General features: G+C 40.5%; 7 protein-coding genes across 13 annotated transcripts; 4 read left to right on the top strand and 3 right to left on the bottom strand.

Annotated features, from left to right (window-relative positions):
• Window positions 1-49,917: 49,917 nt before the first annotated feature.
• On the top strand, window positions 49,918-52,767 carry LOC120797584 (transmembrane protein 229A). The gene is given in 2 exon segments (XM_040141377.1): window positions 49,918-50,222; window positions 50,224-52,767. Coding segments are annotated over 2 exon segments (1,086 nt in total). The 3' UTR covers window positions 51,005-52,767.
• A 3,095-nt stretch (window positions 52,768-55,862) lies between these two features.
• LOC120803875 (hyaluronidase PH-20-like) lies at window positions 55,863-59,066 on the bottom strand. Its single transcript, XM_040152863.1, has 7 exons — window positions 58,635-59,066; window positions 58,103-58,269; window positions 57,845-58,013; window positions 57,548-57,766; window positions 57,295-57,453; window positions 56,747-56,836; window positions 55,863-56,300 (listed from the first exon to the last, which is right to left on the bottom strand). Exons 1-7 carry the CDS (start codon window positions 59,064-59,066, stop codon window positions 55,863-55,865), a joined length of 1,674 nt encoding a protein of 557 aa, XP_040008797.1.
• Window positions 59,067-67,115: 8,049 nt separating this feature from the next.
• Window positions 67,116-92,470, top strand: waslb (WASP like actin nucleation promoting factor b). 3 transcript variants are annotated; one of them, XM_040147012.1, is made up of 12 exons: window positions 67,116-67,554; window positions 74,900-75,034; window positions 75,284-75,370; window positions 76,300-76,396; window positions 78,364-78,387; window positions 82,072-82,255; window positions 82,622-82,664; window positions 84,545-84,698; window positions 85,098-85,115; window positions 86,054-86,598; window positions 86,697-86,805; window positions 89,385-92,470. In XM_040147012.1, exons 1-12 carry the CDS (start codon window positions 67,450-67,452, stop codon window positions 89,444-89,446), a joined length of 1,563 nt encoding a protein of 520 aa, XP_040002946.1. In that variant the 5' UTR covers window positions 67,116-67,449; the 3' UTR covers window positions 89,447-92,470. The 3 variants fall into 3 exon arrangements, with proteins under 3 accessions (XP_040002946.1, XP_040002963.1, XP_040002955.1); XM_040147029.1 differs by lacking the exon at window positions 78,364-78,387; XM_040147021.1 differs by lacking the exon at window positions 85,098-85,115.
• Window positions 92,471-93,108: 638 nt separating this feature from the next.
• Window positions 93,109-101,824, bottom strand: lmod2b (leiomodin 2 (cardiac) b). Its single transcript, XM_040150784.1, has 6 exons — window positions 101,114-101,824; window positions 100,346-100,819; window positions 98,849-99,109; window positions 98,538-98,753; window positions 97,928-98,386; window positions 93,109-96,805 (listed from the first exon to the last, which is right to left on the bottom strand). The coding sequence occupies exons 1-6, from the start codon at window positions 101,387-101,389 to the stop codon at window positions 96,779-96,781; spliced, it is 1,713 nt and encodes a 570-aa protein (XP_040006718.1). The 5' UTR covers window positions 101,390-101,824; the 3' UTR covers window positions 93,109-96,778.
• Window positions 101,825-103,596: 1,772 nt separating this feature from the next.
• On the bottom strand, window positions 103,597-108,604 carry asb15b (ankyrin repeat and SOCS box containing 15b). Its single transcript, XM_040150795.1, has 13 exons — window positions 108,409-108,604; window positions 108,130-108,182; window positions 107,772-107,903; window positions 107,473-107,640; window positions 106,881-106,987; window positions 106,612-106,750; window positions 106,338-106,509; window positions 105,764-105,924; window positions 105,087-105,231; window positions 104,840-104,995; window positions 104,553-104,652; window positions 104,290-104,443; window positions 103,597-104,174 (listed from the first exon to the last, which is right to left on the bottom strand). Exons 1-13 carry the CDS (start codon window positions 108,552-108,554, stop codon window positions 104,005-104,007), a joined length of 1,803 nt encoding a protein of 600 aa, XP_040006729.1. The 5' UTR covers window positions 108,555-108,604; the 3' UTR covers window positions 103,597-104,004.
• An 8,568-nt stretch (window positions 108,605-117,172) lies between these two features.
• On the top strand, window positions 117,173-123,703 carry si:dkey-14d8.1 (zinc finger protein 184). The gene is made up of 7 exons (XM_040153553.1): window positions 117,173-117,363; window positions 118,339-118,547; window positions 119,077-119,169; window positions 119,287-119,379; window positions 119,781-119,891; window positions 120,586-120,709; window positions 120,939-123,703. Exons 1-7 carry the CDS (start codon window positions 117,339-117,341, stop codon window positions 122,636-122,638), a joined length of 2,355 nt encoding a protein of 784 aa, XP_040009487.1. The 5' UTR covers window positions 117,173-117,338; the 3' UTR covers window positions 122,639-123,703.
• Window positions 123,704-124,603: 900 nt separating this feature from the next.
• On the top strand, window positions 124,604-135,098 carry LOC120802417 (zinc finger and SCAN domain-containing protein 12-like). 5 transcript variants are annotated; one of them, XM_040150222.1, is made up of 14 exons: window positions 124,604-125,070; window positions 125,598-125,717; window positions 126,228-126,319; window positions 126,524-126,620; window positions 127,371-127,724; window positions 127,813-128,199; window positions 129,062-129,264; window positions 129,583-129,690; window positions 130,955-131,047; window positions 131,298-131,408; window positions 131,627-131,750; window positions 132,604-132,843; window positions 133,049-133,862; window positions 134,546-135,096. In XM_040150222.1, the coding sequence occupies exons 1-14, from the start codon at window positions 124,704-124,706 to the stop codon at window positions 134,598-134,600; spliced, it is 3,165 nt and encodes a 1,054-aa protein (XP_040006156.1). In that variant the 5' UTR covers window positions 124,604-124,703; the 3' UTR covers window positions 134,601-135,096. The 5 variants fall into 5 exon arrangements, with proteins under 5 accessions (XP_040006156.1, XP_040006146.1, XP_040006137.1 ...); XM_040150212.1 differs by having other exon boundaries at window positions 125,604-125,717; window positions 126,228-126,620; window positions 134,546-135,095; XM_040150203.1 differs by having other exon boundaries at window positions 126,228-126,620; window positions 134,546-135,094.
• Window positions 135,099-144,179: the final 9,081 nt, after the last annotated feature.

The raw sequence follows: 144,179 nt of genomic DNA, 5'->3' as shown, positions 1-144,179 counted from the left end.
GATCATGTTTGTGTATATGACAGAAGATGTGACTCAGTGAGTCGAAACCTCATCTCCTGCCCATTTCCAGTCTCTGTGAGGCGACATGTCAGTTGGATGTAAGTTAACACGGGTGAGAGGGAGGGCACGCTGTGTCGCTCTGAGTACTGTGTCTTTTGATTGTCTCCTTTGTTCAGCTAACGACAATCTTCCTCTCCCTTCAATCGAGGTCTGAACTGAAACACACACCTCAAAGAGCAATATTAGACCCCCCCTCTTTACTTTAGCTGTTTTGGTCATTTGCCATTTGTCATTTGTATTTGTCCTTGTGGGGTCATGTGGGGTCAACTCTCCCTCTTGTTTTTTGAGGGAAAGGGAAAGAGTATTCTATCCTTGAAGCTAGTTTTATAAAAGTGTTTTAAAATAATCATGTGTTTTTATGAAATTCTGCATAGCATTTCGTTTACCAGATGATTTGTTAATGAATGGTCTTTCATGTCCGTGGAGCAACTAGAGCTGAAAAACCTAAAGAGAAAATGTATAACAGAAGCCTGTACTACAGTCATTAAAATGAAATAGTACGGATGGGTCATAATCACCACAGTTTTGTATGTACAGCCACCTACTTTCCCGGGGCACCTGATTGCTCTTGTTGCAATGGATACCATTCAACAGTAAAACACCACATCTCATACCAATTGAGGATATATTCAAGTTACCCCAATAAAGCAGGTTGTATCCAAACACACCATCTACTGTACCTGTGTATGTTAGGTATTAAATCATATAAAGTAGTTAAGTAGTTAGGTTTGATTATTTTTACCTCCATGTTTGAGGCATGTACAGAAGAAAAGCTTTGCTTTTAATGAAAATGTTCCTTGAGTTACATGACATTTTTCAAAGATTCAAAGTTTTATTTGTCACACAGAAGTAATATGTGTAGTAAAATTCAATCCGCACTACGCAAATTATAAATACCGAATGTGTAAAAAAGTAAAAATGCAACGTTCAGGGCACCTTCCTCTCCTCTTCGTGTCATCTGCAAACTTGACAATGGAGTCTGAGCCCCCTGTGAACATGAATGTGTCAGGTACGTCGGTGTCCAAGTGTAATAGAACTTGAGATAGAAAGTGTCTGTCTTGCTTACTGCTTTAATATTTTACATTTATTTCAAGTACACAGCACTGTATGTTTGATGGCCTTCATCAATGTATAGCCTATCCAATGGATGTAATTTAGACCAAAACACTGTCAAACATAAATGAAATAATAAATTAACTAAGTACACTGCAAGACAGTGTTCAGGGTTAGAAAGACGTTAAAAAAGTTAATTTGTTGGCTGGAGCATAGAATAAGGAAACAAAAATTCCAACATACTTTGACATTGGCCTTCTTCAGGGAGAACAAATCCTTGAAATTCAAGTGGTCAAGTAGCGGGTACTGCATTGTTATTTTCTATTTGGCTTCAATGTCTTCATTGGGTGCAATGACCTGTGGAGGCTTTTTACATTTTCAGAAACTGTCAGGGTGAATATAATACTTCTCACTATTTTTCTCAAACCAGAGGACCTGCTTCTTACAGATACTGACTCTTTGCTTGATGACAGAATTCATGAACCTCAGAGAGAAGAGTCGGCAATTTTAGCTTTTGTTTGCCTTGTCATTCATTTCTAGGTCACTGGGAGAACTGAATGCTTGGCTGAGCTTGAGACATGCTCAATGAAGGATCTGCACACCACCATTCCAGTGTGTGTGAATGTACGTGTACATGCGTGTGCATGTGTGTGTGTGTGTGTGCAGTGAAGCAAAGGACCTCCACCCCAAACCCAAAAGGCCCACACATACACACACACACACACAAAATCTCTCTGATACACATTCAGCTCTTCAGTTTTCACGTCTCAAGCTCAGCACTCACAGACGTCTCCACACACACCACCTATCAACTTTAAGTGCAATAAGAAGTGGTCCTTCTTTACCTGCTGTACCATTCCATCTCAGAGCTTTGAGCTGCTACTTTGTTAAAGCTCTGCGGCTGAAGGCAATCCGTTTCACTTCAAAAGGTCTTTTCTCTTCTCTACTCCTCCACGGCCAAGTCTGATTCTGTCGGTCAGCACATCAGGGATGGCCTGGTCGAGAAATGACATAGTGGACGATTACTGAAATAGTCACGGTCAAATGAAGTACTGTATAAGATCTACTGGCATTGTATTTTATAGTTTATATACTGCAAACATGTGTGTTCATCTTGACTGGTAATATACACTCTTACATTTATTACCAAGGTTATGCTGATGACACATTTCCCCCTTACGATATCAGTTGGGTTGTATTTCTTTCGATGTTCCAAACTTTGACTCGGTAAACCAACAACAAGGCAGTAAAAGAGCCAAATCAGGTGTTCACTCCTTGTCTATGTGGGGAGAAAAAACTGTGTTGTATCAACATTCATAGGATATAGAGGACTGTGACTTGCTCTAGTCAGCAGTGCACCAGCTTACAATGCCAAAAATATCCACAATAGCTACAGTGTCATTACAGTTTTTATTTCCTTAATTTAAGTTTAATATTTCCACAAAAAGTGACCATAATTCAAATATCAATTTGGCTTTCATTCAGTCATTCCTCTCACTCCTCTCTTTCGGATGAGTTTCTGTTCTGTCATACAAACCTTACAGTCGCTTGTATTGCTTTTACTAATGTGTCTATCTTATTGAATCCTAAAATCTTATTTTCTTAAGGCAATAACAGTACTTTAGAAATATCTGACAGTGGAGTTTCAAACAAGAAACAACGTCATTTTATCCCAGGGCTCGTATGCGTTATTGTAAAATGATCATTTGCCGACTTCAGTTTAAGATTAAAGGTTAAATGTCTCTCGGTCCTCCAGCAAGGCACAATACCACATTTAAATTCTGGCTGCAAATGATGCAAGGCCAGCAAGCAAGTTAAATATGCATCTCTTCAGCAGGCTATAATGGCTTGGCTCACAGTACAAACACTTAAAATGTGTGAATTTCTACCCAGCCAGGATTGATGGATTCTTATGATGGGGTTTCAAAAAGGGGAGCACCTCAGTCCAAAATCAGATATCTACTGAATAACAAAAACACTTCAAACTAATTATGGCAAATTATTTCAAAACATCATTTGAGAAAAAATTGACTCTTACTTTACAAATGTACAAATGTATGTTTAAGGCTTAATGTTTTTGGTTTTACACCCAGATTTGCAAAGAGGCAGGGTGTTTTAAACTCATTTTCACCATAATTTAATGTCTTCCAAAAGATATTGGTACTACCTGCTGCTGCGAGGACACAAAGTTCACAGTAGTTCACATGAAATAAGGTCCTCTTGTGATGAGCACAGCTCAGATAATTCCTCTAGTAATAGAAAGCAAGGAGAGAAATGGGGAGAAGATGCAAATGAGCTGCTGATTATGCACCAGAGTTGCTCAAAGTAAGTAAAAATAGATAAATGGCTGAACTAAAAAGTGATGTGCAAATGGGTTGTTTTTTTTTGTTTGTTTTTTTAAAGGATTTTCAGTTGCATAAATAATGATAAAATAATTAGCCCCACTTACAAAATGGTATAACTACCTACTTGTTACTCTGACCTTTTCATTTTGATTCTATAAAACAATGATTTCAATTTGACCAGACACTTAAACTCTGTCAAGTATAGAGACAATTTTGCGGACTACAATGCGGACTAGACTAAACTACTTCGAAATGTTCATTCCTTCTGCAGATTATCCTTGTTTAGCACAGAGGGCAGGCACTATGAGAGCTTTGTCTGGGTTTAGCTCCAATTAGGCTGTCCTATTTGAGATTAAGAGATCAGAGGAGAAACTCTCCCGATATCCCCAGGTTTTATGTCAAAGGCTTTCTAGGTTGTACGTGAAGTCTCTCAGACAAGAGAGAAAGATTCTGGGAGGCCTTTGAAGTAAGTGAAAGTCAAGTTTTATTCTGGCCGCAGAAACCCTGAATCCACAAGGTTTGGTCGTTTCAGTTTGGCCCAAAAGGTTCACTTACACCTGTGCTTTCCCTGTTATGACAACTTCGAGAGCTGTGGAAAACGCCCCTTTCGGCAGCCTGACGCCACCTGATGAGTCCACAGCGCACCGCCTGCCACTGCTTGATCGTTAAGTTACATATGAGCCAGTAACCACTTCATCTTGAGAATAAAACTGGTTACAGTAATCAGCTAGTAGAGCAATGTGAGTGGAGAAGAAGAAAAGTTGCACTCTCGGCTACGTGCTTACCACAGTACAGCAAAACGAGTGCTAGCTCTAAAAGTGCAGTGTTTACCTCATTATCGCTACATTTAACTAGTCAGACAACTGTTTCTGCTTCACCATTAGAGGAAATTCTCTGGGGAAATCAAAGAATGCATTAACCCCACTCAGAGATAAATAAAAACGTTCTGTATAGGGGATCGTATAGAGCAGGTGGTAGAGATGCTGCATTCTAATGGCAACACTTGTGTACCCCTTCAGTCACTGTCGGTATTGTCTAGTGGAGTTCAACAGATTACACACTGATAATATCCATACTGAAGCAGCACTTGCTCGGATAGAATACAAAAGCGGAGTACTTAGAGATCAAAAGAAAATTCTGTTTCACGCAAACACTCGAATTCTAGGGGTTTCACTATGTAGCAGATGTACAGACAGCTTTTATCAGAGCTGACTGAGTATACTTCTCGCTGTCTGGTAATCAGCACTGGCGTCTGCTCCTACCCAGCTGTTTTTTTCTGACGCGCTGATGTTTGGTTACTTTCTGCAGCATCCACCGTGCCTCCCAAACAACATTGCTGGCAAGGAAGGACCCTCACAGTAGACAGGCATGCATGAGAGCACCCTGACACTACAAAGCACAATGCACACCCACGCAAGCCCAGAGTCCCGGGAATTACAATTACAAACACTGTCAGACAACATATACTCACCTCTGAGAGGTAATTACTTTACTCGCCACAGTCACCTTACCCTTTGAGCCTTGATATAATACTTCACACTTTGACAAACTGCTTTATTTATTGTCTAAGGCACCCCAGCTCAGGCATATGCAGAGCTGTAGCTGGAATATATGGGAGGCTTGAAATTCTGCTCAGCCTGTGCAATCATATTGTATTGCTGAAAACTCGACTCATTGCTCACATATGCAGATACTTTATCATGCCCAAAGACACGTATGAATTGCATTCTGCCATTCTATCACTATTAATTCAATACAGCCTTATTGTCATTTCAGAGGAGACATAATTTCTGTCGTTTCTGACCACAGCTGATGAAGAATCATCCTTCAGCTTTGCCCTTAGACTTGATAAAACAATAATGTTCATAAAGTCTCTCCAATGTTTGTTTATTTTGAAGAGAGATGTACGTACTTTTATCTGTGGTTAACTGGTTATCAGTACACTGAAAATCAAGTCTGTTGTGGTAATGTACTGCATATGCTGCAGGGTTCTTACATCTTTGGTGCATTGCGCCCTCAAATGAATTAAATTTAATGCACCTGAGGAATTTTACGACCGCTGTGAAAGCAACATGTGACCGTTTATGAGTAAGACTTGCAGCGTCTTTAATTGCATTTCTAGTGTTTTCACGGTTGGATATTGGCTTTACACTGTGTTTTAACAGTTCTCTGTTCCAGGTCTATTTTGAGAATTAGATATCTTATAGTCTGACATGATTAAATAAAGACTAAAACAGATCAAATAGACAGTAGAACTGGCTGCAAAGATAACGTGGGAGTTATTTCTCATGTTTTGTCCGATGAGTCAAATAACAAGGCTGGTCTGATCTTGTCTGATAGGTTCAGAGCAAATAACTAATCCACCCACTCAGTGACTTCCAAAATAATCGGCTGTACAGTTGTCAAATAAAAAGGGATAATTTTTCTTTTTTCTGCAAGCTGTGTTTCAAACGAAGTTGGGCAGTGTGCATCTCATACGAGAACACAACAGAATAGACAAAAACTGTGACTTAGAATAGAGAAAAACTGCAGATGTGATTTTATGTTTTATGAGTCCTGCAACATAGCATCCAAACAAAATCAAGTTCAGTATGTTTGACTACTGCCAGCAAATACTTGTATGCTATAACTTGTTTAAAAGCGAGAGTAATAATCTTGCAAGTGTGAGCAGATACAACTCAAAAGTTCCCCACTAAAACACTAAAACTCATACAAAACTGGTATGTTTCCAAGCTGCTGGCATTGTGAACAAACATCAATAGTTTCTCAAGCCCTCAAAACAAGACGTAATACAGCTAACTGATACACAGCCTGCCATCAGTCTGTCACTGTCTATGTGCAAACAGTATACCGGGGGTACACAGTGGCGCACCGCAGCTAAAAGTGGCACTATTTTTGGTTGCGAGAACACACCATCTCTGGTTCCCTGGTGGCCATGCTGGTGCATAAGACAGCATCCAAGAGTTGCCCCTGCCCCTAGCGAAGACTCGTGTCAGCCTATTCTGTCTGGAACTCAAATCACACATCTTTTTTACTGATGACAGTTTTAACAATAAAAGTTTAAAAAAAGTTTTTAGTGTATTTATTAATCGGTACTGTCTCAATGTAGATGTTTCCTCTGTCCCTGCTTGCAGAGACAGAGGAGATTAGGGAAGAGTGTGTCTTTCATAATCTCACACACATACACACACACACACACACACACACACACACCAGTGGATTGCCTTAACGTTATGGGTTTCTAAGAAATAGACAAGCACAACTAACTTTAAAAACACGCATGTGACATATTACAGATAGACTGATAGATATTTGTGTTTAGGCGGGGCACAGACGGACACCTGCTGCTGACTACTCGATGGACCCTCTCTAACGAATAGCAATTATTGCCATGGCAACCCCACTACACACACACACACACGCACACACACACACACACACACACACACACACACACACACACACACACACACACACACACACACACATCACACACACACACACACACATCACACACATCTATGCACTCACACACGCGGTGAAGCCTGCAGACTGATCATTAGAGTATAGTGATCTTTCTCCTCTGTGTCCTCTGCGACCCCCATCGCCCTTCCTTTGAGATCCAAGCAAATTGCACCCCTCCCTTTATCACGTCCTTCTTCTCTACCCCCCCTCCATCCTTCCTTCCCATCATCAGCCCCCTGATTGTCTGTAATGGTCCTTTATATCCTCCCATCCACTTTTCATTTAATCCACATTCTTATTTTTCACACCTCTGTCCCTCATATCCTTTTGAGCTATCTTTCCCTTCATCTTTCCATCGCTACATCTGCCCCTACCAACCATTTATCCACCTCCCCTCATTCTCTGCCTCCCCCCTTAGTCCATCCATCCATCCCTTCCTGTGTCTCTTTTTACTCTTCCAGCACTCAACCCGTCGATTTCCTCCAATAATTACCCAGTTGGAGGTTTTAATTAGAGAAAGAGGAGGAGCTGTCTGGTGCGGCAGGGCACTAATTGAAACCGCAATTAGTCTCCTCTGGTTGTCAGTTTGCCGAGGGAGCCACCACTCTGCCGAAAATCAGATTTTCATCAGGGGGTGAATTTTCTGAAGTGATTACTTTGACTTTAATAAAAATGTATTAGGGTGGTGCAGCCAAGAAACAGTGTGCCTTATTGCTAACGTTTTATAATTATTTAAAGCAATCTGCCTCAACCTGCTCTGTAAATTACCAGCAGGAAGCTGTGGCAACTGGGCGAGACAAAGAAAACAACAAAAAAAAGTCACTAAGTTAACTTGTTGCCTTGGTGATTACCATAGTGATGGCAAAGTCGTAGGAGAAGCAGCCTCTCTAGTTTTGGGGAGGAGGGAAGTGTGGAACAAATGGAATGGAAATGCTTTTTGTGTGTGTGTGTGTGTGTGTGTGTGTGTGTGTGTGTGTGTGTGTGTGTGTGTGCGTGCGTAAGGACCCTAACCTAATGCAATCAGTATGGTTTGTATTTACAATTAGCTAGTTGGCTTAAAGCCTAATAAAACATTACACACAACTTCATTCCCTCTCTCTCCGTCTCTCTCTCGCTTACAATCAAACAATAATTCCTGCATCCCGGTTTTCGTGAAACACCGCCCCCAAACAGCGATTGTCCAATCACAGTTTAGCAACCGTAACTAGGCACAGCGGGCCTGACAAGCTTCAGATTTCTCCACATGTTGAAAGCAGCGCGCACGGAGCTCTTGCAAGAATGACACTCCTTATATAAAGGGTTTGGAGGATGTGTTCCAAAAACCACAACAGTAAGAGTGTGAGACATGGATTAAACAGCATGTTTGTCTGCTCTAACATAAGGTGCAAATGTTAGCATGCCCAGCTCACTAGCTTACAACAGTTGTAAACTAACTCAGCATTACTTCCAAGGGCAAGGAGCATTTCATTGGCTAATAGGTTATGTACAAAAAAGTCCAGTTAACTGCGTGGAAGCTGGTCCTGGATACTACCATATCAGAATTGAGTCTAATATCAGCAGCTCTCCTGTATATGTCTTCTACATAGGTCATCAACCTAACTATGCCCAGGACCTGCTAGCTTTACCTGCAGTTCTTTTAGCACAATATCATCTATGTAGCCATCAAGTGAATGTATGAGACTGCTACATGGTTCGTGTTTCAAAACGAGTCAGCAGGAAAAATTAAAAAGGCCGGCGAGGACAGCGCTATCAACCAACTAACGGAGCTAACATTAGCTTGATTAGCTAGCTAGCTATAGCTGAGCTAAAATCTGCTACGGACAGTAGTGACTTAGACTGGAAAAAAAAAAGACAGTCGCCAGTTATAAATGAGAAGCCTGCTTTGATTTACTTCTTACTTAAATTAAGGATCCGTTGTTTCACAAATTATTGAGTATTTCGAGTGTTAAGTCAGCCATCATTATCTATAAACATGCTGTGCCGTAACAGAAAGCTTGACTGATGTAGCAACAGTAACATTCACCTTGTTCTAATGTATAAACTCCATCTATCTCAGTCTCACGCAAAAATACTATAGATCTCCAAACCCTTAACACACATGTTCCGCCTGACTGACACAAAGACAGACACACACTCTTCCCTCTATCCTTCTCTGTGACATCCAGCAATACACATTCGCATGAATGCTCCCATCCACACACACATACACACACTTGTTAAGCCCTCCCTCTTCCACCCCCTGTTGCGTCCAGCCTAGACAGACCCGGCTCAGTCCTATCTGCCTCTGGATTCGGCTGCAGACAGCCGCAGAGCAGAGCAGAGCACATCCTGATAAGCTCCCATTGATTGGCTTCAGACTGGCTGAAAGGCTGAACACATTGTCGCCTCTTTCTTTCTCTCTCCACATAGACACACACACACACACCCAAACACAATTACACACAAACACACACGTACTCGCCCGGGGTAAGAAGGGAAGAGAGAGACGAGGAGAGAGGGCTGATGGAAAAGAAACAAAATTCATGATGACAAAAGCAAGACAAATCAAGAATGAATTGTCTGGGCAGACACTGCTGCTGGAGAGACGAAAAGAGAAAGGGAAAGAAAGGAAGAGGGATGCAAATCCGCAGGTAGAAGTGTAGTCAAAAGGAGCTAAGAATAGGACCGTAACGATTTCAGTGCAACAGAGGTAGAAAGACAGGAAGAAAAGGGAACAAACAGGCTAATCAGAGCCCACCGGGCGAGCAGGTAGTCGAAGAATAGTAACTGGAAAACATATTAAACAGAGAGACAGAATCAAATTAAAGTAACCTGTCAAGACTCATTAATAATGCAGTCAAACCTTGGGCCAATTAATGATGTGTCTACAATCCAAATTTAAAATCTTAGAAGTTAGTAAAATATTAATGGTATTTAAAATTAACAATTTTGACCATTAATTATGGGCAAAGATGAGCCTAACACGAGAACTGTCATTCCTGTCATCACTGAGCCGTCAATGTCTGTGATATCAAATTGAATAAAAGGTTCTGTGCATCAATTAACATATTCCTGTTAGCCATGTCAGTGTAAGGAGGAAAATCCAGTGAGACCAGGCCAGATTCACTCCTCGGCTTGAAAATGCATTCTGTTCTGTAGCCCACTGCGTCACAAGGAATGGAAAGTCTTATGAATGCAAAGATGGGTTTGTAAAACAGAGGGAGTTGCCCCTTTCTGTTCCCGAGGTGTGACTGCATGATTGTTCCACTCAGCTGCAAGCTGTGGGAGACCGAGTCCTCCTTGGAAGATGGCAGCTGACGGGGAGACTAAATGCATTGTTGCACCAGCAGGAGAGAACAAGGGAGGGATCATGGAAAGGGGGTAGAATCCAATATTAAGTCGCTGAACTGGAATTTTTGTGGCTCCGATATCTTCAGAAATATTACTGCAGTTTATAGGTTTTTGTAGTTAAAATGAACTGAAATCACAAAGGGATGACAAATTTACATGCACACTACTGTCGTATATTGGTTTTAACAAGGCTATAATCAATGTTTTTATATTAAAAATGCATCAAGTGACTGTGTAATGTGATAGAGATCGCTCATAGTGACGAACCCACGGAGCGTTTCAGCCTCTTTCAGCTCATTGGGCCTGCAATTTTACGGATTTGATTCAATCTCACAGCTATTATCAGTGTCACTTTCAACTACGACATGCAGCTATTTTCAGCGAAAAAGGCTCTATAAATTGACTGTACGCTACCTATAATGCACCATATGCACAAAGACGCAAAGTTAGGTAAACGTAGTGAAGCACTTTTCTGAAGCCATGATGTGATGTTTACATGTGTAGACACATAACTGGCAGACTCCAAAAGCACAGTGAAAACCCTGGATAGTGGTGCGCACGTAACCACTAGTGTGCACTCTCCACTCGCTATCCTTACAGTTCACCTCAGTTACAGTATGAAAGCTCGGTCATAGGTCTCTGCTTGGTTCGCTTACGGTCAATAATTCAGGTTACTGTAGCTTCCAGGGAGCCAGTGTTCAAAGCTAGCCTGTGTGTGTGTCAGTGTGTGTGTTCGTGGGGTCCGAAAAAAACGGGAGCCCACTATACTTATTGGGACCGACAGCTTTGTGGGGATCAAAATGGGGGGGGGGGGGGGGGGCACAAGTTTAAATGGCTGTTTGAGGGTTAAGACTTGGTTTTAGGGTTCAGGTTTAGAATTAGGTATAGGTTAGTTTTAGGGGTAAGGGTTAGGCATTCAGTTATGAGGGTTAAGGTTAGGGTAAGGGGCTAGGGGAATGCATTATGTCAATGAGGGGTCCCCACGAATATAGTAAAACATGGACGTTTGCGTGCCTGTTGTGTGAACCTAGAGGAAATGTAGCCGTGCCCTCTAGACAGAGAGAAAACAGCAGGACACCTTGGTATCACCTCTCTTCCGTGCTTTCTCGCTCCTCCCCATAAGACTTCCTCTCTCTTCCTCTTCCAATATCTTCCTACCCTTTATTTCTCTCTCTCTCTTTCACACTCTCTCTCTCTCTGACACACATACACACACACACACACACACACGTTCTTGTTGTTATTCCTGGCACACAGTATCTTTTAAAGAAAGGCTAACCTGCCAAAAGGTATGAAGGAAAAAAAAATACCAAAACACAGTCGATGTTACCGACAGACTCACTGATATGCAATACTCAGCTGCACTATACTGTACTGTTACACATGATTGTCCTTGACTGCCCTGCTTTGGTTCCAGTACAGCCTAAATGGTTTTAACTGTTTGCTATTCATTGTAAAGCTGTTTTTTTTTTGGTTGTTTTTTTTACATTTGTGTCATAACTCCAATCCTCCACTTCAGTCTTTTCACATAATGATGTATTTTGTCAGGTTATAACAGCCCGTTACCTCGAGGCTTCTTTGATTGCAGGCGTCGGAGAAAAAGACCTGCCTTCTGTATTCACACACATCCCAGAATGCCTTTCGGTGCCCCTGCAGCACTGTACTGTATTGTAATGTGCTATATGCAGTGTCATGCATCGTAGGACATGAAGTAATGCTCAGCCTCAATTTGGATAAGTGCTTTTTAATCCACTAACACATAAAGAAAATGCATCATAAAACTCGGTATTTTGAGCTGCTCCTTTGACAGAGGCCACTTTTTGCATCTTTTCTCCTTGTGTAATACGAAGGTGATTGTGATGCTGTGTTCTCTTTTTAAACTCTTGGTGACCCTCTTCTCTCTTGTTGGGGTTTTTTTTTCTTGCATCTGTCTTAGCCTGTGGATGATACATCCAAGGCAACAGCAATGTCCTCTGTCTTGCATCGTCCGAGTTTCCAGGCATGATAATCTTTATTGACATCTGCTGGTGTCACTACAAAAGTGATGTTGCACTGAAAATGCTAATGACCGGGATTTTTAGTGGTCAGACTGAACGGCTGTCAATATTACCCGGACAGTGGATTGCTATCTTTATTCACAACAGGGTAAAATAGGCTTAGTTAAAATCAATGTGTAAGCGGGTGAGGACACTCTAAGCAAAAAATGTCCCCTTTTGTAAAGATCCCTGAAAAGTTATAGTTACAGAAAATACATATTTTAGCTCTGTGTTGCTATTTATTACCACATTGTTACTTAGATTTCTCGATGCATTATTTCTATCTTTTCTTTTTAACTCAATTAATTTTAGAGAGGAACTTGCAAATATTAATATAAAAGGTTATTTACACTACTGTATTTACATTAGTTGGCTATGAGCCGAGAGAAACTAATTTGACTGACATTCATGGGCAGCTGCTGCTGGATGTTCTGCCATTTTTTTGCCGCCGGGAAAAGTGTGAGCTAGAAAAAGAAAACAGGTAGTAGAAGTGACAACGAAAACTCAGAAAAAAAAGTGTACGAAGTGAGCAAAAGGTGCATTTAGTTGTGATGTATTTTTAAGCAGCTGCAATAATGATGTTTCAGGTGTAGCTGATGGTTTTGACCTCTTTGAAAAATGTAAGTGTTGAATTCTGCTTCCAATTCAACTCATATTTAAATACTGAAAATGTGAATGGCTGAACCAACCTCCCTGGTTGCCCGGCAACCCTCACAGCTATGATACAAATTTTAGCTTTTATTCCTGCTGAAATACTGGATTATATCATAAATAAAATATTTAAAAGGAATATATACTCTAAATGTCTACACTAAGGCTATAACCTGTAATGTAGGGTCACAAGCACATACTGCTTTATTCTAAGGGTTCACACCCCAAAAAGGTCAGTGCAAACAGTCCATGGAGAAGCACGTAAGCTCTTAAATTGTCTTGTAAAAGTGTGTAAAGTGGGACAATAGCTACATCTTTCAGAAAGGATGAATGTAGAAACAGGATGTTTATGCGTCAGATCTGGTCTGCTGTATCTTCTCCCTCCTCGCTCTTTCTTCCTCATTGCTCGCCTGCTTGTGTCTCACACAACTGTCCTCACAAGGACACGCACACGCACAGACTCCTCTTGCACAAATGTCAGCCAATATTTCACATTCTCTTCCCCAAAATGTCAGTGCCTTGGACAAAGCTCGTCTGCCGTGCTGGCTGTCTGCCTGCCTGCACCCCACCTAAACCTCTGTTGTCACTGCCTGACATTTCATATCCGGGTCACAGGACAAACTCACCGGCTGAATATTCCTAAGGTGTGTCACGATGGGTTAGGGTGGGCCAACTATGTCATTAAAGTAAAACACACTTAATGCATAAAAATATCTAGTTGGTGGCCATTATTTTTCTGCTTTACGGTGATATGAATCAAGGTAGGAAGGCAGATATAGACAAGCAGGGGAGTGACAAGATTTTTGTGGCATAGTAAAGGGGTTGCTTTTTGTTTAAATTATATTCAAAGACCTAACTCAACGTGACAGAAACATGCTGACACCGTGCTGATCTGGGCCAGAATCTACCTGAGAGGACAGAAGATTACACTCGGCTCCAGCGTTTTTTTAATCATGCATTGTCATATCTCCATTTCCCAGAGGATTATATTCACGTTGGATGACTATATTGAAGTCCAGGGACAATATTTACAGAAGCGTGGTAAGGTTTAAAAGTGTGGAGGAAGCATTTTTAACTTTGATGCCAGAGACAGGGGTTCACATACTGTCTTAGTGTTGACTTTTTTAGTCCACCATATGGTAGCTACCAGTAGTTGCCATGCACGGATATAAATAGTATTGATAATGTTGTTCGTGAACACTTCTGTTCTGTTTTGAGAGGGAATGTTATCCTGCACACCTTTATTAAACTTTATCAAACAAAATATTACCATGTTTACGTGTCATACATGTGGTTCTGCACTGATGACCTGGTTCAAAAGTCTGCTACAAGAAATGATGAGATACAATTTCTGGTCTCAGAGAGCCCAGCTGTAAAAACATGGTTAAGTATGATGGATTTTGGTATGCTCCATATCTGTGATTGGTGGAAACAGTACTTTTTATTCGGATTTCTGTTGTTGGAGTTATAAAAAAGTTTATTCATTAGAGGTCGAGGTCTAACAGGGAGTTAGAACTCTCGGGGGTAACATTACTCTGTGACATAACATACTGTATATTTATTTGTCTCTGAATGACTTTTTGCAAACAAAAGGAATGTGTATTTGTTAATGCATTGCCCAAATTACATATAAAACATGACAATTTTTCTTATTTAGTGTAGTAACAATGCTTTACGGTCATATCTGTATTTTGTCACCTCCATCAATCAGTTTGGGTCCACAAACAATGAGGAAGTAAAGTCAACCTCAACAAAACACTGGTCGTAATCAGATATTTTGTCAGTCAAAGGTTAAAATGTGGCATTATTTTATAAAAAAAGTACTACATCTATGATTTACAATGTCCACACACTATAAATTTAAATGCTCCAATTAACCGTGTTGCATTTCCATGCTAGCCCTGCTCAGTTGGACCTGTTTCCACTGCTCTGCGATCAGTGTTAAACCCTTAATTGGATCAGAGGTGCAAGGCTGCATGATGCTGTTCTAGCACCAACAGCGTAGATGTTTTTGACTTGTCGAACACAATTAGTGAAATGAATAATGGCTAAACTCCATTTAAAGTGCATGCTGGCTCACTGTATCACTTACTGGCACACCTACAATGAATAGAAGAGAGCCATTGTTAATGTTATTAGTTATAGCTGTACTTTACCTGCTGTGACAAATCAAAATATCTGATGTAGAAAGGAAGTCTGTAAGTCTAATGTATCAGCTGTTTGGTGCCATTTCTCTTTCAAACACCTTATTCGATTGTTGTTGGTAGCAGACTTTCTTCAGTGAGTCAAAAAACGAGTGCTTATTAAGCTCTAAACTGATCAATTATGTGTTGTCACCGGTTTCCGGTGTGAGTCCATATCTAAGATCTGACTTTTTGCTTATTATCGGAAAAAATGGCAATACTTCCAATAAGCCTGTAGTTTTTAAAAGTCATGAGTGATCGTCTCATCATCCGCTTGATTGATTTTTCTCTCAGATCAAGATGATGAATGGAATGATTTTTGTTCTGAGTGCAGTTATAAGATTTCAGAGTTCTGGATGAGTCAAAAGTGTTACGGAGGAGAAATATTTCTATCCATCTCTCCTTTCTCTCCGTGGCTCTGTTTCTCTCTGATTCAGCCTCTCGACACCTCACGCACACCCACATCCTTTGACTGCAGAGTGTGTAGTGCATTTTTCACGTCCTGATTTGGACACTGATTTCTACTCGAATACATCTCAGTTTGATTTAAATTTAGCTGAGAGATACATGACCCTACCACCGTGCCTGCAGTCGCTGTTTGGCCCAGACAGGGATTTTATAGGCTTCTTGTTTTCACTCTCTGTGTCTAACTCACTTCTTGCCCATTTTATTTCTCTCTCTGCATCCTTTATTTATCCTGCTATGGTGTTTTTAAGACATTTCAGCTCTTTTAGACAGTAGAAAAGATGACAGTAAGAGGGATGATGAGATGCAAGTGTGAGTGTGATTCAAGATTTGAGATGGATTTAAATTATGTTTTTCTTCATGTGTTTGTGCTTTTTTGCATTATAATGTTACTTAAATGACTAAAAGCTGTTTTAAACCCATGAGGAAATGCAAATGTAAACCATCGTAGCTTAACATTCAATTATTTATTTCTGAAACAAACACCATACTACTGTTTTTCAGTTCTGTGGCCATAACTAAATTATTGTGGGCTAATTAAAATTCTGATCACAATTGTGATGGTAATTACAGAATCATGGAATTTTTATGCATTGTCGCGTTCCTCACTGAATTCATTTGGATAAAGACAAACATTAAAAGCCACCTAAAGAAGAAAGCGACCCGTCTCTTAATGGCCAGACACAGAAGGAATTGACTGTTTTAGCATGTGCACGGGAAAGACATGCCACCTTTGCAGGTTGGACACCCTAACCAGTTAAACATGGGGGTAGGAGGAGGGTTTACAATAGGTAGCACACAACTTTTTTATGCAAACGACAAAAACAGCCAACGCAGTACAAACTGCTTCATAACATCCACTGTGATTGACCTTCAATCCAAAGCCACCATAGCTATTGTCAAATTCTGTTTTAACATGCATTTGGCTGCATGCGTTCAGATAACAGAAACATGCCTACATTGCATCTTTGAATTGCTTTTAAAAGTTTTCTGATAATCAAAATACTTTTGTTATGCACCCTAGTGATTAATGCGAAGTTCACATTCCCATTGGTACCTGTAAAATTGGTATTCTGTATAAACTGGACAACATTGCAACCCACCTATATTTTCTCTGCATTCTACGTTTTCCCTTCTTAGCCCCATTTTGAAAAACTCAAATTGATGGTTAGAGTCACTGCTGATTCTCCATCTCTGTTTAATTCTCAGGTTCCCTCCCACCTCTACCTTTAACTCAACATTTGAACAGATTAGTGTAATCCATACACACACACACACCTCACCAATCCACCACCACCACACACGCTTCAAAGCATCATCTTGCACACACGCAGACATGCTCACTCACACCCACACATTAGTCTAATCTTCTCTTCATACCTGCCAGTGACTCACCCAAGATGGATCTGGGAATGAGGGACTTACTTATTTCCTCAGTGGCAGGCCAATAATAACCACTTCACAGCAACAAACACACAGAGAGAGAGACATACACTAGCTCAGCAGGTCACGGTTATCCATTTTTAATGACACAGAGACAGCTTGACCTAGTATTGCTGGGCGCTGTGTGTGGTTCGTGTGTGTGTGTGTGTGTGTGTGTGTGTGTGTGTGTGTGTGTGTGTGTGTGTGTGTGTGTGTGTGTGTGTGTGTGTGTGTGTGTGTGTGTGTGTGTGTGTGTGTGTGTGTGTGTGTGTGTGTGAGTGTGTTGTTTTGTGGCAGTCTGAAGACACACAAGTGAACACGTGGTCCTGCATATGTGTTTGTGTTTGTGTGTGCATCCTAAATATGTACAGGTTGCAAAAGTCATACTACGAATGAGTCATTTCCTGTCAGCTCACATATAGTCAAATTATATCAAACATGCACCAGTAGTCAAAAAAGTGCAGGGTTACTGTCGCACCTGCACTAATCTCCTTGTTTCCCATCATGCCCACTTTAATGCATGATGATATGATTTAGCTAGCTTGTTAGCCAGATAGCCAGATAGCCAGCTACCTAACCATCTGCAACACCTCCAGATAGAGGTCATACTTTCACTCTGTGTCTGGGTCTTCGACTTTCAAGATATTAGTTATTCATCCATGCACGCTCTCTCTCTCTCACACACACACACACACACACACACACACACAAACACACACACACACACGGCACACTTTCTCTCGCTGTGACCTTTCTGAGACCTCAGTGTCTGTCCTCCCTCCGGGCCAGCATTTGTCTGTCGCACTCTTTTTCTGTAGTCCACATCCATGCCAGCTGTTACAGTGGCAGAAGAGGTCTGCCTTCACTAAAGAGATGCTTCATATTTTTAATTTACTAGGATTATTGAGTACATGTTTAAATTTCCTGTCAGCAGTCGACTCCATGATTAAGCACAATATTGTCTTCTAATCATTTTGGGGCAGTTTTCCCTCCTCCACTGATAATCTAGCGTTAACTAATGTGTCGCAGTATATACTGTCTTTGTGGTGTTTTAATTCACTTAACATTACTATTACTATTATGTACTGTATTATTCTGCATAGAGCAAAATACATTTTAGGGGAAACCCTAACTCAGATTTTTTTTTTTTTTTCTTCAATTACCCAATGTTCATACCAAACATATCTGAAAAATGAGTTTTAGCTTGGTTATTCATACAATATACAATCATGGCACCAAAACTTTGATTAAGTTTCAATCACTTTGTTATTATTAGGGAAAATTGCTCATCAGAACTGCTAACAGCATCTAAAACTGCCACTTTTCGGGGGCTGGGGGGCACTATATTTATAACTTTGTGAAAAAGATAATCCAACGATTGGCAAGCTACGAAGAGTGGTGAAAGTAAAGTTTGAACTTTCAGGCTCTCTCTCGTCATTCTTCAAACAACAACATTCCTCACTTTTTGTGTCTACAACTAAGTTTAACACCATGCATGCTGCACTACATGAAGGATTTCAATAGGATATGGAGAATCACTAAGAGCCTGGGAATTCTACACTTTTGTGCATAAACGTGTGTGTGTGTGTGCCATTTAAGCCAATTGAAGCCTTCACATAATGTTAAGCTTTAGAAGTCAGAGTCAGCATATTAGATATTTGACATGACTAATATGCAATACTAGATATTTGGGTTATTATGACAAATGTATTATGACAGATTACACTGTTCTCAGTAGGTAAGAAAAATGAATGAATTAAAATTTTTTTGAATGAGAAACCTTTCATGTGGCATGGCATGTTAGATTGGAGTATGATCACACCCACACACACAAACACAAACAGACACACACACACACAAACGTGTATAATCAATCTAGAAAACAGATCCATATACAAGGAAAGAAATCCTTTATTTAAATTGTACGTCAGAGTAGATTAGTTGGTTGCTGAACCTCCTACAGAATGCACCTAAAAAGACTGTTATTTACACAAGCAATGTGGCCTGGTGTGTGTGTGTGTGTGTGTGTGTGTGTGTGTGTGTGTGTGTGTGTGTGTGTGTGTGTGTGTGTGTGTGTGTGTGCCTAGAAGCCACAGGAAAAATGAGTCACGGTTGTCATGGGGAAAGCAGAGCAGTGAGTCTGGAGGGATTTACTGAACCATGTAAAACACAAAGTCAGACGTGTGTGCAGTCACACACAACTTAAATCGAGTATTTCGGTCAATTAGTTAAACCATAGGATAATAACGTCTTACTGTAATGCTGTGGCAAGGTAAACATGCAATCGGCAAATGTGCACATATGCACAGAAATAAAAAAAAGTGGGGTGGAAAGGAGGGATTACAAAAAGGGAATATTCACAGACCTGTAAATAACACACTCACACAGACACATGCTGAGTATCTGTGCCAGGTTGTTTGGAATAGCACTGGGTAGATCACTGACGGGGATGCACTCACCAAAAACTAAACAAACCAAAATAACAAACACAGCATTCAGACATCCGGAGGGCCATTTTCTCTTCTGCCTCTGCTCTCTCCTAAATGCATGAAGATATAAAGTACACAACGATTTCCAAAAAAATCCCCTAACATGGCGCTTTACAAAAAACTCACAGGCGGGATAGAGGAACCGGATAGCTCATTAGTCAGGGCTGCCAGTTAAAAACATTTCAGAAAATCCCTGCTAATTCCAGTTTACTGGTGCTACAAGGTGCTAAAGGTCTGCCATGATCCTTTCTGCATGTGGTGAGCATATTAAATCACCCAATCAAAGAAACCATGATAGATGAAAACCGCATTATCAATCAGGAAAAAACAGTTTTTGTTTTTTTGTTCTAATCTATGCATTATCATGTTTTCAATGGCCAATCAAATTCATTTATCTCATCATCTAATACACATCACATTATTAGGTTTAATGATATTGTGGGGCCATTTACGCACACCTTTTTATCAAATTCTTCCAATCATCCAGCAGTTATTTCCTCCTTAGTTGCCACAAAGAGAGAGACAGATGGATGGAAACAGATAGGAAGGCAACAGAGAGCAAGTGTAGTCATGTGATTTGATGTGAACATTGATTCACAGTGGTAGAGAATATAGAGAGAAGAAGGAGAACAAAGATGAAGGGAAAGAAAGAGTTGATTGTCAGCCATTTTGATGGGAACATAGATATCTGAAGGAGAGGTGGATGACAAAGGAAAAAGAGGAATGACGCAAAAAGAGGGCTCATTGTAATCTGTTTTTTGAAATTCTTTCTGGGCCCTATTTTCTGATGAGTACGCTTCCTTAATGGTCCAGCAGAAATATTACATACCTTTTTTTTGCCTTTTTTTGTACAATTTCAGCAAAAGTCGTGTGTTTCAACATCATAATTCTCTAGACATAGCACCCAAGGGAGCAACGCACTCCTCGACCCGGAGCCTACACGAAAGCAGGAAGCATAGAGCCACACAGGGAGATGGTGGGAGAGAAAGATGCGATATGATGGTCAGTGACAAAGCGCTGCAGTACAATGCAGACATAGGCTTCCCTCCATCACAGAGTGCTCATTGTACAGCTCTGTGTGAAGTGTTTGTGCTGAAAGACTAACTGAGGCAAGAGAAAGGGATGGAGGGTGGTCATCGTTCCGGACAGAGAGGAAAGAGAAAGTGTGTTGTGTGTGTTTGTGTGGCAGAGATAGAGAATGGGAGGGTCACTATTCACTGTCATCGCCCTTCTGTTTGTGTTAAGCAGGGTTTGTATGTGCGCAACTATATATGGTTCAGAAGCATGTATGAATGGGCAGAAAGGAAGGAAAGGAAGAAAGGGTGGGGTCATGGTTTGTGTGTGTGTGTGTGTGTGTGTGTGTGTGTGTGTGTGTGTGTGTGTGTGTGTGTGTGTGTGTGTGTGTGTGTGTGTGTGTGTGCTGGAAGGGATGAAAAGGGTGGGTCACTTTGGGTGTCATGATTCACATGATGTGAAAAGTTAAGTGCTCTAACTCGGTGTAACAGTATATTCTTCAACTGTATAAAATACTGTCACCCCTAGGGGAAAAAAATGATAAGCATCAGTTCAAACTGAAAAAAAGAATAAAAACTGGAAAAAAAAACTGAAAAAATATTGGTAGGAAAATCCTGTTGACTATTTCTGAAGGCACATTATGTACCGAGTCTGTGATGCTGACCTCTGCCATGCCTCTGAACACACTGGCAGATGGAGACCAGAGCCTGGAAATGAAGCAGGATCAGATCTTATCGTTGGACAAATATCACATATTTCCTGCCCTTATGCATAATGGGATTTACTGGCAGATAAAGGGAGCAATGTAATCATAAGAGAAATTTTAAATGCAGTGCAGCTCTCTCTTTTGGAATGACACATATTAACCACACATGTACTGCTAACCATGAATGTGAATGCTGTACTAGTCACAGTGTGCCAAAACACTGTTTGATGAGCAAAACAGAGTTTTAACACAAGTGTTAAAGGTGCAGCTTAATATTCTATAATGTGAGTCTGCAAGCAAAATGACAAAAAGGCTTTTAGATTTCTGAGACCTGCTTTAAGGGGCTCTCAGTGTGAATTCACACTTGGCTGTGGCTTTTTCTTAAAAGGTGGGAAAAATAAAACGCGTCATTTCCACAGTCACATGGACACGCTGGAACAATAGTTGCTGTGTGTATTCGTGTGTTTGTGTTGCCATGGTGGTGTGATGGTGTGTGGGAGTGATCCGAATGGACCACTCGGTTCCGTGTCACAACATCCATACAGACGTCTGTCTGGCAACACTCACCCACCTACACACACACAGGCGCGCGCACACACACACACACACACACACACACACACACACACACACACACACACAGGCATGTACATATCCACACACAAAAGCACATACAGATAATCAGCCACACAGTGTGTGAATGCGGCGTGCACACACACTCACACACAACAGACAAAGGGAGAGAAAATTACACAAACGGACATTCTGTGAACCCAAGCCTTGTGCACTCTCAGTGGCACACACAAACACACACTGACATACACACACACACACGCACACACATACATACACAAAAAGACAAAAAGAGAAAGGAAGTACGGAAACTTGGAGCATTCAATTCGGCACAAAATTAGGCTTGGCTAAGCTATTTTCTCATTAGTGGTCTTCAATCATGGCGTGTGTGTGTGTGTGTGTGTGTGTGTGTGTGTGTGTGTGTATGTGCGCACGTGTGTGTGCTGCCTTGTGTCCTGAGTGTACGTCAGTGTGAATGAATGAATGGAGGAGGTGCGACCAAGGTCAAAGTGGGCGGCGTCTGACACACTACAGCCTTGCTCTCTGTCTCTCTGTGTTTCACAGCGCCTACTGTCTCTCTCTCTCTCTCTCTCTTTCTCTCTCATTGTGTGCCTGCCTCTCCGGCTTTTACATCTCTATTTCTCGTCTTTTAGCTTGTGCTTTTATCCATTTGTTCTTTCTCCCCTTTGTTCTTGTGCTCGCTCTCTTTTTCAGAAATGCTCTGTGGTCCAACTATGTCAGTCAGGATTTTTACACCCACTGGGTAAACAAATGGCCAAAGTCTATTCCAGCAGCCACCAGTCATCCAAAGAAATGCCTGGAGCATACAGGAACCACCAGCACACAAAGGCTTTGCCAGGGGACTGTGTAGGGTGTTTTGCAGCTCCTAGTTTCATACACGGAGGAATAATGAGCTAAATATATCCGTATATGTGCTGGACTGAGTGTTGAGTAAGCGTGATCTATAGAACTGAAAGTGTAGGCAAACGGGTTACCTCCATTTATATAAATGTCACATATTATGCACCTACTATGCTTATATAATTTCCACATGAACTGTTTTAGTCAGAATGATAGATTAAACCCAATAGAGAGTTATCTGTTAATGCTCTACTAAGGTTATTATGCTAATTCTTATTAAGAAGATGTGCTAATGAAAGACATTTGAAGAGGTTTATTATTAATAGTATTCTACACAAGGGCTTTCTTTATCAAAACACCAAAATACTATTTGTTGGTTGTGAGGAAAATGCCTCATAGAGTCCAGTTACCACTTGTAAACACAACAGGTTCTTCAAAAATACACTTCATCTCGGTAAATAGTGAGCCCTCATTGAAAACATAACCAAACTAATTATAAAGCTTACACTCAAGGTCCTTACTGTAACTCTGGTTAGCATATACCAAGCATGAGTTGCTTACTGATAGGCAAAGAGCAAAATGCACAATGTTCAACAGATGTTGTCGTGCACAAATGTAACAAGATGTAGCCAAGCATGGTTGTACATGAAAAACTCAACAGTGCACATGCACAAACACACACCCACACACCCTATCTTTGTGCTCGGTGATGCTAATTTGACTACAGTACCTTTAGATTCCTCTCTCATTAGTGTGAAGATGTGTGAAGACATATGGTCTTCCCAGATGGTCCCTCAGTCTAACTCTTCAAGGTGAAAGACAGATACATTTAACTCTTATGTGGCCAGGCAAGTTTTGTTTTTTGTTTTTTTCCTTTAATCATTTTTAAAAATTGGTCATTATTTCTTGTAATTTTGGTGGTAATATCTGGCTGTTAATTTGGGGGTTTTATAATCACACACAGATCAGTTCACATTTACATTTATATACATATTACTCATTGTATATAAATGAGCCAGACTGAAATATCTCAACAACTATTGGATGATATTTAGTACAGACATTCATCAGCCCATCAAAAGGGAACATATTTACTTTGATGATTTCTTAACTTTTAATCTAGCACCGTCGTCAGGTCCAAATTTTAATATGTCCAAAGACATTTGTCCAGTGACATTCGCATCAACTTCAGCTATACTTTGTGTTTATTGCTTATTAGAAGTGTTAGCATACTAACGCGCTAAGCTAAGAGGATGAACCTGATAAACATTATACCTGCTAAAGAGCATTGTCAAGGTGAGTATGTTAGCGAGCTGATGTTAGCATTTAGCTCTAAGCACCGCTGTCCCCCACAGAACTGGTAGCGTGGCTGTGAAGACTTAGTCCTGTTTAGACTAAATTTTATGGCAAAATTTAACAGAAAAAAATATAACATAATGAAAGGAATTCTTCACAGGCATTTACCATTATGTGGGGAGATAACATTTACAAAAAATATAGCTGAAAAGGTTATGTGGCTAAATAAAAGGAACATTTTTGTGATTTTTAAAAAATACTCTACCAAAGTGCCATAGTACACATTCAGAAGAAAAATGAAGGCAATCAGTGTATAACTGTAGTTAATTTTTACAGAACTGTTTCAGTTTGAATTACTGTGTACTCTGTGTCGTGCTAGACACAGTTTCACAATGCAGTGTGCAATTAGAACATTTTGGGTGCTTTCCTTTCCATTTTTAACTCCAAATATGTGATTTAGGATTGTACAAAAACAGTGCAGCATTTCCTATTTGTGGCATTGTATCTCCTTAAAATAATCCATATTTATTTTAAATAGGTTAAATTCCATCCAGATTGATCATGTCCAGTCTATATTTCCGGCTTCAAGGCCCCAAACTTAGGGCACTTAACCAAAGGGATGCTGCCAGAGACAGAGCACTGTTTGCCTCTAGTTCATCTCATTCGGAAGTCACTTACAATGAGACTTTTCAAGATGGATGACATCCCAGCTCAAGCACCCTCCAATCAGCCCCTGAGCATAACTGGTTTTGTTCCACAGAGTGGCTCCTCAAGGTAAACAAAAGATCTTCAGATGTGGATTATTTTAAACATCAATCCTTAATGAATGATTCTGCAATGAGAAATGAAGCAAATCATGGGCTGCCTTTGAATTCATGAGTCATCTTATGACAGTTGCAAAACAGTGTAGAGAAAAGAATAAATCATTTTGTTTTTGAAATATGAACATAGAGGTTTCAGATAAAAGCTCTCCATCACAATATCAATATCAGAATCGCCTTTTCATCTCTTAACCCAACCAAGGTCGCAAGAAACCTGGGTGTGATGTTTGACGACCAGCTATCCATCTCTGACCATCCTGCATCTGTCTCCCAGTCGTGCCGCTTTGCACTATAAATCATAAGAAAAATAAGTACCTACCTGACTCAGTACGCCACCCAACTCTTGGTTTCAGGCCATGGATATCTCTCGCCTCAACTACTGCAATGCCTTTCTAGCTGGCCTCCCTTCACGCACAGTGAAACCCTTACAGATGGTCCAGAATTCAGCAGAGCATCTGGTTTTTGATCACCCTATCTTCAAGAATCTCTTGAAGGCTCCTCTCCTCAGAGAGCACCTCCTCTCCGAACATCTCTAACCCCTTAACATGCCTAACTAGCACTTAGTGTGCACTTTCGGTGCACATCTTTACGGAATCTCCTTGCACTTTGTCTTATTGAACAGATGTAGTACTTACTCCTTACTTCAAGGTGTCCTACTGTACTGAAGCTTTAGTGTTGTCCTTCTCTTGTAAGTTTCTTTACATAAGAGCGTCTGCCATATTAGTAAATTTAATTGTGAGTGGAAAAGTAAAGCTTTCCTCCTCATGTAAGCTTGTGACAGCTTCCAACACATATGTCAAGTGTAGCCATGTATTTTCCTGACCCTGCGTCACAGTTTGAAAGACTGTAGCATTTCTCATTTGGGTCATGGTATGTGCCTTATTTGTGTTATATCCAACCTGGGGGAAACCTAGAAACAACACAAGAGCAGACTCTCACTTTAAATATGTCAAAACACAGTATATTCTGTCAGGAAAAGGCAAACCTTCACCTCACATTAATGATTTCTTTGCACTCTTGTGATATTGCCTGAGTCCTTTCCACAGCCAGCCAACTTTACGGTTTTATAAGAAGAATATCATTTTAAAAGATGGTTGCCTACATAGGATTATAGTTTAAAATAAATGAATAACTTAATAAAAAAATAAAAAAAACATCACCTGGATGTCCGCTATGCCACCTGAATTTAGATTGTGTCCCAGTTTATGGAAAAGCTAATCATGTCTGTGTGTGCATGTTAGATAAAAATAATTTCATATTCAGATAGCATGTGTGTGCATGTGTCTGTGTGTGTGTCTGAGAGAGAGAGAAAGTGTAGGCTAATACAGAATATTAAAATTTAAGGTCACTAGCCCTCCATTTTCAAAGCTGTCTTCATTACACTTACAATATTTACTCATACGAACATTTCTGAGGTGGTGGTGTATGTGGTGCCTGTGTCAAAAAGCAGTGTAAAAGCAGCGTAGCGAGAATGAGTGTGCGTGGGGAGGTGTATGTGTGTGTTTGTGCATAGATTTGAAGTGAGCTCTCAGCCCAGGTATAATTACATGGAGATGTGCTCAATCTGACTGCATTTATGAGGAACCTGTCACATTCATATCGCTGTCATTGCCATAGAAACCAAAAGGTCTCTCTTTGAATATCATTCTTTAGAGGTTTTCACGCAGCTGAAACCAGATCTGCTTAAAGACCTGAAGAGCAGAGCACAGAGCAACTCTGTGTGTGTGTGTGTGCCTGTGCCAGTATATCTGCGGGGCTGAAAGAGAGAGAGAGGGAATGAGAGAAGACAGGGGGAAGAATGAGAGAAAAAAGGGAGAGTGTGCGCTGTGTAAGAGCGCAGGCTGTTGCTAGGTGGAGCAAGATGCTTTGAAGTAGAGATGTTTGTAACTACACTTGTAACACACCAAAAATCTCTCTCTTGCAAACACGCACAAAGACAGACTCACAGAAAAAGGCAAACATATCTACTGCATCTATTAACATTTCCTCATTATTAAATCTGCAACAACATCCTCAACCACACATATAAACAAGGTAACACACTCATACACACTGTGGCCCTGTGACTCAAACAGCCATGTTGAGGTTGGAGCCCACGCAGAGCGAAGGAGACACAGGGAGCCAGAAAGCGAGGTGAGATTAGAATAAAAACAGGAAAATGTCAAAGACAGAAAGACTGAGGGAGCTGGTGAAAGACCAGGAGACAGTAATCAAGAACAGATCGTGAGAGGAAGGTGAAGTAGAAAAAGCGAGGATATGAGAACGAAAGAAAGATGGAGACTCAGATTAGAGGATGGCAGGAGGTGGTGAGGAAAGGAGATATGATAAGAAAAAAAAACCTTACAGAGAGTAAAGTTGGGTAGATGAGAATGGAATGGATAGAGGGATGATCACGGACTGTGAGAAAATAACAGAGGGGAGAGAAAGTAGAAGGAAAGGAGCAAGCAGTCTGAGTAAAATGGTGAAAGGAGAGAGTTAAGGCGATAAGAAAAGAGTGGAAGTTAAAATAACAGAAAATAGCAGCTAAGATGACAGAGAGCTCAGTCAGCTCCCAGAAAAAGGCTGATTTCTAGCAGCATTGTAACAGCTGCTGTGACTCCATTGTAATTCTTAAGAAAGAAGAGGAAAAAAATTGTCTTTTATTTAAGATTGAAGTCAACCTGAATTTTGAATTCGCCTTACTTGTGTAAGGAAATTTAAATTATAATGATACTACAGCTATTGCGCACACGAACTGACATATGAGAAGTGGCTTAGGTGGGAGATGCAGGGTAAGCCTTGGTGGTGCGCTACTGGTCGGCACGTTGATGTCGGTTCTTAACCCCTTTATTACCAACCTGGACCTTCGTCATCATTTACTTTCTCACTCTAGCAATTGTTTGTTGTTTGCTTTCAGATATTAATCATATATGTTGAGCACAGAAATGTAATGGTTCATTGAAATGTTGATGTTGAAACACACAAAGACACACACAGAGTCACACACACACACACACACACACACACACACACACACACACACACACACACACACACACACACACACACACACTCACACACTCTTCACTGTGAGTACAAAGGTCCAATTTGTTGCAGCAAAGGTCTAAATCTATCCTCAGTCACTCAGACACTCTCAGCCTGAGCCTCTCTAGCCCCTCCGTCTGGCCCCGTGACATCCCTCCAAGTAGCTGCTTGAATTGTGGGCACATGGATGTATGTCTGAAGTGTAGATTCAGATACAGTATGTGGCCGGAAATATCGTCAGCTGTAGTTGATTTTTTTTTACAGTGGCATTTCTTTCTGCAGCCTGTAGCCACTCTTTTTAGCTACAGTAGCTCCCCAGTTTGTTTGGCTTCAATAGCTCAGAGTTTTTGCTGGGATATCTGGTTATTAATGTAAGTTATAATAGTGTTTTCAGTCAAAGGCACTGATACTGCCATGCTTTTTTGCGATAAGGCCTTTCTGAAATGACGAACAAATGATAAGTTTGTGCAACATAATTGTTTATTGATTGTGTGATGGATTAATGAGACATCACTTAACCACCTCTTTATTCAACACAATATTCGCTACTGTGGCCTGTTATAATGAGAGTAATTTTGTATTTCAAGCCATGTTTTTTTTATAAGTGTGTAGAAAGAGAAATGATTTCAAGAGAGCTGGAAAGACAAGAAAGACAGAGAGATGCATGTGGAAGACAAACAGCCTGACTACAAGAGGACAAGAACCTGTCCCCCCCCACGATCTCTGTGAATCATCACACCCCTCCTCCCACATCTGTCTCAGTGCTTGATCGCAAAGGACACGTGCATCCAATAAAACAAAGGGTGATACTCATGCTGTGCACAAACACATGCACGTGTACGCAATGTGCAGGCACATACACACAAATGGCCAAACTAACACTCGTAGCCCGCATAGGTGGAGACGGGCATGCGGGCGTGCTCGTACACACACGCACATTTATTACAAGCAAAACATGAAGTTGCACACATGAACACACACACGCACACACCTATGCACTTGCTGTAGGCCACCAGAGAGTTCACCATGGCAACAGGAGAGTGGGGCAGCAGGATACAGTCTCCGGCTGACACAGGTGTGTGAACAGATAAAACTTGCATGCGCTCACACACACACACACACACGCATACGCACTGACACACATGCGAGCACATGCACACACGCTCAAGTGGAAAGAGACAAGCATGGACAAACTCAAAGAGCAGCATCAGTTCACATACAGTATCTGAACAGTGAAAACACGCCTCTCCCTTTATGTTTGTCCTTTGTGTGTTATTACAGGTGTAAAGGCATGTTCAGATTATGTTTCTTTACGAGTGAATTAAAAAACTCTCACATAGCACAAAATATATAACTGCTACACAGTCATGGTCATATGGGATTACTGGATGAATGTAATTTTAACGTTCAGTTAAGCCACACTGTCTCATGCAGTCGAAGGGTTTTTGAGAAAGAAATATGGCATAACAATAAAGTGCCTATATAGTATTGTGTGCAACTATTGAGACTATAGGAGCCTGGAAGTTATAAATGCTCTTTGATAGACTAGAATGTCTAGACCAATATATGGGCTCGCGTCCATAATCATCCTGACTAAAACTGATTGTGTTGTCAGTCGGTAACCATCCGTCTAAATGACACAGGACCATTTCCTAGATTTCAGACGGGTTTATATGAGAGGGACAGAACAACAAGGATTACGTTCCATCATTGGAAATAAGGTGCTAGATATTAGCCATTCTGACCCCCAGCTGTCCTTAACATGATGCAAAGTGGAGGCTCGGCCTGTTTGCTGCGAGTGCAGACAACTGGTGTCATCATCAGGATAATTAAATAAATGCAACCAATACAAGAGTGTTACTTTTGATATATACTGAAATATAACCATGTTATAGTGTAATGGAGTGGTCTGTGAGAATTGCTTTGAACGTGTCGCTGACTTCAGCTCCCTTTTGGCTGACTCGCTTACTTCCTGCAAGCAGATATGAGGAAGTCATATAGTCCTACGCCCATAGGACTATTCACTTTTTATGAAACTTTTTTGAGCCTACATCCATAAGGTCACACCAACCATTAGAGCAGAAAAGCAGATATTGACAAGTGGACCACGTTGACTGCTTCACCGAGCATTTATTGAAATTTGAGATAAGATGTGCGTTTGGACATGTATGCACCCTTAAAGCCACAAAACATATCAGTGTCAGTGGAAAAGCTCCAACTTGTAGATCCTGATAAAATGCCAGATTTGAGTCTTGTGAGCTGGAAGCTTTACGAGAGAGAAGTGTGGAGAGGGGTGGGGTGTGTGTGTGTGTCTGTGTTACAGATATTGATTTAACTGTCCTTGGTTAGAGGAACGTCATGTGCAAGTTACATCGAGTGGTCTTGCAGTGTAATGCGGACAGGGAGATTGGATATGATGATAGAGTGATTACATTACAACCACAGAATGACTGAGACAGCCAGAGAGAATTGGGTCACTGGCTAATTGGACAGAAATTCATCAGCACGCCCTATGTGTACACACGCGATTGGCGCGTGCACACATACTGTACGAACTACTGACACAGATTCAGACCTGCAAGAACACACATTTAACAGGCCTAAAATGCGTTCAATTGCAAGTTATTACATTTGTATAAGCGTGCATTTAGATATGGAGAAAACACACTGATAACACAGCAAGCCATTATTCCATAGATAGCATGTATAACGGTGGATTAGTGTATAATAACCATTTAATCAATTATACCCAATCATAGTGGGGTAGCCCAGACAAGACTCATTGATTTTCATTATGCACGACCAAGTCTGGCACACCGAAACACACACATGTACACAAGTGCACATACACATATACCATTACTCACATTCATTATGAACACACATGTGCACACGCAAACACACATGCATGACATTTCTGTGCACCCAGATTTACAGCAGAGTGAGTGAAGATGACTATAAATAGGGTTTAGCCGGCACCATCATAATTCTGAATAAATTCAGGAGAATTGTTCACCCCTGCTTTTCTCTGTTGCAGGGCAGAAAAGAGTGGTGGGGAGGGGGGAGTCGAGAGGAGAGGAGGAAATGAATGGAGAAAGAGTCGAGCAACAGAAAGTAGAGCAGAGAAAAGAAGAAGAGCAGGGGAAGAGACGGGAGGTGAAGAAGACATACGGTTCGGAACAGAAAAGAAGAGGAGAAAAGGAGACAAATATTTAGAAATGTACAAGACAAAAGCAATCCATAACAGCATTTTAATCATTCAAAGTTTTTTGCATTTTGCTGCATCATGCTACAATCAAGACAGAAAAAGTGGGAGGACGGTGGGGAGAAAAGAAAGGAGAGAGAGAGGAGAGTGGGCACACACACTAACACACAGACAGCAAATACACTCACACTTGAGTATTTCATCTCTGAGTGCTGAATAGCATCAAGATTTGGAGGAGCGATACTTTGATCTATCAGATTTCTGAGGATTGGGAGACTATAAGGATTGTTAGCTGGAGATACAGTGAAATGGGGATCACTGAAAATGACTGTGTCAGGGAGTGTGTGTTCTCGCTTTGTGTGTGTGTGTGTGTGTGTGTGTGTGTGTGTGTGTGTGTGTGTGTGTGTGTGTGTGTGTGTGTGTGTGTGTGTGTGTGTAAGACTCTTCTCTTCATCTGCCATATATTGTCAATTGCCTATCTCCACATTTTTCTACAGTATCTCACTTTCTTCCCTTCCTCTTTTTTTGCTTCCCTCCTTCTTCCCTCCCTTTCCATTTAGATGGATTGGTTAACCTTTACATTAACCTTAATATTCTTTGAAACTCTGGCATTATGGCAGAAAACATCAATATTTAGTGTATTTCAGGGTTACATAAGGCATGATTGAATCATTAAATGAATGATTTATAAAACACATACACATAGGTTGTAATTTTCTCCATTCAGAGTACTAAAGTACGAGTACCGAATTGATTCCAAAACAATACCAACATGCAGATACAGTATGTTTTAGCAAACAATGCATGTATTACGACGTTTTTACAGCTGAACGTCTTAGGTTATAGAGAGCTAGAAATGACATATCTGCCTTACTTTAAGAACTGGTCACACCAGCATTTAAAAATGGCAAAGTTTCATGGTTTCATTCCAGTGGAATGCTGCAATGGGTGGATTTGCATCGATTAATTTAATCTGCACAATTTCTTTCGGCGTCAAGTTTAACTTAGGTGAACTCTGACCTGCAACTTTGTGTCATTGACCAATAGCAAGCCCTCTTGAAACTGCTCTTGACTTCTGAAAGGAAGGAGAGCTGGAGAGTTTAAAATGGAGGAAGCTATTGTACCCTATTAGCTGTGTTGAACCATCTATTTTTATATAACCTCTTCTGTTGGAGTATAAACTTCTCCACATAAGAGCAATGGTTTGTGCACAGTTACGAGACAGGATTCAATGGTACAAATATGTCCCATGAATAAACCGTGCAAACTTTACTGTCCTGTTAGCGACCAAGCTAAACTAACGAGCTAACAAGTTTGCTAATTGAACTTTTGCAAGCTCGTTGGCTTGGAGAGCTATCTTCCTTCTTCAGGGGCTTTTTATCGAACAAAATGGTGTCCAGCGGTGAATAAATGCCAGGGTGGAGTAAACAGATTAGGAAAAAAAATAGAGATAAGGTCCGGGAGGTATTTTGACTGAGTAGCATTAGCACGGCATGCTATGTTGATAGCAGTTACAATAGCTAAAATAGCTCGCCAACTAACCCTGCAAGAGTGGGCACACAAGCTTCTTCAACCAAGTATTTTGCAAAGACATGTGGATTAATTCTATTTTTTGTTTCTCACTTTCCAGACGCCTCAATTATGTATCTCAGAGGCTTTGGGAGTAGTAAGAAGTGTTTCCCTGCTTCTCATTTACTTATGCATGAGGGAGGGAGTCAGATGGCGGGCAGCGAGAGAAAGAGGGGATGAGAGATGAGGAGAAAGATAAATTAGAAAAATGAGGAGAGACGGAGAGAAAGCAGAACAGGGGTCAAAGAGACAGCAGGGAAGAAGATGAGAGATCATAATGGAGAAAAGAGAAGGGCAGCAGAGAGAGATTTGGGGTTTTTTCCTGCGTGTCTGGTACAAATTAATACAAGGGGATGACAGCACACCCTTGGTGACACTGGAATAGGCAAAGTGTGTATGTGCGTGTGTGTGTGCATGAACATGACTGATTTATTCAGAAACAAGCTGGGGCTCGCTGAGTAAACATTAAGTCAACATAGAGATGCAGCCTCACACACACGCACACACACACACTCCTGCACTCCCAGTGTTCAGGGAGACTCTCTCCTCCTCTAGGTCCCGTAGACAGATAGAGTAGGAAATGTGTCACTGGGTCAAACTCAGGCAGCGGCGGCCATCTTGCGACCACCGAGCCACCTGTCACCTCTATTAACCCTGATGGAAAATGGGAGGCTTTTCTCCTGTTTATGGAGACCATTATTTGCTGACAAGGAAACCAGTTTTTCCGTATTCCCATTAGACTGGCTGTTGGCATCTTGACTTACTTGATAAAAATGTGTGAAATTGGGGAGGGTTCAGCAGTTGCTATCAAGGATGATTTGCAATTATGTGGGACGGTCTAACTGGATTGACAGACAGAACTAGGGTGGGATGAAATTAACTAGACATGAAAATTTAGAAATGAAAATCTAAATTGTGTAAAAGAGGCCCTCCTAAGCTTCTGCATGTCCAAGTCAATTTATTAGTCACAGGCTACACTACGCAGCCTGTTAAAACAGATGTAAAATGTCTTCTGTGGTCCCAGGAGCTTTGTCAAGTCTGAGAAAAATGATGTCTCTTGAGCAGTTTGGGTTATCTCACCTTGGGCTCGGAGACTACAAATTTTTAAAGGAACAGTTTGTCTATCCAAATGATTCATTAAATCATTTGCATAGGTAGAATATTTTATATATATATATATATTTTTATATTATATATATATATAGGCTGCCATTCTTTTATATCACTCTCTGGTTTATCTGTGGATATATATTATTGTAACTCAGTTTAGGTGAGTACTCATCCCACTAAACTCGTTCCTATCTTTTGCCTTCAGAAACAAGAATTCACAGTCAATTGTGCACAGAGCATTTATCTCAACCATTGTTTCTTCAGTCAGTACTTCTCAGTGTTTATCAGATAAACCAGCAACAGACTGCTTTATTTGTATACAGTTCTTTAAACAGGACCCTTCCCTTTTATTTTCATGAACTGTATTCCTACAATCATCAATTATCCACAATTATTCCTCTCGCAGTACTTGTAAACTCAGGGCCTCCTGTTTGTCCAACATCCCAGTTACAGTTTGGTTTAATTTGCAGAAGTTCAGTCATATGGAACATTAAACTCAGAACTAGCCCAACTTAAGAAAGCCTTAAAAAATGTCTTTCTCCCTCCGTAATGTTAGCCTTATGGATGATCTTTGTATACTGACCACTAGTAACTACTAATTTGAATTTTTTTTCTAATTATTTTGCGTAGTTGTATATTTGGATGTCTGGTATTACATGCCATCTTATCTTTTGTTGTCGCTCTCTCTTCCCATTATTTTTATGTTTTTTGCCATCTTTTATAATTGAGTCTGTCACATTCTCTGCATGAAGCAAGGACTCAGAGCCAGGTGGCAATTAGCTTAGCTTAGCAAAAGGACTGGAAGCAGGAAGAAGCAGGTAGCCCGGGTCCGTCTACAGTAAAACAAAAAAAAATCTGCCTACCAGAACCTCTAAAGCTTACTCATAACATGCCGTGTTTTTTGTTTAATCCATACACAAATTGAAATGTAAAAACAACAATTTGTGATTTTAGAGGGAGTTAGGTACAGCAGCGTAACCGTTTTCACAGTTTATCTGTCTGCCTAACAACCTCATGGTGCCTTGCAACCGCATGGTGACAACAAGACGTTGTGACTGGGGAAGTCACTGCTCTCAGCTGTTGTTTGCCAAAAACAGTCCTAAAAACCCCTGCATAACCACAAACTGTTTTTAGGTTTTTTTGTTTGGGATTAAAGAAATTAGACATAAAATGTTAATTACTAAGGTATAGAATGGCTGCTAGGTGTATTATGGTACTTTCATTAGCCGTTTCCCCCTGCTCCCGGCCATTAAACAAAGCTAATCGCCTCCTGGCTCTAGTTCGTCACTTAAAGTACAAAAATGAGAGAGATATCAATCTCCTCATCCAACTCTTGGCAAGAAAGCAAATACAGTAATTGCGTTTCAAAATGCTGAACTATTGCTTTAATGGAAAGTCTATGTTACAAACAGTGTGTGGAGTTTAAAAGACCTGGCCTGGGGTCTAAAGAAAAATGGTGAGAAGTGCAGGAGTTTTTGCAGTCAGATCCATACTATTTTGATTCTTTTTTCAATCTGCCCATTGAAAGTCCAACTTCATGGAAATGAAATTCTAAACTGTTGGTGTGCCGCTTTAACTATTATATAGTAAACCACGATTAATTTTAGCAATTTAGCTAGCATATAATGAGTGTTTACTATAAAAGTTACCAGTGCTTGCTTAAATTCACAATATAAACCTCTAATGTTCTTTACAAGTTTCAGATACATAATCCCTACGTATTAAACCAAGATTTTTTAGAATGAGGAGGTTACAGTGATATAAATACAGCACTTTTAAACTAAACTTTAATGCATAATTCTTTCTTTATGCTTGAGTGGCAGTTTAGCTTCAGGCTCATTTTGTTTAAGAATTATCTTGAGGCTCAAACAAATTAAAAGTGAATGAATTTGTCATTCACTGTTATTCTTTTAGTAAATGATCTCTTTTATAATTTATTTTTCATCTTTTGATAATTTCTTTTTATTCTTTTTATTGTTTTTCTTATTCATTTCACATCATTTCCATTTATTCATTAAATTCACAGCTCTAGTCATCTTTCACTGTTCTGTGGTTGTGACTCCAAGGATAAAATCATCAGTGATTCTGTAGCCCATGTTTCACGCAATCTTCTTCTCCTGCATGTTTGTTCACTCCGCTCTGTTGCTGGAGCAGTGGATCATGGGATAGCTGTCTAACCCCTGTCACCTGTCGAGATACGCTGGATGGATGCACCCTGTGGAAATTAACGCCAGGATTATGCAAATCCAAATTGAACTGTGAAGTTAAGAGGCTCGGCCCAGTGACCTCATCATCTCGCACAGGCAGGGGATGGGCGTACAGACAGATCGACGTACAGTATTCAGATGCACGCATGCACGCACTCACAGACACGCACGTCTGTGCAAGCATACACACACACACACACACACAGATAGACAAGGTTGATTGTGTACAAAAACACACAGACATGAACACAGAGTGACACAGCCACAAATCACTGCTCTTTCTTTGTGTTTGTTTGTGTGTGCGTTTGTGCGTGAATACACTTGTGAGTCCATGTGCCTCTCCTGCCTTGTGCATGACCTGAATTATAATTTGGTCATTAGTGCTGGGTCCCAAATTACCACACACACACACACACACACACACACAGGCACATGTATGCACGGGCCACTGGTTTCTCCAGCTGTGACTGCTGAGTATATGTGCCTATTTATTTGAATCATTTAATGAAGTAACATTATGGTATTCGGCGACATAAATTTAGGTATTTCAATCCTTGATACAGGCCTCTGCTTAAAGGAACTTTAATGTCTTTTGCCCTTGGAGGAGAGTAGAAATGCAAACGTAACGTTATATAAAATCACCAGTGTTTTCCAGGTGCCAATTCTACAAAGGTCCCAGAATTATTGTTTTCCCAGGGCAGAGTGTCGTATATTCAAATCCGGGCTCCGGTGTAACCCAAGTTTGCAACTTGCACATATGAATTTGTGCCAAAAGTCTGAAACACAGTTCAGGACACCCTGTGCATCCTGGAATGTAGGCAAACAGGTTAAGATTATAAAAATGTCGTATAAACCATACCAAACAAAATGGTTGGGCACTTAAACAAAACACAGAATTTATAACAGGTAGTGAGTCGTGACCGTTGTCTCACAGGATCTCAGAAGAGATATGATTGGATCAGTTGTGGCAGATCAAAGCTCACTTTTCCATAATACATTACTGACATAGTATATATAAGATGAAAAATCAGGCTGCTCCCACAATCAGCCCCATAATTTATGAAACTATGAAAAGAGTGCCCACATACTGTATAAATGCTCCAAAAAGGAGGTTTATTGAACACAGCTACATCGTTTCCACATTTCATCTTAATCATCAAACAATTCTCTTTATTTTGTTTTTATACCTGATATAATATTGCATAATATGCACACACTCCTTTGCGGCTTTGAAAAACTGATAATATGAAATGATAAAATTACGCTCTTTTGAAAGGGTTTTAGAATTATACAAAAGGCTACATTATCATGCAAATTCAGTAATTACCATAAACCTGGCAACACAGGACATCACTTCCCCAAAAACTCCTCAGGACATACATTGTTTTTAATAAGAAGAAGAGGGAGATCACCTGGAGAGCAATCCAGTGAAGGAACAAGGAAGAAAAATAGAAAGAGAGGAAGACAGGTTAAAGAACTGACTGCCATATTCACAAGTGCCAATATCACACGCACTCACATTCACACAGTCATGCACATTTGCTCACACGCATGCACACACCCTTATCATATTTAAGCCTTTGTGCACATGCACACACAGTCTGCCAGATTTTAAATGCTGGTAGAATCTAATGGCTGGCATTAGCTCAGTCTTCCCCTGACATTTCTCTCGAAAAGGGCTTCAGCTGCTAAGTGTGGGTTTGTGCATGAGCGAATGTGTGTGTGCGCACACACCCACAGAGCCCCAACACGCACTCAGACTGCAGTGGGTGTGGGTGGTGTGTGGAAGAGAGAGAGAGAGAGAGAGAGAGCAAAGAACGATGAAAGAAAGTTGCCACAGATGGAGACAGCGAGAGGAAGAGAAAGGGAGGGAGTTATAGATAAACAGCAAAACAGGAAGAAATAACTAAAAAAGCGAAGGTGAGTCACAGAAGTCAAGACAGAAGGAAAAAGAGACACTGCGACAGTGTGGAAGAGAGAAAGAAAAATATAGTTATCCATGTTCTCCCAACAGCAGCTGCATCCATCAGTGGATAAACCAAAGGCCTCATCAGCCAGTGTTTCATTTTTGAAATAGTCACTGATTTTTTTCTGTGGCCCTGCTGTGAATCACATCAGAGCCTCAGGTCCAGTTTTGGTGATTCTAGTCAGATTAATTTCAATCAAAAAGCTCCTTGAAGAATAATTCAGTTATTGCAACTTGGGCTTTTCATTTTCATAGTTGTGACCTTGGTTGCTCTCACTTAGGAGGACATTGTACCAACTAAAGTAACCGCTGAGATCTGGGGAGTCTGCAACGTCATTCAAAAGAAGTCAGACGGCGCAACAAACACAAGCACTCATCCAATCGGACAGGTTGTTATCAAGCCAACAGTTTAGCCAGATCATCCACACCCCTTTATTTGGAGCTAAAACTGCAAGTAAGCAAACCTGAAATGTGTGGCGCTGTGTTGCGCCGGCAAAATGTGTGATCAACTACAGTACGTACCGTAGGTCAAAGCTGAACCAGGAAGTCAGTCAGTAGACTATAGTAGATGTTAACAGTTGACAGTTTGGCTGTGTCTGAACTCACCCCCCGTTTACTACATACGGGATCTCACTATGCTATCCAAGCACCTGTCAGTGATGATGCAAAATGACGAAGATTCATGAGGGTCCAAAATCTCAATTTACGGCTCACTATAGAGTTAACTACTGATAGTCTTTTATATAGTAAGTAGTGAATGAGCGAACGAGGGAGTGATTTCGGACACAGCCTTTGGGTAACAATTTTACAGTTTGCTTTTGTTTTCTCCTCCAAATAAGTTTGGCCCACGTGGGACTTTGAATATTATCGTCTGACTGTTTGTGTTCCTTGCGCGATCTGGGACTTCTTTTTAGTGATTCCTGCATCTCAGCAGGTAATTTGGTGGGTGTATTGTTATTATTGATAGCAATGATGGCCAAATAAATAATTATTGTATAAAGCAGAATTATCCCTTGACAGTTTTTTGTTATCAATGACTTTCAGACACATTTGACATAAATTAAACTTTTGGGGTTTTGACCCTCTGCAGGTGTGCACATCAGTCTTCCCTTCATCATTCTCTTAAGATTTACTCATGTGCTGTGACTCTCACTCTCTCTGTCTCCCTACATTTCAGCCCTCACTAGTTGATTCCTCCTCCCCTTCTTCCTCCCTCTCTCCCACCCCTGTCTCTTTGCTGTTCGGCCTCCTCCCCCACTATTTCCGTTCACCCTTCATTTTCCCGTGACACAGAGGATCATATCCTCCCTCTGGGGAATACGATGTAACTTAATGCAGGTCAGTGATACACACAGAGAAATGCCCTACTCCACCCCTAACCGAGTTAGTCACTGATACTGTAGCGAGTGTGGAGCTTGGGGTGTGTTCGTGGGCTTCTCTATAGATATACTGTACGCATGCATGCATCTGTGCAGCTATATATATATATGCATGCGTATGATGTCTGCAACCCCTGGGCATTAGTCATGGACACTGGATACAGCCTCCCATGGTGTGCTAAAAGGGTAATGATGACCTTAACACACTTCCTGACCTCTGCAACGCTTTTGTGGATGATTGGGGCAAGAAAAAGAGAAATTTTCTAATTCATTATGTCAACAAAAACAGCATGTTCTTCCCTTCATCACAGGGTCCAGGGGCTTTTTGTACATGCAAGCACACTCTGCTCAGGAGTAATAACTCTATGGGTTGATGGGTTATTATTCTATTAAGACATTGCACTTAACTGAAGATCCATCATTCAGTATATGAATTTTGCATTACATGAGGTTTTTTTCCTCTGGGTTAGATGTATCCTTCTGTGCTAAGGGGGATATTTCCCACCATGCAACTAGCTGCTGAGTGATCATAGCCTATTGGGATTAGCAAGCATCATGACCTTGATTGGGACCGGCCAGTATCAATACTGAGTGTCGATAGACCATTCACAGTGTATATTCCTACAGGGAGTTTTTCTCCACTGACAGGGGCGGGTAAAAACCATAACAGAGAGAGCTGTGCCTGCCTTCCAGAGGAAACTCGTCGGAACACAGTTTGTCTCTGTTTCTAAACATTTATCAAGTTCATTGAACTTCAGCAAGTTATAATGAAAAGTTTGCTAGTTAGTGTTTTGGATCAGCTGGAGCCACCACAGGTCAGACAAGGCCCGGGTCCGACTCGCCATCATGAATACTAGGAGTTTTCGAAGGAGCCTGGTCAATGAGCCCAACAACATTAGTACAATTTCTGGGTCAAAAGCTGCCACACTGTTGCTGACTGTGTTTGGAAGGGTTTTCTTTTCTCCTTGGACAACTGTATTCTAGCTTTCATATGCTACAAACAATGATATATATGCTGTAAAAAATATGAGAATATAAGTGGAGTGTGAACACAAGGGTCAAGTATCTGTGGGGTGGTTGTGATGGGCCAAAACTCTTACACTGATGGTTAGGAAGTTTTAAAACTGAGGTTTGACATGTTAATGATGTGACCGTATTGGTCATACTCGCAGAAAAACTGAGCTGTACAAGCACTATGCTAATCTCATTTGTTTAGTAAAGGAAGTTGGTTGATGGGTCTGTTATCATTTACAAAAATCAATACAATGTGTTTGGATTTTGTGAATTTTGTGCTGCTTCATAACATCGTTTTTTTTTCTCATTTATGAGCAAAAATCTTGCTTTTGTACAAATGTGCAATATAAGACACTGACTTGTATAAAAACAGGTGCAGCCTCTGTTCCTCAAGCATAGCCTACAGCCAGTTTTTGCCGCTGTTTCCACTGTACTGTAGCTAGATGAAATTTTAATGACGCTCCTGAGGAAATTGTGTGTTTGTTCCTGCAACATTTTTTGCCCTTTGGAAACTTATTAATATGTCCCCAATAGTCTAGAGAAATGGTTTAGGACACGAGTCAGTCATGATTCAGCTGTTCAGCTAAACAGTCCTTCTGCTTCTACTCATTTTTAACAGTAATAAGGTTATACAGAACACATAAAACAGGATTAAATGTACACATGTGGCTAGACTTTTTTTTAACAAGCAAAGTTCTGAACTGGAGAAATAGGAGCGCATTATGATGTGTTGGGTGTGTGTTGTTTGTAATTTCTGCCCCTCAAAGTTTAGTCAAAGGTCACAGTTCAAATGGAACAGTGTCCTTTAAGTAAGAAAACTCCCACATTCAAATATTATAACCTATTTTTTCAATAGGCTGCTGTGTTTTTGTCAGTTTGCTACTGACCTCTAATGTGAACATCAAATCAACCTTTAATTAAAATAGCCATGCGGCAACCCTACCCATGCCTAGAAACAATGTAAAAACTGAGATTCACTGAAAGAAAATGTACGAACGTGACCACCTCCATACAAATTGAATGCAAATGCCGCCAGAGCATGCGGCATCTGCATCCTCTTAAACATTCAGCAGCACTGCAGAGAGCAGTAACTAAGGAGGAGCTGAATTTCATAGCTGACCCTGAAATACAAAGCTGAGGCAAATTTGTAGAGGCACAAGCGAGACGCGGAGAATGTAGATGAAAGGGAGGGAAAAACAGAGTAGGAGAGGGGAAACATTGAATGAAAGAGAGTTATTTGCACCATTGTTAGGAATGAAGCTAAATTGAAAGCAGAAAGAAAGATGACTGGGGGCGGATGGAAAGAAAGACAAATGAGGAAGCAAGTGTTGCTCTCATAAGCAGATACAAAGCATAAACATTAGTTCCTTGGGGATAGTAATGTCAGAGACCTGTCGCACTGTTTATTTATAGAGAGACATTCATTTACATCCGTTTTGAAGCAATCATTTTAATGACAGCCATTCTGTTTCACGTGAAGTAATGACCGGCCCCAGTGAGTCATGTGAAAGAGAATGTAATGCCATGAGCCCCCCCCCCGCTCATGACCGCTCATGATCACTCATTGGTTTAAAATCAGACAAGAAGTCAATTTAAATGAATGGGAAGCCTACAGAAAAAAATACTGTGATTCTCATTTTAGACCACAGAAAGGCTGTTCTGGTGACCAATAAAATTTCGATTTAGTGATTTATTTATGCTTAAGTAGATTGAAAGACCAACACAGAACCATTTTACTGCTTTGACACTGAAACTATAAAAATGTACAGTTTATTTATCATAATAAACAAGTATGTGAATTCAGACCCGTCTAGAGCAATATGACCTTTTCCTAACCCACCGTATAGCTTTTTCTGAAGAACAAATACAGGGTGAAACATTCAAGAAAATACACCGGAGAGTTTCTTTTGTTAACCCATGTAGGCAGGCCGCCATGGGACCTCATTAGGGGAAAGGTTTTGTTGTGTTTTGTTTTGTTTTTCCTCACTGAATTTTTCCATCAAAGTCACATCTTGGCATCCATCTTCATTTAGCAACATTATTTTAGGGTTTTGAGGCATTTTGACATTCTGGAGTTGAACACTGTCTTATTTCCATATCCAAGCAATTGTTTTGTTCATCAAAGACACTAGTAGTCCTAAGAATAGGCTTTGTAGAGCAGGAATAGAGGAACTTTTCTCTTGGGAAGTGATACTTAATGCCAAAATTGGCTTATTTTTAATGGGACTGAAAGATTGTGGCTATACATCAATATCCTGTGATATCCAGTGAGGTGGCTGAGTAATTTCTTATGAGAATAAAACATGAAATATTTTTGAAATGTTTCACTAGATATACCTTAATCAAGCAGTTACTGATAATAATATGGATGTAATAGAAAGAAAACATCTTCTGTTCTTTCAGCAGCTCGTATACAAGTTGAGGTCATCTGCAGACATGCGTTCTCTATTCTTAAGTGTTTGGGGGGTTACTCATCTGTAGCACTGCACTTTCCCAGAGACCACCTCTGAATCAAATACAATTTCTGTAAGTGGCCAATTTTATTTTTTTTTCTTTTGATGTTACTGCTGCTCCTGCTGATGAATTTTTTCTCTAAATATTTGTCATATTTAGGGTTGTGGGGACTGGAGCTCACCCCAGCTTTCAATGGATAAGAAACAGTAACCAGACATGTTGCCAGTCTTTCCCAAAGCTACCACATAATGACGGACAAACACATTCAGACTTCTGAGTTTCAGAGTTTCCAGTTCTCCTAACCTGTTCCTGAAAACCTGAGCACATACTCCCCAGAAAAAGGCTCACAGAAACACTAAAGCACCCATAAGGTCAGAGATCAGAGGTCAGGTGACGCCGAGGTCTGAAAGACAAGCCACCTGCTGCTTTTTGCTGTTTACCTCCTGGCACCACACTTAATAGACAACTGCCTACGCTCTGCTTTCGCTGGATATCTACACATCCACACAGTGCTGACCCATCACCCATCCCACTGATCACTCTCAATCTCCTGCTCCCTTTTTGTTCTCTAACACTCTCTATTCTGTCTCTCCCCATCCCTGTGTTTTGTGGACAAAGGAAAAAGATAAGTAGGGACTGTGCTGCACGTAAACGCAGCAGCAAGAGAAAAACGCGTTGAGGGGAATACACACACAGAGAAAAGAAAGCCCAAGAGCAGAGGGGCTGAGAGACAAGGAGCATTATCAATGATCCATATCCATATTGCTACAGGTCTAATAAATGCCCCTGCCGGTAGCCAGCTGAACACATCAGGGCATGACACACATTCATGGAGTCTCGGTATCCCATGGCTACAATCTCCCAGACCCCTCCTGGGGCATAAAGAGGATGATAAATAAAATGCATGGGATGCACCAAGGCTCACAATACATTATCAGCCAGTCTGTCTGTCTATCTATCTGTACCTCTTCTTTTCATCCACTGATGCAAATTACCACAGAAGTAGTCACACAATGAAACAGACACAAGCAAAATTAGCAAAATTAAATCATGCCATCCACTGCTGCTGCTGCCCTGACTGTCTAGAAGGAGAGAGAGAGAGTTGTAGAGAGGTTTGGAGAGGTCCACACACAAAGCCAGAGGCAGAAAGGGGGCAGAGACTGCCTGGCAACAGGTACACAGAGGGCATCTGGAGATGCTGGTCGGAGTTAACTAACTAGGTTTGCTCTGAACTAATTATAATGTGGACAGAGGAGAGGAGAGGACAGGAGAGGACGGGAGAGTGAAAAAGAGTACAGCACAAAGTAGCAGGAGAAGGTGTGAGATAAAGTAAATGTAAAGAACAAAGGTCAAAGGGGGAAAAAAGACTTGTAATTGTTAGAGTGAGTTGACAAGAAAGTAAAGAGGAGCTGGAATGGGGGGGCGGGGGTTTACAGGTGTGGAGGATTAAGATGGGAGAAATTTACAACTATCTGACAGAAGAGGAAGGTGTAGGTCAGAAACTAAAGAAGGCTTTGGACAAAAAGAAAGAGGTGACACGTTTGAAGTGAGTAGGGAGGAGAAGGATGAGAGGTTATGTGAAAGATGTACAATGTCTGTTTTCCACTTCAACTGGCATTTATGGCAGCAGTTTCTATCTCTCATACGTATATTCAAAGTAATGGTCATATGTTTATATTGATTTTGATGCACAGCCTGCCAAGCACATGAGGCTGAAAATGTGTGTGGAAAAGTCATGGAAGTCTTGGTTTGGACCAAAGTGGTGCACCAACCACCCAACAAGCATGGGAGGTTACAACACTGCAGTTGTGTGAATAATATAATAGTGTAGATTCTGTTTAACAAAGGAGTGAAAATAAGAAGGTAAGAGGTGACAAACGGGGAAAATTAAGGTTAGGGATACTTTGAAGAGATGTAAAAGGGAGGAGGGGTTGGTGAGAGGGTTATTTAAGATGACAAGGTTAAAAGGAGGGTCACTAGGATTACTGCGGAGAGGATGAGATGAAACAAGAGAGGAGGAGAGAATAAGCAGGAGAATGAGATGGGTGAACAGGGGTGGGGAAGGCACCGATTAATTATGCTAGTAGAACACAGGGGCTTACACAGGAAAGTGGAAGAGAGAAGAGAAGAGAAGAGAAGAGAAGAGAAGATGTGGTTCATAAAATTATAGTAGAAGAGATGCAGTGAGTGAACACAACATGGGAGAGTGTGAGGGTGAGTCAGACATAAATTAATTACAATATCAGGAGGAGAGCAGAGAGCATTTAGAGGGGAGAGAAGGACAGCAGAGAAGGGTAAGGCTAGGTGAGACAGAGAGAGCCAGGGTGTTGTGTTGCAGTGTTACTGGGTGAGTCCCTGGAGAGTCTCGGGGTTGCACAGAATTTCTAACGAGAAAGGAACTGCAAACAAGAGCCTGAACTACTCATGGGAATGGTGCAAACCTCCTATCAGTTAGGTTAATCTTTATCCTCTTTTCATCCTCCTCCTCCTCTCATCTCTGGTGGGAGCAAAAATTCACACACACACACACACACACACACACACACACACACACACACACACACACACACACACACACACACACACACACACACACAGACACACACAAACTTCAGAAGAAATTACTTTGACATACATTTCCTGGAGACTTATTCTAACCTTAACCATAACTACTACTGGCATAACCCTAACCCTAACCCTAACTTAGCCTTAACCTAAACCTAACCTTACCCTAACCTTAAAACATGTCTTCACCTTAAAATTTCCCCCGCACACGGGAGGTCCCCCGCACACACCTTCTCACACAAGCAACAGTCACACAATATTATTGGAAATATAATATATATATTATATATAGATAATATCTCCAGGTCAAAAATGTATGAAATGAGAACAAGCTGCAAACTGCAGAAAAATACACAAAGACACAATCACAGCATGAGCCTAGGCACACACACACACACACACACACACACACACACACGCAGACTAGACACACATTACCCTACCCAATCTGAACATATGAGACAATGCAAGAGCATGGGGCCAGCGGTCCATTCAATAATGGCTCAAATTGGAGGAAATGGGTTCTGAAATTACATTTTCAGAGGTTCTCATTTTAAGTCCATGACTGAGGATTCTCATTCATTTCCTGTGGGACTCGGTCAAGCATCACATCAATCAAACAACACATTGCTTCATCTTACAGCCTTTCACAACCCGTAATCAGCCTAACAGGACATATCTGATGAGAAAATGTTTTTGTGTGCGGCTGATGAGAGGCTGTCAAGCCCCTGACGTGATATATCTGTTTTGTACATTTACAAGAGCCGTTCTGATCCAAACAGTACGATCTACAGCCCCTAAATGAATGTCAGATTCAGGCTTTAAAATGGCAATCTTATATGAATTATATAATGTATAATGACACCAGCAGTGAATCTCCCATTGTTGACAGGTCACACAGTGATGGGTATAAAAGGGTCTAAGGTCATAGTGCACAATAATATGTCATGGCTATCCTGGCTACACATTGATAGTCTGCTTGCCACACTGATGCACAATCAGTGATGCACACATATAACATCCATACATTGAAATTCGCTCCATGCAAAACAGTATTACTGTGCTTCTCTGAATGAAAACAACAGTCCGAGGGGCCCACCCAAACTATGGGAGACTGTGTCACATTGGTGCCATCTAGTGTTAAAAAAGGATTGTTTTGAACAAGTTTGAGCAACATCAAATGTGGAAGTTATCTGAATAAAAGAGAGTAACAAGACATGAGGATAGGATTAGTTCGCTGCAAAGGAGTTGCAAAATAATTCTGCGACATCAGGAGACAATTTAAAGCTCTGCAAAAACATGTTTTTATCATTTATTAAAAATGTACAATCGCATCTATTTTTCTCATTTGGAGGCAGCACTGACGTTTTCTATGTCTAACTCAGATTAGGCGTAGTTTCACTGCATAATATTCAAAAAACCCTGAAATTATCTGTGAGGAAATATTTTTTTTCTATCTGATTAGACTTTGCTAGCATGTCATACAATACCTTGCCTTTAACTTATTTACAATCCTAATAAATACTAAACAATAAATGTGTGAAAAAACGCAATTCTGCCATTCTTACGGCTTGCAGTAAAACGGCTTGATATGTGGTTGTGCAAAATTATCCTAAAATCAGCTTAGCCTAAAATTCATAGCTGTAATAATGACAACACGGTATTGTATGAAACTGCCCTTTTAGTCAGGAACTATTTCCATCCTTTCTATACTGTTCGGTATTTCTGGGTTCCTGACAGAACACAACAGAGGTGAACAGAGAACACCAGGGAGAGGAGACTTACAACGCCTTAATATGAGCCAAAAGCAAGAACTAAAATACATATGACTCACTCTTCCCTCTGATTCAGCACTGCTCTGTCTAACTGAAGATGGATTTAATTGCAACAGTCAACTGTGTCTCCTCTAGCCGCAAACGCTCAGTTTCTACTTTTTTACCCCTGAAAATAAGATCTATTTTTCAATACTCAGGGAGATTTAGATGCCCTACTTGAACTGCTTGTATCAGTGATAATCCCATTCATTTACACAAATTGCATTATGTCTTACAATAAATAGGGCAATAAATTATTGATGTTCAAAGGCTACGGTCAACGTAATACACGTGAAGAATTATGGCTGGCTGCTACAGGCTGACCTGTAGCAGTGCACTCAATGGAGGTTGAGAGGATGCACTATAGCAGGTGGTGGAGATGTGTATGTGTGTGTGAGACAGAGGGTCATAACTTGTCAGCTGGCATATATAATGTTGTGTTTGCTCCAGACTTTTTTAAAAATTTGTCTCGCGCTCTCGTCTCTGACTCTGCTGGGCCACAACACAGCGGGGTTCAGACAGGAGTTCATTCTGTGCCGTCGTGATTCCGCTGGTTTTAACCATGCAGAGACACACTGTTATCTCTCTGGCCCAGAAATGCTGCTGATATCTCTATTTCCTCTGAGTACACACACGAACACACACACACACACACACACACACACACACACACACACACAGACGTAGGCACACATTTGCCACACACAAAACACACACACACACACACACACACACACAACACACACAAATTGGGAACACATGACTGCGAGCTAAATGCTGACACTCATATTTTACTCACAAAGAGCAAACACTGTTGAAAGTACACACTGTGAAATTTTGAAAGACTGTTCAAAGCGGTCGACTACAAACACACAGAAATTCATACTCTCTTCTAAGCGCCGCTGCATGCATCCAGCACACCCTGAGACACGCTCCTCCTCCACGGTCCCCCACAGGCAGAGACCCCATTCAAACACATCTCAAGAGGAAGTGGGTGAGTTATAACACCAGACTGCACAATGTCACACACATTGTCTTGGCTTACTTCACAGCCTGTGATGAAAATGCACTCAGTTCCCTTTAGGGTAAATTAGTCTACAACATTACTCTATATTTTGGTCACACTACCAGCCTTGCCCCTCTGTGGCCATCCACGTGTACTGCAGGCCTCCTCATCTGTGTGTATACACTGTTGTGCAGGGGGCGGGAGTATGGATTATTGCCTGTTTATTCTGGAATCAGAAGAAGTTTGAAGTGATCATTCGCACATCCCAAACAAGCACTGCCCTGCGTCTCTGAGTCAGAAATTGCGTCTTTATATCCATGCAAGGTTCTTTTGCACATGGCCTTGTCAGTAGGGACAAGGCCATGGGACCTCTGTAAGAGGTTGGTATGCCTCTGCACAAAAGTCACAAGTTGAATTCACATATATACTGTATACTGAAACCTATGTGTATATTCTTGTTTCTGTAGTTTGCACTGTTTGCGAAGTCCTGTTGCCTCTGCAACACATTCTTATCTCCAATCTCTACTGATTTTGAGTTTATCAAATCAAGGTTCATTTCATGTCACTATTCACCTTCCTAATCTTCATCGGACGACTTGATTCTGTTTCACTCTCCTAAAGCAGACATTATCATACGGAATCAAATCACTTGCATCTGTTGCACATGCTCAACTATAATCGCTAATGTGCTGGCACGGTGGCTTGAGAACAGCGTTAATCATCTCATTGAGACCAGAGTCTCACATGAAGGATTATTCATTTTTTAATTGCATTGTATTATCTCTGTGACACCTCATGGGAGAGCACCACGTGCAGAGCATTAGTGACCAGGAAACCACAACAGGAAGCAGTGCAAGACAACATGACAGGGCTGCAATAATCACACATTTCATTCCTGCACTTATTGTAAATCTTTGACTTTAATTAAATCCATCTATCTATCTACCTATCTTCCATCCAGCTTTACTCACACAGGGCTAGGTTTTGATTTAATAGAGCTATGAAATTTGATGGTTTAGGCTACTTTAAAAAACAAACAAAAAAACAACGGAGTTTAGTGAGGACGGATACGGGGCTGTCATAAAAGCAGGATGATCTGCTATAATTATCATGAATAACTCGTATTTAAGCAGCGTCGGGACGTCGCAGGGAGACGTGAGCTCAATTAAGAAGCGCTCCTCCACCACAGCGACACAGACACACCGCCTCCACCGGTTTCCCAATATTATGGCCCCTTCATGGGCCCCCGGAAATGTGGAAACTACCTACAACGACGCAAGTGACGACCCTGAGCAGCCACTGCATGTAAGACCAAGTCTGTTTTATTTCAGTGGGTTCCCGTAGCCTGTTATTATTTCAAACTGAGTCCATTTAAAAGGTGCCCTGTGGGAGTTTTGACCACTAATCGTACCATGGAACCATGTTTTTTTTTATGAATGGTTCCCTATCGTGTTTATATCGTGCCCATGCAAGAAGACAAATACTGCATGCACGAACATGGAGCGGCGAGACCCCATGGGTTTCACACTTTTCTGCGGAAGAGACAGCGGATGACTTTGCAAATGCGGAGGGAAATGCATAAAACACGTTTGTTAGACCTCGAACATGCACGCCGTGCGTTTCGATACGTCACCGGAACTTTTGTTTCGTTATCTTGAAGCTCCCAAACTGTGTTCACGAGAGTAGATTTTTCAAGGGAGCACTTGAAAGCAGCAGACGCTCCGTGCAGTTTCCCGGAGATGCCCGCAGCCTCGGCGCTGAGCGAACGCAGCGGGACATGACAGAGAGCAACGCAGTGGAGGCGGACGACTGAACTACTCCAGAGTGACTGAGCATGGCCAGCCGCGGGCGAGACGGTGCTCGCAGCCGTCCCGGAGACCCCGCCGGTGGCCTGAAAACGGCGCGAACGCCCCGCCGAGAAGAACCGACCGGAGGGACCGCGGACGCGGCGGAGACGCCGCGGGAGCTGCCGCGATGGATGCGGCTTTACTTCTACGGGATGCACGGCGTGACTCTGGATGTCCTGTTGTCATCGTTACAGGGGGTTTTAAATGATCGGGACCCTAAGCTCGTGGGCTTTTCCTCTCTGTATCTTTGTGCCGTGCATTCACTGACCCACTTCGCGCTTGAGAAGATCTACTCAAAAGAGGTGTTTCCGAGGTCGGCCTGTGGTGTTTCACCTTGTTTTCTATCCGTCCGTCTACATCGGGCTGCAGATCCTGATCGGGAACATAAACACTTTGACCGAGCAGGTGAGGGTGGTATCGGGGACGCAGCTGGCAGTGCACTACATCCTGGCTCTCTACTTCGCCCAGGTGTTTCACAGGGGGCTGTCAAGGCTCCAGTATCACCCCTCTTGCCCCATCGACCTCCAGAGCGAAGCCGGGCCGGAGACCAGCGGTCACGATCGGGCGCGTCCTCGGGGACTTCCCGGCTTTGTGCGGTTCTTGTTTTTCGGGATGCAGGGCTTTCTGGACGAGGTGCTTTTCACCTCTGTCTTCAACCTGGTCGAGAAGTCGGACCGGACCCTCAGCGGCCACACGTCCCTGTGGTCTTTCCTGATGTACGGCAGCTGCAGCTTCGTGGTGGAAAAGCTCTACCTCTACCTGCACTACAGCAGAGGCTGGGGGACGTGGCAGCGGCTCCCCATCTACATCTGCTTCATCTACACCTGGGAGTTCTCCTGGGGTCTGGTCCTGAGGCAGTTCGACGCCTGCTCATGGGACTACTCCCATTATCCTCACAACTTTATGGGACTCATCACCCTCCTCTACTTGCCCGGCTGGGTCTGCCTCAGTCTGTATCAGGACGTGCTGTCTAATGTCCTGCTGAGGATCAAGTGCACCAAAGATGGGAATGATTTGAGTGGGGAGAATGGAGAAGTCAATGGACAGCTGGAGTCAAAGAATAAACTACTTTAATTTTTCGTTTGTGAGGTTTTAAACACTTGCTCGGGCAAATTTTGACCGACATTTAACTGATGGGGAAACAACAAGGCATTATTTATTCTAAGAAAGAAAGTTAACAGGGCATACATTTAGTACCCAAACGGATATAATGAGAAAAGAGACAGTTAGTGTTTGTCAACAGACTCAGTTTGAATAGGTTTAAGAGGTACAACGGTATAATGTGGGACCAGGCTTCGCACACAACTCAAACCATGGTTTGCCTTTGCCCACATATCCTAGCATTTAGGATAATTACTTTGGCTTCAGACAGGAGGAGACATACTTTGCCATGACAACAGAAGTTGAAATGTTGAGTATAGCATTTTGTGCAGTTATTTTTGCAGTTTAGTCTGGAATCGGGACATTTGTTACCAATATGCAGATGAGACATTTTCCAGTTGTCAACTCTGCAATGTCTGATATTTCTGGGTCCATCCTTGACAGTAAAACACAAATAGGACCCTATTTGTTTATCTAACCTGTTTGAATTCAGTCAGCCCACTGCCATTTTTATCTATCTGATGTAAGATGTAGTTGTACTATTAACCAGTTTTACAAGTCTTCATGACTGGTGGGAATATTCCATCTTTTTGAATAATTGCTTTGGCAGACTTTATACATTACATGCCTTGTAGCAGGTCTATCTTGGGTGGGATTGATTATGTCATTTACATATGCACTAGTATGCTTTAACTATAGCTCATATTTGCATGCTAAACAAATACAAAAAGTAGAAATAAAATAAAACATAAAAAAAAGAACTGGAAGGTTTTGTTTCATGTTAATGATTTAGGTTTTGTTCCCCAAAACCCATGTATTGCCATCTAAAATTCAAAAGTCAGTATTTTCAAGACAAAGAAAATAATAAAGTAACAGTTAAAAGGCCAGTATCCATTAGCTCCATCTTCTTTCATGCAAATAGTCGGTTTTTAAACATTCATCTCATTTTATTTTTTGAATTGTTCAGTGTTATATTTTGAAACATATTCCCAATTTCCACTCAGCTTATTATTATGATCCCAGAGTAATGCATGGCAACTATTAGAGTGGAGATAAACCTAGTAATATACGTAGCAAGAGAAAACCTGTAGCTGAATGGAGACGAGGAGCCAAGTGAGATTTGACCGTGAATCCTTCATGAACCAAACAATACTTTGCTGGAGTGCCTTACTCTGTGAACTGCCATGACAGGCTCTCAGTCAGTGAGGTTGAATTCTTTACTTCATCAGTAATGAGATTACTTCCACAGAAAAATGATGGGTATTTTTTCTTATCTCAAATGAAAAGAAGAGTTGATGAAATTTACAGATTACTATGTTCTTTAACCCAACGTAAGAATTTTTTATAGTTCCAATCTTAGTCGTTAGCTTTAGGTTAGTTAGCTTTATAGTGGTCTCATATACCTTCTGTGCGAACCCAATCTAAGTACCTTGCACTGTGACATCTTAGCAAACTTGTCAACTCTGTACAAGTGACTAAAGGTACTTTGGAGTTGGTTGCTGAAATGAAGCATCTGGTGAACTGACTAATTTTTCCAGCAGCTGTAGGTGTTTCACTCCCACGGTAGTATTTCAAGTCAGTGCAGAAATCAATCTGTGGTGTGTAATTTAATCATACTTTACTTTTGTGTTGTGTTATTCACCAATTCTCAACCTTTGAGAAAAGGTGTGAAAGATTGGAATAAAATGCAAATTGAAGTAAATGACTGATTTGCAATGGCATGCACTGCATTGCTTACAATTTTAATTAAAGTCTAAAAGTTTCCTGTGACATGACTGGCACTCATTTCTTTCTTTACTTAAATGTTGAAAAGCATCATTCAATGGAGTTCTGGGCAAATAAGTTGCACTCTGTCACACTCTAAGTTGTGTATCAGATATTACTGGCTCTAGTCATAAAATAGACAAAGAGGATGCACATAAAAGCTATGATCTCCTATTATTTTACCATTTCAGCTGTAATTGAGAAGTGTAAAGTAAAATGAAGCAGGCCTTTAGAGAGGGATTGTGCAAGAAGGGAAAAAAATTCAGCTTTTCTTCTTTCTTTCTTTGGTGTTTTATCTCTGTTCACTATCATAGGCTACCAGTAAATAAAGGCCTGTAACCTATTTTCTGGCTGACTCATAACACTGACGTGGTGTTGTCAACAGTAGGCAGCAGTTGCTTGTACATTTGGGTTGGTCTATCTAGTCATATCTTATCTCAGGCATGAAACAAGTGTCAGCATAGTCCACCTCCAAAACAGGTAATGTTGGTTTCCCGTACGTCGGTTTCCACAATAGAACACACACTCCAGTTCCTGTTACACAAAAAAGCTGTTTGTTTCATTGCTGCTTCCTTGTTGCGGCACTGCTGTGATAATTAAACAAATGAAACATGGACAAGGAAGCAAGAAAAGTCAAGCAAAAGCCCACACTTTAAATTTTACTTGATGTCTGTATGTGCCCTGAACTTATAGGGATATTTTAGTTTTCTGATGCTTACTGTGCTTTTTTGTTGCAGTTTATATATGTGGAGCATTGTCAAGGCACCATTGTGTGTGTGTGTGAATGTGTGTGTGTGTGCGTGTGTGTGTGTGGTTGATTGGTTGCAAGATTTAGATGCATGATAGCACCCAGCTGGTCTATAGTAATTTGCAACAAGCAAAGTTTGTATGAGTTAAGTGTATGTTTTCATAGCAAAGAGTGACAACCATATGGTACCTTAACATTAATCACTGAGCAACCAATAAGTGATAAAGCTGGGGTGCAAAATCAAAACTATGTCACACTGTTCTGTTTTTCTTAATACCACCGAGGAGATCATTGTGACACAGGCAAAAGCACACATTCAGACACATCGCACACTCACCACCCTGAGGACCCTGACTGAATACACCAATGACCCACAGTATCTGCTGACAACACCACAATGGGAATACCATACACTTATCTGCTCCACAAAGGCTGCTGAGTGCAAACATGAAAACATGGTTTCACAGAGATGGAAACAAGAAGTTAGATGCAAATTGTTTGCCTACTGATAAGCGTCACTATTACTTACACTATTACACTATTTAAACACCTGAAAAATGAACCTTGTAATGTACTTTGTAGGTTGACCAGTCCAACTGGTAAAGCTCCATTAATTATGTTTTATTCATAATTACTAACATTATGTTTAATGTGAAAGAGGTCACTAACACACTTACATATCTGAGCTCTTATGGACCCAGTTTCCAGTAGCAACAGGCAGCTGTTTTCATAAAAAGAAAAAAAAAAGGCTTTTAACTGCTCAAACATTGAGTAACCCAAAGACTCAGTTATTTCTCTCAGGAGCTGGTGGAGACCAAAACTGAGCAAAAGGATTATTAAATATTCGACATACATTTGCTGAGTGGTTAGAAGCACTTCCCCAAATGAATGCTAATGTTGTTTTTTTTGTTTGTTTTGTTTTTTAGCTTTTTTTTCAAGCTCTCTGTTTGTGCTTTACAGCACAATTGCTGTACAGTATTTACATAAATGTATTTATGTACATTTACATCTACCCCAGCTCTTGGTTTCCAGGAGCAACATACAGCAGTTTTCAGCAAAAAAAAAAAAAGCTTAAATAAAGACACTATACACAACCTGCTAGTAAGTAGGTAACCACTTGCTAACAAGTTAGCTAGCCAAAACGTCTTGACAATGTGATACAATTTTAGTTTGTTGTGGAGTTCTTCTACCTTCCAACAGCCTAAAACAGTAAAGGTGGGAACTGTCCTGCCTTCACGGCTACAGCAGCAGGGGAGGCTTTTTTTTTCTTTTTTTTTTTTTTACAAAACACCTGGGGACATGTCACAGTATGAAAAGCCAAAAGGGAATCATATTATAAATGCTTGCTCACTGTCACACTGTCATAGCTTAAAGAGGCGCTTGAATAAAATTTAGCCGGCATTGTTAATGTTATTGGCAACATCTGTGCCTTTTCTGCTAAGACAAGTTAAAATGTCTGCAGTGAAAAGGGCTCACAAGGCACTGAGAAGAGCTCCCCATCAGGTACGATGAGTTAAAACACCTATGGGGGTGTGACCACCTTTTAAAACAGAGCAAGAATGTAGACCAAATATTAAAAACTAATTAAGTTAAACAAATAAAGCAAAATTCAATTAATTTCATTAATCACATTTTAAGACTGAATATTGAAAATATCGGGTTAACCTATTCAGTCTGTACAAATTGTTTCTGTGAGAAGCAAGCTCAACAAATTAACAGTAACAATGTTGCGTCTTATCTCTTTTTATTTATTTACATACAGTCAAATCATATACATATGCCTATTGGGAATAATATGATATGTCTTTGATAAAGCACAGACTTTATTAGTGTTTCCTCCAAGTTTGACCTGCTGAGGAGATACTTAACTGCAGACAAACCCCTGTTCTTCGGCAAGATAACGCAACATGATACCTTCTGTCAGTGGTCAGAGTATGAAGGCTTTATATATGTGATGCATCCTGAGTCCTTTAAATTTTCCTAATAAATGTATTTATGATGGGGGCAATTGCATGAAGATTAAGAAGAAGAGCCCTTCAACTAGTAGGCCCTTGTTCATTAAGATTGCATTGTGATGGCAATCTGCTTTTGTGCTCCAGTTGAGCAAAGCCTGTGTGTGTTTTCATTTTAATCACTGGCCATACAAATCAAGCTATGGTTCAAACATGGAAAGACACCCCCTTTGATCATCTAGATTTTAAGTGTCCAGCCCTAGATTGCGACTGGACTGTGTATTTCCCTTGTCTGAATGGACAGAATAGTTTGGTTTATTGGTTTCTTCTCCTGAAAAAAAAGGTCAGAAAGGAAAACTGTAACAAGCTAAACTTTCAAGTTTTTCTTAACATTGTCCTTAGCAATACTAGCTTGTTGCGGATCATCCAACACAGCTTTATTCAGAGTATGGGCTTTTTGTTGCAGCCCTTGTTTCAAACTTAATATCAGGGCCTTGGCAAGTTCACTGTATGTCCTGGGAGTGCAGCTCAGTCCTTTGTAGCATTGGCAGGTAAATCTCCTGCTCAAAGTCTTCAGGTCTGCAAAGGTTGGTCTCCCTAGAACAAAGTAGCGGTTCTGGATATGCATGACCCTGAAATTCTCAGGGTTTAGGTGGAGGTAGTGATTGGAGTTGTAGTTTTTGCGGACACAGCGGCCATTCCCCTGGCACAGGAAGTCACTGCAGAGCTGGGCGGCCGCGGTGACATTGGTGATGTAAGGGTTGAGGGTGGAGGAGAGGTAGGATGAGAGGGATTCACAAGAGGCCTGGGGAGCAAGGGAAAGAGAGTGGAAAAAGGAACAAGAAGAGCAATCAATCATTCAAAACTAAATATATACTTTGTATATATCACTATATGTCTGTTTAGGAACACCACAGCAATTCATCAGTCCTCATATTTGTTACTATGCCTACTTATGATTAAAGGAAAGCCCATGGTTAGATGAGAAGATTGAGACCACCTTCATATATGTCTTTAAACAGACTCTAAAAATCAATTGAAAGTCACTATCATCAAGCTAATCTTGGCTTCCCTGCCATGGATTAACTAATATCACCACAGCAGCAACCACCACAATCAGTCAGCCGCTATTATCAGATTATCAGACTCCTAGACCATCTCACTGAACCCTTTGTCTCTTTCTGACTACATGCCATCAGTACACTGCCATGTCTTTCAGCGGTCCAGTGGAGGTCTGCGGTGTGATGTTACCCGGTCATCATAGTCAGCGCTGGCCCCCCACAGCACAGCACCCGACGCTCCCACTGCTGCACTCTCCCCAATGGTGCTGACTAAGTCCCCCTGGACACAAATGGTTAAACATGTTCACTAAGTCCTCTGTACACATACAAAAATACAAGAAAAAAAAGAAAAAAAGAAAACGAAAAAAGCCACAGGCATTCACAAATGAATACATGCTGCACAGACTTTTCTACTGTTCGGTTTTATACACACTTAGGTATAAAAATAGTAATACACATTGTACAAAGTGAGAAGAGAGGATAAGGATTACACATTCAGGTGGGGGTTACCACCTGGGCAGGGTGTTGTTACACCAAAGAAACCAAACTCCTCTTTAAAATCAGCTGGAAACACCTTACTGCTGAGATGAAGAAGTAACCTAAGATATATCTAATCTAGTCAAGTGTGTGGTCGCTCCCTTGCATCATTGGGGATTCATGCCATGTACCATTTAGATTAATACCTCTGTGAAAGACACATGTATTAAACAAATCACCATTTCAGTCACTCCTATTTACCTGGCTGAGGAAGCGTCTGTTCTGATCAACAAAGACAGGTCGCATGTAAACAAACACGGGCACAGTGCCCCTCTGTCTTGGCAGGGCCGACACTCTCAAAGCTTCCTTCACACGGTTTCTCACCATCAGGGCAGCTCTGGGATTATCTGACAAAGAGGCCTCAAACAGGGCAAGAACACAGGGAAAAATCAGCCTGAGGAGTCTAAAATCTGAAAATAAAATTTGGGACAGCTTTTTTTTTTTTTTAACCAACCTGCAGATACACAGAGGGGTAGAGGGCAGTGCTGGACTCCCAGAGCCACAGCAGCTTATCATTCTGTCTCTTCACCTCCTTGGAGCACTGGCCTGTGTAGTCTGGCTCCAACCAGCCATAGTTATAGCAGTTAGGAAACAGGTAGAAGCCCCAGAGGTAGTTGGGTCTCATAGCACTGCCCATTGCTAACATCCTTGACATCAGACTTCTGGCTGCTAGCTAGAAAGGAAGAGCTATTCATCAATATTCATTAGAACTGAATAATTAGTTTCATCAACCTTCACAGTTAATTCTGACCTCGAACTGTTGTTTGGCTTTTTCTGTAGCCTGCTGTACTGTGAGGGAGCGGTTTGTCTGCATGACATGAGCCACAGATAAGGTCTGGTAGATTCTTTTAGTGCCCCAGTTTCTGTCCCATAGGGGACGCCATTCCTCCCAGTCTATCACGGCCAAGCCCCGACTTGTCCTGGAATGAAAACAGGAGGATGAGGAGGAGGATAAAAATCAGAGCCAAATGTATCAAAGGGTGAAATTATGAGATTTAGATCGGCTCACTTGGATGGGATGTAGTAGTTAATATCTGCTCTGGCCTTCTTCATACTGGCTTTCAGGTTACCTCTCTGAGGAATGCCGCCATAGAACAGTTTTCTACTAGTGAGATCTACATGTGGGTAAAGACCCAGTCGGTCTCTGTAGAACAGACTAAGGAACTGGCCTGGAACCTACAACCAAAACAGGACAAAGTGCATCAACTTTTAAATTTTACTTGGATAAGTACAGTGTAACATGATGATTTCAGGAAGAAAACCAGCTTTATAACCTCAACTTAAAGAGGCCCGCATGGACATTAAATTGTAAATATTCATGCCTTTTTTCATGTGGTGACACCATGTAGAAACAAGACCTAGACTCTTTTTTTTTCATACATGTAAGACACGGAGCAAACCAGAGATTCAGAAGATGACATAGATTTTGCAGTTTGATTACAGCATGTGTTTTGCAGCAATGGATGTGCACGTAAAAATGTGAATAAAGAAGAGTTTAATCCCATTTCCAACAGAAAACATTGAAATATTTGTCCCTTTACCTTAGCAGGTGTGGCCACTCCTTTAAAGGGAGAAGTGTCCAGTGAGATCTTGTATCTGTTACACACCAGATCAGGGATGTTCCAACTGACAGTGAAAGGCTGGTGCTCAAACAGCGGACCTTTGGTGTGAGGGAGAGATCGGAGCGGTGGTAGTCTGGGCTGGCGAAAGCTTGTTCCTTCTGAAGGAGATGGTGAGGTTTTGAGGAGAGGAATGGGTGGGACTCTGGGAGGAGGCTTGTTTGAAGAATTAGAAGATGGCAAACCTTTTGGAAGCAAAGTTAAGTTGGAGGGAGAAATCAGTGAGGCTGATGAGATGGGAGGCTGAGGTTTAGGAGGCTTAGGAGGCTGAAGAGCAACTTTTTCAGAAGACACAGGATACAGAGACATTTTGGACAGAGGAGACTGAAGGTTTTCGTGCAAAGAAGGTGCCATAGTTTTGAGGGACAGAGTCAAATGTTTGCAGGGGTGAGGTAGCAACCTTGAACTTTGTTTTAGGGGTCGAAGAAGACAGTGAGATACTGGATGAGAATGGACTGAATCAGGACTCAGAGAGGCTTTTTTGCCAAACTGAGGGGAAACAGCTATTGTAGAAGCTTTCGGTGAGGTTATGAGGACATCATCTCTGGGGGATGTTTGGCCAAGGAGTGACACTGACATTGTAGAGGCAGTTGACATCAAATTTGAGGGAACTGTAATAGAGTTTTTTGACGAAGAAGATGGGGTAATGGTAGTAAGAGAAAAGTAGTTAGAGGACTGTGTGGTGGTGGATGATCTTTTGATAGCAGAATTGGTAAAAGCAGGCGAAAAGGTAGCTGGTAGGATGAAGGTTGATTTGTTTGTGTCACCAACAGGAAGTGTCACGGCTTTTGGTGTCCTCAGGGCAGCTAATGCAAGAGCAGGCCAGACAGAAGTGGTTATTACGGTGAAGAAAAAGCGGGGCAGAGGGGGAAGGACTGACTGTGTGACTGAGAGAAGCAGCAGCACACAACTTCTGCTCTTCTTTGTGACAGAAACCATCCTTTCACCTGCCTGAAGACAAACAGCATAAAACAAAAACAGAGACCATGAAAATCCATACCTAAGCCATCAGGAAATATACTGAAACAAGCAAGATAATTTAAGTCTTTCAAGATGTACAGGGCACACTTTTGAATATGTTTGGTGTAAACAAAAAAGACCAAGAACTAACTAATGCCCCAAAATTATGCAGTGGCAGTCTGATGTGCCTTATCCCAGTGGCTGCTATAGCTTCTTTAGTTTATATCAATATTTAAATTAAATATATAATCTAAAACCAAACCATCTAATAAGTCATTTGCTAATTAGCTGTAGCTTTAGAATCATTCATTTGTGGCATCATTTAGAAGCTCTGACGAAGGAAAAGGAACATAATTTCACAGGCTCTTCTTCAGGTTTCAGGTTAGTCTATCAAGTCTAACCTGAAATCTTCACTTATACAGACCAACGACAAGTCTGTTCTTGTTTTGACATAAACCAGAGTTGTTTTCATTTTTCTAAAGATTCCAGCACAGTCCCCCAAATTTGTATCCATCCCGCCATACCTGGCGCAATTTCACTCTCCATGATTTGCCAAACATAAACCACAAACCACAGATCCTGATATCCATGATGTACACAACTTAACGCAAAACTGACTTACGGACTATGTAAAAAAAAATTTTAAAAAGACACAATACCTGGACATGCCTTCAGAGGAACCATCGCAACCATAAGATGTGTTGACTAGAGTGCAGACAGTGAGAGTACCCTTACAAAAATGATACTGTCCGATAAAGGTAGGGGAGGGGTGGCATGATGGGCTGAGCTGTGTACAAGGACGCACTCTGCTCTCATTTGTTTGTGTCAGAAAAAAACTTGTTGTTTTGTCCGCCATATGCCAAGTTTGACTTGGAGCAGTGGAGGAAGGCACACCTTGGTGTGAGGTTATGGAGCGTGCTCTGTCTTCATAGTGTAGCGTACCGAGACTGTTACTGCGCCGGTGCTGATCCTTGTGCTTGTCACCTGGGATGGAGTAAACAAAAAAATGACAACAATGGAGGCAATTTGGGATTGAAATTCACTAAGTAAAAACTACATGTGCAGTTGGTGTCATCCTCTTTGGACTTAAAACTGCTTGTATATTAATGGCATTTAATGCGATTTTGACAATGGAGGTTGTGGGTTTGTCAGATCCATAACCACCTGTTTTGATGCAAAATTCATCAAATATGCAATGTTCAATGTGTTGTTTTTTTTCATCTATAAAGGATACAAGCAAATGTAAATTAGGTAATACAGCATTTAAATAACACTCCTATTGGGTGACAGAGTGGTCTAATTTTTTTTTTTAAATGCACAATATGCTAAATGCTATTAAAACAGCAGCCAAAATTCCTTACACTCTCCCCCCTACAGCTAGGAGACCGGGCTGTTTGACATCTAGGTGGTAAGAGAGGAGTTCTTTACAGATGGCATTAATAAAAGCACTTCTCTTTTCTATGACAATGTAATTAAATCTGAAACACTTAGAAGTTTACAGACAAAAATAACTAAAAATAGAACAAAGAATAGCCCTCTCTCGTCCATGTTGCACATGTTTGTACATTGTCAGGGATAGATACATTTGAACTTGTGTTTACCCTGTCTGTAATATATGTGTTTATGTGTCTGGTCAGGGACATGCAATACCAAATGGTGGTGGTTATTTCACAAGTTAGTGACACAGTGTGAACAGTGGGGCAATGACCTTTGACCCTACTAGTCATTTTTTTTGGAGGGCGGTGTGTGTACCTGTGTATATATCTGTTAAAATAATACTACAAGTAAACTTGTGTAAGGTAAAATGAATAATGTCTCAGTAACAATAAATACATAAATCAATTTAATTTAATTTAAAAGTAATTGTATTTTCTCAGGATTTGGGGTTAGATCAAATGTGTTCAGTATTTTGTGATTTAGAGTGTAACTTTCCCTTGATAAATCACATCCATAAGATTTTTTTCTCCAGACTGGAGCTGTTATGATTATGATCAAATGATCATTACCATGGTCACAAGATGGCAGTCTCTGATATTTCTTACAAATAGTACAAGAAGAACGTTTCTTTGTATCATGTTTTTTCCAATGTACAAGAGCACTAAAATAAAAGACCTGTAAATGCTGCACTCCACTATAGGCCAAATTAGATTAGATTAGATTAGATTAGATTAGATTAATACTAGCATTTCTGGCTAGCTCCAGCTCAGTACTTTCAAATACAGACAGGTTTGATACTAAAGACTGTAATAGTTTTTGGTTAATCATGGATTAAACAAAACAAAACTTTACTAATGTAATGTAAAATGAGCATATTTCTTCTATTCATATTGCCTTCTATGTTTTTCTGTCGTCCTTTACAGGTGGGCACCCTGCAGCCAGCTGATAGATAAAATCTCAAATTGTTCAGTAGTGGTTTGCACACTGTCAAAATAAACACGAGATTAATTTATTCCTAGGTATTCCCGTCAGGCTACAGGAAGCCTCAACCACCAAGCCCTGAATGCGCGTCCACAAATGCTTTGCATGGCTGCACGAGCTGCTTTGTTTTCTTCCCATACAATAACACTGCAACACGGCAACCTCCATTGTTCAGACTGTTAACACTTTGATGATTGCTCCAACAGATGGGTGGTGACTCCTCACTCATCGTCATTCTCCCTGCTGTATGAGGGCATATGCAGGCAGCATTATGCAGAACGGCACTGAGTGGATCTTCTGTTTTGGTATAGGTGTGGGGCAAATGTAATTTGATAACATTAACCAATGTGGTGAGGGCACATCCAGCATCAGTGGTGTAGTATCTTAGCCCAGTGTAACGCTGCCATCTTGTGGTTTAGCTGTACAGATGGGCCAAGGTTCTACAGAGTCACCAGGAGGAGGAGTACGCAAGTTAGGAAAAATGTCACCACCTATTAGGTACTGACACATATAATATATAGTAGCTGACAGTGCAGTCCTGGCTTGTGTTTACTCATGACCCGTTCTCACAGGCATATGTCTAGAGCTACAACAATTGGTCAACCAATTGATAAGTCGATCAACAGGTAAATATTAGCAAATATTTTCATAATCTAGTATTAATCTCTTAATCATTTCAACCATTTTTTCACATAAAAATATCAAATATTTCTGGGTTCAGCTTTTCATATGTGAGGATTTCTGCCTCTATCTGTTTAATTGCATTGTAAGCTGAATATCTTTGGATTTTTGGCAGACATAACAAGAAATTTGAGGCAATCCCCTTGGACCCTTGTCTTCCACCCAATTTTTGGCACATTTTACTGTGTATTGATAACTGATATTCCTACATATGTCTATAAATCAATTTTCAGATTGTTTCCTTTGAACTCTTTTAGAAGACCCACTTGGTAAAAGCATTCAGTATTTCACAATAAAAAGCTAATACTGTATAAGAGTTTGAAAGCAATAACAGTTTTGCACAACAGGAATATGTTTGTTTTTTGGTTTTTGGTTTTTGGTTTTGGATTTCACTCATCATCTCAGAATTATCACATGAATCACGTAGTCTAGTTCTCATTCTCTTACATTACCATCATCACTGTATTGACAAGAAACTGAAGCATTATATGCATGTGAGAGTATATGTGTTGAAATAAACTGCCAGAAAGCACTGTCAGTCACTGTTACTGCCACTAAATCTGATAATAATTCCCTAACCTTTTCTAACCTTTTTCTGTGAATCAGTGTGTATGTGTGTATTACTGTATGTATGCAAACCTATGTAATCATCTAATCCTTAATCGGAAGGCACACCACAATACTTGCCTGTTTGAATATATTTCTGTTTAGGTAGGTGACCCCAAAATCCATATTGTAGAACATGCTGAAGAGATGCAGAAAGGCCAACTTTATTAAATATTCATACAGAGCCCTGTAGGCGATGTCTTTCTCCAGAATCCAAAATATAATATTCATGTTGTCCTCTTCCCTCCTTCCCTCATAACCTCAATTCTCTTTTGTTGGGGAAAGTGGGTCAAATTGAACGGTAGCCCCAGAAGGTTTGTCTACACTGGTACAAATAACCCCCAAAACAAATGCACCATAAACATCTAGATAACAAAGAGCTTTCCATTCCTCAAATACGCAGAAAACATTACAAACACATACGGGCATACTAAAACATACATTCACATGCACTGAAATGAACGTTCTTGTCAGCATTGCTCAGAAAAGTCAGTGAGGTGTCCTACTCAAGCAACGGTATCTGTTCTCAGTTCATTTCTCTTGTTGTTGTGTGAGTAAGTGCGTACCAAGCAGTATTAGCTGTCAGCATCATTGAATTTCTGTGAATAGCGCATCTGTATCCTCCTCAGTATGTGGATGGAAGCCGAATTTACTTCCAAAATTACGTAATTACTCAATTACGTTTCACCAGCCTTTCGGAAATTTGGGTATTATGCACGTCCACAGCACGAGTTAGGAACAAGAAGTTTAGAAACCATTTTCATAAACCAAAGGGAACTGAACCCATCAAAGTTCTCTTTTATTCACAATGGAGTAATGAGGATTGTCTTTGTTATTGGCATTATGGGTTTTGTGCGGTATCACAGTCATCATCATAGTTCACCAGCTCACGCCATCAACATCATCTTGAATGATGTGGCAGGTTCCTGGAAGAAGAGACTCCCAGGTTTGACAGCTTCTCTTTTTGCTTACTTTCTTTTTAAATTTCCCATCTCCAGCTCATCCCCGCCCCACTCTTACTTTTCACCCTGTCCATCTGCTTTTTTTCTCTTTCCCACCCTTCTTTCTCTCATTAACTGCTCTGAAAGGCCACTTCTTCCATTCCCCCTGCATAAATAACATAAGTGCTCCTATAACCACTTAATCCGGCTGAGTCATTTCTAACACTTGTACACCTCGCTAAACCAAGACTAGGTGGAGAGTATCCCGAGGGGTTTCTCCGCCTGTCGGTCAGGTTTTTCAAGTTCGACAAGACTCCGAGGAGCTCTGAAGAGCAGGGGATTTGGTTAAACCAAGTGGAAGTACATGGAAGTAAGTGTAGAAGAGTATGTACAGGACGTGTTGAACTATTATTCAAATTAAAGTTTTGAGAAAAAATTTTCAAGATCAAGTAGTGATTCATTGCGATTCTTTATAGGAGAAAGTAATGAAAGTAGGAAGACATTTTATCTAAATGCGAACATACTGTAGTGTTCCCTCATTAAACTGCCCACTCTATGTGGTAATGTGGCTATCTGTAAGAGTGCAGCAAGCCGCCCTTTATTCAAACACAAGCACCTCACTATCAGCTTTGCTTAAAAAGTAATGTATTGGAGTGTAGATATCTTTTTTTTATTCAAAAATGTATCCTGAGTTTATGTTCCATGTTCGGGCTGCTGCAATTAGGCAAATATAGCAAAGTAAAATGCAGATTTTATTGTTAAAAAAGGGTAAAATATTGGAACATACTGTAGGAAAAATGGCTCATATTCATCCATCAAATCCAAACAAATTGAACAGAATTGCAAGGGAAGAAGTAATATGGACTATTCTTGCTGTGTTTGGTGATAGTGCAGTGTCATACACAACAGGTGTTACGAGTGACATTTGAAGCTGTCGTCTTTGTAAAGGCCACAGGAACCTTCTTTACCCCTATACTGACCCAGCAAGAGAAGATAAATGAGGTTGTGACAGACTCTTGTACGCATGATCAAATACACCTGCACATATGTTCATGTATACCTGCAAAAAAAAAAAAAAACAGGTACAGACCCTTACAGAGATCAAAATAAAGTCCTTGGAACATCCAAGGGATTTTGTCATGATCAAAACAAAGTATTGTGAAATTTGGGAGCAAAAAACAGGCAGAAAAATATTTTCCTCAGTGAAAGTCCAAAAGAAACCTCTCTATGATACACTGACAGACAGCTTGGCTTCAATTAAATGAAATTTGTGCTCGATTAAGGTGATGTGTCACCCCAGTCTGATGGCCGGTGTTTACATTATTTGGCAGCTGACAGCATCCACAGTGATTTAAGTGAACTGTATGCAGTGATTAAACACAGATCAACAAAAGTGACATTTGAATATGAGGTCTACATCGAGAATGAAGACCTCGTGAGTTTGTTTAACCACTGTACCATCTATGAATATATCAAACAGGGCTTGAGATCTGGTTCATGAAGATTACGAGGGAGCTTATTTCATGTCAAGCTCCTCACGAATCATTATGCAAATCAGAATCAGATTCCGTTTTTCACATTAGCTACATAAAAAATGTGACTCGAACTTTGACTTTCTGGTAGAGGTTTATATAATTTACACTTACCCTTAGTACTTTTAGTTGGTCAGATTCCTTGTACATATTATGTACTTAGCAATTAAAAGTAATTTTGATTTTAATTACAAACATTCAACAGCACACTTAGCAAGTAAAGGGACACACCTGACATAGGACTACATAAAATCTTGTACTGTGCAGGAATTTATTTCAAAAAAGTATATAACATGTTTCTAAGAGCTGCACAAATAAATAAAAAATAGAACAATCACTCCTGGAGTGTATTGATCACAAAGGAAAGTCTTTTCTTTGTATTACTTCTCAATGATTGCCATCCTGCACACAACACCCATTTATAGGCCTGATATAGCATGTTGCAGGGCATTACAAACACCCTTAGGCGCATCAGTAAAATATGTACTAGCCTTTGATGCTGCCCATGCTCAAGGTGTCATACATCGAGAACAATAGTAGTGTTTTATTTTGAATTATCAGTTGGTGAGGATTCTGGTGACACACACAGATATGTACACATTGAAGCATATGTCAGACGTGGCAACCTTACCCCTGAAGCTGTGTACAGTAACTGGAGCAGTCTTAATTTTACTGCACTTTATTTATAGTCCATTTATAGTTTATTGCAATAAAGGAAATTAGTTTTGTATCGACACAGAGGCGTTTCAGTTCAGGGAGGCAAATCAGTCCAGGAAATGTTCATCATCTAGGACATCGTAGGGCCTGAACCATGCCCTGACCTCTCTGACTTCAAGAAGAAAAAAAGCCCATTACTATCATCGGAGGCTAATTAAAATTTCCGTGGTTCTTTTAAAAGCATCTATTCAGCTACAGGGTGCTGATTTAAGCGTAGGCTTAGCTTTGCATTAATTTCAATTCCTCTCACAAGGAGCATTATTACATTATCGTGGCGACTTGCACCTTATTTCTTATCTCCTCCCATTCTGCTCTCGCACACATTCCTGTCATAAAAGCCACGGGCGGACAGGACAAAACCATCTCCGTGGAGCGCGAGCTGAGAATTGTAACTTTGTAAAGCAGAAAACGTCCATCTGTTTTTTTTTACAAAATACACTCTAAAATTAAACTTGGTTATATATAGACCTCTCACCGTCTGCCGTGCCGAGATTTTCTCTCGGTGATTATGTGTGGCACGGTTGGGAAAACGCTTGCACCCCATTCCCAGATAGTGGACTCGTCCTAACACTGCCATGTTGGATGGAACTGGCTCCGGGCTCTCTAGCGGCCGGACTTCCCAGGAAAGTTTTTGCCGTTTTACGACTTCGCTCGGTCGCTGCAAATTTGACCTTATTTTAAAGGGGTGCGGGACATTGCACGGCATTCCCGAACGGCATACATTTTTTTGGCACCCCAGTCTTGCAGAGCCCCGGGATAAACCGAACCGGTGTAAGGGGGTCGGAGGAAGGCCACGGATGACCGAGGGATTGTTTATGTATCTTTTTGGATCTCGTATAACGAGTTAGAGTCGGTGCATACTTTATACATTGATCCCCAATAATGAGTGGACATCCGCCGCAACGGCGGCAAACGAATGTCGGTTCGATACTACTGACACAGCAGGAAAATGAATGCCTTTTCAACCACCTTGGCAGGAAATGCATCGTAAGTTTTTTGTTGTTTTTTTTTCTCCCCTCATCGAATTGTTGTATGATAGGTGGCTAAGAGGGCAAAAAAAAAAAAAAAATAAAAAGCTAATACAGCTAACTTGCACTGTGTTTCCTGTCCTGAGACGGGAGATAAAGCTAGCTGTGAGGTGTAACTGTTTGTTCGTGGCCTACAGTTTTATGTTGTGATTTCGGAGGTAACATGTATGTTTTCCCAAGGAACCACCGAGACCTCTAACCGACGAGGGTTGGTTTGTTTTGACAGCCGAAGCGACGAGGGAGGGCTGGGAGATAGCGACCGTTTTTTTTTTAATCGTCCCGTTTGGGACGGTGACAATTGGGCTACAGCAAGTTTCACTCCAGCCATGTCAACCAGGCCTCCGCTGGTACGCCTTTTTAACTGAAACCTTGACACACCTGAAATCGCCCAGGAAATCCTGACATTCCTCCGTCACCTAGCCTAACCACGCTGAGCCCAGCCGTGCTGGGAGGGGAGTTAGTGGTCGGGGCTGTTAAATCCATCAGCGGAAAGCAGGGCAAAACAATGATTTTTTTTTTTTTGCACTGGCATTGCATAACAAAGCCGAACCTTGGTTGTTTACGGGAAGTGTGTCCACCGAGAAGAATGTGGCGACCAGACTTGGCTGGGGACGGCGCTGACTAGCTAGAAGTCCTCCTAATGCAAGACTTTTTCCAGTCACATAATCTGACGGGAGAGCGGTGGCAGCAGCCTGCTGTACCAGTGTGCGTGTAGTCAAGATCAGTAGGGCAATGTCACGACTCAATATTGTGAGATAGTGCGGTATTACGCAACACGTTTAGCATTCAGCTGACTCATTTTCTTGTCCTCCATGTGCACTATGTCTGTAGCCAGCTCCATACCCAACAGATCGTGGTGGCATTTGAAAGTGAGGCGTTTGCAGCTGCATCAACACCAGTACACTCAACAGCCGATCCTCGTGCTTCATCACTGTTTGGTTTTTCCCTCTTTATGGTCTTACAGGACAGTTTTTGGTTTTTTTTCCTTTTTTCTTATTAGTCAAATATCCCCACTGGCAGACACATCTTAATATTCATCAGCTCTGTAAACCATTGCAGAAAAAAAACTAATATTAAATGACTCTGGGGCATCGGACCAATGGGTGTTTCCAAGTAATTACCAGCATTTAGTAGTTTCACACTGCGAATGAAACAGTCCATTAGACGGAGAAGTAAACAGTATATAGACTGAATATATTAATGCTCATGCACAAGCATACACAGGTGGGCACTGTGACATAAGTGTTTGCCTCCAATGTGTTGTTTTGAGTCTCTGGTAGCCAGCAGACACAGAATGATTGCAACCCTTTGTCTCACTTTATGAATGCGGTAAGGCAGTAATGCACTTCTATTAATAAGGATTGTTGCTAAATCAGCCTATTTCCTCAACAAGGTGTGTGCGGGCGTGTGTGTGTGTGTGTGTATGTGTGTGGCTGTCCCATCCTGTCTTGCAAATGTCACACAGTGATATCAGCTGGAAAGAATGACATGTCTTCACCTGATACTGATTGCCTTTACAGACAAGATGTGTTATTTGTGTCAAGGTGTGTTATGTGTTTGCTCTAACAAAGTAAAGTTTGTTCTGTAGATACGGGTCAGTGCAGATGAGACAAAAGTGTACAAATCTGCATTGTTGATTTATAGGGTAAACTTTCATGTGGCCTGTTCTCAGGTTATTTCCCCATAGCGATCGTAGTTTCCTTTAATTGTGTATAGTAAAGGTGGTGTGCTTGTGAAAAAGAGAAATGGTTCTTCCTCTTTGTCATTAGAGCTCACCTCACTGCAGTGAACCAGTCATGCTCTCTGTGTGTGGTACCTGTGGTTCCACGCATGTTTGCTTTGGAAAAGGCCACATTTCCTGTCCCATGACACAGCATGTCAGTCCTGTGTGTGGTCACATGGTGGGATGTGCTGCGCCCCCCTCTGATGTGAACACACAAGTTTCTGAGGCATGTCTTCCTACACCCCTGTAACCCATTTAACAATCCAGTGACAACGTTCTTCTGACTATCTGGGAATTGTCACTCAACATGTGACAGAGACGCAGAATCGGGAACATTCCTCATAGTCCTACGCTCCTGTGTGACTTTGCACGCAGACTGAGGCTGGGAGAGACCGACCGTGTGTGTGTGAGAGATACTGGGGGAGAGGGAGATCGGAAGAGACAGACATTGTGTGTCTCCCTGACCAATCTAATTAGAATGCCCATCAGCAATTTAGTGGGTGACTGAGCGATTGTGTGTTGTATAATGTACTTATTATGCAGAAAATTGAAGATTCATGGATTCACCTTTACTTTGTCTCTTTGTAATGTTGTCTTTCTAAGATGCAGAGCCCTTAGCTGACTCTGTGCAACTGAATTCGACTTGATTTATTCTAGCTGTGAAAGGCCTGTTCTATACTAACTAAATCTTTGAAAGTGGAGCTCTCCTTGCCTTTTACTGTTTTTAGAAGCTACCTTTGTTGCCTGTGACTTGGACTGTGCCCAAAAATATTTTACCACTTCTAAAAATGTAAAAGCGCTCTTTAAATCATTAATAAATTAAATGATTATTCCATTGCTGCCACTTTATATAATATGTGGCTGTGAATTTTAACAACTCCTGTGACCATTTAAGCATTAGATTCTTCCATTGTCTTTCCAGTGTGGCTTGTAGCTTCATTTTGGAGCAAAAGGGTACACATAATAAAAAAAAGTTATCAAATACACATAACTTTGGAATTACACACAAGTATATCACCCTGCATTTTGCATGGCAGAATCATGCCGTCATTTATATGCACGGAGAAAGAGAAACAGATTCAGGTACATAGACAGGGGTCTTTACTCATCGGTTTCACTCATTTGTATTCCTTATCCTGTTTTCACCATCAGCAATGCTGTCTGACTGGGCAAAAGGTGGAAGCGGTCCAATTCACACTGTGTGTGTGTGTGTGTGTGTGTGTGTGTGTGTGTGTGTGTGTGTGTCTGTGTCTGTGTATCTGCGCGCGCGTGTGTGTGCGCGTGCGTGCAGACTGCCTGATCAGCAGTCCTGTCCTACAGGAAGTCCCGTGGTCGGCCTCCTCTGGTGATTTGTGCTGGAGAAGTGGAACATGACTCCTCTTTTCCTCCACTTCTCCCAATTTCTAATTTTCTCTCCTTTCACAGTTTTTTTTTTTTTTAATCTCACCTTACCTCTTTTATGTCATCTGTTCCTACCCCCCTTTTCTGTCATCCACATTTCTTGTGTTCCTTAAGTCCATCTTCAGGAATGTTTTTCTTCTCTTCCTTCAGTTTTTTTTGTTACTGTACATCATTTCCCATCTTTCTTACACCTCCCTTTTTCCCCCTTCTTTCCTACTTCTGCATCACTCACTTATCTCGTCTTCTTTTTCTTCCCATCTTCTCACCAATTTTCATTAGCTTCCTGTCCAGGTGATCTTGTGAATAGAAGTGTAATGGTGTGTAATTTGTGCCAGGATGGAACGGCTTGACCAAATGGTTGATGGACAACCATTCGGCCGACATTCAAATTAAAATAAGGACATGGGCCTAATTATTTTTATTGCTCTCACAAAATGTTGCGCTTAAATATATATTTCAATTTTTTTTTTTTTTTTTTTTGCACTGTATGTCTCACATCTAACTATTAATGTTTTTGAATCAATTAATGCAACTTTATGAATTTTGACACACTTACCACACTTAGTTAATGATTCACTTTCAGAAACTAAAGTGGTGTTTTAACATTATTACACAGAATGATTTTTTTCTTCTTCAATATGGGGCAAATTCATTCTTTTTCATTTGGATCATAAGTTTCTTTCTTTCTCATGTCTGCTTTTTTATCTTAGTTTTTTTGTCATGTTTTGGTCACACATGATTTTTTTGTCCTTTCAAAACTTCACACAAGGTGGAAGTGCCTTATATACACACACAAACTTTCTGGGAAAGTTGGAAATATCATACCTAAATATAACTGAAGTGTATGATTATTACATATTGAAAAATTACAAAAAAATTTCTTCTACCGGCGTGAACTTTTTTTTTTGTGTGTGTGTGTGTGTGTGTGTGTGTGTCATCTGCACAAACAGCTAATAGCAGTTCCTTCTTTCTGTCCATCTAAACTACTGTTAAGATGGCTCCTGTGGTCTTGTTTGTGACAGTGCAGTGTGTATCCTGGCCAGGTGACTGTATCATTGTAGTTGGGATCAGTACACATGCAGAAACTGAGCGTGTATGAAAAAGTTATTTTGTCGTGTTTTGATGATGCCATAGACAGAGCTCCACTTCCTGCAGCCTTTGGCCCTGTCAGGAACAATCAGCGCTCCATGGGCAGATGAAACCTCAGGGCCTCAGAGCCTGGACACTGTCACATCCGCATGCCAGAAATTCCATCATAAAGCACAATTCATATTATTCTTTTGATCTTAGGTATTTCTAATCTAAATCCAAACAAATCAAGAGCTGTCAAACTGCCAAGAAACTGAGTATTTGTATAAATATGAATAAAAATATTTCGTACATACAGTGCTGAAGGAGAAAATGCCTCTCTAAGGACATACTTTTAATGTCTGTTGATACTGTAATGATGTTGCGGGAACTGGGCTATACAGTTGAAATCAATACCATTATGTTGATAAATGCAGCTAAGGCTGTGGGAGAGTATACCGAGATGTTCTGCAGCATCATTCATGTTGCAGTTTAATAAACTGACTTATAAACCATCACTATGATGTAACGGTTCCCTTGCAAGTGCACGTTTGGTTTCAGCCGTGCCCCCGAAGCTGTCTAACCAATTGAGCTAAACTTAACATTCCTATATGAAGAGCTGTGGTGCGCTGAATCAGTGAGAAAGCATGGCTTTTTCATTCTGGTGAAGAGATGTGTGATTGTCTCAGTGGAAGCTCCCAACAGTGTTTTGGAATGAGTATTCGAAGGTAGAAGTGTAGATGAAGAGTTAATGATCGCCATAACTTTTACCTAGAAGCCTTCTCTGTCAGACCAGAATAAATCACCGCTTTTGCTTAAAGTAGCTTTGCAAGTAAACCAACTTTAAATTGTACAATAGCCACTCTTTTTTTTTTTTTTTTTTTTTTTTCTGGCTTTCCCTGCATTTAGTCTGCAGCAGTGACTGTATATCTTAAAAACAAGACCGCTAATGACCTACAAAGAAAGCATAGTGTCAGTGTTTGCATTGACCCTAGGGGAGTCAGTTCTTAGGAATCGGACACAAACAGGCAGTCCATTTCATCTGAAGGACTTTTTCTAAGACCTTTTACAGGAACTCAGGAACTTTACCTGCATTTTGACCGCAGGAACCTAGTTTCAGTTTTGGTTGCTTGGTCATAATTCCATCACCAAGAAGTACTTACAAAGTAGTACTTTCAGATGGTCCAGGAACTAGAACAGTAGAGTTGATTGTACTGACCTTTGATCAAACACAGGCCTAGAGACTGCTACAAGTTGTGTTCACTATTCAGTCATACTGTAAACACTGGTTGTTGCTAGTATCAATATTACGACCAGGGACAGGGATTTCTCTTAGTGTTGTAACAACTTTACTGCAGCTGATGTCTGATGGCCAGTCGAAAAGCAAGCAAGCTAAAAAGAGACAGAAGTGTGAAAGCAGAAACATAAGCACCAAAGAGCTCTGTATGTTGTCCTGAAGTATGCAAAAATTCCCGGAACTATTGTTGAAAAGGCATAAAAAGTCACCAGGCATTTCCCCTGTTGATGCTCTTGCTTTCATCTGTGCGGTAAAAGACTGTGAAACCGGACCCCTCGGGGTGAAAAACCTCCTCAAGCAACCTGTAAAACCTGTGGGAGTCTGATCTGGTCTTATGATCATAGATGTGTCACTGCACGCACTACAGGTGTGTTCTTAGCGTGTATGTTTAGTCTTACACCAACAGCCTTTACCTTTCTCTGCCTGTAACCCCACAGCTTCATGAAACTGGTAATGTAATTAAAGGTGATATGGGGGGTAGATCAAAACGTGACTTGGCTTTATTTAAGTCTTATGTTCTTTTTCTGTTTTTGTATAACTTCCACTGACTTGGTATGTCCTTAAATATTGGTACACAGCATGGAAGATGCTACACAAGACAAGTGCTGAGATGTCTCTTTATACTTGATTTTACCATGTGTAGTCATTAAGACATTGTGTGTGTGTAAGTGTATGTATGCATGTGTGTGCGCGCGTGGATGGACTTCTTCCTGACAACTGCAGGGCAGAGCGACTTGACCCTCTTAGAGTCACTGTCACCCTGTCACTCAGTCTGTGGTTATTGTGGTCATTATAATATCTTGCTGCCCATCCAAAAATGGAAAATAAGATTTATGCCTGCATAATGTTGTCTGTACTTTAAAAAAAAATTTTTTTTTAAATTATAACATTTATTCTGTTAAATCATTTTTGTTTCCTGTCAGCACAGTTAGACACTGTGATGTTGATACTGGGAGCAAAAAAAAAAACCCCAAAAAAACATGCAGTTTGTCTTGCAGCTATCATTCATTAAATGTTTGTGGGAAATTCTTTTGATGAAAGTTTTGTGGAGGCTGGTTTTAGTGCATTTGATGATGAGACCTGTGTTTTTAAAGTTGCCTGTGAATTTAGGTCGATATGAATCTTTCAGTCATTCTACAGATTTTTTTTAATAGATACAGGTGTTGACAAGTTAGGGATTTAAATGTTTTTATTCTGAACTTATTTCTCTTTAGATATAGCGATTTGCTCTGTGTCAACATCCTGTTCCAACAGTGCCAGAGAACTGTACTTTTATTAATCTCCACTCAGTGTTTCCTCCTACCCCTTACATACTATATCTCACAGTGCCTGCACACGGCATGTTGCTACAGCTACCATGCGTCATGGTAGGAATGTTGTTAGGTGCATGATGACTCCAGTTTCTGTAAGACATTGAATTTTGAGTTATGAAATTACTAAATACATTTTCAGCCCGCAGACCAGGTGATAACATGTCTCTGTTAATTGAAGCAGCTTCTTCACAAGACTTGGTTAACAGATCTTGATTTTTGCGAACATAGGCTTTAATTAATTAAATCAATCAGTTCACCGAAATACTGAAGCCTTCATTACCTCCAGCCCACAGTAATTTGTAATCAGTTTGATTAGTTTTATAGGAAGCAAGCTGTTTATCTATGATATAGATTTTTATGTTGTTCTCTTCCTGTGGCGCGCAGCTTCAAAACCCCCATGAGATGCATTTACATGTCTGCAAAAAAACACAGCGCATATCTAGTGTCCATTAAGCAGCACAGGATAAGCATGAGTCTCCCTCTCTTTCACCTCTCCCTCCAGACGTTGTCTTCAGCAGTGGTCCAGGTGTTCACAGCAGATAGGAACTCCAGCTGGAACAAGAGATGCTGCGGGGTGGCCTGTCTGGTCAAAGACAATCCCCAACGATCTTACTACATCAGGGTCTTTGACATCAGGGTAAGTGAATACACAGCAAACGGCAAATCTGCACATTTATCGCTATAGTAGCTGACACTGGCACGAGACCAGATGATTGAATATTAACGGTTGTGTACCACTGTTCGATATTCATAATGAAGTTGTGTTTTTATAGCCACACAGTACAATCTGTGGGATGTCTGTTCATTAAAGGTCTATACTGTTGTACTAACTAATGCAAAATGCCATTTATTCTTTTATTCAACATTGTCCATGTGTGTTCCACAGGACGGTAAGATGATGTTTGAACAGGAGCTGTATAACAACTTCAGCGTCTACTTGCCCAAATCCTACTTCATCACATTTGCTGGAGATGTGAGTTTCCTTCTCTATTACTTTTCCCGTTTCTTGTTTTTAATTGTTTTTTTATTTTAATTTGTTGTTAATTTACATTATTCATGGAAAGCCTCAGCCCCAGTTTCTGCCTCTCATGCAATCATGTTGTTTTCATTGATTCATTTGAGTCAGAGTAAAAAGCCACTGGTTTCCTCAAGACATTTCCAGTTTTCCCAAAGACTCCTCTATCCTTGTAGTGCAAATATATTCTGTCACTTGTAGTGTAAAGCAAATTTTTAACCTGTTTCACAAGATACGACTCTATTCCTTTGATCAAAGCGCTCCTGTTTGCAATATTATAAACAGTACATACCTGTGCCTATACATGCATACTGGGCCTAGTAGGTCCAAATTTTACTCTCAGCAAACATTCCGTGGAAATGGAGAGCCCATTTTTTTACAAAATATCATTTCTTGGAAGAGATTTGAAATCAGAACCAGTTCTCGATGTTAACTGTGCAAGCAAAGTAAAAATTGTTATTTTGTGGACAAGATATTGCTCAACAAAACATACATGTGCAACTTTTAGTCTGCTACCAAGTTATTTTCTGCATCAGAAATTCAATCCAGAAATTGATGACATCTGTTACCATCATAAAAACGAACATTTATTTCAAATCTAAAGTGCTTCATGTGACATGGCACCTTTATTTGTGGAGAAAACATCCTAGCTAGTGGGTACAGTGGCTCAGACTCCAGCAGACCATGAGGTATGTGGGACTGCTGACTGGTGACAAGGGTGGGACTCTTGACTGGTAATAGGTTTGGAAATTAAATAGTAAAGTAAGTTGTTTATACTTGACAAGAAATAAACTGACTTAACACATGTTTGTATTGAATGTTTACAAATTTCTGTTGTGTTTTTTCTGTGTGTGCGTGTGTGTTCGCGCGCGCGCGTGTGTTTACAGACATGCCAAGTGGGTCTGAACTTTGCCAGTGAGGAGGAGACCAAGCGTTTCCACGGCCATGTGACAGATCTAATGGGGAAAAGACAGAGGAAAACCGGTACCAACTTACTGCTGCTGCCGACTTGCCTACAAACCTACCTACAGTCCTAACACGATTTAAAAAATGACATGTTTAGTTCATTTTTATCTTGTGTTCAAAACAATCCATGTCCAAACATGTCACTAAAGTTTATGTGATTTTTAAAAAGCGCAGTAAGAGGTTTTGGCTTGAAATTATCTGACTGGTGTGAGCACAAGATCAACTTCATTTCTAAACTTGTCATTTTTACAGTGCTCATTCACACAGAACTGGGCAAAAGAGATCACAGTTTCAATACATGAAGAAAATTAATTTAGAGACACTGGATTGATGTATTCCAGCTCGCACGTGAGATGTACTTTGGGCCTGACTTTTAAGTCTATTTAAATTAGTCTTTTAGCAAAGTGTCATGTATTGAAAATAGTTTAGGTTTTTTTTGCCTACTGTTTACTACTCGCTCTTCTTCTGCTGGTCTGCTGCGATCTCTTCGCACTTCTTAGAGCTGTTTCAAACCTGTCAGTCTGCAAACCCTCCTTCAGCTTCAGCCATTCAGGGGCTCATGCATAAATTAATATGATCACAATTCTGGCCTGCTATGTCATATGTCTCATAAACAGCCATATGTTATCGATTCAGAGGCATCTTAACGAAATTCTCCCAAATGTGTTGCTGCAAGAAAACCTTTTCAGAGAGTTGTTAACTGTGCATTTGGCATAGAAACCATTTTCAGTGCTTCACCCCACCCTACAGTCAGGGACGGGGACTCTGCATCAATGTTCTTTACTATGTTTATAATAACAGACACCACCAGATCAGATTTTAAGCAAAACCTGGACGTGAAACATCACAACACAGCACTCACACGTTTGAAAAATTATGCCAACTGGTCCAAGGGGGATCCTACAGTTTCAGGTTAAAATGAGCGAATGAATGATTTGCTAGGAGAACGACTTCATCCCTCATGGGAACAATATTTTCTGGAGTTGGCTTGTAATGAACTGAAAATGGTGATTTATGTGAGAGTACATTATAACCATTTCGCCCTAGTAGGTTTTTTTAATATAAATTTAAAAAGAAATGAGGAGTACTCAAGATACGCATCTTTGTTGAAATCAAAATTGTGCTGTTAACATTTAAATGGTTTTCATCCAGCACCAACAATTAGACTTTGGAACTGCAAAACTTAATGGAAAATTTATGATGTTTTTGTGCATTATAGCCTCTGTCTTATCTCTTCATCTAAGTAAATGAGATGTGAATGTTTGCTTTCAATTGAAAACACTTTGTTTACGCAAAGCCACACAGATGCATTCTTAATCTTATTATTGGCACTCAGTCTCTAACTTTTATCATCACTTGCTTGATTAAGACCGTCCGTCTTCCTTCTTCCTCCTCTGTGGGTCATTTCCTGACCCTTCAAATGGATCGTTCTTTTTCATCTCCTCCCCTTTAGCCTTCTGCATTGGGCCGCTAATCTTAACTACAAGGCTTGTTCTGTTTGACATGCAGCCAATGGGAAACTCAAGCCATCAGTATTTTGACGTTTGTGTCTGTGTGTGTCTGTGTGTGTCCCTGTGTGTGCGTTTGTGTGTGTGTGTGTGTGTGTGTGTGTGTGTGAGTGCGGTTGTCTGTCAATGTTATTAATGTATTAAGTCTTTATATCATTTATAGAACTATATGAGAAAAAGAGAGATGTATTGTCCTTTTAGACACTGGAGTGTTTTGCACCATTGAATTTATATATGGAGATAATATTAGCTGTCGTTTGTGTGTGAGTGAAAGGAAATGTATGATTTACATCCCCTAAACACACTAACAGAACACTTTGCTTGGCAATTTTTCCAAATAACTTTCCAATCCCGCCGAGCCCTGCTCTTAAAACCAATAAACTCTCTTTGTACATCTGCGCACATTCGCTTTGCACTAACCCAACCCAATACTTAGCACAAGATTGTAATGGTTTCATTTTGTCTGTGTGTTCACAGAGAAGAGGCGCGACCCTCCAAATGGTATGTTTTCCACTATTTATTGACCATAACTTCAGAGATTAACAGAGAAGTGTCAAAGCAGCATCAGATGTGTTTCTAATGATAATGGGAAACATTTGTGTCAGTCTGTTTGGTATGTCAGATGGGTGGAGTTTCGGGATCATTCAGATTTTTGTGTCACTTGGCAACAACTCAAGACTGTATTTTCTTTCCCTATTATTGTTGGAACTATGCAGCATACATAGCATTTCAAAGGAAAAGAAAGCACACGATCATAATATCATTACAATGTGATTACATACAGTATAACATAGTATTACAGTGCCCTATAGTGGAGTCTTTATCTGTGAGTTACATGCCCTTCATGGCCTCCTGCCATTCAGTATGGTCGGGGGACTAAAGAGATGGCACATTTGTTTTGTTTTTTTTGGACATACGGCACAAAACACACAGCCTAGTTTGAGAAGTAGGAGCAGGAGATGAACCAGTTTTGGACCAACAGGCAGCATATTGGTCCAAAACTGGTTGACCTAGCTGGCTTATTAATGTGCGTGTGTGTGTGTGTGTGTGTGTGTGTGTGTGCTTGTGTGTTTGTGTTTGTTTGTGTGTTTGTGTGTTTGTGTGTTTGTGTGTTTGTGTTTGTGTGTCCATGCAGAGGTCTTAACTACACATGGTGACGCATTTAAGCATTTAGCTAATACTCATATTCAGAGCAGCTTAACAGTATTGGGCCTGGGGATGTTTAGCTTTGGGTGACATGGTCAGATGCCATATGTGGTCATACCTGATGTCCCTAAACTATTTTGAGCTGATAGTTGACTTCCTTTACAGCAAGGGATTCGCAATTTTGATTTTCCCTTGGTATTTGTAGCTTTTTTAAGATCACCGATTAGAGGGGAGAATTAAAAGGACAAAAGTTACCTAAAAGCAACATATTCCATGTATCTGTGCCCAATCATGCTGTCATGCATAAATGTTTATACAAGTTTCTATTTTGGATTTGTCATGCATGGTTTGAATTTCTGTATAAGTGCATCGCTGAATTGGTTAAGTTCCAAAGGAAGTCAAACTTATCCTTGCAGGGGAATATCTTCTCTCCATCCCCATCTGTCTCAACCGTGTCACTGTTTGATCAACTCCTGTCTTTCTTTCCTTCTGTTTTTCCCTTTTCTCCCACACCCTTTCCAGTTCTCCATGTCATCTTTTGTCCCCATTTGCCCTGTACTCTCGATTTAATCTGCCTTAATTTCCCCCTCTTTCTCTTGTCTGTTTTTATTGCTCTGCTTTTCTCACCCCTTCTCTCACCCCGCAGATTCATCATGTTTTAGGAACCCCTTGAGATTAATGTGGGATTATGCCATGGATGGGTTTTAATGGTTACGTAAAATCCAACACTAAATCCAGAATAATTTGCTGGGATTAGATCCATTTGTGTGTTTTGCCGGGAATGGGAGGAGATGGCAGTGAAGGTGGGTGGAGAAATGATCACAGTGAGCCAATCCAAGCACGATAATCTAACAGTGCCACCATGCTGAAATGGAAAGCCAGGGGAATAGAAAATGATTGCAAAATAGATACAAAATATGCAGAGCCCAGACGCACAGATACAGCAAAGAAACGGAGACTGGGAAAACAAGATATATATCAGAGCACTGTTGTAGTAATGGAAGGAATGTAAGAAGAAGAGTAAACTTTGGCTGTTGGCTGGCTAAGTGTTGGCTGGCTCTTTTCCCTTGCAATGGCAAATCCATCACAAGGTGGCTCATATTCTTTGCTGGTGTTTTGGAAACCTTGGGAATCATCCTTGTTTTAAGGTTTCAGCAGAGAAAAAACCTTTTACCTAAGAAGACTGGAATCATTTCTGAAAGAAGACAAGTGGATTTCACTTTTTACCTGCTTGCAAAGTCAGGTTTGAGAGGAAGTTGTTTTTTTGGAAGCAGTCTTTCCCTGTTGGGATTGAACCTTATTCAGTGTGTTACATCCTTCAGAATTCCTGCTATATTTCTGTTTGAGACAGAGGACAGTAGATCTATCTATTGTCAGAAGAAGACACTCTACGTTCACATCATTTTGTTTGAACCAAAATTTTCCTCGTTCTCACCATATTGCTCATGCCCAGCCATCAGTTACAATGATGTTCTGCACCACCTTCCTGTCTGCTCCCTCTGAAGAACTTAATTGTGAGGGCGGTGGAGGAGGAACAGCAGTAGGAGGTGGAGGTTTGGGCCCAGGTAGCTGCCTGTCTTCCCTACACTGCCTGGTTCTCCCTCAGGACGAACTGTACCCATCTCTCTCCGACCCGACTGCCCGACTCTCAATTTGCCACGAAGAGCGAGCTCGAAATTTGGTCGGCAAAATGCTTCTTGATGTCCATATGACCACCTGCACAGCAAGAGAGGAGAGTAGGTGTATTTGGGACAGGGTGAGAAGGCGACGCAGTCGGTCAGCCTCGCCTTCACCCAGCAAAACTCCCAAAAGTCCCTGTAATGAGAGTGTTAAAGGTATGTGATACAGCCTAGGCACTGGGTGGGAATTGTTGTAATGAAGCTACACTGAATATATTCTGTTTTAGATGGTGAGGCAGTTCCTTTTAAAGAGCAACATATGAAAAATGTGGCAAATACATGGTACAAATCTACAAACCGGAGATAAATAGCACTGAGGCTAGGTGCAGTAACAGAATCTGATATACTGACCAGTACTGACTGTACTGTTGGTGGACATTTTGCAGTGTGCTGGCCTCTCATTGTTGATGTGAATCCCATGTTGTTTGGCTTCATGCATATTGTGTAGTTGCTGTTAGTATTGGCTCATTGTGATTGGTTGTTTGCAGTTGACGTTACCATGTGCGGTTATGGTTCCATTATTACAGTTAAGATGAAATGTTTAGTATGTTCATCCCTCAGAGATCTTGTGGCATTTTTTGTTGTCTTATATATATTGTTAGTTTGTTAATTCATTGTTATTTCTGCCAATAATGGCCAGGCCTGGTTGGGGAAAAAAAGGTTAAATAAATAAAAGAATATGCATTTACATAGCTGACAGTGTGGATGATTGTTTCAGATATGCACGATCTGACGTGCACAGTACAGCGTGATCGTCATTTGTAAAGGATAGTAGGTCACCAAACTGACAGAGCAAGTTTTCCTACAGATTTACAATCCTCTATGTCTCGGACACGTTGTCAGTCTTTTGTTATAACGTTTTGTCCAGTATCAGCTTTCAGTGTCAACCAGCCATTATGTTCAGATACCCTGAGTGGCAGTAATGAGATGACACTATAATCCCACATAGCCTGAGCCACTTTCATGCCCTTAAACCCAAATAAAATTCCCAGTTCCCTTTGAGCCAGACAAAGTCTGTAATAGCCATTAAATAATGGATTACATAATTGAAAGGACATTGCTGGCCCTGAAAATCCACATGCTTGCATTTTCATATGGTGCCAGGGTCATTTTCCGTGTTTATGACTTGTTACTCACTTAACACTTAAGTGTTTTCACAATTACACAACCCTTTTATAATTTGTTGCCCTTTTAATATAAAGGTTTGTGTATTCAGTGTTTAAAAATACTCATTGAGATGTGGTGGAAAACCCCACAACCCATTTTTGTGTCTATTCTAATAAAACCACCATTCTCTATGCATTGCCTGTGCGGTGTTATATAAACTGTAACTGCAGCACTGTCTCCGTCACTTTTCCAGGTCCTACGTTGCCCATGGCCACCGTAGACATCAAAAACCCGGAGATCAACAGTGTTCAGCGTTACCATAACCACTCTCAGGTGAACAACATTGTGCACTCCTCCTTTCCCAAGAGGGAGAAAAAGGGCAAAGGGAAAAGGAAGAGGTTGACCAAGGCAGACATTGGCACACCGAGCAACTTCCAGTGAGTTTGAGTTCATGGTAGACATGGTTCTGTTATGACATACTGGCCCTGATGTTGACTCGTCCCTATATCCCTCTTGTCCTCATAAGTACTGGTGAATCTGGGGGAGGTATTAATCCAGGATGTCTTTACTCAGAATTCCATCCTATCAAATATGTGAAAGATTAATAATGCAGAAAAATCTGTGCTTTGCTTTCATAGTATTTGTTAGATACTGTAGGTTATCAGTGGGCTATATGGGTTTTCCTAGTGTTTGCAGTAAACAGCTAATTGACTTTGATCTGTATGTATCTGAAATGCACTATATTTTCTAATTTTTAAATTTTACATGCTCTCACATTCTCTCTTGTTTTGCTTTTCTCACAGGCACATTGGGCACGTAGGATGGGATCCAAACACAGGCTTTGATGTAAGCAGAATTCACATAACCTAATGTCAGTGCGTGCACTTGCTTGTGTGTGTGCGTCTTTGTCTGTTGGAGTATGTGAAAAAATTTGGCCCATAAGCTCATCTGTTTCTCAGTCAGATTTTTTAAAATTTAATACCAGCCCCAAAATATTAAGCCGAGCTGCGTGGCCAAGTCATCAGGAGTGTTACACAAGGAGATTTTGGAGGGAAGAGAATCAACCTGCATCTGCATAATCCATGGACTCATTCCCAAAAACCATCACTAGTAATTATTCTGGATGCCGAGTATGAGATCATGCAGGTCAGAGGACGTAGTCTGTCTATAAATGGAAAAGATGAAATTCAAATGATTTAGTTACATAAGTCAGTGCTTTCAAGGACTTACATTGATTTGAATGGGTGACGTCAGTCAAACAAAGCTTGCTCACCTCTCAAATCCTCAGGCTTAAAGCTGGTGCACAAATGAGTGGATTCATAAATGAGCAAGGGATATATTTTATATTCATAGCAGCTAAGTTTGTCTCCTTTCTATCCTTATGTCATAGATACCCATTTGAAGTGTTTTACTGTAGATAAAGTAAAAAGTACATTATCTACAGTAAAAGTAAAGCACTTCAAATAGGTCTCACTTTTAATGAGATAATCAAACGCCAATTTGGGTTCAAATAGCTCTCATGATGGGAAGAAAAAAGAGCAACATTAAAAAGTCTGAACATCAGGATCACTTTAGCTGCTAAGGGCGTTAACTGCAACACCATATACTTAGTGACAGTGTTGCACCATCACACAGGTAAACTAAAAACTAGTCTACAATCAAGAAACATGGACACAGGTAAGAAAGGAGTGTATTACGTTTCTTTAGTTCATCTTTTTATCATCTGTACTGGCAACAAAACATAATATGAAAACCAGAAACAGTTGAAGGGGGAAGTGGCCAGGCCTGTTCTAACTTGTATTTAAATCCAGGTTACTGAGAAGCATCTTTTTCCAGGGTGGTAGTGTTACCCCACACCACCAGGTGGCAGCATCATTGCTAATATTCTGCTCACATTTTAAGCTGTTTTTTAGAGGGTTAGCTGAAAGCGTCTCCACAAAGCAACATGTACCATTAAAAATAAGGAACATTCTGCTCCTGAATGAAATCGCTGATAGGGCTGATCATATTTCTAAGAGCCAGACTCAAACTGCTTTTCCAAACATCCCACTCTGATCCTGGCTGAAGCAACCTCAACTCTTAACATGTCAGTCACTTAATGTGTTACTGGGCTGCAAAGCTCATAAATGCAGATTAAAACCAGTAAAATCAAATCACGGATCTAAAACATATAGGGCATGCAATTATGTACCATATGTGTGCTCACACATGAGAGCTGCAGGAAAGCGACTGTTTGTAGCCAGTATGTCTTAGTCGATGTGGTGAGGAGGCTGATACTGTTTCAATTCAAGGAGCTTACGATGATACAGTATCAGTGAAAGAAGATGCTGCCCATTTGAACTACAGTCTCGTGGTTGAATACAATAAGCCCAAGTCACTAACAAGGAATACTGCCTGGTGAGGAATGCATCAGTATCAACAGCCATGGAAAACATTTGGTAATATATACAGTTTAAGTCAGTATCTTTCAATGTGTCCCTGACTATAAATTATAGCTTCTTAATTTACCCATTATCAGCTGGCAGACCATTCATTTGCATTTCATAATACATTATTATTAGTGTCTGCCACGATACATAACCCAATTAGTTAATCATGGCAGTTACATTTTAAAGGTTGATATTTTTATCATCACGATGGTATCCCATACTTACAGTGCAGCCATCTTTAGCAGTTTTCCTCCATGCATTTACCTAATGCCATGTCTTAATCTGTTTTTTCTTCAGTTGAATAACTTGGACCCAGAGCTAAAGAACCTGTTTGATATGTGTGGCATCTCCGAGGCTCAGCTGAAGGACAAGGAGACCTCTAAGGTCATCTACGACTTCATTGAAAAGAAAGGAGGCGTAGAAGCTGTTAAAAATGAGCTACGGAGACAAGGTAAGGCAGACATGCAGTTGGGAATACAGATTGTTGTCTGCCCTAAAAAAAAAAAAAAATGTTTACTGATACAGTAGTTAAAGAGAATTTTGGGGATTTATTAGATATTGCTCTGTGGAAAAAAAAAGGTTATCCTCTGATAAATTTACTTTGATTCATGAAGGAGAGATGTAGCTGTAGGTGACTTTAAAGGGAAGGTCCCCTGGTGCCACTTAACAGTAAACGTTACTGTGCTGGCTTCAGTGGAGAGTTTTGGTACCATGATGTAGAAAATGTTCAGAGAGACTGTTTTTGTTAAATGTGATCTATGCACATGTTTTGCAGGACACTCGCCATGTGTTTTAATGAGTTGATTGTCAATTTAAGACAATCTAACTAGTGTGGTGATTTTATCCCCAGGTCCGCCAAGGTGGAGTGGTAGGTTTCTATGCATGACCTGCTGTGACAGCTCATGATTGTGCATGTAGAGTTGGACTGTAATATGACCTAAGAATTCAGTTATAGTGTGTGAGGCTTTTGCAGTTTCTTAAGTCAGTTCAATGTTTGCTGTTTTACACTTGTTTGAACTTGAGTTTGACGTGCTTTTACTACCTGACTCCGGGCTTTATGACTACAACTAGAGGCATCAAAAATGCGGTGTTCTTATACCATGCTGCTTAGTATTTTAGACATATTCATGAAATTTTTGCCATGCAATGATTATTGTTTGCCATGCAACTTCTGTCTTAGCCTTACACAAGGCTTAGCCGCTGAACTCTTACTTGTGGTTCGCTGGACTGTAAACACTTTGCATGTGAACTGACGCCTTTTTAACCAGCAGTCAGACACACATGAACCAGGTCAAAACTCTACTAGAATCAACAACTCAAAAAGAAGAAGAAAAAAAATCAAAAAGCATGTTTCAACACGAAGCCCTGGTTACAAATTTGGTTCTTACAAATTTGGAATTAGTTTTAAGGTCCAATTTCAATTTATTAATGTCTCACTTTTGTTATTTAAAAAAAGGGTTGTTGACAAATATATTTACACTTTTCCTTAACAAGTTAACGCTAGTTACATGGGACAAGGCTGCCCCCTGTGGCTTAATTTTATAACTGCATGGCTTGATATAAGCAGGAATTGGGAAACTGACAAGCATTTTGGACAGATATGCCGTGAAATCCTTTGTGACCATCCACATCTTCCAGGTGTCTTTTCATGAAAGTAATTTTTAGATGAAATGTAAATAAATAGCAGCTGGATGTTCTTCCAGGCTGCAGTCTGAGCTCTGAATGATGCATAGTGATGATGATTAGTTTCTATTCTAACTTTAAATGTTTGTTCTTTTTTTTTTTTCTCTCTCTCTCTCTCCTCAGCTCCTCCACCCCCTCCATCCAGAGGTGGCCCGCCTCCCCCACCCCCACACCACAGCTCAGCCCCCCCTCCGCCCCCTCCTGCCCGGGGGCGAGGTGCCCCACCGCCTCCTCCCCCTTCCAGAGCTCCCATCTCTGCACCCCCACCTCCCCCTCCATCTCGGCCAGGCATTTCTGCCCCACCGCCTCCCCCTCCAAGCCGAGGCTTTCTCCCGCCTCCCCCTCCACCAGCTCATGCCTCAATTCCTGTGGCGCCTCCCCCGCCGCCTCCTCCCCCCTCATCCTCAACTCCATCCAGTACCGGAGCGCCGCCTCCTCCCCCTCCTCCTCCCCCACCTCCCGGCCCTCCACCCCCTGCTCCTCCGCTGTCCACGGAGGCTAACGGAGGGGACAGCAGTCTGCACTCACCCGGGAACAAGTCGGCATTGCTGAGTCAGATCAGAGAAGGCACCCAGCTGAAGAAGGTGGAGCAAAAAGAGAGGCCAGTGTCTAGCACCGGCAGAGACGCACTTCTGGACCAAATCCGGCAAGGAGTCCAACTTAAACCGGTCAGTATTCATTCATCACACACAACTCACCTCTCAACCAACTATAAGTTAATCTGAATCCAATGCTTTAATTGTGGCTGATGTTGCTGTTTTTACAGAGAGATGAAAATAATGATTCGGCTCCTTCAACCCCGGCCCCCTCAGCAGGCATCGTAGGGGCCCTGATGGAAGTGATGCAGAAAAGGAGCAAGGCTATTCACTCTTCAGGTATGTACAAAAACAGACTCATCCACCATCTATTCAGCTAGCACACTGTACAGTCCTGGTTGAAATTATTGGCACCCCTGAACTTTAAATACAGAGTTCAGAATATCTTCAGTAATAACATCAAATTAACCAAGTTTGTATTATCAGAATATTTAATAAAATGTCTAAAATTACTGAACAATAACAAAAAATATGCTTCATATAGTAAAATAAAAAATACACACATAAAATGTATGCTTGTTCCTCAAGCATAAAATAAAAAACAAATAAGACCCACCCGTGCTTATTTTTCAGTGTTCACATGACCTGAATTAACCAATGAATGATAGTTTTACTGCATAAAAATGGACTGATTGTTTCCAGTTTCTTTTTCATAACGAAGAAGACGAGAGCTGTCTGAGGGCATCAGAAACGCTATTATTAAAAAACATAATTCCAAAGGCTACAAAGCAATCGCCAGACTTGAAATCCCTGTTTCAGCAGTTCCTAAATGTTATCAAGAAGTTTCACAGTCATGGTGCTATGAAGAAACTTGATGAGAAAAGTCTGCAAAGGATGATGTGGATTGTGCAAAAACACCACGGAAGATGTCTAAAGAGCTCCAGGCTGATCTGGAGTGGTGGTTTCAGCCCGTACCTTACACCCCACATGCTTAACCAAGTAGGGCTCCATGGGTAAAGGCCAATGAGGTCACCACTATTGAAAGAAAGGCACAAAAAGGCAAAACTCATGTCTGCAAGAACTTTCATAGATGAGCCATAGTCCTTCTTGGATAATGTTCCATGGACAGATGAAACCAAAGTAAAGCTCTTTGGAAATGCAGTATATAGTTTTTTTTTTATAGGCGACAAAATGAAGCTATAAGGAAAAGAACACCCTACCTACAGTAAAACATGGTGGAGGTTCCATCGTGCTGTGGGGCTGCTTTGCTGCCTCTGGTACTGGAGGCACTGAATGTATCAAATTAATGATGGAATCAGAAGAATCCAAGGTATTTTAGAGCAAAATGTGTTTCCCAGTGTCAGAAAACTAGGTTTGAGGTGAAGGTTTAAGGTCACTCAGCAGGACAACAACACAAAGCAGACATCCAGCAGCACCAAAGAATGGTTGAAAAGGAAAAGATGGACTGTTTTAAACTGGCTAGCAATGAGTCCTGACCTTAAATCCCATTGAAAACTTTTGACGCAAACTGAACTCTGCCATTGCAAAAAGGACTCCTGCAAACTTAAAAGAGGTTGAACACACAGCAATGGAAGAGTGGCAGAAAATACCAGCAGACAGATGCAAGACTCTTCTAGATGCTTACAAGAAACATTTAGAGGCTGTTATTGTTGCCAAAGGTTCTGCGAACAAATCTTAGTAAAGGGTGCCAGTAATTGTGTCTGTGATATATTTGGTGTCAGTATTATTTCACTATTATACAAGTTTTGTTTTTTAATTTTCTTTTGTTCAGTTACCTTCGACATTTTATTAAAATACTTTGATTATACAAAATTTGCATTTAGTTCTGAAGATATTTTATATTCTGTTCTTAAAATTCAGGGGTGTCAATGATTTCAACCAGGAATGTATAGTATTGTTTGTTTTGAGGTGTAATTCCAACTACAGTGAATATCAATCCAATTTGTCATGTTCGGTTGAAATCCACAGGAAACTTTACATACTGTGTAGGGTCTGCAACTAAAAATTATTTTCTGTATCAGTTAGTGTGCCAGTTATTTTCTTAAGTAACTGATGCCCGTCTCAATGTCCTAGACCACAAGGTGACATTATTAAATGTCTTGTTTTGTCCAACCAACAGCCCCAAACGCCAAAATATTCAATTTACTATAATGTAACCAACGTAATTAGTGAACCAACACTTATCATGGAACTTTTACTTTACCTTACATTTACATTTACTTATTCAACCTCCACAAAACAATAGCTAGATGTCATTAATGACCTTTAAACACATAACTAAGAAAATTTTTCCTACCTGTAGATTGCATTCACACTCATTCAACTAAACATGATATATAAAACAAAATTTAGTTAAGAGGATTAATCCATAGTGATTGCTTTTCCTTTCACCTTCAGCATTAGAAACAGTCAAATATTATGAAAAGTGAAGTAGGGTTCTAATTAGTGACTTAAAGGCAGCTTCAGGAGGATTTTGTGTATTCACGGCTTGACATTAAAACTAGACTGAGCGTCATTTTCTGGATGTGTCAGATGGCACTTTGTTACCAAAATATAAATTAGACTTTCACCACTTCCTCATCAGTCTCAAACAACCTTGTGATTCTTTTTTTCCGTTTCAAGCCTCTCATTGGAGGAAATGTTTCTTCCCTGCTTGAAAGTAGTTCTTAAAATATATTCAGGGAGGGTACAAAGTGAAGGTTGACTCTCTCAACACACAAAAATGTAGACGAGAGGACATTTATGAAGTCATTGCTACCACACACAGAAACACATGAATTTGTTTGAATAATCCTTTTAGAAATCATTCAGTGTATTTTATTATTTAATAGCCTGTAAGAGCATGATTTTCAGCTGTTTCCGTTGACTTCATATGAACATCATCTTTTCTTCCACAGATGAGGACGATGACGATGAAGATGATGAGGACTTTGAGGATGATGATGAATGGGACGACTAGCAATTTTTTTTTTCTTTCTTTTTTTTTTCTCCCCTTCCCAACCCCTGGATGATTATGACACTAAAAATTGTTCTTGTCTTTCTAAAAGGATATCTTTAATTTCAAAATTATAAATGTAAATGTTCTATCAATTTGCTGTATATTTTTGTTGCCTTTATGCTTTTTTATTAATCTGTGCAATACCTCATTTAATCTGTAAATGTTTTGTCATTCTCATATTTTAGGTTGTTATTTCTTTATCTTCAACATGTCTGTCTGTGTTCCTGTTGCCTCCATCTCTGTCTCTTGATAGTAATGTCTCATCGGTCATTTTAACTATGTTCTGCTTTTTTCCATCTTTCTGTATCTCTTTTCCCGACTCCCATGTTCCCAACTCTTTGACGTTTATCACCTCCATCTGTCACCCAGCATCCCATCACACAATCTCCAGATTAACGTGCAATTTTACATCAAGTTGTCCTTTTTTTTTCTTCGTCTTCTTTTTTTCTTTTGGTCATGGATTGAAGGGAGGGCTTACAAAACAAATTGCGAGATATCCTTCATCAATCATGTCATCATTGTTCTTCAGGAGGAAAAAAAAATTGAACTATTTTCATACCCTATTGCTCTGTAGTTTATTTTTACTTATTCAAACAATCCTAGTTTAGCACTCATATTTTCTTAAAACAAAGAAGAAAAAAAAGAATATGCTCTTTTTTGGAATATTTAGCTTCATTTGCTGTCGACTGTAAATTTGCTCCAGAGTTTGAGTCTTGTTATATTTTTGCACAGATTGAAAGAGGAGACTCGCTGCATCAATACAGGACAGTTTCAGGTCTGTATCATTATGGAACATACATATGCTTTAAATACTGAGGCACAATACACTTGGACATTAAACATCTTTAACCGTTAACGCACCATACCACATACGGTAAACACATGGAGGTAGCCCACAGTGTTATGGCTGGCTATCTGTTGTGAATTTTAGTTCTTTTTTTTGTCACTGTCACACTACAGATAGAGTGGAATTTTTTTTTTTTTTTTTTTACAGTAGCAAGCAGAGTATCAATAAATGCCTGTTGGTTGGAATCTGGTCATTCACCACGTAAAGCTTGAGGAATAAAGACATTTTAGTTTTACATACCTGATGCTTATAATGGGTCCATATGCTAAGTTACTGTACAGAAACAGCAGGACTAAAGTAGTGTTCTCCCTGTTCTCGACACTAAGTGCTGACACAGTTAACATTAGATTAATGGCATTATTCAAACAAGTATCAATATTGTCTTGACTAACTATTACATCATGAGGTGTAACATAAGAAGCGCTTATATAAAAACTCAGACAGTGGTCAGTTATTCCCTGCAAAGACCAAATAATAAGATGTCAACGTGTTTTATTCACATAAATAATGTGCTTTGTTTATAGGTGGATTTCCCACAGAGGATACTACCGATAATGCTAGATTGTTTCATCAGTCACAAGAAAGGATTTTAAAAAATCATGATTGACAACTGCTCTGGGACTACAAATTGGCCCGGTGTGTTAAACCCATCCAGCCAGGCTCAAAATGGGCTAAAAGTTAGAGAAAGTAACATTTGTAGATGCTATTTCAGCAGCTCTTTACATTATGGCCTAATGTGGAGACTTTCACATTGCTTGCTAACCAACCAGAGTAGATTTGCGTCTCTCTTTAAAGTAAGAGTGTGTAACTTTTGTGAAACAGCAGCTTCTGAGGCCACACGTGACAATGGGAAAGTGCTAAATGCTAAAATCTGCTGTAACTGTAGCAAACATGGAGAGGTATGAATACTGTCTGTCATAAAGCAACATCTATTTAGAGTTTCCAAACATTATCCAGCATATGCTAACTGGTCATACCAGACCAAGAAAGGCTGTAGCAGCAACACCTCTGAGTGAATAGAAATAAACAAGGGTGAGTTTTATTGCTAATGAATTCAACTTTTCATATGTACGAGGAATAATGTATTATTTCTTCTTTCAAAAGTTGTGTAGAGTTGCTTTAAATCTCCGCATCGAAGGGCAACAGAGGCATGGCAGCCATGTTAGCGCTACAGTAGTCTCTATGTTTCGCTGCTTCGTGTGCTCTTTGGTTCATCTAAAGTTGTGCAGATACTAAATTTCGGTCAGTCGTTCAACCAGACTAATGGTTTGTGTCTATTCTAGAACCTGTTAATCCGAGGCTTTGTTTCCCAGAAGCATTGGTATTAAATTAGCACTACAGTAGGTCATGGTTTTTAATGTGACGTTAATTAACAGAGTAGTCCTTCAAATATCCTCAAGAACATTTTGTAACAACACTACCATTTTCGTCAAGAAAATGAGCTGCGTAGCACTCTGCAGCTAGGCCTGAAAATTATACATGGGGAAAAAAAAGAACATGCTAACAAGCAGCATGCTCATACTGCTAAGATATTTTTCGGGTTGTTGAAGAGCCAATAACTGAAACTTTACCTACAATGTGACAAATATCCAGAAAAGAAAAATGACGGAATTATATGTTGAAATGTCTCTCAACTCCTTTTTTGTAGTGTTTTTTTTTCTCTGTTTTCCCATGAGCGAAAAGAGGAATGTTGGTGTCCTCTTTACATTCTGTCTTTGAGGGACAAATTACCACTTGTTTGATGTGAGAACTGACCTCTTCTGTCAAATATCGAGATGCTTCTTGGGGAAAAAAACCTAGCCATGTTTTCGCTGATGTTAGCTTCTGTAGGTAACTCGGTTAATACGATGTCATGGACGCCGAGCCTTATCAAGCAGGCTGGACAAATAAAGAACTCTACATTGTACACTCCAATAAAAGGTTGATATTTAAATACTTTGGTATTTGGGCTTCTTTTACATTGAGACAGCTGACATTTTTGTGCTTAGGGTTTAGAAGTGTTACCTTTTCCTGTCTAACTTGATTAGATGATTAGCATTTACAGTGTATTAATTATTGAGGCATCATGGATTTGATCTTAGCTGACAAAAGAACATGATGCTTTATTCACACAGACATTGTTGCACTTGCGTGTAAGAGAGCACAATCATCTCTGTCAAGCATGTAATTTGATAATTTGCATCTATTTCTGTGTGTGTGTGTGTGTGTGTGTGTGTGTGTGTGTGTGTGTGTGTTTTGTGTGTGTGTAGGGAGTGATAAATACAGGCCTACCTCATCACCTGCAATAGGCAGCGAGACAGGGAGTTGGATAGATCTGGTAACAGCTGAGCAGAGGATTATCACACCCTTTACTGCTACCATTTCACCCACTGAGCCAGGTAGAAATGAAAACTGGGTGAGTGAGGGAGAAAGCAGAAGTACAGCTGGTATGTCTTTGTAACAACTTGTGTCTGTGTGTGTGTCTGTGTGTGTCTGTAAAACTCCAGTTTCCAAAAAAGAGGAAGAAAAGGCATTCAGTTTCTTGGAATGAGTCTAGACCCCCCTTGTGTATCTATTAATAGCCATATGCAGCTATAAAAGTGAATCTCGGTGTGTGAGAGACAGAAATAGCTGAATATTGAGGACACTCCCGTTTGTTTTGAGTCAATCTGTTACCCTGTTTCTCTTGTATATGTGGGACAGACTAATTCAAAGAGAAAGCAAGTTCATAAGACCTCTACCTAATCTGTTTTCCAGGTAGAGAGGAGCATAGTAGAATCACAAACAAACATCAGGGTTTCTTAACAACAACTTTATGTGCATGTGAGCTGACAAAGACTCATACTGTAAGAAAAGAAGGCATGCAGCAGGAACAGAAGATGCCTACAGCGACCATCTTCCAGGAGAATGAAAAAAGTGAGGAACTAAAAAGTGGCTTTTCAGCAATACTTTTCGAAGCCACTGCGAGAATAGACCCCTATAATTAACTGTAACCAGTCACAACAACAAACACAACAACTCAGTGCCTTTACCATTTATTTTTAGTCGATGTCCTCATCAGCTGGCACAATACTGACCCTGTATCAGTTCTCTGCTGCACAGTTCATGAGAGGGATTAGCGCAGGTATGGCACTTTCCACTAGTATGGCAGCACTTTGCAGAGACATTGCTTCCGTAGAGACGCCGACCAACACATACACACGCATGCAAAAAAACAAAAAAACATTTATAGAAGCAACAGGGGGGTTTTTTTGTTTTGTTTTTGTTTTTTTGCTCGGCTTGATGAGCGCATAAATAATACAGTAATACAAAAGTGCCACTAAATGTTTGTTGCATATAGATGACATGAACATGCATATGTGTAATAGTTATAATAATAGCAAGTTAGTTATATAATAATAGTTATATAATAGCAAGATTTAGGTATGATTACATGACTTTGTTGCTATTACAAGAGTAGAATATTTTGTCAATTATGGGTGAAATTACCCTTTAATACACTCGCAGCTAGATTAGCATTTTTAGAATGCATCAGCTTGGAAGCAGTGCAGTAGAATAGCTGTCATGCGTGAAACAGCAGCATGGCATGCATACATTAGTAAGAAATGCAAAGGTCAAAGGGCCTGAGTGTTGTGACTGAGAAGCTTAAGGGGTAGTCTGTAGCTCAGTGTTAAAGGAAAACATGCAAACTCTCACACTTGACAACTTTGCTTTGGTTCTGAGACTGGTATTACGTTTCCCTACAGAGCATGAAAACCCCTGTATGCCTTGAAAATAATGCCTAAAATTTTCTAAGAGGATAATGCAGTGACCACCCTGAGTGCACAGACCCCATTTACAAGCAGGAAGTCTATACAATTTATGGATGAACTTTATGGAAGGGTCCCTCCATTGACAGTGTGCCAGATATGACAAAGTGCTGTAGTTCAGTAGAGGAAGTTTTATTCTTAGGATGCTTAGCTGAAGGAATGCATTGTGCATAATGAGCTGCTGTACTTGGGAAGGCCATTGAGCAGACTGGTGGGGAGTGTGCCCTGCTTAACTCACTTCCGTCCAAACCTTTCATAGCTCTAGTTTAAGGTTGGATTTTTCTTCTAAATGCTAATTTTTCATACAATAAACTATCGTCTACATGTATTATACAGTACTGTCCAACATTTTCACTCATCTACCATAGTTTTTACACTAATGAATGTGTTTTACCAAGCTTCCAGGTAGCAATTATGGCAAGGAAATGTATGTGCTGAGACTTACAACTATCGGTTTATTAATTCATCTTTTTCTTTCTTTTTTTATGGCAAAGTTGTTATATAATATCCTGTTAAGGTAGCTGAAAGAATGGATTATTTTGACAAGTTCTACAGGTGCTGCATTCAAGTACAGAGCAAAACAGCAACACTGCAAAACTATGTTAACTATCTATGCTGTTGGAAAAATAAATCCCAGGAGAAAAATATTAAACAAGCACTGACTTCATAAAAATGAATATTTAAATTTGGTAGCTCCCTGTTTTAAAAAGGGTTTCAATTAAGCAGGTCTTGGATGTCAGAAGTTCTCACAAGCAATCGCACCAACATGCAAGCCTGCAAAATAATCTATGCTCTCAGATGCAAGTAGCCAATTTTTCAATACGAATCTGATGCAATTTTCAAGAATCCACAGAGAGGATTTTTCATACCACACTGGGGTTGATGGAATGCCTGTAATCTAGAAAAACAGTCTAAAAACTTCTGGTATACTTTGAGAAATGATTTGCCATAATGTAATTTGTAGTTTTCTCGTTGTTGCCACCTCTGAGCCCCTGACTGTTCCGTCTTTGAACAGCTGCACTGTGGATTTAGGAGTTGGGGGACTCCTCCAAGACACATCAACAAATGCAGGGGCAGGATTAGGATGAGTGATGCTAATAGCTCACATCTCTCAGTCTCAATAGCTGTTAGTCTTTTGTTTACACTTTCTCATCCGTCATTCCCCCTCTCACTTGCTCTTGATCTTTCCCTCCCAACCTGTCACTTCTCTCTCTTGTGTCTGATTCATCATCTCCCTCACTCAGTCTCTCCCTCCCCTTTTTTCTCTCATGTCAATATGTCTCTCTTGACCGAGCACCCCCGTGGTAATTGGCAAATCCGTTGGTTTTTGGGCCTCGTCAACCAAACGTAATCCCACTGACCCAGTAGATGCTACTACCCAATAGCCTTTAACAGTGCAACTTTTTAAAGAAGAAATGACATATTCCTATTAGTAATAAACAGTTGACTTCATCAATAAAACCACTAGCTTACGGTGGCTAAGTCTAGCTAATGTTAGCAAACTTAATGTAGATATTGCCCCATAACAAACATTTTGCTGACTTTTCTGTACTACAGATTTAGCATTAGCATCATCATGCAATCGTCACTTGTAGCCCCATTGACAGCTGTTCAGCAAGTTACACTGGCTCGTTTTAAATGATATATGAAATGGGTCTTTTACTAGGCCTCATTTAATACTGTAGAGCCAAAGTTTGCTAGCATTAGCTAACATTAGCCGTCATAAGCTACTGGTCAAGACAGACCAAGTGAGGCTGAAAACCCCCGAGTGTATTAGACTGAGCAAGGGTGTGTTTTACTTCTTATGAATCTACCTTTCCATTTTTAGAGGAAGAACGTGTTATTTCTTTTTTCAAAAGTTTCAAAAGTCTCACTTGAAAGGTATTTTGTGCTTGCAGCTTTTAAGCGGCCCAAGGCTTTTTATTTGATCCTGTGATATTTGTTTAAAGCTGATGTCTCTTCTGTGGTGTCGCTGGTAGAGGTAGTGAGTGTCTTTTAATTCCCTTTACTTGTCATGCATTGTGAATTGTTCAGACAAAGTGCACAAAAGCCCTGTTCTAAAGCGTGGTAACTGGAGTGGGTGTACTGTGAATGTGTTGGAGTGGGAAAATGCCTCAGTGGTGCCTGACCGGTAAGCTGATAAAAACAGTGGCTATGTGCGCTACTTGTCCTTCTAAATAACAGCGTTTCTTTCAAATGGAACTCATCCAGTAACCAAAGAATAACAAAAAAGCAGCCTACTTTCCTTTGACTAGTTGTACTGTAAACACCAAATGGCTATATTTAGATATTGATACATAAATCAACCTACAACAGATCATATTTACAATTTTACAAGAAAACAGTGAATTAGAGAGCTTATCAGTAAACAGTTCAGTCAACCTTTTTCAAAATTAAAATACAAATGCTGTTTTGTATAATGCATAAATATTTTTTAAAAAACTTAAATATTATTAAAATGTAAAGCTGTTACTGCAGTGCAAATTGCCAGTATATTTTCTCTTTCATGAGTAAGAATTCAGTTTTTGCCTCCTCAGTCATCCCACCACGTTTTCACCTTGTGCCTTCATCACTGTTGGTCACTCCATCATCATCATCATCATCATCATTATTCAGCTTTCCACAGCAATGAATGAACCTCTTTTACTTCTGCTTGTATTATCGTAGATGACGTGGGATTTCCACCTGGAAAATGACAATGGCATGTGAGTTTTAAAAGCGGGGCCTGACAGATATTTTTAAGGCTTTCCTGCTTTTTAAGAAATATGATGGTGACAGCAAAGATAGGAATGAGAGGAATGGACATGACTGAGTCACATCCAAAAATGAGAAATTACGACTTCCGAGCCACAGTTACAAGAATTTAGTTTTCAAAACAATTTAGTTATGTACACCTTTCTTATTGTTGAGTTTTGAGATTATGGGTTTTGACTAATACAAACTTGAGAAGTGCATCAAGATGTCATTAGTGGTATCAACAGATAATGTTTCATTGGGCTCTTTTGTCGAGCGTTTGTTGTACGTTGCGTGCTGTGGTAACGTATCTTAGATGTCTTTATCAAAGCTCTGGTGAACAGTTTCTAAAAATACCTGCACTAAGTGGCAGGGAATTTCACAGTTAGGAGACCCCGCCATCTGAGGGCAGAGCTGATTTTCCACTCCACACATGTAACAAGCTGTGCTAAAGCTTCAGCTTCAAGGTAATGCTTGTCTCTCTTTTAAAATAGCAAGCACTCAAAATAATACACACGTACCCGATTTTCTTTACAGTACCAGTTCTTTCTTGTTCCTTTTTGGGATGGTTATCTTTGTTTTCCATCCCTCCTCTCTGTATCAACTTATCTTCCTCTTCAGGTTGACAATACTTGACCGGCTTGGCTGAAGCTATTATAGGCTATATGTTGGCTTTTCTGTGTCTCTCTCTCACGTGGTAAAAAAAGTGTGACCATACCACAGTGCAGTGCTGGCTGGTGTTAGCAGCCTTTCGCCTGCCTCCCCCAATGTAGAGACAGAACATACCATGTCAGCCACAGAGATGACTCAGACACCACCAACTCTGTGTCATCCTCATCTAAATTAATCTTCCTGTTTGTTCAGTTTGACTATAACGGGACCCTGCAGTTTTTCACTAAGCACACTGCTGAACTGCTTGTGGAGGAAGAATGTTTTTTGCCACTTTTCACTCAATACTTTTCTAAATAATCCATCTTCAGTTTGATACAGTGTTTAGGGGACAATACCACTGATAACAAAGGTGGAAGTGAAAAAATTAACAGCTAATTTTGGCGCATAAATCCCTCCACTCACCCGTCTCAGGCTGCGGATGCTGCTGTTGCGGATGGACTCCATCAGCTGGTCGTGGGCTGACCTCATTGGCGTGGATGGCCGGCTGCCCTCCTCCCCTCTCCTCTCCACCGACACAGGCCTCAGCACGTTCTTGAGCTCCTTCAGGATGCTATTCGTCTCATCTTTCCCAGACTCCTTCTCCTTCCCCTTCTTGCCCTTCTTCCCTTTTGTCTTTGTCACCTTCTTTTTGCCCGCCTCATGCGCCTTGATGACCTCTGCGATCATCCTGGTGGGCTTCTTCTTCTCTTGCTGCGGAGGCGGCAGTGGTGGAGGAGGTGGGGGAGGAGGAGGTGGTGGAGGGGGAGGAGGAGGTGGAGCTGGAGGAGTCTGTTTTTTAGCCAGGTCGCTCCGGGGGAGTTTGGGTGAGGACCAAGGAGAAGCTCTGGGTGAGCTGTAAGGTGATGAACTAGGCGTTCCTCTCTAGAGACAGAGACAGGGAAATAGATAAATACGAAAACATAAATCACTAAAAAAGAATGCAATCATCTGCCAGTGGGATGCAATCCAGTCAGAACAGCTTATAAATGATCCACTTTTGTGATATGTCTCTTTTAGGAGCAAAGTTAAGTACCAGTGCAGTGGTTCGGGGGTTAACAGCTCCCTCTGTCACCCCTTGTTTGTCCTGCTGCTGTTGCCTCTGCTCCTGCAATCGTTTCTGTCTCTGGCGGTCCTGGTTCCTGGTGAGGATTCCTGTCATGCTCATTCTGGGACCAGGGAGGTTGAACTGGTAACCCAGCTTGATCAAGGTGTAGTTTTCCCTCAGAATCTTCACCATCTCCATCTCTACCTGTGGGATGCAGTTTAAGGAGGGAAGACAGGGTTACACCTCACAAATGCAGGAAATGAAGGAACCATAATGGGAGGTGAGGGAAGAGAACTAACCTGTCCTCCACACATGTGTCTCTGGTTGTGGAACCGGAGCTCAGTCAGGGTGTTGTTTCCCGGGAGTGATTGAACCAGTGCCATTACACCCTTCCCGGTCACATAGTTGGACTCTATATTCAGACTGGTGATGGACGAGTTCTCCTTAAGCATCTTAGCGATGGCCAGAGCCACGGGGTCGTCGGCTCGGGTGTTTGCAAGGCTAAAGATCCGCACATGTGTGTTGGATCTCAGTGCTTCAGCAAATCGGATTAGGGTTTCCTAAGAAGAAAATTGGAATGTTTACATTCTCCGTAACATGTGAGAACTTGAAACATTAGATCATATAGCATATCATTTGACCTGTCTTACAACAAATTATATACCCCACTTAAACTTTTTGAAACTTTGAAACAAGGAGCTTTATAGTTAATTTAATTACATGGATGGTTATGATTAGGACCATTCGTTCTCCGCTGCCACCACCACCACATAGAGGTCAAAGCATCCTGAAAAAAATTTAACACTTCAGTAAGGCCATTATTTACCAAGTCAACACAAGAGCTTGAACCCATATTGCGAGGCAGTTGTCCTCTTGCCATTCTATATAGTAACAAATTGAGTAAAATAATCTTCCTAGCTACTACTTGCCATTGAGTAAACCACAGGTAGCATTCAACTTGAGGTGCAGACAGAAAACTTAAAAATTGTCAAAGGACACCATGTGTTTGCTTACTTTCCAGTCATAGGAAGTGTTTGTATCAAATAATGTGAAGTATGCCCTCCATTACATAATCCATGACAAGATGCCTTTTTCTAAAAATAAGATGGCACACAATCAAAAGATACTCAACAATGAAGAGCAGAATCCCAGCAAGCTGGAAGCTAATGCATTTCTACCACTGAGGAAACTCTACCACTGGAAACTCAGAGTTAATCTACTGTTTTGGTGAAAAATGTAGAACTTAACTAGACAGTTTTTTTACCTTCATAAAGGAGTTCATATCTTCATACCTGTTTTAATGCTATAACTGCATTAGATACTACTAATATTTTAGGTTTAATTACTTGATATTTACAGTCTTTCCTGAAAGACACATTCAAACTTCCAATTCTTGACTAATACAATAGACTTAATATCATGATTTACTAAATTGTTAATTTCACCACTAAAGTAATGAGTCCACATCAAAAAAGATATTTCTAAACTACACTATTCTTGGCAGATGTGAATAATTTGAGAAAAACCTTTAAATTATGAGCAATGATCCCCTAATATTATAGGATGTTTATTTTCCTGTCCTTACTGATACCGTAGACTTCCAATAAGAGTTAAGCTAGGCTAATGTAGCTGCTAACATAACTTTTAAAAATAAAACAGCAAAAAAGCATCAATGAGACTTCTTCTGGGTAAGAAGGAAAAATGACAAATATTGCGAAGAAGTGTTTAGTGTTTTGCAATTTTTCCATGACAGGCGTACATTTTGTCATGAAAGGCGTGCCAGTCTGTACTAATACCTGTGAGATGTCGTCAATGTTGTTGAGATTAACCTCTGTGAGTTCAGGGTCGTCGCTAAGGACTTTTTGGAGAGCTTCGTCGACAACAGTCGGGTTTCCGGTCGTGTTGGTGTCAGCAGGTGGAGGGGGAGGAGTCAGCCTAATGGGCTCCACCCTCTGAGGTTTTAGTAGCTTTGGGGTGTCGGCCCGCGATGTGCCACAATAATTTGAGGGTTCAGGTTTTGATTTATTATCTTGTTCCTCCTCCTCCTCCTCATCTTCCTCCTCTTCCTCCTCTGTTATAGCTTCCTCCTCTTCCTCACTGTCATCCTCTTCTTCCTCTTCTTCTTCTTCTTCTTCTTCTTCATCCTCATCATCCTGTTCTTCCTCTTCTTCTTTCCTTTCATACTTTTTCTGTTCTTTCTCATTTTCGTCATCTTTTTCATCCTCTGTCTCACTGCCTCCTTCTGTCACACACTCCTCTTGTTCTTCATCCTGTATTTTGAAAAAGTCCTTCAGTGTTTGAAATGCAGTATTCTCATTACGAGTATTTGTTTTCTTTAAAACTTAGATATCATATATAGTGTAAAACAAAAATAACACAAGTGGTTTTAAGGCAGCTGTAGCTATTTGCTATGATTTTCCTTCCTTTTAGAAAATTCAAACGACTTCTTACTTTTAGCTTTTTTAAGTAATCCTTCCGGAGTTTCATCTGATACAACTTCAAACAAGCTGCCTCTGGCACATTTTACAAATGCCAGGCAAATCTAATTAAACACCATCACTGACCGGTTTGGGGCTCCCTCCACTTATCTCGTCCTCCAGCAGTCTACGTGTCTCGTTTTCCCAGTACTTCATGAGAGCCTCTCTGCTGAAGGTGCCCGTAGGGGTCTTGTCCGTCTGATCTCTCTGTCTGAGTCCTATGGGCACATTGGAGTCAGGATCGATGTCCGCCAGCTCCTTTTCCAACTCAGCAAGCTCCTCGGGGCTGAGGGAAGCCAAAAGCTCGTCCTCATCAACATCTTCGTATTTACTCAGCTCTCGACGGTACCCGAAACAACTCATGGCCCAAGCGTGAATAGCACAGACCAGTCAGAATCAGTTTAAACTAACACAGAAAGACCTGTTCTTGAGTCGCATATGACCTAATGTAGACCCCAAAATAAAGAAGTGTGGGGACAGGGATTTCAATGAAAGATAAGGTCCACTGTGAGGTTGCTGGAGATCCAAGGACATATGGGATCATTGGAAATTCAGAGTCTAATCCAGGAGTTCTTTGCCAGGGAAGGTGTTTGGACGTACTAGGTCTAGATAAAAAGGGCTTCTGATGAGAGTCCACTCCAGTCTGTACCAGATCTGTCCTGGCTGGCTGTATCGCTGTGAGGAAGGGTCTGTGTGTGTCAGTGTCCTCTCCTCTCTAATCTCCCCAGCTGCTGTTTAGGCCTTAAGAGAGGGATCAGAGGGGAACGTAGCAAAGTGTGGGCCCCATGATGCAGCGTCTTTTTTGGGAGGCAGTGCTCTGAGAGACAGAGCCACAAAAAGCATGTGAGCTCAGACATGTGTGGCCTGTCGACGTAGCAGTCTGTCACCACGACCCGACTGGCTTTGTTCATGGCCAAAAAAAGACCAACTGGACCCAACAGATACACAGAACAAGAAAGATAAACGGAGATAATGTATCGCCCAAAAAACAGCACAGGGTCGATCTTTACAGCAAAGATGTGTTGGCACATCTTCCATACTTATTGTCAGGTGATTTTGATAATTATAAAACTTCCATAACATGGCAGAGATACAGTACATATGGAAGCAGGGACAAAGAAGATAGCTTAAAGCTGAAAGGTTTATGGATGTGTAGTTTTGATTTTTTTTAAGGTTATGTGGCTTCAGGACAAGGGTATGAGCTTAGATGTGTATTGTTTTTCTGTGGTTAGATGTGTATTGTTTTTCTGTTTTTCCTGACTTGTTTTTAAATTTTGACATGAGTGGGACGAACCAACACATACATACAGACATAAGGCTCTAACCTCTGGTAATGTGCACAAGAGTCAAGCTTACTGTGTTTTTAGCCAGCACAGCTCAAGAGATGGCCATTGTATGTAAGCTGGGCACTCCAGGACTTTGGTCCAGACTGAAATATCTCAACAACCAATGGATGAATTGCCATGAAGTTTTGCACAGACATTTGTGTTCCCCACTGGCTAAATCTTACTGACTTTGGTCATTCCTTAACTTTACCTGTAACGCCACAATCAGGTTAACATTTGCGGTTTTAAGTGAAATGTCACAACTACTCGCATGGATTGTCATGAAACTTAATACACATTTTCATGCACCCCTCAGAATTTCTAATCCCCTTAGTTTTTCATCTACTTTGCTTTTTGACTATACTTGCAAAACTAATGACATTCCCTTCAGCCTCAGCTGTATACTTTGTGTATATTACTACTTAGCAATTGTTAGCAAGTGAACACTCTAAACTAAGATGGGACACATGGTAAACATTATACCTGCTGCACATCAGCATATTAGCATGCCGTCATTAGCATTTAGCTTAAAGTACAGTCTCACAGAGCCGGTAGCTTGGCTGCAGACTCTTGTATAAATACTTTCAACTTATCTGATCTTTCAAATGTGTGAGATTGGAATTAATAGATCAACAGAGTAATGCGCAGCATTTGATAATTTTGAGGAAGTAAATATAACTGTTGCATCAAAGGATTTCTGTTGGAAAATAGCTTGACCTCACAAAAAGGTTGATCATTTTGGGGCATTTTTATTTTTCTATTTTCTAAAATTTAGGTCTGGATGAGATCAGATTTACTCAGCTGGAAGTTTTAAAAGTGCAAATCTGCAGTGTGTATCACTTATGTATAAACAGAAACCACATAAGTACACGCTCTCCAAATACAGACACATGAGCTACATACACACATAGCTCATCATCAGCGTCACCGCTCCAAATCTCTTCTACTCTGGCACAGGAGAACTTAATGAACAGGAATTACGGTATGCTGATATTATTAAGGGCTTTTAAACAGCTTATAGAATGAAAACACTAAATATTGCTGTGTTGGTGAATTCAGCTTTAGTCAGTAATGCCCAGGATACACATCATTGCATTCGGATCTAAAACATCCCAAAACACACGTTGCAAAACTTGAAAAAAAATTGTAAATGTAATTTTTTTTATTACAAAATACAAAACGTTTTAATAAATGAAGTTTATATTTAAGTAACAATACTATTTTTTTTTCATTTTCAAACCCCATATAGATAATACACAAAGTGAACAAAAGAACACAGAATTGTTAACTGTTTTTGTCAAAGCCATTATATACTGCATCTGTTTAGGGATAAATTAGGATGGATTTCATAGCTGACTCTCCCAATTTTAATGTAGCCAAGGGACATGACATGTTCATACTAAATAGGTAGATCCCTAAAGAAAAGAGACATTCTAACTGTTTGAACTTGTGAGGAGATATTCCTCTTCCTTTGGTGACACATGAGGGTAACTGTTCACAAGATGGGTCAAAGTCACAGTCACACACTACTAATCAAGACTCTCTGGCTCATATAAAACACATGAAATAAAAAATATATTCCAGCTAGCAAATATTTAAGTGTGCTTTTTCATTATGAGTGTTTTAGTCAAATAGGCATAAATGAAATGTGTTTCACGTAGAGGAGAGGTCACCGTACAGGTCATGCTCTCTGTAGGTCAGGTAGTTCTTCAGTCTTGGAGGAAAAGGAACAGCAGCCATGGCTTCAGGGTCATTCAGCGTCTTGAGGCTCATGCGACCTCTGATGACCAGTCGACACAAGTGCTGCAGAGACTGTGGCTTGCCTGGGCACACACAAACAGACATACAACCTCGAGTTGTATGTTAAGGCAAATGTAACCCTGCTTTAACATCATGTATGTTTTCTTTCTACCCAACGCGATGAATTGGACGTCTTACTCAGTATGTCAGATATCTCATCCCACTCTGGCCTCCTCTCCAGGATGCGGTTTAGGTTGGGACAGATGCTGACATGGCTGACGTAGTCCAGGAGCATCCTCACCACATTGCCCGCCAGATGTGCCAGCCACGACACTGACACAAAGTCACAGAACTGAGAGAGAGAAAAAAATCAGGGATGTGATTTATTGCATAGGCTGGGTTATTAGTTGAGTGGCTGAATGAAATGATGAGGACAGGTGTCTTTCTGTATCAGCTCTTACTGCGATGACGTTAGGTTGACAGTAAATTTGGTCTTGGTTATGGAGGTCAGTCCGGGTACTATCCATTTCTTCACTGTTACTATGGTAACACTGGAAACACCTAGTAGAGACGGCGTTGCACAGATGACATTTTAAAATGACCTCGTAATTATTTTAATTTCAGTTCTTGAATGCATTTTATTCAAATTCCCAAACATCAAATCCAACTTGAGAAATACCGGTGTTGGAGCTGTGTTATCTCTAATTAAATGTTAGTGCTCTTTTCATTTTATAGTAGGTATACGTACTTGTAAGCTTGATATCCACTGTTGAGCAGTAGTCGCAGCATGACATGGTCCCTGAGGCAGTACTGTAGGGCTGTGGGGAACACTGTGTTACTGACCACTCTGAAGTAACAATTCACCTCCGCTCCATAGGACAGCATCATCTGCACTAGTTCATAGCTGAACAGAAAGGTCAAACGTTACTGCAACACACATCGATTTTATATTATTAATGAAGGAACGGACACATAAATGTATGTACACCATACACCTCTCAGCTCGGATAGCGACCAGGATGCATGGTAGCGGGTCCAGGTCAGTTCTTGCTCCGGCTGCCAGCAGCATCTCAGCACAGGTCACATCACCGTTGGAAACAGCAAAGTACAGAGGGGTCTTCCTGAGGTCCCCGTAGTTCTCTGAAACAATATTTACAAAAGATCGCTGGAAAACTTGGTTAAAGCTATTGCAAAGGAAAGGTTATGAGTATAAATTATTGTTTCATGTATTTAACTGGAACAAAGTTTTTTTTGTGTTAAGAAAGTAATTGATGTTCCACTTTTGTCATATCTTTCACACTTAAAGGACTATGCCTGTCGTTTGAATCAAGCTTTAGCTTATTATCCTCAAGTACAGTAGCTTCAGCTTTACTTTTCAGGGCCCCACGAGTTTATACTTTTTACAGTAGACAATTAAAACTTGTCAGCGATGGTGCATTCAGGGACACTCCACGGTCTAAGACAAGTGACGTCTTTATTTCAAGGTTCAAAACAGTGAGAGTTCAGTGTGATTGTGTATGTGGGTGTGTATGTGTCTTCATTTAATGTTCATGCTTTCCTGTAGTACATGTATGTGTCCACAGCTTAGGCCCTAAGCAATAAAATGCCTGAGTTGAAATTGTTACGAGTATTGCCCTCTGTACACGTTCGTTTGCATCCAGCTGAGCCCTACCAGAGATGTGTGTATGCAGCAGGGCGTTGACATCATATCCTTTCTGTATGAGCAGCCTCAGACACTCAACCTGTCCCCCGTCAGCTGCTGAGTGTACGGGGCTCTGACCTGTGAGACGGATAGCTTTCTTTGTGGTGAGGGGGATGAGAGTCCTCAGGGCTCTACAGTGAGGGGGGGGGGCAGAGTGAGGGACAGAAACAGTTAAAAACAAAAGCTAGAAGAAAAAAACAGGACATAGAGAAAAATGATCATTAGATTGTGGTTTGAGCTACAGTGTTCTTCAGTGATGGAACTGAAAACCAGTGATATACAGAAGGCTCTTTGTGGAAATGACTACAGTGAAAACACTGCAGAGCAGTGAGGTAGAGAGAGACATGTTGAATTTGATTGATTTGGCTGCAAAATAGGAGGAAAAGAATGTTAATTTGTCTTGAGCAATTCCTTTCTTCAGGATTTCTTGACATTGTTAAGCTTTTGGCATGAGAATGTCTCCATATCTAGTGAGTCATGATGACTGGCTGTTCTTTTGCTCAGTGCACAGTCACACAGCTTCATAAAACAAAGGTTAACTCGCAGTATGTGTCCTTCATATGCAGCTCTGTGGATGGGCAGCTGGCAGGCATAGCTGGCCACATTTGGGTTGGCTCCATGCTGCAGGAGCAGATTGATACAGTCCAGGTTTCCAGATCCAGTTCCATCATACAGGACTGTGTCTCCATTAATGGCCTGGGCATTCACATCCCCACCTAGTGGAGGACAGGGAAAATACAACACAGTCTGATGAGTGGCAGAAATTTGGCATTGTACGTACACCCAGCAGGTTTCTTAACAGCATTTGAGCGTTTTACCATGCAGAATGAGTATGTTCAAAGCTTCAGTGTTGCCGTATTCGGCTGCAATTCCCAGAGGCGTCACCCCTTGTCTGTCTTGGGCAGTGACTTTGGCCCCGTGTCGAAGCAGCAGAATCAGAATAGCTGGACAACCCACCTGGTGTAAGCAAGGAAATAAAGCAGGTAGGAAAGATGGAGAAGAAGACAGGAGAAAATGTTAAATTTAGCCTGGATGTTGAGTTCTGATTCTCTCATGCTTTAGCCACTATCAATGCCGCGCTGTTCACCTTCGCAGCTTCATGGGTGGCCGTCCACTTAGTGAGACACACCTGCTCCACAAAGGCGCCACTCATGATGAGGGATGAAACCATGTCGTATGATTTCTGTCTCACTGCTGCAAAATGTCAAAAACACATAGTGACATGGTAAAAAGCCATACTACTGAAGGATTTATTATTAAAGAACTTTATTAGGCTAATGATTACAGCAGTAATTGATGTTTTAATAAGACTATGAGTCCTCAGCCATGCTAGCGTCTCTTCGAGGCTGTACGTGGGCACAGATAAATGCTAATATCAGCATGCTAACATGCTCACAATGCTAATATGCTGATGTTTAGCAGGTGTAATGTTCGCCATTTTAGTTTGGCGTGTTAGCATGCTAACATTTGATAATTTGTACTTAACACAATGTAAATATAGAACATTTTGTAAAGGATTTTACTAATGACTTACTTTATTAACATATGAATTCATATTATCAACAATTTTGTAACAATACATATTTGTAAAGTGGTAATAACCAATAACTCTTTTTAGGAATAGGCTGTTAATGAGGGATAAGTGAGTGAGTAAGTGAGTGAGTTTGTGTGTGTACTACCAATGAGCAGCGGAGACTCGTTCCTGCTGTTGGTGTTGTGTGGGGAGGCTTCGTGCTGCAGCAGCATCCGGACGTTTTCCACCAGGCCGGCCTCCGCCGCCAGAGTCAGAGCCGTGTCCCCATCCTCCGTCTGCTCCTCCAGGTTCAGGTCTGTGGATGTCAACACTACTACAAACACACCATTAAGAGTATTTTAAAGCTGGACATATACAAACTCTACAACTCATCGAACAGAATGGTTTTATCAAACAGACGCTAGAGGCCCTCTCTTTTTCCAGCCGGCTGCACTGAGCTCTCACCCTGCAGCACCAGATGCAGGATCTCCCACTGTGGCTGTACAGCCGCTGCGTGCAGCGGCAGCCAGCCCCTGCTGTCGGCCTCTCTGAAGGCAGACACACATGCTGACAGCTCCTGTAGCGCAGACACATCACCTGTGGAGACCAAACCATTACCCATACCAGACACACACAGGAAAAGGTTTGTTATATTCATGGACAACAGTGAGTTCATGCACCTACATCGACAGGAAAGAACATTAATACTTATTTGTGGGTGCTTCTGCCCTATGCAACTCTACTTAGTGTCACTCATTTCTGTTTACTCTAACGCCACATGCACATGTATTCTTAGATAAACAAAGTTAAATAGGACCCTTACCTTTGCGGATGGCAGACATTATCTTCATAACGTCTTCACTGTTTGTTTCTTTCCTTTTGAGCAAGAGAAGAATAGTGGGTCAAATTAAAGATTTTACTCTAGAAACACTATGATACAGCTTCATAACAGTATTGGGGTTGATTACCCTTGAGTTATATAATTTGAGATTTCCTATGAATTTAGAATCTGCTCATCTTTTGTAAAAAGTTTACTACCCCATCGAAGAAGTGCATTTGATAGGTAGACAATGACATGTAGACAATTTGGACTCTCTCATACCTGTTGGTCTGCGAGGAACATGGCAGCTTGTGGGCCTCTTGAATGCTCTCTCGAATGGCAAATTCAATCAGTTCCTCATTTATGCCTTCCTGCTCAAAGTCATCCATTTCTGTACAAAGCATGAAACAATAAGCATGGATTTGCATGCGTTTCCCTGTAAACACTGAGCTTCTTTTACAGCTGTCATCTGTCTGTACTTAATGCTTTGTCCAATGCTGCAGGCACGCAACTTGTTTATCTGTGAAGGGCCGCTGGCACCGTTCAAGCTCGCAATGGCGTTGTATGCGAGTACGTTAGTATAATTCCGTCACATCTGATAAGATACCATAAATTAAGTGGCATTTCTTGTTAGTCCGATCATTTTCTCTCACCTGCTGATCTGAATGTGTGCCCTGGAGCGCTCTAGCTCGCAGCCCATGTGTTTTTGTTTTGCGGGGTCCTAAACTGTCTGGGTTATATTTAGATGTGACATGCTTAGCTTAGCTCAGAGTATACCTGTCATGATTTCACTGCCAACTCCAGTGAACAAAATAGTCCTTCCCTTTTTTTCTACACTGTGATTTCCTTCAGATGGGGTCATTTTATCGCATGTAAACAAAACGCACGTTACATGTTTGTGTACGTATCACGCTGTATTTGCAGGGCATTACATGTACAAAATATTCTTACTATTGTTGATATTATGTTCTCACATTTAATAATCATTTTCTAACTCATCTGCTCCTCTGTATTACTTAAATGCATCCTTTGCGACTGGTAATGATTTTTATAATGGAAATCAGTTATGGATAATAGCTTTTAAATGGATTCATTCCATCAGTGTAAGTCATGAGAAGATTATGCAACTAAACTTCTGCACAACTACATGCACACACTCAAGCAATCCAATAATAGCAGAAGTGTATCTTCGAGCGAAAACATTGACCAAATAGTGGAAAAGAATAAATACAAATGGATTACAATAACTAAAATTCATAAAATAATGGAACAAAGAACATGGTTGAGTAGCTGAACTACCCTCAGTTTGGGGCCCCAAACCCTTCACATAACATAGACCTCTAACGGTTTTATTTTCACTGTACAAACAACAGCTTGGGGAGTAACCTTGACATATTCTAAGCGAAATATTCCATCAAGAGAACAAGCACCCACTTTCTCCTGACGAACAAATTGATTCGTGGGAGTTTATGGAAAAACTCTCAGACAGCATCAACGTGTGACACAGTGACTCAGCCTGTAGGCGGCCTCTCCACCACGTCAAAAGAACTCACCAATCTATCTGGAGTGAAAGCAGACTGCCAGCCCATCCTCAAGTTTCACTGCACGCTTGGACATTACACAAATACACACAGACCGCGCACGCATACACACACACACACACACACACACACACACACACACACAGACACACACACAAACACATAGATGAGCTCTGTCTTTGAACTGAAAACACAGAATTTCATGCACTGGATTTGAGTAACCACGGATTCTTGCTCCATATGAGGAAAAAAGTAAGTAACTGAATTTTATTCTTGATGTTTTTTATGCATGTAGTTGGTCTACTCATGTGTCGTAAAAATGTGTAGACTAATATTTTGATGCAGGTATTTCCTGTAGCTAAATTCCCACTTGCGTTGTGCTCTGCTAAATATTGGAATATTTGTATTTAGATTAAGATTTTTCACATTTTTTGGTATATTCTTTGTGCTTCGCCAGCTGTACTATACAATTAATAAATATATACTATTTTTGTACCACTATAATATATACCATAAACTGTCATTTTTCAGTTGAGAAAAAAGTACACAAATTCTTACCTTAAAAACTGAAATACTGCAATGAAATAATATTCCTGTAGTATTTAAAATGGAGTTCAGATTCAAAAATAAAAACCAATGATTGTTGCACTAAGTAAGACTTATTTTAATGTGTTAAGAGGTCTACAGTAACTGCTTCATACGCTGCTGGTGCTGCACCATTTTAAAGGGGAGAGTAAAGTGAAAGGACACATGGACTAATTTTGCTTTCACTCAATATATTGAATAAGGAAGATTACCAGTTCCCCCCCAGAAATCCAACTGCATATTCACATGATTTAGCTGCTAGAAAATATATGTACGAGGCTGAAAATTCCTTTGAAGCGAGCGCATTCCAGCCTGTCACACTGGCAACTTTGAAGTCTGACGATTTAACAGATTTGAGCTTATTGGGCCTTTTTTTTTTTTTTTTTTTTGCATTTAAAATCTTTACTCTTTAAAGTAGCTAAGAGTCATCACAGCTGTCTGTAGTATAATGGTGGTAGTTTTTATTACAATAAACGGGGTAAAATGCATCCATTGTCCAAATAGTTCATATTTTGGATTAGGGCTACCATTTACAATTGTTCACAAATGTTCACGTTTGAGATGTTGGAACCAGAGAATATTTGGCATTTTTGCTTAGAAGACTACCAAAATGATTAATCGATTATCAAAAATAGTTGCAAATTCATTTCCTGTTGTTTGACCTATTGATTAATTGATTAATAATTTCAGCTCTATTTTTGTGAGATTACTGAGTCGCTAATGGAGGAAATTTGATATGCAGCATTTGAGAAACGTAACATAACACCAGTGCGACTAATTGCAAACTAATATGAAGAAATTCTAGCACTTTTGAAAGAAAGAGTCCTTGGTAGCTAAGTAAAAGCACTATACTGGCACTACGCTCCTACTGGGTGGGGAAAGCGATTGTGCTGTCCTATACAAACACACAATTGTGGTACCCTCGAGCAAGGCACTGTGGGTGTCAGTCTGGTTTCACTGGTCAACTTCCAGGTGTGAACATATAACTGGATTCATGTAAACCGGGGTTATGCTGAATTAATGCTACAGTAGTTAAACATAAGGGTCATAACGTCATTGTTACACTATAGTAAATATATTAGACTTTACCTGATGTATAAACATACTGTATGATGTTTGCATGCTTTACCTTTTTCTGTCCTTCAGATCTTGAAAGCACCTTGTCTCCTCTTGAGTCTGTTCACAAGTTTGAATCTCTGCTCTGGAAAATTTGGGACACCAATAACTGATGATGTGAGCAAGCTGTCATTACTGGTGAGATTACTGAGTTGCTATAGACACCGATCCATACCACATACAGTATATATTGCCGTCACGTGATGTCTTTGTTTGTGTACATGTGCTGTATGTTAAGAAATGGTCACTATGAGACTCAAGGATCTTGTATCACCCACATTACATTGTAAGAATCTCTCTGTCATTTGTTTTCCGTTGTAGAAGCAGAATATCCCCTCTGATTATGAAATACCTGTTAGTTACATTCCCAAAGAAGTGGTAGGTATGAAGATGTGAAAACAGAAATAATGTGAACCAGTCAAATAGCAATGAAACTTTAATACTGAACAAAAGATGCTGATTGTTTTTATACCTGCATCTCTAGGCGGGCACGTGCTGGGTGGTGTTAAATATCTATCCTTTAGAGCAAAGTCTTAGGAAGCTGGCCGATATGTTCGGTGCCATCTCCTCCAACAAAGAAAACATAATTGTCTTCATTGCAATGCTGAAGAGTTTACGCTTCACCTTTGACCACGAGGAACTGGTAAGTAATCTGCAACTTCTTCTGCCTGGGGGCAGACAGTATTTGACCGTAATCAAAGCAAGTTAAGGGACAAATCTAAAACGTGGATTGCGCAAATAGGCACTGCAGCTCAGTTTCAGGCATGAGTGCATAATATTTTGGACATTCAGTGCCTGTTTTGCACATTTAATTGCGTAATTGAGTTGTTTCAGAATTGCTTGTTGTCTGATCCCCCAGGAAACAGCGATGCAAGTCTTCCAGTGTCACTACCGGGAAGGGAGCTTAATGTCTGGTCTTTACTTTGACTACATCAATGACGTTTTACACGCTGCTGCTCAAGGAACATCCGGCTTCTCGTGCAAGCCGCCGCCATGCCTTAAACAAACACCAGGTACATCATTCATTTGCATTTAAATTTTTGATTTTGAATGGATGCCTCAAAAACTATAGCAGCTTAGTAGCCTTTCAGTGGGAACATATGGATTTGGGGTCAAGGACACACTGCTGTGGACAGGAATCATATATGTAACCTTGAACACACAGACGAATATATGTAGTTAAAGGAACTGCATATTCAAAAGCTGCATTAGAAAAGCAAGTTTCATGCAGGTCGAACTTGTTAAAGCCTTTTATGCCACTTGATAACTCAAGAGGGGAAGCAATGTGTTAAAAAAAACATCCAAACTGGAATTACTAAAACTTCTGTAGTACAAACGCCTGTGACTAAGCCTGAGTCCCACCAGAATCCTCTCCACTGGTTCAGTAAATAAACATCGAGGGGATTGGGCTACCCACTATCAGAGTTCTAAGGTGAAACAGTATTCAATGAAATTTCCAATAATATTCCCTCCCTCCAGGGGGTCAGGATGGCAGTCGTAAATACAGCTGGTCAAAGAGGACGCCCTTACTCCTGGCTCTCATCCCCTTCACAGCTTGTGTTGTTCTCATAGTGTGGCTGGTAAGTACACGCACCATCAAATTTTCACCCGTAATGGTTGATGTGTGGCCTGTTAAGCACTTTTTACTTTAAACATCAAGATGAATTTTCAAATAATCTATATGAAGACACAAACACAAGCAAAACAGAGACAAATGGAGGGTTTTTTTTTTTTTTTTTTTTGGAACGTGGACAAAAAAAAACAGTCACTGAACATTAACGAGCACATTCATTGGGTAAAAATTTTTATTTTGTCCAATATTTAGGTTTATGATCAAATACCTGAAAACTAATGTCATCCCCATCACTCTCGGCTGTACTTTGTGTTTATTGCTCATTAGAAAATGCTAGCATCCTAACGCGTTAAGCTACGATGGTGAAAATGGTAAACATAGCTCCTAAACATCAGCGTGTTAGCATTGTCATACTAATCATGTTAGCATTTTGATGTTAGCATTTAGCTCAAAGCAGTGCTGCCTCACAGTGTTGCTAGCATGGCTCTTACTGTTGTTAAAATACAATTTTAGCAATTTCTCTAGACCTTAAAAAATAAAAAAATAAAATAAAAGCATAGCTATAAAGTGAGTATTAGAACATAATTATCACACTATTCAGGCCAATAATTGCATGTATGTATACAAGGTCAATACTGTCAAACTCAGAAGGTATGAATAGTTTCTATACCACAATGAGAACTAACTTCTATTTCTATTACTGGCATTTTTTGGCACGTTCTTCATGTTTCCAACTTTTCAAGTATGAAAAATTCTGTTGTGAGCCATTCCATAAGTAGTTATTCAGAGGGGGATGCTGTTCTGGGTATACTGTATACTGTATCATAAACTGTATATACCCGCAACTATAGTGGTATGCTCACTTTTTGTAATATTAAGTTTTATAAGAAGCGTCCATTAAAAAAAAAAAAAAATGCCCTTGGTGCTAAATTTTCCATCAGCGTCATTAACTCTTGTGCATTTTGGCCTCTGTGGTTCAGTCTTATAAAGCCTGCATGATAATGTGCCCTCGTTTTAGTGAGCACTTCCAGGAAGGCAATTCTTGTAGAGTTATCAACTGCTCATCAAATATTCAGTAGTATTTTGAGGCTCCATTATGACCTAATGTAATGATGTTTACTTCGGAGATTTTTTATCTGCTATTTGTCCATCATAGAAAACAGGATAGAAGAACACTGTTCAGGCTGTGAGAGTGATTTTCTGTCTTTTTTTTTTAAATTATTTTTAGCTCAGGTCTGGAAGGCGTTTACCAGTGTGCAGCACTGAAAATAGGCAAATGGCACCTTCTGACATGATCCCAAGTGTGTCAGTCTCCATCCCACTTCAAACACTCACCCACGCTGCTGACACTCAGCCAGCGGGGGAGGCGATCCCTGAACATGAAAGTGGATGAAGCACAATTAACAAATAAGAGAAGTGAAATTCAGACAGCAACAACTCACTCTCCAGGTTGTTCTGTGATTGGCAGGAACCTGCTGGATAAACGAGTGTGGTCTGACACTCCTCCTCTGCTTTCACTCATCTGAGTGCGTGGACTTCAGCTACGAGAGAAAACTCACCTGCTGTGAAGATGGGTGTATCACAAACTTCCCCAGGCATTTCTAACACTTAACCACCCAAAGAGATTTTTTTTGGAATAGAGGAAGAACTCTCTACACAATGGCTGTTTATCTGACAAAATGGCTGGTGAAGTACATTTATTGTCTCGCCTTGGCCAGCGTTTAACAGCATTTTGGCTGGCCTTTGCTGAGCAGACCACGTTGATTTATTTTTCATTCCTGCCATACTGTACTGGTGTCATTCAGGGTGTTCCCAGGCTCCAGTTTTGAGCTGCAATCAAAAGTATCTCTGGAGCCTCAGATCAAAATGATATCACACTGTTTGGAGGATGTCATTTCATTCTGAGATGGGACTCCTATCATCATCTTGTTGGCTTTGTCCTGGTGGTTACGGAGACTGTCCTTTCACTGCTGTAGGATCAATAGGACAGTCAACATACTGACTCCCATCCTGCTCCTGTATTCTGACTTCTGCTGAAATGCATTAGGGGCACATACAAAGAAGTACATTCCTACCAATACTCACTTTAGTAAAATAACTGAAATGCAACAGCAGCTCGTCTTGTACTTGTTGTTGACATTATTATGATCTGTGATCTGTCACAAATTGCGGACCTGCTAGTCACAAACAACACACTGAGCAGTTCAACAAGCGTTCTACTTTGTGTATGAAAGATCTGACCAGATGGCAGATAGCCATTGCCAGAGGCGCTTTCAATCCCGTCATTGTATCTCAAAGCCGTTGCCCAGTGATCTATAGCTGCTGCTCGGCCACAGTGAGTGTGTTTTTAATGGCTTATTCACTGAGTCAATCATGTTCAGTCATGAGAACATGACTCCCCGAGTGTGAGTGCTCTCTTACTGTATGTGTTAGAGAGAGGGAGCGAGTGACAGGACAGGCAGGACGAGAGGAAGTGAGGGAGATAGGGATAGATAGCTGGATGGACGGATGAGCTCAGTGAGAAGCATAAGGAGGGCTTGTTCTCGTCACAAAGGAACTGGCCGTAGGCTGGAGGAAATGCCAGTTACAAACACGACTGATGTCGGCAGATCCCAATGAATCAACAAGCTAAGAATCTTTCCAAACCACAGGCTATGTAGCCTCATCTACAGAGGATGGTTAATATTTCAATAACAATTTTCTGTATTCGAATGATTTACTTCCAGAACATGTCAATGAAATGTGGAAAGATCTACCTTTATTAAAATGTTTTCCTGTCGTAGACAAAGTCTACAAACTATACTGGTGTTTATTGTCTTTTTAGTGACCAATTTGTACAACTTTCATTTTTGTATTTTGTGAGAATGGGTATTTGTACTGTATGTGAAATATTTAAGTTATTTTGTTACAAGATAAACCACTTACCAAATTTAATTAACATTTCCCACAAGATTGTATTTTTTAAATGCTATTCATTCCAGTCAAGAATGTAAAGGAGGTAGACAAAAAACTGTCAACACTCAAGGGCAATGCAATATTACCCTGAAGTAACTCTAAAGTATTTAAATCTTCAGGGCACATACTTCGACAACGGTGGGTTACATAAACTTGGACGCAAACAGATGCCCCACCCCCATATACAGGCTTGTTATTTATCTTTTGCGTAATTTCAACTTCTGATCGCTGTTTCTCTCCTCAGTTTCTCGTGATTTCTGAGACTTTCTTTTACATATTTTTCCATTTGTTTTGCCTGAACAATATGGGCAAAGATTTTGGCCCCATGTCTGTTGCTATCTTATATTATTTGGAAAACTTACATAAAGGTGTTGATTGTCAGATGCTTTATGGCTGGCTAATAGGTATCCAAATTAATTTCATATGAGCTAAATTTGTAACAGTGTATAACAGTGATTTGGTCAATTTCCTTTGATTATGAAATGTTGACATTATTTTGTCTATTGCCTGCAAGTGGCCTATGAGGAAAATTATTTTGTCAGTTTTAAGTGTATATTCTGTTAGTATTTGTGAACAATAAATAAAATATATAAAGGTTCATGTTATTGTTAGAAAAACGGAGGAAAAATAAATGCCTGAATGTTTCCTTGACTTCCCATTTGGAAGGAATACAAGAGCAGCAAACAGTTCAACTTCTGAAAGACATGCAGACTTGATAAAATGCCTCCACTCTCGGGTTTTTGACTCATAGGGATCTTAGAACTGAACAAAAATCATATGTTCATGCAGAACATTGTCAGGTCATCTACTCAGGCCTCCCTGACTTCTGATCTAATTTCATAGAGGCACAGATTCGCTGACAGAGGATTTTTTTCATCACAATGGTTATTGATTGCACAAATAATAATGGCATTAATGAAACGTTATGGTGATTACATTTCAAATAATAAAACTGTATTTGTGGTTGTCATGCATCACAAGGAGCAATGCTTTTCAGCTGAATTTGGTATACTTAACTCCACTGTTTTTATTTGACGTGAATATGCTGTACTCTTACTAAAACAAAACTTAAGACATGGATCTGTATAACTATTCAAAAGCACTCAACATGGGGAAATCGTCATTATTAAACACCTAACTAAATGATAACCATTATAATTAATATGGCCTATTGCTTTTGTTTTTTTGTTGTTCCTTCACCATAACTTTTCAAAAGATTGTGCTTTTACTCTATATAGAAACATCCGCCGGAAGCACTCAGACTTTTGTTTTGGAAAGCCGCTACACAGCGGTCGCCATTATTCTTCCTGGCTTGACGTTAGGGAGAAAGACGGTTAAATACTTTTTAACATTATATTTCCTGGTAAACTGCAACACTGTCATCCTATTGCGGCGTAGTCGGTTGATTAACTCATAAATTAGCGACACATCCTGAGCAAAGAATGGGGAAACGGTCTGATACTACAGGTAAGTTGCTAAGCTAACGTTAGCAAGCTAACAGCAGCTGCCGCCGAGAACGTTGGTCAGAAAATAAGATGCAACATGTGCCATCTGTGGCAGTAACCTGACTGCTTGCTCTTTAATCGCTGGTCGGCATGCATGTAGCTAAGTCTGTTCGGCTATTTTGGGGCTAAATATGGTAGTTAGTGAGCTAATTAGGTTTAGCGAGGACTGACCAAGGCTGTTTAATTTCGAATGAAATCATCCGTCTTCCGGATGCACTGATCGGCCGTGGCATTTTGTAATATTAAGTGTGATAACTCCCCTAAGCAAAGCTCTACTGCCTGCTCCAGCTGCTTAAAGTTTGACTTTAACTCGGCTGCATTTTGGCGCTCATTCTCTTCACGACTGCACACGCACACGCAAACGTGCACAACACGCTTTCAAACCCTCGGCAGCGATCGAACCGTGTCTTTAGCACTGCACCGCCCCCTACCCCCTGAAACCAGATTTTGCTGTTGGCGTAAACACACAAACCAATTATCACAACGCTGATAAGAGGGGAAGATTTACATTGTACCGGTTACCTTTTATTGTGTGGACAAGCTTGTACTGAAACACAAACACAGGAGACAACACAAAGCACACATCGTATAAATATATAAAAGACTATTGAACAAATGTACCGATTCAATAACCGATCCATAAATCTATCAAAGATCTGTTGATGTAAGAGTTGGCCAGTTTCTCCACACAAAAAGACCCTGCTGGGTTTTTCATACAGATCATGCTGGTATTACTGTTACAGGCTAACTTACTGTAAGTCATAGTGCTCAAGTACTTGAAAGACTCAACCATTTCTAACATTATTGGCGGGGTTGCCGAGTGTGGTGTTCTGATGCCTAAAATCACCACACATACTTGGTTTAAAAATGTGTTAACTAGTGCCAACTTATAAATGTAACCGTTTCCAAACTCCCTTTGACTTCTTGTTCTTAACAGGTGTTGGAGGCGCCCTTCCCCTTGCCTCCCTTCGCTTACTGGCCTCCCCTCTGCAGCTGACATATTCGTACATATGGCAAATCATACGGCAGCGAAACGTGAAGCAGTATGGGAAAGTGGAGGAGTTTGTGACCATGGTGACGCAAACGGTTCCTGAGCTCATGAGTTTCAAGCAGACTGCCCAGCTCATCCTGGGGTTGAGAGCAAGGGTGAGTTTCATCTGTCGTGTGCACACAGCCAATAATATAATGTACTTTATGTAAGCAACAGATAGCAAAACAGTGCATCCGACTGGATGGAGATTAAACCCATCAGTGATCCACACTTGCAAATGTCGAGGCTCGGTGTCACTCTCAGCCGGTGAGGTTGTGTGCTCTCCAGGCTTCTAAACTGGCATTCGTTCCTCCAGATTTCTTTCTTAAGGTTACTGAACATCAAAGTGGATGCTCACACCACACCATGCTGATGAAACTCCATATGCTTCGTATTACAAATCACACACATCAAGAACAAAAAGAGCATTTGACCTTACGGCTTTACTCCCTCTCTCCTAGAATGAAATTGAAGACCTCATTTGTTTTGCGGAATGAGTTGATATTGTGTTTGAGAAAAAAAGAAAGAGATTATTTACAAAAACATTGCAGTGTGTGATCTTGTACTATATATCCCAGCAGTTACACTCTTTTTTTGCTAGTTTTTGACATTTCTGATGAGGATAATCTGTGTCTTGTACTGTAGATCATTTTGGAATTGCTTCACAAGGAGGGGCCACCAGATTCTCGAGCAATTCAGACTCTCATAAACAAGTTGAAGGTCTCTGCATCTTCAGGGGTAAGAATTCAAACTTTTTATTCCTGAGAAACATAAAACAGTTGTACCAGTTTTGAGTGTTTATGACAGATTCAAATCTAGAATTAAATCTGACTTTTAGTATTTCCTGTGTTACAGAAGGACTCAGAAGTGGAGAAATCTCAAACAAACTTCATGGTGCTGGTCCAGAATCTGCTTAAAAACCCTACTGAAAGGAAGCGCTTCTTCCAGGTATCCCCATCCATCTTAATGTGTTATTAGACGGTCATGGGTGTTCATCACACAAAGCCATTCATTCCACACTTGCAGCTCATTTAAATGTGGTAATAGATGCTTTGTGGCTGTACTTGAATATGACAACCTTGTGCTGCTTCTAACGTCGTCAGCATAGTCTATTTCACAGCACAACACACATCTGGTCAGATTTCACAATCGCTCCACTGTCTGCCAGTAGAAATAGAAAAATATGTAAATGAGGAGAACTATACAGAGAATTCAGCTGCATTAAAACACAGTGCATGTGGCGCTAAGACACCTTAATTCATGTTACTCTCATTTTGTGTAAAGTGTTTGGCCCTCATAATTTTAAAGTCACAGTGCTGTTAAACCCCTACACATTTCTCTCTCTGCAGGAGGTGTTCCCTGTTCAGTACGGTACAAAGTTTGACACAGCGCTGCAGGCTCTGACTGCAGGTCTGGTGTGCAAGCTTGAGCAGCTTCTTCCTGTTCCCAATCTGTCCCAGGTATGCGCGTGTACTGTCACTGGGTGTTTGACTCTGGGGGCAGTCACATCAGGGTGGACTGCTGGCTGGAAACAGGAACTACAGCATCTTTCCTCCAGGCCCCACGGGTGCTTTGTAGTTGATCTTAATTGACATGCCAAAACAAAAACAGGATATTACTATAATTACTGTAATTATTTAACACACTTTATAATATCTGGGCACATTTTTAAAGTGTCTGCAAAGACTCATTAAATTCCAGACTTCTCTTGACATTTCTGATCTTTTTTGGAATGTAGCATCAAACCAATTTCTACAATTTATATGTAGGCTAAATAGATTAAGTATGCTAAATAAATTAAACCAAAGTAAGAATTCAAAGTAAAGTCTCTTTGAGACTGGACCTCTTCCAGACATTTTAAGGCCTTGAAAACTGTATTTAATATAGTTTACAGACTATAGTTAAAGCTATTTTTAGACCTTTCAGGAACTGGATTCAGGATTTCATTTTGGATATATTACACATAGGTTAGCTGTTACACAAAGCCTTATAAAACAGCAGGTGAAAGCTTTCTGAAGTGATACCATGTACATTCATTTTATACAAAGATATTTGATGTTGGACGATGGAAAGAGAAACATACAATACAACAAACAATCAAAACTGCACTGCAAATGTATTAATTTACTTCCATTTCTCGCCTCACAACTTCAGCTCGGTGCCATGATCTCAACCGAGCCCACTGTCCTGGAGGCGTGTGGAGGCTTTATCCCCGACCCCGGGGACCTGAAGACGCTTCTCCTACACCAGCAGGCCAAAGGACTGCTTGGTGTTAAAGGTATATTTTAAGTGGTTTTGTATAAAGATATGATGAAATAAAGAAAAAAAGAGATGCTTCCCTAGTAATAAAATTATATATATATATATCAGCCTATACCAAAAGTCTTTTGTGCTAACAAGGTAGACAAGACAGTAGACAGATGCACAGGTGGTTAAACTTGTTGAAAACTGTAAATCATTAAATACAGTCAAGAAGACATTTTACAAAGCCCTTTCTTTTTGTGCAGCTACCATCTCGTCATCAGTGGGCGACTGCGTACTCTCTTCACTCGCCTTCCGGCCCAAACTAGTAGAACCACCACCACCACCACCACCACCACCAGAACCACCAAAACGATTAGAGGACACCGTCATCGAAAGAAGCCCAGCCTCCCTCAGTGACACTGAAGACTTAGGAGTGATGTCAGATGACTCCGACAGCCCAGCGAACCCTGCTGCTAGACAACAGCGAAGAGGGCGATGCAGTGATAAAATGGGTGATGGCGGTGCTGCAAAAGAAACGAGTGTCACAACAACAGCTCAGAGGGAAAATGTGGTGCAGGAGAAGAGTTCCACACAGGAACAGTCTGCTACGACTCTACAAAGCAGAGGAGAAGATGAAGCACCAGAAATACTTGAGAAACCAGAAGCACAGCAACTGCCCTTGAAATCAATCCCTTTCAGGGTAGTTCAAGTGCCGATCAAACCTACCTCCACCTTACCGAATGCAGGCAGTGCAGCAACTAAAGATGGCCAAAAGCCCCACACTCAACGAGTCACATTGCATCAGTGGGTGTCACAGATTGCCACTAACTCGCTCTCACTCCCAGCCTTGCCACCTCTTCCTCCGGCCAGTCTCAGTGCAGGAGACGACACGAAGCCAAGCATGAGAAGAAAAAAGCAAATTAGGCCTCCAGCCGACAGATTTACTTGCAGTGTGTGCGATAAGAGCTTCCCTTATCAGTCCAAGCTAATGGACCATGAGCGCATTCATACAGGAGAAAAGCCTTTCATGTGCACAGCATGCAACAAAAGTTTCCGAACACAGGCGTTCCTCAACAACCACCTGAAGACCCACAGCACGACGCGTCCTTATGCCTGTGGACAATGCGGCAAGTGTTTCACCAAACTGCAGAGCTTGACAAAACACATGCTCGCCCACAGCGGCCAAAAGCCCTTCTACTGCAACATCTGCAACAAGGGCTTCACGCAGTCCACCTACTTCAAAAGACACATGGAGTGCCACACGAGCCAGATGACTTTCCCCTGCAAGCACTGCAACAAAAGCTTCCCAACGGCTTTCAAGCTGTCAAACCACGAGCGCTGGCACACCAGAGATCGTCCTCACATGTGTGAGCGTTGTGGGAAGAGATTCCTCGTCCCCAGCTTGCTGAAGAGACACATGGGCTACCACATTGGTGATCGCCAGTATCTCTGCTCTCAGTGCGGAAAGACCTTCGTCTATTTGTCTGACCTGAAGAGGCACCAGCAAGACCACGTGCCCAAAGCTAAGATCCCGTGCCCGGTCTGCCAAAAGAAGTTCTCCAGTAAGTACTGCCTGAGGGTTCACCTGAGGATCCACACCAGAGAGAGACCCTACCGATGCTCCATATGTGACAAGAGCTTCACTCAGGTCGGGAATCTGAAGGTTCACATCAGGTTACACACCAACGAGCGACCCTTCAGCTGCGACGTGTGCGGGAAAACCTACAAGCTTGCATCCCATCTGAACGTCCACAAAAGGACTCATACGTGCAAGAAGCCCTGGACGTGTGACACGTGCGGGAAGGGATTCTCTGTCCCCGGCCTTCTGAAGAAGCACGAGCAGATACATACGAGGGACGCTAATCCTGACTTCTCAGGTAAACGGAGGCACAGGGGTAAGCATAAGAAGCACTCCATCAAGAGGAAATATGATGAGGAAGACGAGGGCAGTGATGATTATTAATCAAAGAAACATATTTTGTATTAAATAGCTCTGATCAGGGCTGATGCTGATCACTGAAGCAATGAAAATAGGCTTGTCCAGAAGGCCACCACATAAGTGAACCCTTGAACCATGTAATTTTCAAAGTTTGACTTGTTTCCTTGTGGTGGTGATCACCATCAACATGATGGTTTGGGTAGTGAAAACACATGTTGAATGATGTAATGATAATTTTTTTTCTGATCATTGAATTTAAAGACTACCAATCCCAGTTATAATGGGTATTAGCCGGCTCCAAATCATCCAGCTGGAGCATCTCTACTAATAAAGTCCATCGTTTTACTATGCTGTTCGTCATATAATTAGGTGATCTGACAAAATTAGTTAAGGTAGTGTTAAGCTATCACATTTTGAGAACAGTAAGAAGGCAACAGAGCATTTTGATAATTTTTTTGGTATATTGTGGAGTTGTTAATTGTTGATAATCATTTTCTTTACAATGAGTGATGGGTTTTGAAAGTTGAAGCAAAAAAATTTTCCAAACGTCATGCTTTTAAAGAGGCTACCTTAGTATAGCAAACATTTAAGACATTGACATCATGTAAACAAAAGTATTTCAATGCATGTGACTGTAGATGATTTGTCTGCTGTGTAATAAAATGTTGTATTGTCACTAGGAAACATTTAACTTTGTTACGGTATCCTTGTGGATATTGTAGTGATTCAAAACTACTTTCACCACACGCTTTTATATGTAACCCTGAAGTGTACACATTACAACTCTGCTTTTGTTTTAGATTGAAAATAGGCTGGTTTATGTTTGTTAGGATTTCACTTTTTTTCCAGCAGTAGATGCAGTTTTATTGCTCTATCTGTGTTGAATTAACACAAGAAAACATTGAGAATTTCAATTTAGGTTGAGCAAAAGAATCATTTAACCATATGCAATTGTGTGATGAGATTGTGCTGTGAATCTTATCTTTCCTTTACTTATCCTATTGTAAGCAGCCTTGTATATAAACTACAAAGTAATGTACCTGTTCTCAGTATTTTTTGTTTTTGATGTTCTACAGAAAAAATAAATACTCTAAGCAAAGAAATGTTTTCTAACGGTTTGTTTTTTATGGGACTTAAAAATGGGTTTATTTTTAGTCAACAGTGGTGTAGAAAACATTCTGACCCTTTAACTCAAGTGGAGATAGCAGTACTGCCAAGTCCTATATTGAAGTTTGTAAGTAATATTAGAAATCACGTAAAAGTGCTTGTAATGAGGAAAGTGGATTATTGGTGTCATTAATATGTAAGCAGCATCTTGTAGTTGGACGAGCTGGAGCTCATTTTTATGTAACTATTTTATACTATTGGGTAGTTAAATTTATTATAATTTATCGTACTTTATAAGCTCAACTTATGTTTGTATAAATCTTAAATTTTCAAGTACAGCTGTCAAATGTAGTGGAGAAAAGAGCACAACGCTAGTTCCTCCTGAATTTTAGAGAACTACAAGTAAGCAGCATGAAATGGAAATACTCAAGAAGCTAAAATTTGTGCTTAAGTACAGTACTTGAATAATTGTACTTAATGTTACGCATTAGATTACACAGCGTCACCGGTAGCCAGTCAAGATAACAGATGTGGTCAAAGGTGCCACACGCTAAGAAACCGCGAAAATATAAAGCGTGAACGTGGGCTCGACCTTTTCCTTGTTTGTGACTTAACAGTAACGAAGTGTTGACAAATGTCGTGCCGATAGCTTTCGTCCATTAGTAGGGGACATGCAGGACCAGTTCGGCGTATAATGGCACATTTCCACAGGCCAGATATAGTACGCTTTGGCCCCACTACGCGAACCAAACTGTTTCTATCATCATTCTGGCTCGTCCTCACGGTTCCGGGTAGGAACCAGCCGTCTCCGCCCTCATCCGAGCCTTATCTAAGCAACGGCCATCTGATTGGCTCAGATGGCGTGACGTCATGAAAGCGAGATGCGGAAGAGGCGCCATTTTGAAAAAATGTCAAAACATTCCACATCCTCCATGTCTTGAAAGTTGCTCTCATTTGAAGAACAAGTAGGACAGAAAAGACAATGGAGCCACTGGTGAACTGGTCTCACGAAGAAACTCAGGCGCTTATCGCCGTGTGGTCAGAGGAGAAAATTCAGCGTGAGCTGGAGGAATCATTTAGAAATGAGAAAGTATACCGGGAAGTGTCACGTAGACTGGCCGCCATGGGAATGGGTCGCTCGGCGAAGCAGTGCAGAGAGAAGATAAAGAAGCTTAAACAAGAATACAGGAAAATTAAAACACACAGTGAGAGAAGTGGGGCCTTTGGAAAGACTTTCAGGTGGTATGAGGCTATGAACACTATCATGAGTGAAAGGCCAGCTGCGACAAATGACACAGAACAGTCACCCGCCGTGATACTTGAAGTCATGATTTCAGATGCGGAAACAGGTAAGTGGTCTTTGTTGTTCTGATAGGAAAAAAATCATATTTAGTTTATTTTCATGGTTTTCCAGTAAGAATAAGGTCATCTTAGTTTAATGTTTCAACAGGGTTTTTTGCAAGTATGTCAGGAGCCACGTACAAACATTACTGTCAACCAGTTGCAGTTGTTTGCATTTACCTGCAGTTTACTGGCATGTAAACACAAACAGTAGGTTTAAAAACTGTACAATGAGTCTCGTCATGTTTTAATCACATACCCAGTAAAAACACCATTCCCACTCATCAGGGTGTCTAATGTTGATGTGTTAACTTATAAAAACACAAGATAATTGAATTCAAAATAATGCTGATAGGACTGGCTTCTTAAAAAGTATGTATGCAATAATATTATAGATAATGTTATTGCATGTGTTGAGGCACACAGCCTGGTATATTAGTGTTAGTAAGGAAAATCAGTGCATATGGAACGTTACCCACTACGATGGACATTCCTGGAGGCTTCAGCAACACTAACTTACCCTGCCCTACACGAGCTCCAGCACCCGCAGAAAACCCACAAGGCCCAGGGGCCTGCTCCATTCCGCCGGCAGATGTTGACGGTCCCTCCACAAGCACCACAGTGACCTCCACCGCAATGCAAGCGCCAGTCAAAGGCAAGTAGTCGACAAGCTTACGGAATTTAATTTTAGGATAAGAAATAAATATATTTAGCTCATACTGTCTTTTATAAGTTGCCTTATTATACAACAAATTTTATACCACTAGTTCTTTAATAATTCCTATGTGACAGAAAAAATAGTTTTATTAATTGGTAGTACCTCATTCTAAAACACTGGCCTTTCATGTTGAGTGCTGGTTTGTTTTGAAGTAATAATTAGGACTAAACAAGAAGAGTCAGAAGCATGTTACTCGACAATGACTTGAATGTTATAGTTCTCTCAAAAGGACCTTAATAAAGTCTTTAAATAAATATAGTATGAGTCAAATTAGATTAATTGGCCAGACACTAAATGCTATGCAGAATAAGTGTACTAAACTGGTAGTACAACACAATATTTAATTGTGAATTTGCTGCATTAAAGGTTAAATGCATTCCGTTCTTCAAATGTACATAGTTTATCCACTTTCATGACTTGATAAATTACGATCTTTTGCTTTCACAGATACTCCCTTGTGCTGTTGGTCAACTAAAGAGGTCCAAGCATTGTTGACACTTTGGGCAAATCCAGCTGTTCAAGAAGAGCTTCTCCTCAACGTAAGGAATAATAAAGTTTACGCTCGCCTCAGCGCCAAACTGGCATCACTTGGATTCAACAAAGCCCCAAAGAAGTGCAGGGAGAAAATAAAAAAACTGAAGCAGGAGTACAAGAGAATCAAAAATGCTCAACACAGGGGTGGAAGCAACATCACCCGTACAAGTTTATGGTTTACCATTATGGATGACGTCCTCAATTCCCAGGCTGCAGCAGCAAAACGTTCGAGAACAACAGAGCCGTCCTCCACAGGGTCCTCCCTGCCCACTCAGTCACAGTCTGTCCTAGATGTGGACACCGATGGTAAGTGGAAATTAAAACTAGAAACCAACTAACCAACCAAACCAACTATGTAGGTTTAGCATCTGTTACTGTCTGATTGTTTCTATTGTATACATTTTTTCATTTATGCAATTTCAAAAATTCTACAGCAGGTGCTGCTAGAGGATATGTCAGCTGCAATCTCGAGGAAGTTAAAGACTTGGTGTTTCCTTGGATAAGCAGTGCAGTGCAGGAACAGCTTCTTTCCATGTACAAGAGGGGGAAACCAACCTCATCCCCAAGCTCATGTTATTTATTGGGCCATAATATACAGTAGAGAAAAACATCAGCGTGAATGACAATATCTGATTGAGATAAAATACGAGATAGATTGTTGTATATTGATTGTTTTATATACTTCTGCTAGACCAGAGAAGCCTTACAGGCCACGGTATTGGTGATTTTAACCTGTGAGTTATCTCACTGATAATTCCTGTGTTTGAACCTGGAAGTCATTACAGACTGAGTTAACCTCGTATGGTAAATTCACATTGATTACAATGAGCTAGAATGCAGCTCCTCTGGTGAATGTGAGTGTTGAAGGGCCAGGTCACTTTTGCAAAATCGTTTTGAATGGCGGTGAAGAGAGGAGAATTGACCTGGTAAAACAAAGGTTCAGTCATGTTTGATGAATGAAGAGCCCTGTAATGAGTCATAGTCTGCATTAAATATCAATATTTGGACACTATATTTTAAAATTCAGTGTGATTTATTTTATATGTACTTTCACAGGTGAAAGCCAGTGGTTGCCTGATGAAGTCCAAGTGCTGATGACCCTCTGGGCACAACCAAACATTCAGAAACTGCTTCTCACCACAGCAGCAAACAATCAAGTCTTCACGTACCTCAGCAATGAGCTCGCCTTGGTTGGGTTTAAAAAGAAGCCGCAGCAGTGCAATCTTAAAGTGAATAACCTTAAAGATGAATACAGAAAACTCAAGGAATTGGAACCACACAGGGACGTTAAAAGTGGCTGGTTTGCTATTTTAGATCGGGTCCTTGGCCTTGATGGAGAGGCTTCTACAGTGGTGGATTCATCTGCAGTGCTCTCACAACCCAAATCACCAGAAGATGAGCATGTGAATGGTATGTTGTTTAAAACTGCGTGACAAAAGGTCTATCGGCAACTTTAAAAGCTGTTACTGTATTAATTTGGTTATGTTGCTTTCAACAGACATGTTGCGGGCTGTTTGGACATCTGATGAAGTTAAAGTGTTGCTCACCCGATGGGCAGAGGAGAGCGTCCAGGAGCAGCTTAGATCAACTCAGAGGAATGAGAGAGTTTTTGCTCAGCTAAGCTCGGAGCTTGCAACTCAGGGTTTCGATAAGACCACCAGCCAATGCAGGTCGAAGATAAGACTGCTGAAACAAAAGTACAAAAGGATTAAGGGACAGAAGGTCTCTAAAAAGCAAAAGAGCAGATGGTTTGCCATTATGGATAAAGTCCTTGGTGTTCACAAGCCAGAAGCTGAGACTAAACAAGCAGCAAAAGCCATGGATTCAGCCCCTGCATCACTTCAAAAATCACAGCATGAGCTCTCTGAAACAGTTGAAGACTTGGGTAAAATAAGAATTTGTTTTTGCACTGTGGCTTGCAACCTACTGAATCTCGAACTAACTGAATTATCCTGCAGTAGTAAACAACACATTTTATTCCAGACAAGCCCAACAGGATTTCACAATCTTTTTTTGCCATGTTTGCAGCCAAGATTGCTAAATTTGCAACAGCTTTTCTGTGAAATTGTGGTGCAGTATGTGATCTTCTTGGTTTTAATTTGCAATAAAGTGTTTACAAATCTAAATGTTGCAAGGAAAAAATATGTACCCATATAGGTAACAGTGATCTTCAAATGTTTCAGTGCAGCTGGTGTTCTTTAGGTAACTATATTTATATGGGGGAAAATGGATGAAAACAATTATAAAAAATACTGATTTTAATTATTTAAATTAAAGCTTCTAACATGCTCATGGAAGAACACCCATTTGCACTTTGCCAACTGATATGAGCACACATATAACAGTCAGTAGATGATAGTCTGTGCAGACAACCAGCCTGGAGGTTGAAGTACTTAAGGGTACTTTAGGGACTTTTTTTCCCTAAATTCGGCCTGTCAGGTAGGGTGTTCCTCCTAGCCGGAGAACAGCTTCCAACATGCTCCATTAATAAAATGGTTAGATTCATGTAGGATATGTCATTCGTGGTAAAGTTAAGTTATAAGGTTAGAAATGGTTTATTGCTCTGAATTAGGGTTATTAAATGCAGAAAAAGGGATAACTAGCAATTATTCTTCTTTTTTGCATAAATATTTTTGGAATTAGACAACATTGAAATGTCAAATTTGCCAAAATACATTTACATGCAAGTTAAGTTTGCTTTGCTTTTTAAATGCTGTTATTTCACACTTCCTTATCTCAAATTTCAGGTTGCCACTTGTCCCTCTCGTCATTGTGTTTCCTGGTTCCAACCCTGCGTCTGATGTGTGCCTTTGCCTGGCAGGTGGTCCAGTCTCGTAATGTGGCACATTATGAAAAGGTGGAGGAGCTGGTGAGGTTGGTGACAGAACTGGCTCCAGAGCTGCTGACAGCCAGGGAGAAAGTACAGCTCCCGCTCAGACTAAGGGCAAGTGTAAGAGGCATAGTTTTTTCAGTTTCTTAAATTATTAATTGTATTTTATTTTTATTTTTTTTTAAAATATTTTTTCTTTGATTTATTTTTATGAAATTAAAATTGTTTTTAAGTATCGTTGGAGTGGGTTCCAAATTATAACTAAGCCATATTTAGAGTGCATTTTATTCATGTCCAACAACAAAATAAGAAGACAAGTAATCCTTTTATACAGTCATGTCTTATTATTTAGACCAGAACATAGTCAAATGAATGCAAGCAAAAGATATCATATTGTTATTAAGCGCTCGTAACCGTCTGCTACGCCGTCTGTTTCAGCTTGTGTTGGAGTTGTGTCGAAATGGGAGCACAGCCACCTTGCAGGATATCCAGCCTCACCTGAAGATTATACAAGACCTCTTAATAGGCTCCACCTGTGATCAGGAGGTGAGTCTGCCGGTGTGGTCGAATACTGAGCTGAAAGCAACTCAAAGCTGCATTGAGCTGCTGATTGGCGTGATCAGTATCAGACTGGTCCACGCTCATAAAATCCTTTACAGATTATGACATTTGATTCATTGTAAATATTTCTAAATGGGCCTTTAAAAAGAACATAAATTAAATTAGGTGGCCCTGCTGTTTTCCCCTGAAAAACCCAACTCTTGAATAATTTTAACAAACATATTTTACAAAGAGGAATGCAGAATTTAAAAAAAAAAAAAAAAATCATCACTGGTGTTGCCCAAAGGTCACTGATTTTATTGAGCTTCAAAAGGAAACAAATAACAAAATCAGCATGGTTCCACACACTGATCACTGCTTAGACCTTTTTTCTGACGCCTGTCTGCAAGCAAAGCTGGAATTTGAATGGATCCTGCACCTTTGTATTTCCTTGTTTACCTAATTGTTATCCTCGGCACCTTAGCAAGGCCTTAGCTGCGTGGGGCAGACAATGAACTGGTGCTCTGTCGTTGTCACACGGTAGGACAAGCTCCTCTGTTGTTCTTCGTAGAGGCAGACGGACTGAGGTCAAAGGCAGACTCTTCAAAGTCCAAATTAAGCAGCATTCCTCTTTTAACCCTGTTAGACCTTTAGAGATCAATGAGGACAGCCTCCATGGATCTCCACCTCACTTTGCCCGAGGCAGTGATCATCTCCCCTCTAACACTCAGGGTGGGCCCCATGTTGTTTAGTCTTTATTACTGCACTTAACAGTAGTTCTTTGATTTTTTTTTTTTTTCCTCCCTCCTTTATTCCCTGAGGATTCAAGTCCAGGCAGATTTCCTCTTGATGTTTATTTGATGTTTCCTTGCATCTGCTCCTTAGTGAAAACGCAGGAAGAGACAATATTGTCAAGCCATTTCAGGGAGTTGCACCATTTTTGCAGATCTTAATATCATTAACTGTTATTGAATGTTCAAATTCATGACTCTTGTTTATTAGCTTAGTTTACATGCTCCACAACTGCTTCATGCCTTTATAGTTATAACTGCCTCTGTTGTCAACTATTAAATGAAAACATATATTAAAAAAAACATCAGACTAATTATAATGACATCTCTGTACTTTACGGTGAAGCAATTTGTTGATTTTAATGAAACTTAGAATTAGTGATGCATTTTTGTTGATTGGTTAGAAGGGTCCCTTAATCATTCTTTGGCAACCAACATGTTTATTGCTTATCTGTTTTGTTTCTGACACCAATTTTTAGGAATTGGAGGAGTTGGAAAATTCAAAGTCAAACTTTGTGGAGGTTGTTCAAACTTTGCTCGAGGACCCAGAGGAGAGGACAATGTTTTTCAAGGTCAGATATTCTTAACAAAAGTACCGTAATTAAACTTCGTATCTGATAATGGACTGTTTTATTGTTAGTAATTTATCAGTGTGTTAAAACTTTTGTAAGTTAATTGTAAGATGTAGATACTAACTCAAGTGGCAGAAATGCCACCTTTTGTGAGAGAAGACAGAGTGGATATTTCTTACATAATTTGCAAGGAGACTGAAACCAGCTGTGTGCACGCATGTCTGATGTTTCACCATCCTATTTTCCTCAGGATATCTTTGCTACCCACTATGGCAAACAGTATGAAGCCACATTGCAGGCATTAGTTTGGAAATTCATCACCAGACTGGATAGTCTTTTGCCCATCCCTGATATTAAACAGGTAAGGTATGTTATTAAATATTAAACAGAGCACCTTGGTTTAGATCTAGGTTTCATATAAATATAAGATAAATAAATTTAAGTGGGCTCTGGTCAAAGTAACTGATACTATGCAAGATTCTGAATAAGAAAAAGATCAATCATGTTGTAAAAATATGGTCTTTTGTTGCCTTTGCTGTACTGTACATGTTCATTCTGTGTTTTGCATTTGCTTTTCAGACTGCAGAGTGGCTCAGCACCACCCCCTCTGTCATGGAACAATGTGAACACCTGGTTTTGGAACGAGATCAGCTGAAGGCACTAATGCACTTCCATGAGCAACAGTCAGGAAACACAAAGACGTGTAAGTCATGCTCTGCAGTATTTAAGAACAATATAATAAATCCATCTGCCCTAGGCTGCATAAAACCATCCAGTAATACTTAAGACAAACAAGATGACTATTTCTTTGAACATTTACTGACTTCAAAAGGGACTTTTCTCTTTTTGTTTTTTTTAATGGAAATTTGAGTGCAAGACATACCTGGTGTTTATGTGGTTAAACCTACGGGAATACAACAAAACTGTGTAAGATAGCAGTGTAAGATATTTTCTTTGTTAACAAAATTGGGAATTTTTTTTTGTTTGTTTTTTGTGCATTTTAATGATATGCTGAACAAAAAAAAACAAAAAAAAAGTGAAGAAGAAAGATGGCTATCGTCAATGGGCTTTTTTCTATTTCAAAAAAACAGTATTTGTGACAAATCTAACCTCACACATCCACCTACTGGTTTGTGATAGCACAGTGATGGGATTTTGACATAAAAACCTGATGTGATCTCAGTAAACGTGGCCAAATTTTAAGGCACCGAGTGTTAAAAAATATTAAGAAATGGGCTGAGAATGTGCTGAAAAGCACCGGATTCTATGATGAAATTTGAACAACACAGGTGCAATACCTGTACCCAAAACAGAGATAAGCCCATTGAGTCCTCTATAGTCCGCTATAGTTACGCTAGCTAATATGCAGAGAATTTTTCGGAATATGGGTTTTTTTAAATTAACAAATGTGTCAGTACATTTATTCTCATGTATGCAGATACCTTACAAAATGGAAAGACCCAAATTTTAGTCTTAGCATTACGTGTAAAAAATATCAAAATTTTTCGTGTTTGCAAGTAACTCTGATTTAATTTTTTTTTTTTTTTAATTAACAGGCTACTCTCAAACTCAGAATATGTTTTTGCCAAGACTATTTCTTCCTCCCAAAGCAAACTCAAAGCAACTCACTCAAGGGCAACAGGAAATGTCCACAGGCAATGAAGATGAAGGACAGTTTGATTATAGTGAGGATGAAGAGCCAGTTGAGGAAAACCCAACTGATAATAAAGCAACTCTGGAGGACTGTACCAGAGGAAATGAACAAACCAATGACCTGCCAACTGAAAATGGCTCAAGTATGGCAGCATCCAGTTTTAGGCACCATTGAAAAGAATTGCTTCCCCACGGAATTTCCATGTTTATATGAATTTCTCAATTTGTTTGGATGTCTTTTATAATATTACAAGGATTGAAAGGAATTGAGGGGATTAGTACTTGGAAAAAATCTATAATTTTGACAGGATTTACGTAAACTGAATCTCATCATCTAATCTCTTTCAGATTTAAACAATAATATACCTTTAAGAATGCAGACCTGCTCTCTGCGTCCCTACTCGGACAGCCAGGTGTCAGGCCTTGTGCAGCACATCAGAAAGGAGCATTTGATCCAGGAACCCAGTCCTCTTCCTTCCAAAGAACCTGGGAAAGGCAGCGTTCTTCCGCAAGTCAACACTGAAACATCGACTCTTCAGATGAGGGGCACAACTAATGCTTTTGAGTACTGCGGGAAGGTCTTCCGGGATGTGTCAACACGGAACAGCGACATAAAAACACACACTCTGCCGTTCCACTGCGACAAGTGTGAGAAGAAGTACTCATCCAGGGCGTCCCTGAAGGTGCACCGTCGGATTCACACGGGCGAAACGCCGTATTTGTGTCCACACTGTGGCCGAGGCTTCAGGTCCTCGTATAACCTCGGGTTGCACGTCCGTATACACACAGGAGACCGCCGTTATAAATGTAAAGTTTGCGGAAAGACTTCAATCCAACATCTGGCGAGACACATGCGGATGCACAGAGGTGAAAAGAACTACCTGTGCACAGAGTGTGGGAAGGCTTTTCTCTCCTCCGGGGAGTTAAGGCTACACATGAGGTTTCACACGGGCGAGCGGCCTTACACCTGCAAACACTGTGGGAGAGGTTTCATTGCAAAGTGCCTATTGACAGTTCATATGCGACAACATACAGGAGAGAGTCCTTACAGGTGTTCAATGTGTCCGAAATCCTTTAACACTTTGAGAGCGCAGAAAAGGCACATGGCGATCCACTCAAACAAAAAGTCTTTCCAATGTTTGATGTGCGGTAAAATATTCAGGCAAGAAGACACTTTTAAAATACATGTTCAAACACACAATTTACAGCAGTAGAAAGTGATATCAGCCCTGCTAATATATCCACTAGCTTCTAGTTATCCCTTTTGCAAGGTTTTTTTTTTTTTTTTAACCAGGTTAAAGAGAAAATGCAGTTACTGCATAAAAATACAGTAATTCCATTAATGCATTATTCTCTTAAAACTATACGAAGCTACCATTTCAAATACATGCCAAATTCGCACAGATAATCTTAGGGGTCTGTATACCCTACAAATATTTTAAAAGAACTTGTTGTTTATTACTCACTGAAAGTAATTGTGTCAAATTTAAAAGAAAGTTTTTTTAAAAATTAACAGGGATTATGCAACTTTTTTTTTTTAATTGTACATTGCTCACAGCATTTAAAAGTTAAAATACAATAAAATAATGCAGCAACATCTCTGTATTAGCTACATATATTGCTATTATTTTCATCTGAACTACTTTCTACCAAAGCAAATGAACCACACACAGTCAAAAATAATTATAATCAAGTGTTTATTCAGTTTATATAATTCACGTAATAATACATTTTTTTCCATAAGAACTGTTAAAAATAATTCTCAGACAGAGCAATGAATCCCTATGAAATTATTGTAAGCGTCCAATGACCGTGCCATGTAATGTATGTTTGTGTCCATTTCAGCATCAGTCATTCTTTTCAGCAGCCTCTTCTCAGACAGCCAGACAGCCAGGTGTGATACCAGTAAAACAGTCCCCGTATTGATGAGCATTTTGGCAGTGCGTAAAGGGAACAAGCGGTATCGATGACCGTCCTCCTGGATCTTGTCCCATGGCAGGGGCAGCATGTCAGGAAGGCCCACCAGGGGTTCCCCAACCAGAGCTCTCAGTACTATTGCTAACACAAAGCCAGAACAGGCCCCGTCCTCATTCACCCAGTGGGATAAGAATAAGGTGCAAATCACCTGGGGAGTCATCATTGAATACACGACATCTGCACTGACGATCCAGAACAGGTGAATGGACCTTGATGTCAAGGCAAGGCCTGCTCCCATCATTCCGCACAGGAGGACTTACACCTCAACCACCACAAGAATATTTTTTTCTGAAGCCTGAAATACAAAATAATTTCATAAGCCATCAAGTTATTTTTAATAAACCATGTGGATCACAGTGTTCATTTTTGAGGCTCTAAAATAAAAATGTGACCTGCACTGCAGAATCCAAGTATCTTCAGTTTACAATAATATGAAACAGAAAATCAGAAAATCCTGACATTGAAGAAACAAGAATTAGCAAATGTCTGGCATTTTTACTAATAACATGCATTTTTAGCCATTTAGCCATGTTAGCCACATGCTAACAGCAATTAGGTGAAAGCACTGCTGTGCAAATTACACCTTCATAGACCTGCCAGCAATGGCTGTAGACTCTGAGTCTTATTGCTTAATAAATGACTTAAACGATGAATGGATTACAGGAAAGTGTTACTCACCCATTTGTAGATGATGTTCTTGAAGATATTTCGGCCTAGTTGGGAGGCAGCAGACAGAAGTGCAGAGTCGACTGACGACATCACAGATGCAGCGAGGGCTCCCATACCAACCAGTGAGATGTAGAAAGGGTACAGATGCTGAAGGGCAATTGGCAAGATCCTACCAGCTTTGCCCTCTTCATACGGGCTGGACGAACTGTAGGTGTTCTGGTTCCAATCTGACAGACATTAAGCACATGAAATTAAAACCTGAGTCACAGGATAACGTATGTGTGGGATTTTGTCAGAGATGTTTGATTTGTGTAGAGTAGAATTACAACCAATGATACAATACCATGGCCACAGAGAAAACTCGGTTCTGTTCGGCGGGAGGGTGCGTTATTTTCATATAATTACATTCTGACATCTACTTTTACTAAAGCAATACTTATTCCAACATTGATAGAGATAACAAAGGCAATGAGAAGATAGTTAGGTACTGGTAGATGCGGCCACTGCTCCGATGATGAGTGATGGGATGCCAAGAATTGGGCTTAGTACTGTTCCAACAAAGCAGCAAAGGTGATCTTAGCTTCAGCATCGGTGGCTGTGGACAGGACTCTCTGGTAGAAAGCCTGGTAGCGGATCCCTCCAATGGCTTTGGTGAAGAATAAAGACACGATTACTTAGGAGACTGCAACAGAGTTGGTGAAACGAAGTAGAACCCAATGATAGTAATGATGGTATTTGGTGTCCTTTACCATTAGCAGCGACCTGTATCTTCCAGCTCCAGCTTGCCGATCCATGGCTCCTGGTGCAGCTTGGTTACTGCGGCAACAGTGAAGTTAGCAGAAGAGGGTCTTGTCAGGATAAAAGGCGCACAGAGCCACTGAAATTAGGAGGAAAACAGGATACAGGGTTACAAATAGAGTATATTAGTCCTGCGTAGTATGATGGATAAAAACTAGTGCATCAAAATGCATCGAACTGAAATTTTGAAAACATTTATCTCCTGAGTGAACTGCTATTACAACACCATTATACCATTAAACATAACATCATAGCTGAATGGGAATTCAGCTATGATGTTATTATCATCATTATTATTATTTTACCTGTTATAGTAAAGATGCCGACTGAGGTGTTTAGGTTCCGTCCTCCAACCATTGCAACTTCACCGCGGGTCCCAGTGCATTTCCTCTCCTCATGTGTGGACTTCCTGGATGCCCAGACGCCCGTGCCCAGTACAATCATGTAAAACACTCCTATGGACGGCAGCCCTAGCCAGTTTACTGCCATCTTCAACGTCTGTCGGGATGAGACACAAACAAAAAAAAATTCACATACCCCTGTTCGACAAATTATGTACGGCAAAGCATACATTGCTTGCAGCTTTCAGATTGCACTTTGCAGGTGACTTTTACAGGGTTTGAACCACTTCAAACATGGACCCTGTGGCAAGAGAAAGACAGATGAAATATGTACAGTAAAAGATCATTGTATGTGTTGCAGCTACGGAAAATGGTGGTGATGAAATGTACATAGTTTTAATGTAATTAATGGATAGACAGATTGATTAATCGAAGTGACGTATTCAAATTGCTTGTTTTGGTCGACCAAGAGTTCAACACCCATTCAGATATTCAGTTAATATATAAGAAAACTATGAAAATCAACCAATACTCACATTTGAGAATCTGGAACCAAATAATTATCATTGTTTTTGGTTAGATTATGACTTAAATGATTAAATAATTATCAGAGTAGTCATTTTCTATCATTTGAGTATCGACTTGATCAATCAACTTAACTGTTTCAGCTCTACCATAAACGCATGCTAGCCTCCAACTTAAAGTGAGACTGTGAAACTAGTGACGGAAGAAAAAAACACCGTCTTCCTCTTACAAATGAAATGTTGAACTCACGAGCAATAAAACACACTCTTGCTCAATTAAATAAACTCAGGGGTTTTACTGCTGTGGCCTGATTTGGTCTGGTATGACCAAATGTCTTATAGTTACTACTTGTTTACTGATATACTGTATGTATACTGTATATACATACAAAGATACAGTAAACCACAGTCATTTATTTGATCATAGGCAACATATCTAATGGGACGTGATGACATTACTGAAAATTTCTTGCAGCCAAGTAGGAATGCCACAAAAGTTCCAACCAATGGCAGCTGCTCTGTACTAAATTTGCATGGATGTGGTGGCTATGTGTCTGTCACTTTCTTTTGGTGTTTCTCTGCCCCCTCGTGGACAAATGTTGATTATCGCAGCTTTACGTTGGGGTCTGTAACGCAGCGAATGCCAGTGCAGTGCAGCCAGGACCTGGAGTTATAGACTCTTTGTATTTAGTATTGCTCAGGAGCAATGTATGCAACTGAACAGTTTCAGACAGACATGGGCTGCGTCCTCATGGCCACCCCCCCCCCTTCTTAAACCCTGTCTCCCACTATAGCACCCTAATCTTCGCCGTCTCAATGCCTTCCAGTTTTCCCAGAAGCCTTGCTGATAATGGAGACGACCGATGTAGTTAAGGTCCCCGTGGAATCTCAATGACAACAGACATTCCTAACTGTTCGGCTATCAGACAAGCATCAGGTGTTGATCATTTGCCTGCAGCTGTAAAATACCAGGCTCTTTAATTTAATTTTTTTGGCCAGAAGTAGAGTCAAACAAGTTTTCTACCTCAAACTTAACATGTTTAAGGCCTACCCTGCTTCATCTTGTCAGCCAAGCTCTGTCACAGATGGGACAAAGTCATCGTTTTGCAAGTCCTGAGTCAAGTCCGAATTCCAAGTCCTTCATTTTTAGGTTCGATTCTTAACAAGTCACCAAATTCAATGCCACCCTGAATTTTAGAACAGAGTAACAGTTCGTAGACTAAATTTACGAAATTTGTATTTATTGAGTTACATAAACTTTCTATCATTTGAAAACAAATTGATCAGGTAGGCTTTGGTATCTTATTCCTGTGACATAGTTACATCATTTTTGTCATATTGTTTGTTTTGCTTTTGCTTTGCTTGTTTGTTTCTTGACCACAGCAGCAGAGTTGGTAAACACTTTGAAATACAGCCCGTGATTTACCGTATGATTTTGTTGTATGAATCGGGTTCTAATAAAATAGTTACCAGTTTCCCACTGATACTTAAGTGTATGTACAGTGGAGGAAAACAAGACTATGCTGAGCAAGAGATTAACAACTGAGCATTTTAGCGGAAAAGAGAAATGAATTATACTCAAGTATTTTTGAGAATATAAGTATGTGTGCTATAATATAATGTGTTGCTGTTTTCCCCTTTTTACTCTTTACTTACCCAGTAAGGTTGTTAACACCATTTATTTATTTGTTTAGTTTTGATAAACTTAAGTGTCTTTAATGGCCGCTGGTTTTCATTGACAAATGCGCCATTCCCTCCTGCTCGCACATGATTGGCTGCTGTCAGTTGATTTCAAATATTCTCTGATGTCAAGAAAATGAGGAGTTGATTTGCTGTGCAGTTTTTAATTTTTTTCGAATTAGTTGCCTCTGCACATTGAAGAAAAAGAGCATCATTCTATGCCAGCATGTCAAAGAGCTGCCCCCAAAAAAAGTGGAACACCTGAAATTTTATATGTAAGGGTCTCAATATCTGTCAGGGCTGATAACTGATGTTGCCTTATCAGATCGTCATAATTTCTATTAGAACAGACACGATTAATATATAAAGTATAAAAATAAAGTCGTTTTCTATGATCCTGCTGCTATGACTCAATCATTTCCTAATGGACTGCAACTAATTCCTAGACCACCAAATACGGTAAATCTGATATTCTGCTATGGTACAGTCCTGGTTGAAATTATTGGCACTCTTGAATTTTTAAGCACAGAATTTAGAATACCTCCAGAAATAAATGGAAATTAACCAAGTTTGTATGATCAGAATATTTAATGAAATGTCAATAAGTTAATGAAAAACAACAAAACAGTTTTCCATGTAGGGAAATAAAAAAATACATACATAAAATGTACGCTTGATACAATTATTGGCACCCTTTTGATTCATTTAAATTAGTTCCTCAAACAAAATAAAAAAATAAATAAGACACACCTGTGCTTAATTGTCAGCGTTCACATGACCTGATTTAACCAATGAATGACGGTTTAACTGCATGACCTGATTGTTTCCAGTTTCTTTTTCACAATCGCGAAGACAAGAGAGCTGTCTGAGAGCTTCTGAAATGCTGTTATCTAACAGTTCATAAATGTTATCGAGAAGTTCCACAGTCATAAAACTGATAAGACGCCTCCAGGACGTGGTGCTAAGAAGAAACTCGATGAGAGAAGTCTGCGAAGGATAATGCGGATTTTTGGAAAAAACACCACACAAGACAGCTGAAGAGCCTCAGGCCTATCTGGAGCAATCTGGAGTGGTGGTTTCAGGCCGTACCGTACACCCCACACGCTTAACCAAGTAGGGCTCCATGGGTAAAGGCCAATGAGGTCACCACTATTGAAAGAAAGGCACAAAAAGGCAAAACTCATGTCTGCAAGAACTTTCATAGATGAGCCATAGTCCTTCTTGGATAATGTTCCATGGACAGATGAAACCAGAGTAAAGCTCTTTGGAAATGCAGTATATAGTTTTTTTTATAGGCGACAAAATGAAGCTATAAGGAAAAGAACACCCTACCTACAGTAAAACATGGTGGAGGTTCCATCATGCTGTGGGGCTGCTTTGCTGCCTCTGGTACTGGAGGCACTGAATGTATCAAATTAATGATGGAATCAGAAGAATCCAAGGTATTTTAGAGCAAAATGTGTTTCCCAGTGTCAGACAACCTGGGTTTAAGGTGAAGGTTTAAGGTCACTCAGCAGGACAACGACACAAAGCAGACATCCAGCAGCACCAAAGAATGGTTGAAAAGGAAAAGATGGACTTATTTAAACTGGCCAGCAGTGAGTCCTGACCTTAAATCCCATTGAAAACCTTTGGAGAGAGCTGAAATCTGCCATTGCAATAAAGACTCCTGCAAACTCTAAAGAGCTTGAACACACAGCAATGGAAGAGTGGCAGAAAATACCAGCAGACAGATGCAAGACTCTTCTAGATGCTTACAAGAAACATTTAGAGGCTGTTATTGTTGCCAAAGGTTCTGTAACCAAATCTTAGTAAAGGGTGCCAGTAATTGTGTCTGGGGTACATTCTGTTTTTGTATTATTTCAGTATTATGCAAGTTTTTTTTTTTTTTTTATTTTCTTTAGTTTCAGTAACCTTGGACATTTTATTAAAATATTTTTATTTTACAAAATTGTTTGATTTGCATTATTTTGTGAAATTATGCGTTATTCTAAATTCTGTTCTTAAAATTCAGGGGAACCAATCATTTCAGCCAGGACTTTATTACACTATTATGTGGTGTCGAAGTACTTTCTTGATTTGATTACATGGCAAACATAATTGCTCATTTCCAGGGTCTATACTAGGCTACCCTGGAACACGCTGCATATTTCTGCACACAAAGACTCACGCGTTCACGCTCCCACAACACAGCCACACTCAGTGGGAAAGTGGTGTCATTCCACTGCACTTTGACACCGGGTTTGTCGCCATTGCCAAACAGAAGCAGAGAGAGGAACAGAGAAAGCCAAAAAAAAGTTTCTTTGTAAGGCTGAAGGAATGAAAGACAAACAGCAGGCGGGACACCTGTGTTGACCCGATGACATCTGTGTCCTCTAAAGAGGCCGTGTTTCTATTTTTTCACTATTATGAAAGTTTAGTTTTTTTTCTTATTTTATTTCGTTCGGACGTTTTGTTAAAAATATTTAGATTTTACAAAACTGGTTAATATGCATTTATTTCCGAAGATCGTCTAAATTCTGTACTTAAAAGTCTCGGGTGCCACTAATTTCAACCAGGACCGTATGAACCTCCTTGACTTCTGTGGTCGATCAGCACTACTGAGCCGACTGTTCCGAGAGTTGATTCGAAATGTGGTGAAGCTGTTTTTTAGCTACTACACTGGACATATCTCCAGAAAACATACACATGTTGTCCAACTTTTTATTCCTCTGCATAACTACCTCCATACACAAACATGAACTATGTATACATATTTGTATGGGCACATACCTACACACCTATACACATGTATGCACACCGGGCTTACAATCTGCAATTTAATATTAAAACTAGAACGATAAATTCACGACAGTGTGTACTGATAATCTGGCAGCTGTTGTTGTGTCAATTCACATGCACCGCTGCTGCATAATCTCTCCGTGCGACCCCCCTCCCCGCCTCCTGATCATTTCCCACAGTTTGCTTTTTCTCACCAACTAATGCCAGCCATCTGTTTTTGTGGTGAGTGGTGGGGTTTTGTTTGTTGCTTTGTTTTTTTGTTTTTCATCGAAAATACAGATAATAAATTGTGGAAAAGAGAGACTTTAACAGCCTTGAATTTGTCAGATTCTGGGGGATTTGGCTCTTCTGTTTATATGTGCAGTAAATATTTATTAGTACAACAATGAATACAAATTCACAAACCCTGATCTCCTTTATTCAGCTGCTTTTTCTACCATTCTCCGGTTGATCCAGTTCAAAATGGCCCCCAGTCGTCATAGTTCTTCTATTTGCTCATTTGCAAAGCACTTTAAATTGCCAGTGTGTGTGAATTATGCCATGTAAATAACCAAACCTTGCCTATGCACATTGTGGGTACAGGTTTGTCAGTCTCCTTTGCAGTCTCCAACTTGTACTTAGCAGCTGGCTGTTCCTGCGACTAGGTTGTTAAGTATGATGGGACACGCCAACTCTTAATGCACTACTTTTCTTTAAATAAGTTGATGCAAGAGAATTAATTACAAATGAATTTCTGCTTGATAAAGAAAAGAAGAGAAAACTATTTTTTTTTAAATTTAGCTTTTACATTGTAGAAGTTTAGGGTCACACATTACTAATGAAAAATCTCACCACCAAAGAGTGTATATATACATATATTTATATATGTATATATATATATATATATATATATATATATATATATATAGGACAAAGGACAAAGAGAATTGATGATAAGTACGAAGCACGACAAGGAGAAGGACAAACAGTGTTTGGGAAGTAGCGCCTCATTTTTGATTGATTTAACATGTTTTATTTGTATTTTATTTTTGCATTGTAACTGTAAATCCCAACTGTCGCACAAAAAGCCGGTAGCAGGTCTGCAGACTCTTAGTCTTGCTTTACCTGCGACTGTTGCTCATTTCGTCGTGAATGCCTCGTGATACAGAGGAATAGTTCCGGAGGCGACGCCAGGTTTTTTCAAAGGCTCTCACGTGCAGTGCACGACAGTCAAACGCGTCACTCACATGCCGGCATTCACGCTCTGACCAAAACCTGACACACAAGTCGATTCAGTTGCAGCTGATTCAGCTGCAGCTGAGTGGCCAACGGGCGACGTCCCTGTCAAGCGCCCTCGTCCGTTTTACGGACGGCGGCCGGTGGGCCTCCCAACTTCACGTCCAAGGCGGGATCACCTCTCTTTGTTAAGCCCCCCTTTGCTGCAACGCTTTGTTGCAACACTGCAACCACTTGACAATCGTAGGACAAATTTGGGTGCAGATGCTGTATGTCTAAACGCTGGAACCATGCTGCAGTTACAAATATTTGGATAAAAAGGATGTAACACGGGTTTAAAAGCAACAGCGACAATTATTTTTGTTCTATCTGGCATATCTGTGATATGTTACTATTACATTAAACGAGCCATGTTATGTATTTTGTGAAATTACCACATTCATAGCGTGTAGTGCGGTTGGGGTCAGCACCTGAAGAAACGTGCCCAGGAAGGCAAAAACCCAGGTCAAAACTACCTTTTAAAGCTTTGTCCAGCCTTATTTTCATCTTCCGGAGCCCCGGCTGTGTGTTGATGGGCTGTTTTTGCGCGGCGGTTCCCCTTCCTGCTTTAGTAACTCTGCCGGAATGCCGTCGAAGAGTGCTATGTCTGGAATCCGGAAGCAGTCTCAAGCTCTTTTACTCAATACAAGCATGGACACACACACACAATTAAATTCAAACTACTACCATCGGCTTTACTTTTTCCCCCCAGCTGTCCCTGGCCGATGGAGACACCACTTCGCCCCACTGGGTGGTGTTTAGGTGACAGACTCAGACTGAGGGCTGGGGGTTGTACAACCTTAAAGTGTCTGGTATTGGCGAGAAGTGTGTTGCCTCCCTTCTATCTGCCCATCCTAAACAGAGATTGACAAGGACCCAGGGAGACAAGAAGGCGGGGAGTCAGTACAGATGAAAGGGTGAGGCAGTGAGCCCTTCTCTGACAGGATGAGATAAAGAAACAGTTACAGAAAAATACTTAAGCTGCCAGCAAACAAAATATCCATACATTTTTTTTAGATGGATAAATAGTCTTTTTTGTCAATATTACTCTGTATTAGTTGAGAATTATGTCTAAGTCTAATGTTAAGTCACCAAAATGTGATCAAACAAAAACAAAACAAATCCATTCTTTTTTTTTTTCACATTTTTCGCAAAAAAAAAAAAAAAAAAAAAAGACAACTAGACTTAACAAACTAAACTAGGAGAACAGAAGAAATTGTTTGGTTGAAATTGTGGCGTTAAGTAGACGGGGAAATTAGAGAGAACATAGAAAAAAATGATCAAACAGGGATAAATGTTGAACAAAAGACTTTGCAGCAATTGTTCTCTGACATATGAGGTCAGGTATTTATTGTCTTGTGAAAACAGAAATCTGGAGACAGAATAGGGCTGCTCATTAATTATCTGAACGCACCGGGGTCTTACGGTTAACACTGGAACTTAAGACACTTGATT

Source organism: Xiphias gladius, chromosome 2 (assembly GCF_016859285.1).
Source record: "Xiphias gladius isolate SHS-SW01 ecotype Sanya breed wild chromosome 2, ASM1685928v1, whole genome shotgun sequence".
NCBI classification, from domain to species: Eukaryota; Metazoa; Chordata; class Actinopteri; order Istiophoriformes; family Xiphiidae; genus Xiphias; species Xiphias gladius.
The sequence above is the reverse complement of the archived record's forward strand: the minus strand, read 5'-3'. Positions and strand labels throughout refer to the sequence as shown.

Bases quoted from the DNA above. Each gene is read 5' to 3' on its own strand.
- LOC120803875 (XM_040152863.1), bottom strand. From the start codon at position 59,066: ATGGCACCTTCTTTGCACGAAAACCTTCAGTCTCCTCTGTCCAAAATG. The intron at 58,014-58,102 runs GTGAGCCGATCT...TTTTCATTCCAG, and splicing joins AACTACTACATCCCATCCAA to GACAAGTCGGGGCTTGGCCG. The intron at 56,301-56,746 runs GTAACATCACAC...CTTGCTCCCCAG, and splicing joins GCGCTGACTATGATGACCGG to GCCTCTTGTGAATCCCTCTC.
- waslb (XM_040147012.1), top strand. From the start codon at position 67,450: ATGAGTGGACATCCGCCGCAACGGCGGCAAACGAATGTCGGTTCGATA. The intron at 76,397-78,363 runs GTACCAACTTAC...GTGTGTTCACAG, and splicing joins GAAAAGACAGAGGAAAACCG to AGAAGAGGCGCGACCCTCCA. The intron at 86,806-89,384 runs GTATGTACAAAA...TTTCTTCCACAG, and splicing joins CAAGGCTATTCACTCTTCAG to ATGAGGACGATGACGATGAA.
- lmod2b (XM_040150784.1), bottom strand. From the start codon at position 101,389: ATGAGTTGTTTCGGGTACCGTCGAGAGCTGAGTAAATACGAAGATGTT. The intron at 98,754-98,848 runs GTTAGTTCTCTT...TGCATCCCACAG, and splicing joins GACACATGTGTGGAGGACAG to GTAGAGATGGAGATGGTGAA. The intron at 96,806-97,927 runs GTGAGTGGAGGG...GTCATTTTCCAG, and splicing joins GCATCCGCAGCCTGAGACGG to GTGGAAATCCCACGTCATCT.
- asb15b (XM_040150795.1), bottom strand. From the start codon at position 108,554: ATGCAAATCCATGCTTATTGTTTCATGCTTTGTACAGAAATGGATGAC. The intron at 108,183-108,408 runs GTATGAGAGAGT...CTTGCTCAAAAG, and splicing joins TGTTCCTCGCAGACCAACAG to GAAAGAAACAAACAGTGAAG. The intron at 107,641-107,771 runs GTGAGAGCTCAG...GTGTGTTTGTAG, and splicing joins CCTGCATCTGGTGCTGCAGG to TAGTGTTGACATCCACAGAC.
- si:dkey-14d8.1 (XM_040153553.1), top strand. From the start codon at position 117,339: ATGGGGAAACGGTCTGATACTACAG. The intron at 119,170-119,286 runs GTAAGAATTCAA...CCTGTGTTACAG, and splicing joins AGGTCTCTGCATCTTCAGGG to AAGGACTCAGAAGTGGAGAA. The intron at 120,710-120,938 runs GTATATTTTAAG...CTTTTTGTGCAG, and splicing joins AGGACTGCTTGGTGTTAAAG to CTACCATCTCGTCATCAGTG.
- LOC120802417 (XM_040150203.1), top strand. From the start codon at position 124,704: ATGGAGCCACTGGTGAACTGGTCTCACGAAGAAACTCAGGCGCTTATC. The intron at 125,071-125,597 runs GTAAGTGGTCTT...GCCCTACACGAG, and splicing joins GATTTCAGATGCGGAAACAG to CTCCAGCACCCGCAGAAAAC. The intron at 132,844-133,048 runs GTATGGCAGCAT...AATCTCTTTCAG, and splicing joins GCCAACTGAAAATGGCTCAA to ATTTAAACAATAATATACCT.